This window comes from Schistosoma haematobium, chromosome ZW (genome assembly GCF_000699445.3).
Source record: "Schistosoma haematobium chromosome ZW, whole genome shotgun sequence".
Classification (NCBI taxonomy): Eukaryota; Metazoa; Platyhelminthes; class Trematoda; order Strigeidida; family Schistosomatidae; genus Schistosoma; species Schistosoma haematobium.
This window is the reverse complement of record NC_067195.1, coordinates 53,899,823-54,041,955: the sequence shown is the minus strand read 5'-3', so window position 1 is coordinate 54,041,955 and position 142,133 is coordinate 53,899,823. Positions and strand designations below refer to the sequence as shown.

The 142,133-nt window shown below is 36.4% G+C and overlaps 5 protein-coding genes across 9 annotated transcripts; 2 read left to right on the top strand and 3 right to left on the bottom strand.

Annotated features, from left to right (window-relative positions):
• Window positions 1-17,219: 17,219 nt before the first annotated feature.
• On the bottom strand, window positions 17,220-30,154 carry IMP4_1 (snoRNA-binding rRNA-processing protein imp4; the record flags this gene model as incomplete). Of its 2 annotated transcripts, XM_051211767.1 has the most annotated exons (6): window positions 17,220-17,370; window positions 18,553-18,623; window positions 24,660-24,967; window positions 26,201-26,400; window positions 26,453-26,645; window positions 30,115-30,154. In XM_051211767.1, the coding sequence occupies 6 exons, from the start codon at window positions 30,115-30,117 to the stop codon at window positions 17,249-17,251; spliced, it is 897 nt and encodes a 298-aa protein (XP_051071863.1). In that variant the 3' UTR covers window positions 17,220-17,248. The 2 variants fall into 2 exon arrangements, with proteins under 2 accessions (XP_051071863.1, XP_012800558.1); XM_012945104.2 differs by lacking the exon at window positions 30,115-30,154 and having other exon boundaries at window positions 26,453-26,699.
• Window positions 30,155-48,008: 17,854 nt separating this feature from the next.
• AK2_1 (Adenylate kinase 2, mitochondrial) lies at window positions 48,009-65,096 on the bottom strand (the record flags this gene model as incomplete). Of its 2 annotated transcripts, none has more annotated exons than XM_051211766.1 (5): window positions 48,009-48,160; window positions 54,689-64,477; window positions 64,511-64,701; window positions 64,736-64,781; window positions 64,818-65,096. In XM_051211766.1, the coding sequence occupies 4 exons, from the start codon at window positions 64,920-64,922 to the stop codon at window positions 64,283-64,285; spliced, it is 537 nt and encodes a 178-aa protein (XP_051071862.1). In that variant the 3' UTR covers window positions 48,009-48,160; window positions 54,689-64,282. The 2 variants fall into 2 exon arrangements, with proteins under 2 accessions (XP_051071862.1, XP_012800559.1); XM_012945105.3 differs by lacking the exon at window positions 48,009-48,160 and having other exon boundaries at window positions 54,689-58,414; window positions 64,310-64,477; window positions 64,818-64,922.
• Window positions 65,097-85,626: 20,530 nt separating this feature from the next.
• RAD23B_1 (UV excision repair protein RAD23 B) lies at window positions 85,627-91,741 on the bottom strand. Of its 2 annotated transcripts, XM_051211765.1 has the most exons (7): window positions 91,389-91,741; window positions 90,995-91,359; window positions 90,883-90,961; window positions 90,486-90,847; window positions 90,142-90,450; window positions 89,371-89,538; window positions 85,627-86,623 (listed from the first exon to the last, which is right to left on the bottom strand). In XM_051211765.1, exons 2-7 carry the CDS (start codon window positions 91,058-91,060, stop codon window positions 86,543-86,545), a joined length of 1,065 nt encoding a protein of 354 aa, XP_051071861.1. In that variant the 5' UTR covers window positions 91,061-91,359; window positions 91,389-91,741; the 3' UTR covers window positions 85,627-86,542. The 2 variants fall into 2 exon arrangements, with proteins under 2 accessions (XP_051071861.1, XP_035586568.2); XM_035729467.2 differs by lacking the exon at window positions 91,389-91,741 and having other exon boundaries at window positions 90,883-91,126; window positions 91,236-91,302.
• A 10,273-nt stretch (window positions 91,742-102,014) lies between these two features.
• Window positions 102,015-102,995, top strand: RAD23B_3 (UV excision repair protein RAD23 B; the record flags this gene model as incomplete). The annotated part of the gene is made up of 5 exons (XM_035729466.2): window positions 102,015-102,119; window positions 102,176-102,307; window positions 102,341-102,419; window positions 102,455-102,816; window positions 102,852-102,995. The coding sequence occupies exons 2-5, from the start codon at window positions 102,242-102,244 to the stop codon at window positions 102,993-102,995; spliced, it is 651 nt and encodes a 216-aa protein (XP_035586567.1). The 5' UTR covers window positions 102,015-102,119; window positions 102,176-102,241.
• A 9,489-nt stretch (window positions 102,996-112,484) lies between these two features.
• On the top strand, window positions 112,485-132,169 carry PKA1_3 (camp-dependent protein kinase catalytic subunit; the record flags this gene model as incomplete). 2 transcript variants are annotated; one of them, XM_012946175.3, is made up of 11 exons in its annotated part: window positions 112,485-112,618; window positions 112,659-112,815; window positions 112,854-113,085; window positions 114,303-114,562; window positions 121,285-121,360; window positions 123,462-123,531; window positions 125,474-125,625; window positions 126,120-126,218; window positions 128,927-129,043; window positions 130,122-130,338; window positions 132,056-132,169. In XM_012946175.3, exons 1-11 carry the CDS (start codon window positions 112,538-112,540, stop codon window positions 132,167-132,169), a joined length of 1,575 nt encoding a protein of 524 aa, XP_012801629.2. In that variant the 5' UTR covers window positions 112,485-112,537. The 2 variants fall into 2 exon arrangements, with proteins under 2 accessions (XP_012801629.2, XP_051071860.1); XM_051211762.1 differs by lacking the exons at window positions 114,303-114,562; window positions 121,285-121,360; window positions 123,462-123,531; ... (3 more) ...; window positions 130,122-130,338; window positions 132,056-132,169 and adding an exon at window positions 113,120-114,245.
• Between the last annotated feature and the right edge of the window lie 9,964 nt (window positions 132,170-142,133).

Sequence of the window (142,133 nt, the reverse complement as noted above, 5' to 3'; positions counted from 1 at the left end):
ATAAATCCCCAAAATAAATAGCTCTGTAAGTTTTCGACATTGGATGCTGACCATATGTTTTAGTGGACTCATCTAGCTGAAGGCGCTCGGTCAGGCATCCGCACCAGATCACGTGTGGTAACGCCGTGCTCATCATCAACCGCAATCGCTAGCCAGATTAGACCAGAGAATTCCGATATATTGGTCATCGCCAAATATACTCTTCTGATCTCCTCGACTCTGTCTTTTGATTTCCCTGGGTGGGAACGAAATACATTAGAAGATGTTACTGGTAGAAGCGTTGTCAAACACTGAATACCTGTGACATCATCATTGGTGAGACCGACGTGATCTGGTACACCTTATTGCAACTGTGAGTCTGTTCCTTTTTGAGATTTTTATATATCATTGCCTTATTTTTTTATTTTTTTTTAAACATTGTGATTTTTTTCTTATTTTTTTCTTGGATATATATATTTTTTCCTCGTTCATTATCGTACTTCATACTTCATCATGACTGAATAGACACCTAAAGTACTCAAGCTTAAGACCTTGTCCCCGCCTTCGTTTCAACTGATGCCTTTCTGGCCCGACAACATCGAAGCCTGGTTTTGCTACGCAGAAGCCGACTTCCACGAGCACGGCGTGATCGACACACGTGCACAATTCCTCGCAGTAGTCAAGGCACTACCGCGCGAATTCAACAGGCACGTAACACCTAGTATGTTTACTAGTGATGTTTCTGGACCGTACGAAACTTTAAAACGCTCGATTCTTAAACGAGGAGACCTAACCGATCGACAAAGGTTAGATCAACTCTTCAATAACATGGACCTGCAACACGGTTCTGTGACGGACATGTTGCAACGGATGAGAGAGGTTGTAACAGCTTAGGTTGGTTGGTTAAGAGTTGACCCCAAACAACCAAGTATATGCCAAAACAGTATTGTTCAAGTATTCATTCACGTCCTTGTTTTGTATAAGCGTTATATTCCCTATTATCTTATATTGAATGTTGAGAGCCTTTGTTTGTCTGAACAGATAATCCCACGCTCCACTGTGACTGCGCTAAGATCGAAATAAAGACCTATTCACTACTTGTCTGGTTTCTTCTATCAATAGCACGAGGGTTACCTATAGACACGAAATTGGTGAGCCCTTTTGAACACAAATTTAACCTCATTTTTGTTATTAATATTATATTTTTTGTACTCAATCGTAAAAGTAGACCTGGTTATCCGTAAACTAAGTTGGATATATAAATAGTTTTTTTCTTTTTTTTAATTACCTTAAGTTATTCGTGTTATAGAAACCATTTTTTCGTGCTAACTTTATTGCTATATTTGTCACATACCTCATGTCAGACTCAATAGAAACCCATAATCTGGATGATTTGTCACCAGTGGAGATAGACACTGTTATGACTACGAAATCCCGACTTCCAGAATTTGATCGTAGTGATCCTGAGTTGTGGTTTGCTCAACTAGAGCATTATTTCACGAGACACAATATCAAATCTGAAGGGATTCGCTATAGAGATTTGTGTTCTATCCTTCCTCCTCCAGTCGCCAAAGAAGTCCGTGACTTGATTTTAGATCCACCATCACCACAACCATACACCATCTTAAGACGAGAGATAATGAACCGTTTATCATTATCAGATAGTCAAAGAATTCAAAGACTTTTTCAAGGTGAAACACTAGGTGATCGGTCGCCGTCACAGTTTTTACGTCACCTCCAAGTCTTAGTGGGTGATAACACAGTGGGTGAAGCAGTCCTAAAACAAGGATGGATACAAGCTCTCCCATGCTACGTCCAACACTGTTTGGATGCACAAGATCCTGAAACCTCATTATCTCATTTAGCGCGTATAGCCGACAGAATAATGGAAAGAGGTCCTCCAACTGGATCAGGCACAATAAATCACACACAAAAAGTAGAATCAGCAAAAGACCCCGTAATAGAAGGACTCATTGCGAGTGTTAAGAGTCTCACTGAGGCTGTCACCAGAATACAAATGGGTCATAGAAACAGGAGCAGGTCACCACAACGACCACGATCCAAGTCACAAAACAGGTCACAAATGTCCAGACAATCTGGGCAGTTTTGTTGGTACCACTGGAAGTTTGGTGTCAACTCAACCAAGTGCATGCAACCATGCGCCTGGCCTAAGCATAATCCTAAGGCAGCGGGAAACGAGTAACCCCTCCCCAGGTCGCGACGACTGAGGAGGGGCGCCTAAACAGTCGCTTGTTTTATGTTAGAGACAGAAACTCTGGCTTGAATTTCTTGGTGGATACTGGCGCTGCTCTTAGCATCATCCCTCAAAATAAAACTGAGATTAGTCGAGAAACATCATCAATTACACTTCAAGCTGCAAATAAAACTAAAATCGCGACATTTGGGCAGAAAATTTTAACCCTAGATTTGGGGTTCAGGAGGCAATTCCCTTGGGTTTTCACGGTAGCCGACTTAGATCTGGCAATACTGGGGATGGACTTTCTAGAGAGATACGAATTTCTAGTTGACACCAAGAAACGGCGATTAACACTAAAAGAAACTTCGTATTACACAAAAGGCAAAGAAAGTCACATCAGCTCTCTTAACTTGATTCAAACTCCCCCAGTAACAACAGCGAAATTCCAAGATATACTCGCGGAATTTCCAAACTTAACTAAACCAAACCCACAGCCTTCTAAAGACAAACTAAAAGTAAGTCACACTATCAAAACCGAAGGTGCACCGGTTTTTGCAAAACCCAGGAGACTAGCACCAGATAAGCTCAAAATCGCTAGGGCTGAGTTTGATTATATGCTACAATTGGGTATTATCCGTCCCTCTGATAGTCAATGGGCATCCCCTTTGCATATGGTCCCAAAGAAGAATGAAGGTGACTGGCGACCGTGCGGGGATTACAGAGCCCTAAACCGTCAAACCGTACCAGATAGGTACCCAATACCTCATATCCAAGATTTCACCAACGGTTTACAGGGTATGAACATATTCACTAAGATTGATTTAGTCAGGGCATATCACAATATCCCGGTGGCTGATGAAGATATTCCCAAGACAGCTATTACTACACCCTTTGGCTTATTCGAGTTTGTACGCATGCCATTCGGCCTGAGAAATGCGGCACAGACATTTCAAAGATTCATAGATAACCTACTTCGAGATATGCCATTTGCGCAGGGGTATATAGACGACTTGTTAATTGCCAGCCCCGATTTGCAATCACACGAACAGCATGTACAAGCAGTGTTGAAAAGACTGGATGAACATCGAATAAACATACATCAAAGTAAGTGTGTTTTCGGTGTTCAAACTTTAGAATTTCTCGGTCACACAATAAGCCCAGAAGGGATTAAACCTATCAAAAAAGAAGTGGATACCATCAAACAATACCCCATACCCAGTTCTCTAACACAACTGAGAAGTTTTCTAGGTCTAATTAACTTTTATCGCAGATTCATACCAGGTTGTGCACAATTAATGCAACCTTTGACAGATTCACTTAAAGGAAAACCAAAAGAATTCAAACTGTCTTCTGACGCTATCGAAGCTATTAAACAGCTTAAAGATAAACTGGCTCAAGCAACTACGTTGATATATCCGAATTCTCTTTCCCCACTTGCTTTGATGGTGGATGCTTCAGATAAAGCAGTAGGCGGTACCCTTAACCAACTGGTTAAAAACGCCTGGAAACCAATTGCTTTCTTCTCGAAAAGACTCGCTCCAGCCGAAACAAGGTATTCTACCTTCGGGCGAGAACTCCTTGCAATCTACCTGACCATTAAACACTTCCGACACATGTTAGAAGGTAGGGAATTTATAGTCTTTACGGATCACAAACCATTAACGAATGCATTAAAAGCGAGAGCCGATAAATACTCACCTCGAGAAGTCCGACACCTTGACTATATATCACAGTTCACAAGCGATATCCGACATGTCAAAGGTCAGGACAATCAGGCGGCAGATGCTTTATCTAGGCTAGAAATGAACGTGCTACAGCAGTCCACAGTAAACTTCGAGACGTTGAAACACGAACAAGAGCAGGACCTAGAATTACAAAACCTACTTAAAACAAACAATTCAAGTCTTAATTTAAAACAATTCCCATCACCTATCGATGGTATTCTAATTTATTGTGACACGACCAAGGCAATGCCGCGACCTTTCGTTCCCAAAAATATGCGAAAGTTGATATATGATAACTTTCATTCTTTGTCTCATCCTGGCGCAAAAGCTTCAACAAAACTAATCAATGCCAGATATATATGGCCGAATTTACAGAAGGATGTACACAAATGGGTTAGAGAGTGTTCAGCATGTCAACAATCAAAGATTAATCGTCACACAAATTCACCCATAGGTGTTTTCTCGCAACCAGATGCACGTTTTGCCCATGTGCATATCGACTTGGTAGGTCCTTTACCACGTTCAAACGGTTTTAATTATCTGTTTACATGCATAGATCGATTTACCAGATTCCCTATAGCCATCCCGATAGCGGACATCACAGCGGAAACAGTAGCCAAAGTTTTCATGCAGAACTGGGTAACCATTTTTGGTACACACATAACAATAACGACGGATAGAGGAGCGCAATTCGAATCCGAACTATTTAATAACTTGGCTAAACTTCTAGGCTCCAATAGGATACGCTGCACTGCATATCATCCTCAGGCTAATGGGATGGTAGAACGTTTTCACCGTCAGCTAAAAACCGCCCTTATATCTCACTCAAACCCCAATCAGTGGACAGAATTCCTACCGTTAGTTATGTTGGGAATACGAACATCTGTCAAAACTGACGCACAGTGTTCAGCTGCGGAACTGGTTTTCGGAACAACTCTGAGACTACCAGGTGAATTTATTAACCCCAATACTAACAGTCAAAAACTTAATTTAGAAAATTATGTAGATCAACTACGGGACCACATGTCTAAAATTAAGCCGATTAATACTCGTGAACAATCGCGCGCCGTATATATACCTAAAGACCTAAGCAATTGCACGCACGTCTGGATAAGATGTGACAAAATAAAAGCACCACTCAGTCCTCCATTTGAAGGTCCTTTCAAAGTCGTCTCAAGAAAATCTAAATATTTCGTGATAGAAAAACATGGAAACATCGACACAGTAAGTATTGATAGGCTAAAGCCGGCTTATCTAGATCATGAACCACCATACGTGTTGTTAGATCGTTTAACTGACAAATCCATTACGGAATCGAAATGTAAAGATAATAAATCTTTACAAATGACTAAAACGGTTCGCTGGGCACATCCAATTAGTCAGTCAAGGATGTTGACAGTTTCGGCTGCAGGATAAAATCTAACCACGCAGCTAATCACACCCTGCATCTACTTAAAAATAATTTTTTCACCTCATTCCGTCTCACCGACAACTCCCCAGACCTTTTACCTTTGATATATACGTGTTATGTTAAATATTTTTTTAAAATACTGGACACATAAGCTAGGTATTCCGCAACGATGGCTGAGGATTTTAATCAAACTCATACAACTAACACTGGCAAATACAACGAATTCAAAAAGCAACCCAGAATACCAATCCGTTCTGGAGACCAAGCACTTACATGGAACCGAACAACTATCAATTACATTTATGTATTTCCATTTTGTATCTTATTATTTTATGCAGGCAGTGAAGCAGTTCTTCAGGTTTGCTTGATTTTCACCATTACCTTTGAAGTAGATTCTTCTTTACTTTTTACTTGAGGGCGACTCAAGAGGCAGGTGAGTAAACACCTGATAGCCGGTCTGAGCACGGAAAAATCGTACCTCACCAACATGGTGTTGGGTAGCCCGCTCGCGGCACTTCCTCAGATATTCTTATTCCACATTCTCACACTTTCTCTTGAAAGCACGCAGCAGACCGTCGTCGATAGTTGTAGAAGAAATCACATGCTACAAAATAAGATGACAAGCTAGCGAAGAAGAGACATCCATGGACTATCGTTGACAGCGTCAGTCGTCACTGATTGTAAGTCAAACAGTGAGGGAGTTGATAATTTTCCCTTGGGATGAGAAATAGAACTAAGGTGTTTTCGATAGATAGGTTAATCGAACCGACGTTCCTACGGAAGTCGATTCTAGGGGGAAGCTAATGTAACAGCTTAGGTTGGTTGGTTAAGAGTTGACCCCAAACAACCAAGTATATGCCAAAACAGTATTGTTCAAGTATTCATTCACGTCCTTGTTTTGTATAAGCGTTATATTCCCTATTATCTTATATTGAATGTTGAGAGCCTTTGTTTGTCTGAACAGATAATCCCACGCTCCACTGTGACTGCGCTAAGATCGAAATAAAGACCTATTCACTACTTGTCTGGTTTCTTCTATCAATAGCACGAGGGTTACCTATAGACACGAAAAGGTAATAGGCCCAAGAACTTTCGACGAAGGTCTATTCAAACAACAAATCTTCTACTACCGAGGTATTTTCAGTCAAAGAAAATCCTCACACGACTCAGAATGACATAACAGAGTTATGTCATACACTCACGCGTTATCTTGATCTTCGTAACGACCGTAATCGCTCGCACAGTCCACGTAGAAGCATTTCACGTAAGCGATCTGTCTCTAGACCACGAGAGACAGATAACCCCGACTGGTGTTGGTATCATAACCAGTATGGAAAGTTTTCCAGAAATTGCAGAAAACCCTGCAATTTTCCCAACACGAAACCGACTGACTCGAAAAACAACTCGGGAAACTTCCAATCCGGCACACGTTAACGGCAACCGTAGCCGGCGAACAAAGCCGTCTGTTATTCGTCACAGATGTGACAACGAGAGTTCGTTACCTCGTCGACACTGGCGCAGAAGTTAGCGTTCTCCCAGCAAATCCTAACGACCGACTACGCGAATCGACCCTAAACTTACAGGCGGCAAACGGAAAACTTATCGCCACGTATGGCGAAAGGTACGTTTACCTTAACGTGGGTTTACGCAAACCCATTCACTGGATCTTCGTTGTTGCAGATGTTTCTATGCCAATCATTGGTATGGATCTTCTACAACACCATAATCTGATCATCGACACGCGCAAACGGAGGCTAGTAGACGGGAACACTAATTTGTCCGTTTGCGTAACTTCTTTTCCTGGTTGCAAATTATCCCCAGTCACAGTTAAACATATGATAGACCCACTCTATCAGCCACTACTCGATAAGTATCCTGAGATACAACAAACGCAACCGAGATTACCGTGTGTAACCAGCAACGTTACACATCACATCACGACTACAGGACCACCTGTATTTTCTAAAGCACGACGACTAGCTCCTGAAAAGCTAAGGTTAGCGAAAAACGAATTCGACCATATGATAGACTTAGGAATCATACGACCGTCAAGTAGCCCATATGCATCTCCGTTGCACATGGTCCCTAAAAAGGACAGCAACGATTGGCGTCCAACTGGTGACTATCGGCGATTGAACGCGAAAACCATTCCCGATCGTTACCCGTTGCCTCACATTCACGATTTGACAGCTACCTTGAAAGGTACAACTGTCTTTTCGAAAATCGACTTGGTTAAAGCGTATAACCAAATCCCTATGGCTACTGACGACATACCGAAAACAGCTATCATAACTCCCTTCGGACTCTATGAATTTTTGCGAATGCCTTTTGGTTTAAGAAACGCGGCTCAAACATTCCAAAGATTCATAGACGACGTTTTTCGAGGTCTCAGCTTCTTACATGCGTATGTTGATGACTGTCTTATCGCAAGTCCGGACAGAGAATCACATCTCAACATCTGGATCTTGTTTTTGAACGACTACAAAAACATGGCATTACTGTTAACGTTCAGAAATGCCAATTTGGAACCGACTCATTAGACTTTCTGGGACACACTATCGATGCTCAAGGTATCCGACCCCTTGGAACCAAAGTGGAGGCCATTCTGGATTACCCAGAACCGACCATCGTCAAGCAATTACGCACGTTTAACGGCCTCGTAAGTTTCTATAGACGTTTCATACCCAAATGCGCATTACTTATGAAACCGCTGACCGACCAACTTCGTGGAAATGCGAAATCCATTAATTTGGACGACACCGCACGAAAAGCATTCTCCACATTTAAGGAACTGATCGCTAAAGCAACACTGTTTGCACACCAGGACACCGAAGCACCCATTAGTATCGCAGTAGACGCATCTGACTCGGCAATCGGAGGAGTCTTACACTAATGGGTTAACAACTCCTGGCAACCCTTGGCATCTTTCTCTAGAAGGTTGCTGGACACCGAATCGAGGTACAGCACATTCGGTAGGGAACTCCTAGCTATGTATTGTGCTGTACGGCATTTCCAACACTATATCGAAGGCCGTGAATTCACTCTTTTCACGGATCATAAACCGCTCACTTTCTCGTTAAGCTCCTCTTCAGACAAGAATTCACCACGTGAGTCTCGACAACTGGACTACATTTCGCAGTTTACTTCAGATATTCAACACATCTCTGGAGCAAACAATGTAGTTGCAGACGCCTTATCTCGCATAACTTCCTTGAACAGTTTCCAAGGAATCGACTTTCTTAAACTCGCCGAGCTTCAAAAAGAAGACAGTGATCTTCAGCACGAGTTATCGTCCACAACACTTAAACTACGCATCAAACAGATGAGAACAGGTAAGGAAACCTTACTTTGTGACACATCTACAGGTAGGGATCGCCCAATCGTGCCGAAACATTATCGACGCAATGTCTTCAACACATTGCACAAACTTTCCCATCCAGGTGTTCGTGCAACCATCAAGCTTATAGTAGAAAAGTTTTGCTGGCCTGGAATGAATAAAGACGTGAGGGAGTGGGCACGCTCCTGTGTAAGCTGCCAAAAATCTAAGGTTATCAGACACAATAAATCCCCCTTAGGCTCGTTTAAAACTCCCGATGCTCGTTTCGACCATGTTCATCTGGATTTGGTAGGACCGTTACCAGATTCGAATGGATACGTTTATCTTTTAACTTGCGTAGACCGTTTCACTCGATGGCCAGAAGCAGTACCTATCAAGGACATCACTGCTGAAACAGTGGCTCGCGCTTTCGTCGAACGATGGGTAGCAAACTTCGGCTGCCCTTCAACCATCACCACAGACCGCGGACGTCAGTTTGAATCTGGACTATTCCGTTGTCTGGCCACACATTAAGGAATCACTCGTTTCCGAACGACCGCCTACCATCCACAAGCAAACGGGTAGAACGTTTTCACCGACAACTAAAAGCTTCACTATCAGCTGCAAACGTTTCACAGTGGACCGACGCTCTTCCACTCGTCTTACTAGGTATTCGCAATGCAGTGAAAGCTGACACTGGATACACTGCGGCTCAACTCGTTTATGGAACGACACTTCGACTTCCAGGAGAATTCGTGCATCCTTCGTTCTCTTCAATGAACACGGATCTAACCTCCTACACGAACAGGCTTACAAACGCAATGCGTTCAGTTAAACCTGCTTCCACTCGACCTCAATCAACTGATGTTTTCGTTCAACCTGACTTACGATATAGTACACACGTTTTCGTTCGTCGAGACTCGCATCGACGACCATTCGAATCAGCATACGAAGGACCCTTCAAAGTTCTTCAACGTGAATCTAAGTACTATATACTCGACAAGAACGGAATAAACGATAGCATCAGCATCGATCGCTTAAAAGCAGCGTATTTAGAAAGGAATTCTATCTACGTCGACTTTCCTTCGGTACAATCGCACAACACGACTCCTACACTCATAATTCCTCAACCGACAAACAACACTAGCGATGATACTCCGAAGGTATCTGAAAATACACCTAAAACGACGCGTTCTGGAAGAAGAGTAAGATTTCCAGAACATTTAAACGACTACTGCACGTAAGGCACTACCCGACATTTTATATTATCTCGATCTTTCTTTTTAACGATATATAATTTTTTTTAAAAAAAAGACAATTTTATTATGCCTATATATTTATGATTTTATTTAAAAAAAAACATAAAAAACATTTTTTAAACGCTATTACGTGTGCTTGAGTATATTTTCCATTTTTTTCGCCGACATTGTGTTTTTACGCACATACGAGTGTATTTCGACATGCACTTACACTCCCTTTTTTCTTTTACAGGACAACTGGAAAAGAACGATGCAGTTTACAAGGAGTCGAAATTTTCGTTGTAACTTTCTTTTTTTACTATGTTGTACCTCGGTCCCATATAGTAAGGAAAGACGACCAGACGCTGCTACACTTAGTAAGCTATCAGAAGAGTGTTTATCAACGACAAACTCGTTGGGTTTAAACTTATGGCTGGCCACGTCTTAGGGTCATCACTGTCCCACTAGGGGGGGGGAGTGATCTGTAGCGGTAAATAAATCCCCAAAATAAATAGCTCTGTAAGTTTTCGACATTGGATGCTGACCATATGTTTTAGTGGACTCACCTAGCTGAAGGCGCTCGGTCAGGCATCCGCACCAGATCACGTGTGGTAACGCCGTGCTCATCATCAACCGCAATCGCTAGCCAGATTAGACCAGAGAATTCCGATATATTGGTCATCGCCAAATATACTCTTCTGATCTCCTCGACTCTGTCTTTTGATTTCCCTGGGTGGGAACGAAATACATTAGAAGATGTTACTGGTAGAAGCGTTGTCAAACACTGAATACCTGTGACATCATCACAATCATGATATAAGAGTGTATTTTCGGGCTTGTGACACCATAGGATCAGTATTAATAAAGGTTAAGGATAGATTTCCAAAGGAAGATCAACAAAAAATCTCATGATTGTAATGCTGCGTATGTGGGAGAAATTTCAAAACAATTGTGCGTGACGTTGATGGATCACAATGTTTGAAAATGTTCCCAAATCCTCGGTTGATCCAAAGAAACTTGAGACTAGGTCAGCGATAGTGTTACATGTGTTATTCGAACTTAAGTCTAAGGTCCGTATTAGTGAAGTTCTCTATCCTGCTGAATTGGTTGACTTGTAGAATTACGGTCTACTATGATATTATTACTGCTGTAATATAATAGACCTAATCCTCAAATTGTACATTTGTCATGATATAACTCCCAAATCTGTAAGATTGCACGTAGATGTCACATCATCATCTACACTCACCAATATATGATCACATTTTGGCCGGAGATAGAACAATATATTTAATACAAATAGAATACTGTTACATAAATAGGACCGCACCTGGTAGGCTGAGTCACGCCGTCCGACCAACCCGAACTAATTGAATTAATTCTTCTCACGTTTTTCACCGTCGGGTTTCTCTCCGCGTTAAATGTTGAATATCAATCTTCCCAGTTGTCTCGTGTTCAGCCTTGAGGATTGTGTGTTTAGGGTCCAATGCCACTACACTACTCTCCTACCGGAACCAACGTGGTGTTGGTTTAATATCAAATTGAGAGGGATTTTCGCGCGCCGGAGATTAGCAAGAATAATAAGAATCCTCAGGATGTTGATAAGCTGGGAGATAAATCAAGAAGAAAGCTGCAGCAACTGATCGAGAAATATATCTAGTAATTTCAAGATGTTTGGTTTAACTATTAAAGCGCGCAAAATGAAAATTCAGGTGGAGATTATTTTGGCTAAACAAAGTGATATTATGATAGCTAAGAATGATTCCGTGTAGGAATATTTCAATAATTTGTAGTAAGATGCGTAGTAATAACCGTTGGTTAGTAACTTAACTTGTAGGTAGTACAAGTATTTTGTGTTTAAATATATTAAAAACAATCAGTACTGTAATGTTAATATTGGTATTACTTTTTATTTAAATTAATAAATCAAATGTTTATACCGGTAAGTTGTCCATACGAGTTTATTTCCAACTGAAAGTACAAAGGTATTATCATGGAGAGGAGTTCCAACTAGTGTTCCAGTTAGTTTTGATACGGTTTATTTAGTTACGGGGAAATTTTCTCGACCTCATTTCTACTTGACCGTTGTTGAATTTGGCAATACTACTAATGCATATGAATGGTTGTCAAAAAATTTTAAATACGTGAAAAGTGATAATTATTTGAATTTTGGACAGATAACTATGGGTAATTTGTTAAACATGAGTGTATTCGTAAGATACGTGGTCTGGACTCAATGTTCTGATTGGCCATAAACTATTTATTTATATTTATACCTACCGGCTCACGGTCCATACAAGTTAGTTGCTGTTATGCAATTTATCATAAGGCCGAACACGATGTAATTGAGGTATAGTGATTATAATGTGTTGGAATCATCTAAGCTTATGTGCCACAATTATAGGTGATGTGGTGCTGCAAGATGTCCTCAGCTAAATAAGTCTTTACAAGATGATTAACAGTGAGTGATGTTCATGTGATTATCAGGGAGAACATAAGTTGTAACCAAGGGGAGTACACTCTCAACTCATGTCCATGATAATGACTTGAACCTTAGTCAGTGTTGAGGTAAATTCGACATTGTTTTTAGATTGCAGGAGATTTGCTCGACTGCTTATACTGATTATTTTCATGCATGACTGAGTCGCTAAATCTCCAACTAGACTGAAAAGGTTTTGAGATATATACTGAATGAGCGACTGATAGAAACATGCTGTAATCATCTGTAGTGAATGAAGATAAAAGGAAAACAACACTACTTGATGATAATTATAAGTAAATTTGTTGACCAATTTCGTTAATAGTTTCATAAATTTTACTAATCATATTACGTGATTGTCAAGTTTCGAATGCTTCATGACGATATCCTGAAACCACAATGTTTAACTAGTGTTGATTGAGGATTAGCGGGTGGAAAAATAGATGTTGCTTCAGGTGATTCAAAATCATCAGAAATTTGTAGCGTTAAAGAACCCGAGCCGCCTAATTATACTATAAATTTCGATTCAAAAATATTCGTCTACATAATATTGATTTTGGTAATAGGTTCAGAAGTTATGATTTTAAATGCTTGTTTGTCCAACAACTACCTGATAGTTTAGTTACTATACTAGTGCAGTCGATAGTACTTTAATTTGTAACTTTATTATCTAAGCTGTGTTCGTCTTTGTAGGTTAATAATATGATAGACCAATTCATAAACCCAAATACGTATAGCAATAACAACTATGATGGGTTTATTGAGAAATGCTAAAGACGATTGAGATGATTTTTAAATTTAAAAGATATAGAGATATAATTCAACGCATGCACGGGCCAAGCTAACTTGCAGGTTGGTGATGTATATGACAATTTTCTAGGAAACCGTTTTAGAAGTCAGGATTAGGAAATAGAGTGACGTTTGAACAACTGACCGATATCGGCTATAATTTAATAAACGTTTATCATCATATAGATGGACGAATCGTTTACAGAAACTCTATAGCTGCTAACTTGGATTTAATTGGTGTCGTGTCACCCTTAACGTCGCAAGTGCTATGAGCTAAACCCACTCTAATGAAAGTTCCTAGTTTTTGTGATGGTCTTCAAGATCTAACGACGTCTTATCCGTCCATATAAAGCAGAAAGATGTTGACATTCAACGTTTTGGTGTACACCAAAACTAGATCACTCTAACTTGTTCCCACAGTAATCTACAGCGCTAAGTTGAAAATATCGTTTGATTGGTTGAATTTAAAGAAAACAAAAAAATAGATAATATTTCGTTTTCGTACCTATACTGCTACTTTGATTTCATTTTTTTTACTTCTACTGCTATGACAGTATGATAATTGTCTGAGAAAGTCAAAATTGTCAGCTACTCATTATCACAATACAACGAGTACTATATAGAATAAACTACGTCTGGAGAACGAACTCTTCATTAAAAAGTCTTCTTCATGTTCCCTAATATTATATTAAGCGTTTAACTAAACAAAATCACTAACAGCAATTTTATGATCATAATATTGACAGACCCGACATGTTAATAATTGATAACAAGTGACTAAAAGTTTGAAGATAACCATATACTTTGTTCTTACAGAAAACGCGTAGAAAACTATTGGGGGCGTTGTTTCTCAAGGTTGATTTTCAAGGATTTTTGTGAGTAGGACGTTGAAACACTGTAGTACTGAACTTTCAAAAACTCATTGAAGTAAGTCACCAGTTCTCTGTTATACTTATGAGGGATATTTCTTTCTAATTTGATGACTGATAATGTGAAAGTTTTAAGTCGTCAGTCTTAGGTTTTCAGATATGAGAATAAATAAGCTGGTCTGAACTAATCCTTGCATCACGTTTTTCAGCTTCAAAGTACATAGGGCATTAAAAAACTAAAGTGAGCTCAAATACACGGGTAGCAAACGGACAATATTGATCAGTAAAGTATTTCAACCGAAAGTTGTAACTTTTGATGCTGAATCAAACGACAATAAAGAGAATTTGAAAGTCTACAGCACTATCAACCTAGCAACATATATTTAGGAATAAATCATTAGTTATCAATAGAGAGATTCCACTGCTTCCTATTTTCTCCCGAAGCATGGCAGTATTTTGTGCATCTGCGGTTATCGTATCCTGACTGACGACGCAGTATCTACTTGTAGCTGCCTTACACAATTTTTTGACCCTCATACCTAAGCCGTTTATGACTGAGTATTAATAAGAAGACCCGAATGTGATTTTCTTTCATTTCCCTATAGATGCTTTGAAATTACAGTAATCAACTGGATTGAGTTCGGTATGGGATAAACGGTATTGTTATTTCCTTGACCCGGAAATTTAACTTCCTTCAGTCAACTCATCCACAGTGAGATTGCAAGGCTTTCGATTGCCGTAAAATTTGTCCATCAGATTACGGAACGGCTTGCAGAATAATATTACTGTTTTTTCTAAATCCGATGTATAATACATCGTTATCACAATTTAACCAGAAAGAAGTGAAAATGTTGTTTCATAGTGGTGGTGTGATGACGGACCACCGGTAAACTCGAGGAAGCTGTAAGAGGCTCAGAAGAAGCCGAAGACGTCTCATCCAACCACCTTCCGGAAGAATATTCTAGAGTTCCAACGTGTAGCTTCCCGATTGGATAGTGCTAATAACCCCCTGTATACGGATTGGAAGACTGTAATGATGATTTCGTTCTCACTAAAAACTATAAATACCTGACAATTTTGTACTATGATTGACACTGTTTGGAATAATATTCCTTTCGTTAGTCTTCTGTCTTCTTACCGCGACTTGGAAGGGTTTTGGTGTTCTAGTGCTCTGTTATACGCGGTAGTATCAAGAAAAATAAACTTTTCAAGATATAACAGGTGGCTCATGCTTTTTGTAAAAATAAATCAATTTTCCGATCTCACTGTGCGCACCAAAGTTTAGTCAAAGGTAGGATGTTATTCAGATGTGCGCTTCAATTCGAAGATTTTAATCACTTGGTATGTGGCATTTTCAAATCACCAACTATGATAGGGTAGTTAACATAACCACAAGTGCAAATGTCCTAATACAAAGTTACCAGGAACAGAAATTTGACGACGATAAATCCATCCTGTATTCAACAACACCTCTCTAGACTTGCACTTTTACAATAGCCATCAAAATTTCTCCATTATCTAGTGTTTCTGAAATACTCGACTGCATATGAAAGTGATCTTAAACACATAATATAATGTTCACTATATACATTTTATAACCCTATTACTTCTAGTGATTGTGTGCTCTGTAAGGATGGGGATGAAACCCATATTTATGATAAGACCCATGTGTAAATGAACAGCAGTCGACTGTACCAAGAATTTAAAATCTTTCGGTGGGCAATATGAAAAACGAATTGCAAAAAGCGAAAAACAACAACTGTCACCTTAAAGTAACCGTGGAAAGTGCATCAAAGCAGTGACTTCGCTTAGTTACAGTGAACTAATAAACGATTAGTTAGATTAATAAACCCAACAGTAATTAAAACGGTAACAATTTTTATACAGTATCTGCCAAAAAACTGGATTATACCTTTTGTCGGTTGACGAAACTAACATGTTATTGGTGTTTTGGGCACATAAATACCAGTATAATACTTTATTATGTTTAAATACAAGCTTCTGGCAGAATATACGTATCGGTATGCAAACGTGGAAAAATTCACTCCGTTTGTGGGATTTTTTCATTGCATTTTTGCTCAAACCAATATTATTTCCATAAATGTCTGACATAGTTCCTCTTGAGAAATTGTGCTTGGTTTAAATAAAAGTAAAGGAAGAACCAAGCTGTACAGTTTGTTTTGAGGGAGAATAATCCGCGACATTTGTGTTGTTCTATTAGGACAAAGTGGTCGAACTTTCGGTCTACATGAACACGGGCCAGCTGTTGAGTAAACATCGTAGATCAACTTTTGTCAATGCATGTGTACAAGTATGAACACGATTTCGACCGGGGAAACATCAAAATATTAGCAAAGGAAACGCAACCCGTTTTAAGAACCTAGTACCGCAATGATTATGCACATCGAGATCGGTTCAATCTACCAACTGGCAAGAGAGCGGATAAAATACTAAGCTAAGGATTGAACAGCGGCTACGCATTGAGTCAGTCCTAGGTCGGCCGAAGCTGCTTGTCAGTAGAGGAATGCTAACGGATCGCTTTATATTAGTATGTACTGAAGAGGTCTATAACAATAGCTGGCAGACACTACACCTCAGACATCCGTACCAAGATAATACGGATGCAACACGTCTTCCTTCGGAAATGGGAGAACTTGACTAAGCATGCTTTCACACAAGCGATATTATACGTCATCCATGAATCTCTACGCCAGAATATTTTACCAAAGAGTACCAAACAAACCATCAAACAACACCCCAATGGTACAGGATTTAGTCTAGAAAGGCTAAAGATTAATCGTGCAACCGGTAATCACCAACGAAAAGTATGGCATTTGTAAATACGATTTATGAACCAAATCAAAGTGCTGAAAAAGAGACGTAAACTCGATTTTCCACATTAAATCGTCTGAGGTCTGAATATCAAAGCATAAGCACCTCTCGAAATAGTGATGTCATACAGAGATAAATATTGTTAGCACAAAGTTCACTCTATATCCAAACATTCGTAGCAAAATTTCTTGAACTACGTATCTCTAACTTATGATCTGTGAACATCTATCAGCCATGCTTTATGCTCGAAGAGTAATACAGGGTGGACTGATGAATAGCTTAGTAACTATGTATTGAGGTGAGGAGTATGTTGTTTTACAAGAAAGAACACGCGTGTAACATAGATATGGCTAGTGCCCAAATTACATATAGAATAAGTCCTCGTCAAGTTTGATTTTATTTACATAATAAGGTTCAAGGAGATGGTGGTTCTGATAAAAATCGTCTTTTAAAAGTGGTATTCATATACGGTCGATAAACCCACTCAATATCCGCTGTGGCTTCTTCATGTAACGGTCCACGCCAAATTTTATACACTGTAAGTAAAATAAAAGTATAACGCACATGAAGTTGAATAACTTTAATTATTGAATATAAATGTATTCGATAAAATCTGAGTAAGGAACAAAAGTAACGATAAGATTGTGAATTATTGCACAAGCGCATCTTAATATAAGTGCTTTTTCTTAGAACATAAAACAGTAATCTTGTTGATGAAAACAAATCAGCAACTAGTCAGGATTTCCCAGAAGCCGATTATTTTATCGAAAAAAATGGGGAAAGTCAACACTAAACGAGCAGCAACTGTTGCGAATTAAAATTGCATACAAAGCATTTACTATCGTAACTGAATAATGTGCATTAATTTTACAGTTCATTCACATTAATTATATCAACTGAAGATTAAGTAAAACATAAATTTACTTAAAACAATTGACAATTAAAGTTATTATTGAATTTCAGGGACAGAATGATATTCTGAGAACTATTACATTGTTTAAAATCGAACAAATGAAAACGACTTAAGTGACCCTTAACTTCACTCTATCGCCTCTTATATAGGGTGGTACTTTTTTCAAATGCTTATCATTGTTCACTTCACACAGAATCATCAAAGTTGTGATGTTCACAAATTTAAACGATGATTACAGCAACTCAATTTCTATGAACTAGTAAGTTATTTGACATTTTTGTGGCTTCACACTTGAATACTGAGGACATATATGACTTTTAAGGGTGATGAATAATGTGTTTATGTTTCTATTATTTCCTTGATTAGTTCATCAAATGAGTGCAAACTATGATAAGTACTGAATGGCAGTGATACATTTCTAGGGAAGGATTGAAGCAAAGAAAAAAACTGCATGCCAGAAACTAATCAGGTTCGACAGCAAGATCTAATAGCGAGTGAAGCACAAAGCTCATATCTTCTCAACCGTTTGTTTGTCGAGTCATATTTAATAATACATATTTAAGTGTTGAATATTTTGTATATAATGATAACATTTTACCATTGAAAAAAATCTATTATACTGATATGATTTCAGTGTATAAGGAGGCTTGTATCAATAATTTGGAATCATGAACAGTTAACATATCGTAAAGAATCCATCCAACGACGTTCTTTCTATTATTTCAACAGCCCAATATAGATATTATTTATCACATTCTTTAGTCTTTCTTCTGCATCAAAAAATCATGCAATGTATCATACTTACAACGTAAATCGAATGAAGGCCCATGTTCAGTTAGTTCCAATTTTTTATCCATATATTTATATGTGTGGTGTCTTCAAAAAAAAGGAATAAACCATGAATAATAACAATCTTGTTACAATATAGTTGAAAATGATAATAAATAACACACTGCAATTATGAAATGGGACTTTACGACCTGAGATTTGATAAACGCATTTCGAATATTCTTCGTTCAAATATTAGTCTTTTAATATGATGGAGATCTTTAAACAATTAACAGATTCCTTTACTAAGGGACTCACTAAGGGTTAAAGTATGTCTACTGACTCTTAAGCGTTATTAAAGTCAAAACTCAAAACTTATAAATGGGCTCAAAACCCGATTCTGTGGCAAATTGTCCTCAATAAATGAGGTGATTTTACCGACCACATTTAAAAATAATTTAACGCTACCCTACAAGTTGTTAGGTGTTTTATAGAGCGTACTACAGAAGTCTAGAAATCTGGCCATCTAATCAAAACAGGGTCAAATAGTCAATGGGTTTTGTACCCACCACGTAAGTGTACGTAGGTTAAGTACTTATACGATTTCAAATTACTTGATCGTTAGTAGAGGTTGGTGGATGATATAACAATGGCCTTTGTATTACGAAAAAGCCCTCAAGCATCGGCTACACAAACTGAATTAGGTTAGCAGTGTTAGGACCTGCCTTGATTCTAGAGCTAACAAAATATCTACCGTATGAAAATTGTCTGTTCATGAAGTTAACAGGAATGTACTTTAGAACGTCATTCATAGAAATTTTGAACACAAGCATTCTTCATATCAAAAGCAATATTCACCAAAATAAAACTATATATACGATTCACACAATATGTGAATGGTTTTTAGTTTTATCATTCAATTATCAATTCGCTAAATCACGATAAACTAGAGTAACAATAGAATATTTAATTTAGATCTGTTCCAAGTACTAAAACACAAGTATGATTTAGTCAGTGAGAACAGAAAAAAACCTCTTAAACAGGCTATATTACACATTATGGATAAAATAATATTATCCTTTACTGTGTTTAAAGCCCATGTTTCAATGCAGTTAACATTCATGATAAAATAGATCACTCTTTGCTAATAATAAATCTTTTGAGCGGATACCTAAGTTTATGCGTTAATTATATATTAGAAAAGGCGGCTAACAATACCCAGTCATCACCATTATAAAACTTAATTTCCAAACAGAAATTTATCAGAACAATCTTGAATTTTAACGACGACAAAATTCAAATAGTTCACAATAAATCCTACTTATGCATGTAATTCTTGTTGAATAGAGTGGTAACTATGATCATTGAATAGCGAGGAAAATATATGAAGTGGAAGTTTGTAAGTTCAACTTTCACGAAAAAAACAACACTTGATTGTAGGTACATCCGATTTTTTTTAACATGTTTCTCGAATTCTACTGCCAAACCCAAACTAGAATGTGATCATTAATTTTCAGCTGACAATAACCACCAATATTTAAGAATCAGTTCGGTACTGTAGGTTTACCTAACTTAAACCGTAATCGCTAGTAAATTTATTACTTTCAATGCATACTATGGAATAATTCAATTTTAACCAATAGACATGTATGCCTTATCTTGGCCGTTGCAATGAAACACTTACGCATTCATAACTTACTTACTTACTTACGCCTGTTACTCCTCGTGAAGGAGCATAGGCCGCTCACCAGCATTCTCCATCCAACCCTGTCCTGGGCAATCCTTTCTAGCTCCGTCCAGTTGTAATTCATCCTTTTCATATCTGCTTCTATTATCCGACGCAATGTGTTCTTTGGCCTTCCTCTTTTCCGCTTCCCTTCAGGATTCCAAGTTAGGGCTTGCCTAGTGATGCAGTTTGACGATTTGCGTAATGTATGTCCTATCCATTTCCATCGTCTTTTCCTAATTTCTTCTTCAGCTGGAAGTTGGTTTGTTCTCTCCCACAGAAGGCTGTTGCTGATGGTATCCGGCCAATGGATGTTGAGTATCTTGCGAAGACAGCTATTTATAAATACTTGTACTTTCTTGATTGTGGTTGTTGTAGTTCTCCAAGTTTCAGCTCCATACAGTAGAACTGCCTTGACGTTCGTATTGAAGATTCTCACTTTGATATTGGTTGAAAGTTGTTTTGAGTTCCATATATTCTTCAATTGTAGGAATGCGACCCTTGCTTTGCCGATCCTCGCCTTTACGTCTGCATCGGATCCTCCTTGTTCATCGATGATGCTTCCCAGGTATGTGAAGGACTCTACATCTTCCAGAGTTTCGCCATCAAGTGTGATTGGATTGCTGTTTTCCGCTTTGAATTTGAGGACCTTAGTTTTCCCTTTGTGTATGCTGAGGCCTACTGATGCAGAGACTGCTGCTACACTGGCTGTCTTCATCTGCATCTGTTCGTGTGTACGTGATAGGAGGGCTAGGTCATCTGTGAAGTCCAAATCGTCTAATTGGTTCTGAGCTGTCCATTGTATTCCGTGTTTTCCTTCAGATGTCGAGGTCCTCGTAATCCAGTCGACCACCAGAAGAAAGAGGAAGGGAGAGGGTAAACAGCCTTGTCTGACTCCGGTCCGTACTTGGAATGCATCTGTCAGCTGTCCTCCATGCACGACCTCACACTGTAGACCGTCGTATGAGTTCCGGATAATGTTGACAATCTTCTCAGGAACTCACTCCATAGTGTCGAAGAAGTTTCCATAACGTCCTCCTATCTACACTGTCGAATGCCTTTTCATAATCAATGAAGTTGATGTATAGTGATGAGTTCCACTCAACTGATTGTTCGACGATGATCCGTAGTGTTGCAATTTGGTCTGTGCACGACCGATCCTTACGGAATCCAGCTTGTTGATCTCGAAGTTGGGCGTCTACTGCATCCTTCATCCGGTTCAGCAACACTCTGTTGAAGACTTTCCCTGGTATTGACAGTAGTGTTATGCCTCTGTAGTTTTCACATTTGCTCAGATCTCCTTTCTTTGGAATCTTGACGAGGTGTCCTTCTTTCCAGTCCATCGGCACTTGCTCCTCCTCCCAAATCTTTTTGAATAGAAGATAAAGCATGCTTGTGGTTGTTTCGATGTCTGATTTCAGTGCTTCAGCTGGTATGTTGTCGGGTCCCGCTGCTTTCCCGTTCTTGATGTGTCTGACGGCCATTCTGATTTCTTCCGTAGTTGGTGGATTGACATCTATAGGAAGATCTATGTGTGCTGCTTCGATGTCCGGCGGATTCATTGGAGCCGGCCTATTCAGGAGTTCCTCGAAGTATTCTACCCATCTGTTACGCTGTTGTTGAATTTCGGTGATTGGCTTGCCTTCTTTGTCTTTGACCGGCCTCTCTGGTTTACTGTATTTCCCTGATAGTTTCTTCGTTGTATCGTAAAGCTGTTTCATATTTCCTTCTCTAGCAGCTTTTTCTGCCGTCGTTGCTAGTTCTTCCACGTATTTCTTCTTGTCGGCTCTAATGCTCCTCTTCACTTGTTTGTTTGCTTCTATGTATTCAGCTTGTGCTTGGACTTTCTCTGCTCGTGTTCGGCTGTTGTTTATTGCTGCCTTCTTGTTCTTCCTTTCTTTGATCTTGTCCAGTGTTTCTGTAGAGATCCATTCCTTATGATGGTATTTCTTTAGATCGAGAACCTCTTGACACGTTGAAGTTAGTGCTTCCTTGATGCCTTTCCAGTTGTCCTCCATAGTAGTTTCTTCTTCTTTCAGTAGATTGTGTAAGGCTTGGAACCTGTTGTTGAGAGCTATCTTGAATTCATTGAGTTTGTCAGTATCTCGAAGGAAGGCCGTATTGAACCTTTGTATTGCTGTTTGTCCACTTGTCCAGTTCTTTTTTAGCTTCAGTTTTATATTGGCTACAACTAGGTGGTGATCTGAAGCTACGTCAGCACCTCTCCTGGTTCTCACATCTTCCATTGTCCTTCGGAATTTTTGTTGATGCAAATATGATCTATTTGGTTCTCTGTAGTGTGGTCCGGTGAGATCCATGTAGCCTTGTGTATACGCTTGTGTGGAAATATTGTGCCTCCTATGACCAATTTGTTGAATGCACACAAATTTGCAAATCTTTCTCCATTTTCGTTTCTTTCTCCCAGTCCATGTCGTCCCATAATATCTTCATATCCAGTGTTGTCTATTTCGACTTTGGCATTTAGATCTCCCATTAGAATGGTGAGGTCCTTTCTTGGGCATTTCTCTATCACTGACTGCAGCCGCTCGTAGAATTGATCTTTAATGTCGTCGTTGCTATCATTGGTGTGTGCATAACATTGGATAATATTCATTAAGATCCCCTCCTTCTTTGTTTTGAATGATGCTTTGATGATTCTGGATCCGTGAGATTCCCATCCTACAAGTGCATTTCGTGCTACTTTGGACAGCATAAGAGCGACTCCCTGAGTGTGTGGAGCATTGTCCCCTTCGTGACCGGAGTATAGCAGCATCTCTCCCGTAGCTAGCCTTTTCTGTCCAGCTTGGGTCCAGTGGGTTTCGCTGATTCCCAGTACTGCTAAGTTGTATCTCCTCATTTCCACTGATATTTGACTGGTCTTCCCGGTTTCCCACATTGTTCGAACGTTCCATGTACCTATAAAAATTTTTGCTCTGGTTGTTAGAAGGGGCATCGGCCTCGTGGCTTCCGAAGGAACTCGGCTTTCACCATGAAGCGTCATAATTCTTCTAAATGAAGACCTTCTAACTCCCAGGGCAGAGTTAAAATGGTTTGGATTATTTTTTCTGGTAAGGGTTTTTTTAGCGAGTTAGTTTTCTACGGGATGGGGACGCTAACCCCATGCCCAACCCTCCTCCTTTACCCGGGCTTGGGACCGGCGGCAACCCTATAAGAGCTACAGGCGGAGTTACGCATTCATAACAGTTTAACCTAAATATAAAGTTATTGATAACTGTTTGTTACAAGAAACACTTTTTGTATATCGTGTGAATCATGATTTACAACCCAGTTAATCTTATTCAGTTTACTTACCAAAAATTAATCGAATTATAATTATTAATCATAGATGATTCTTGGTATCTTTTTATTGTGCTTAACTTCTTTTCATCGTAATCAAGTATCAACTAATTAACAATAATTGAAACCAGTGTTGGTAATTTTTAAGGCAACAATTTGAATAACACACCATAACCAATTTATCAAGAACAAATTTAAGTACCTACCATTTATTTCATACTTTACTTTAGGTATAAAAGATTTAGTGACACCTATACACCAACTATACAAATCAAAGCAGGTGAATAATACAGTTAGAACATGCTAATATTCAGTAACTGAGGTTCAAATGTCATAACCACAACAACATCACTTCCAGAATAACACTACCACTAAACTTAAAATCTAGAAAAGTGATTCACTTTGAAATATGAATCGCCGTGAATCAACTATTAGCTGATACGACTAGATTATCTTCTATCTTTATAGGGTGTTGTGAGGATTGTTGAATTTCAGGTTTCACATAACGAAATGATTTTGATTAGATAACCACTAGAAAAACAAGAAACACTGGACAGTTATTATGGGCTATTACGGGATTCCTCAGTAGTGCATATCCACAATCTCCCTCCAGGTTGGGTCATGCAAAACTGATATTTCTTATTTTACATGACATATTAGAAATAGACAATTTCTCTCATTGTAAATAATGATTTTTTTTAAATTTAAAGGTTATTGATGTGATTAATTAATTAATCATTCGTATTATTCTGGTTGGATATATTTTATAATATAAACGAAACAGCATTAATTTTCCAGTGGATACATATTCAGTAATCGTATTTCTATTTGGGAACTGATTCAGTGGACAAATCGGCAGTTAAACCTACATTCACCATTTTAACGCTAAGTCGATGGTGTCGTCATAAGCGTTTGGTTTACTGTTTTAAAACGATTCAATATCAATAATCGCACGAATAAGTACCAAAACGAAGATTTTAAAGAATGACTGATGTCAATTTATGACAATCAGAATTATTCAAGAGAAACACAACAATTTTACTGACAAATGTCTCCTGAATAATTCACCAAATAACAAGTGACATGTTAAGATGAAATTCATATGTAATAAACATTCTAACCTGAAACATATGACATCATCCTCCTCGTACCATGTAACCACACGTTTAGAATCATCTTTCGGTACAGGAAATAAATGTTTCAATATACAACGAACACGTTGACCTAATTTGGAATTTAATCCCTTAAATATATGATTAGGATATGTCTGAGGCATTTTCGCTCCGGTGCCACAACCCATAGTCTCCATATCATGACGTGTGCGTACATTGTATAAAGTGAATACAGCAGTTGGACCAAACGGCAAATGACTAATAATCAAAGTGTCTGGGACGCCGCGTGATTCGTTGACAATAACGATATCAGTAATCTGCAATCCCCAAGAAAAATATACACATAAAGGACAATAAAAACAATATTATTTTTAAAGGCAATAAATGGTGTATTAACAATGCGTTATGATATGACTACATGAGACGGCTTCGGTTACTATTGCAGATTTGTAATCATTTGCATTTTAACACAGGAATTTTCAGGTTTTCTACATTTTTTTATTATCGTTAAAATATAATTGTAAACAATAAAACTGAGACTAAGGACTTCAGCCAACAATACGTTCATTTAGAGGATCATTAGTGAATGACAGAAGTCATAAGCTAGTAGCGAACGCTCAAGTCATTTGCATTGATAAGGAATGGATTAGAAGGATTCATAAAAAAGTAAAGACGTGGTTATAACAACTACTTTTCGATAATATGATACAGCTTTCTTACTTAACGTAAGCAACGTGAAAAACCAGCATGTAAAAAGTAAGAAAATGGAAACTAGTACTATAGTATCAAAACAAAAATTTATGAACTAATATTTTTGATTCGTAAAGTAAAAACATAACAACAAACGAAATATCCGAGCTGCTATCAGTGAGCGAGTAAGCAGAAACGACGAAAAGACAACGAGAGATCACTGTCTTTTCAAATTCTTAGGGTCACATGTAGTGAGACAGAACACAAGTGACTGTCTATCAAAATACAATCAAAAAGGGTGTATCCTGCTTTTAAACATAATACCATACTTGAGTCAGCAAAGCTAAGGGATATGGCAGTCAAGTTCCCTTTATTAATACTCTGGCTTTTATCTCGATTTCCTCTCCCGGTGGTAATATGGTGTGGAGAACGGAACCGGTAAAAATACGCGCCAGGTTCTACGTCGAATACGATTGACTGCGGACAACATAGGAGTACCTTGGGACGATTGTCGTGACAAAAACAACTCACTAACAAAGATATACAAAGCAAATGCATCAGATTTATGTTGCCCACCTTCCGTGAACTTTAATATCTTTCATCAAAATAATAAACTCGTACAAATGTCAGTAGACTACCTAGGCATTTAATTTCATGGTATGATTTCTTATCCAGTATTTAAGATCCTAATCTCATTTCTACAAACTTTTTTCAAACCATCATAACTTTAAGTGTCGATTTCATGTAGATTAAAATCAGTTATTTTAATTAGAATATATTTCAACCAGGTTAGTGATAAAAATACATTATCACTGAGACTTTTCAGTAAATAAAATAAGATGAGTTAAAAACTCACACACCTGTTTTGCTAAACAAGCTTCCAACAAATTCTTGTTCAAGTAGTTACCACGATTAATTTTAGCAGCATTCGGAATGAGAAAACGTAATTCCTTGGCGAATTCTTTTAGTTTTGAACTAGGAGAACGTGATGTAGTGATAACAACGCGCGGATCATCAGTTCCAGCCCAAAGATACTCATCATCTTGATAATTAGCAACTCCTAATACAAACGAATTGTTAAGAACATATATAGAAAACACAGACGTTCGTACCTTCACCGCCACCATCACTCCAGTCTAATTCTTCATTTAACTGTAAAGCACCTTCTTGAATTTCTTTAGGTAGCACTTTCCCTTCAGCTAAAGCAACTTTTAACATCTTTTTCTTCTTTTCGTTTTCAGCATCTCGAACTTCAATCGATCTTCTGTAAATAAATTCTCTGCGTAATCTGGCTTGACGTTTCAACTGAATGTAAACACAGTATAATAAATAACACAAAAATAATAAGATCCTGTACATCTTTCGTAAGGAATAGCAATTATATCAACAGTGAAATTTATCTAGCAAAATACTAATGTTTGAAGAAAACCTGACAATAGTCATACTTATTCAAATTAAGAGGAATCTATAAAGTATTTCTGAATTTCTTTTCTCGACATCAATTCACTTTAAACCCTTAGAAAAAGTCATAACAGAAATTCAAACTGAAATATATATTGGGCCTAACAGCCAGGTTTCGATTTACAGGAGAGTGAGAGACCCACAGGATCGATTTCCTCGATCCCCTATAGCATCTAGTTATTTTTGTTTTTCACTTATCACTTTGTTTATAAGCATATAACTTTTTAAAAAGCAATCCTAGTGAGCACCTATCTTGTCTTCAGATATCCGTTCAAAATCCTTTCTACAGTAACCTACCTTTACCTATTTTTTATGAGTATTCAGGAACTCAACAGCTATAGCTTCAGCTTCTCTAGAGGAACGAAACTTTTATTCCCTTACTTACTTTTTTGTGTCCAAAAAACAATAACAACAATATACAATAGGTGCTCCCAGAACCTTATATCCCACAGAGTCGCCAAATTTTGAAAGACAAAGCCTGGTTTCAGCCTGGCCTATTACTAAAAAAAAATTATCTAGGAAAAATACTTTACATGAAAATTTTTATGTAATACAAAACTACAATGAAAAAGAAACTAGATAGTTTGTACTGACTAGTTAAACAACAGAATAGGCCATCGGATAAGGTTGTTCTGATTTCGCAGCAGCGTAAATCGAAGTTCGGAGTGAAAAAAATTCTACTTCAGTGACTAATGATTTAAAATGTCTATTTCTTCTTTACTCGCTTCTTATCATACACCATCTTATGATGCTGTGCTGAGTTGTTCCACATACAGTGCAAAGCGATAAGTAACAACAAAATGTTTAAAAATGAGTTAACTCTTGGTATTTGAGCAAGGTTAACTGATGTCGCGCTTTTATAATTATCATTCATAGGTCGATGTTTGCGAAGGTTATATCTCCCAAAACATCGGAAGAATTGGCAGGTTAACTACCGATTTTCAAACCGTCTTACCCGGTTTATAAATCAACGACCATCATGTAGTTATTATTCGAAAATATGTTAAAACCAAAATATTCGCCAAGTAACAGTATACAGTAGTTAATAGTGGACTAGAAACAGTACGACGGCTGTGATAGTTTCCCGGACCAAGAACCGACACATGTGGTTGTCCTAAGGTCTCTCCTGTCAAACTTTTGACTAGGAAATATAATTGACAAGATAGTGAAACAACGTATTACGTTATACCCATGCAGTGATCAGTGACCTGGACGGGTTCATAAATCACTTTTCTTTCCAGACGCGGCCGCACAAGCACTAATAGTTTGGGTCCTCCATCTTCTAAAGTAGCTTTAATATCACACATTTTTATTTGTGTATATCTGTACGAAGTATCCCATAAACATAGGTAACACATTATTTAACCATCCAAAGATACTACTAGTTACAATATCACGTTCAAAAGTTCCCTAATAATACATATTCATTTCGAATTAAGCTGTACATCGATCTTCATGAAAACGAACATTTATCTACATTTTGTAAATTCTGAACAGTGTAGCTTTATTATGTGACATAGCTCATTATCTAACGTTTATGAATATTTTCCTTCAGTTTGGATATCTATATTAAACTTTAAAAAATTCTAAACACGATAACAAGCAGGTATTTATCGGAGTATCTAATCGTGTGGACCGTATTTCTAGTACAAGACCATAAAACTTTCATCGTATGACAGCATCGCATAGAAATAACGCCGAAAATATAGATTTCAAAATTACTTGTTCGCTAACTTACAGAGCCCCTAGATGCCCTGGTACAACTGAGGGTGGGGAGAGTCAGCTCTCCTCGCAGTGCTCTCACATGGCCACGTGTATACAGCCATTGTCAGGGAAGTCCTACTCACTTCCTCCTTGTAGCGCGGGTGTTGTCTACGAAATTGAGAGGACGATGTAGGAGTTATCAGATAATTTGTCAACCATTATGAACGTAGGATCTGACATGGACTTAAGTCATCACACTCCATCAGTTTAGAAAGAGGGATTCAACAAGGTGAAAAGGAAAGACTGGAAAATAATATTGAAGTTAATAGAAATCTGAACATTGAAATACAGTTCAAAATGAAAGTGAAGAACGGAAAATCGGAAAACAAGTACAGCCATGTCGTCCAGTTATTGATTACAAGCATTGGATAGACTACACTTAAGTATTCTGTACCTACTCATACTGTTCCAACTGGAATTCAGTGACTTCACAGACCGACATGATGTCTTAATTTGCTTACTTTTAAGTTTTCTTAACACAGTTCTATATTAGGCAACATAGGACATAGAACTAGATGGTGGTTAGGGATAACTAACGTCCCGAAGTTATGATTGGTAACTATTCTGGCAGAATTGTGAGCGTTTATAATATATTTATTTCAAAACCGATGCCATGAAAGTTTGGATATATGTATCTGAGCTGCAAGAACATAATCCGGACCAGAACAATGCCACAGAGAAAAGCTAAATGTTTCTCAATCGTTCAGCATTATGAAAATACCATGCACTGGAGCTAATATGAGAAGTTACGGTAATAATTAAGTCACAGCGATCTATAGTTAACCTTTACCAATTTAGAAACAGAGCCTACAACAAAGATGTAGGAAGTTTATGATTTGCACTATTGGATTTTAATGTATCTGCAGAGGCTGTGGACGGAAAAGCAGTGATTTTTTCGACAATTAGCGATTACCATAAACGGGATGTTCATATAGAGTGTCACGTAGTCAGAGAGTATTCATGTAACATAGCAACATCGCAGCGATCTGATAAATTAGATGAAAGTTTAGTGATCAATACAGTGTCTGGGTCTTAAGAAGTTTTGAAATATATCACTAATTACCTACCAAGCAAACACCAAAACTATGTGATGGCGCTTTACTTCATAGTAACGAGGAAACTCTGCACATCGAGTGAGTACTTTTGAAGTTGTGTTCCCCAGACTAGATTATTTAGTTGTACAGCTACCGTCATTTTGGCGAGTGTTTACTTCATATGTATGTGAAGTATTTCGTTCTACATAAAATACAAAACCAATGGCATTTGGAGACTTTCGAAATGATAGGACGACAACTCCCTTTAGACCCTCATTCTCAATTTTGGGAGATTACTCAGTTAGTTGGAGAACCATGAATCACTGTAAGAAATACACACGATTGTCGAATATATTTTCACTAATTTCCACCCTGTCCGTACTAACACTGGACGTTGTTACGCTAGACATTTGTACATATTTATTCTTTAAACATGTCACATTGGTACATGTATTTTGTTGTTGAATGTAGTGAAGCACCAATAGTAATGTCGCCAAGATTGGGAACAAGCTTACCATCTATGATGTTACACTTTAAAGTGGCGGCTTACCTTAGAAGGTCGTTCAAGGCAAATTCAAAAAATGCTGGATTTTCTTCAGACAGAAAGAGTGAACCAAGTATTTTGATAATTTTGTCTGTATCTCTTTAGGAGGTTTAGGAGCGAAGCAATATTAAAACACCTATCTTAGCTTTTCGAGAAATGAGAAAACAAACCTATAGGTTAGCTTCCTTTTCCGAGATAGGATAGGGTGCTGAATGAATCAGGTTAGTCATCTCTTTGGAGGTCTCCCAGTTGGTGAAGCTTCAAGCAATTGCTAAGGCAAAAGGACTGAGAAGGCCATTTACGCAAACACTGGTCCCAATACTAAACCATGTAGCATTCTCATTAGCATAGATCTCCATGGGACGACACACTTCCAGCTAAATCTAGTCCAATAGAAACTCATTCTCCCGAAGTTATCGTACATGCTGACTTCAATGAACTTGAGTTAATCTTAATTATACAAAGAAACTCTCCAGCTCTGGCAGAGAAGAGTGAATAGTCGAAATCCTCATGAAGTCAGGAAATACGTAGGACTCAACACGCCTCTATGGCTCTTCCAGAAACAGTGAACAGGTTCGCCATTCTGATGTCATCTAACTTACCCTCAAACACTCTAGCTTATCTGATCAATTCATTATTCATTCTAATCATTGGGATCTGGTGCATACCCAATATTTCTGATTTACCACTGTGTGAAGATCTTTGCTAGAGTGAATTGAGGAACTCCTTAGTAGGCCGGCTCCAATGAATCCAGTGCACATCGAAGCAGCACACACAGATCTTCCTATAGATGTCAATCCACCAACGACGGGAGAAAGCAGAATGACCATCAGACAAATCAAGAGCGGGAAAGCAGCGGGACCCGACAACATACCAGCTGAAACACTGAAATCAGACATCGAAACAACCACAAGCATGCTTTATCTTCTATTCAAAAAGATTTGGGAGGAGGAACAAGTGCCGATGGACTGGAAAGAAGGATACCTCGTCAAGATTCCAAAGAAAGGAGATCTGAGCAAATGTGAAAACTACAGAGGCATAACACTACTGTCAATACCAGGGAAAGTCTTCAACAGAGTGTTGCTGAACCGGATGAAATACGCAGCATACTCCCAACTTCGAGATCAACAAGCTGGATTTCTTAAGAATCGGTCGTGCACAGACCAAATTGCAACACTACGGATCATCGTCGAACAATCAGTTGAGTGGAACTCGTCACTATACATCAACTTCATTGATTATGAAAAGGCATTTGACAGTGTAGATGAGAGGACGTTATGGAAAATTCTTCGACACTACGGAGTTCCTGAGAAGATTGTCAATATTATCCGGAACTCATACGACGGACTACAGTGCAAAGTAGTGCATGGAGGACAGCTGACAGATGCATTCCAAGTACGGACCGGAGTCAGACAAGGCTGTTTACCCTCTCCCTTCCTCTTTCTTCTGGTGGTCGACTGGATTACGAGGACCTCGACATCTGAAGGAAAACACGGAATACAATGGACAGCTCAGAACCAATTAGACGATTTGGACTTCACAGATGACCTAGCCCTCCTATCACGTACACACGAACAGATGCAGATGAAGACAGCCAGTGTAGCAGCAGTCTCTGCATCAGTAGGCCTCAGCATACACAAAGGGAAAACTAAGGTCCTCAAATTCAAAGCGGAAAACAGCAATCCAATCACACTTGATGGCGAAACTCTGGAAGATGTAGAGTCCTTCACATACCTGGGAAGCATCATCGATGAACAAGGAGGATCCGATGCAGACGTAAAGGCGAGGATCGGCAAAGCAAGGGTCGCATTCCTACAATTGAAGAATATATGGAACTCAAAACAACTTTCAACCAATATCAAAGTGAGAATCTTCAATACGAACGTCAAGGCAGTTCTACTGTATGGAGCTGAAACTTGGAGAACTACAACAACCACAATCAAGAAAGTACAAGTATTTATAAATAGCTGTCTTCGCAAGATACTCAACATCCATTGGCCGGATACCATCAGCAACAGCCTTCTGTGGGAGAGAACAAACCAACTTCCAGCTGAAGAAGAAATTAGGAAAAGACGATGGAAATGGATAGGACATACATTACGCAAATCGTCAAACTGCATCACTAGGCAAGCCCTAACTTGGAATCCTGAAGGGAAGCGGAAAAGAGGAAGGCCAAAGAACACATTGCGTCGGATAATAGAAGCAGATATGAAAAGGATGAATTACAACTGGACGGAGCTAGAAAGGATTGCCCAGGACAGGGTTGGATGGAGAATGCTGGTGAGCGGCCTATGCTCTATCACGAGGAGTAACAGGAGTAAGTATGTGAGCAAGTAGATCTTCACAAAATGTACCGTAAAGATCAGAATTCAGGTAAAGGCTGAGGTTTTATGATATAAGTTTGACCTGGTGCTCTATCGACTATGATCTTTTCAGATGGTTGCGACAACTTAGAATACTATAATCGTCACTGTGGATAGTTTTTCCCATCAACATTTGATAAACTTTGCGTCTAAAGACCACCAAGTGCCGCGTGTGCAATGGAAACATATGTAAATCAAGTTTTCACATCCTTATCCTCATTACCATTATTATAATATTAATTATTATTATCATTCACAAACATCTTATAGGTTCATAAGTGTTGTGAAGAAACCATTTCGGGTTTCTTCAAAAATGCAATAATACACAAGTTTCAATAATGATAGCATTATATTTGCCATATTTGAAAAAGAGAACAATAACAATAGAATAATAATAAATCGGGTTCTGTGTAATTCAGATGAATATTGGACTGAGTTTAAAGAAGGAAAGGAAGAAAATAAAGAAATAGAAATAAAGGAGACGTGAAATACGCAAATAGTTTAATAAGTGTGTTCATGAACACAGAACAAGAATAAACGACTATGTGTGTATCGTCAAATTAGTAACAAACATAAAATAGAAAATAATTATGAAAAAATAACTTATTATTGTAGTAAGATATGCCGCTAGAATATTTGTTTGTGCAGTTATAGCTTGCAGTGATGCAATGAAAGTCTCAATTAAGTGAAAGGATAACCAAATATCGACATGTATGAGTCATATATGCATAGTGAAGTTGAAACGAGTCTGAGAAGTTAATTTAAGTGCAACACAAGTTGTTGTCCTTATTACAAACTTCGTAATCTTCAGAATAATATCTATTAAGATGGGAAAAGGAGAGCGAAAAGAAATGAACACCTAGTGAAAGGGTTAAACCATAATAATAATAATAACTGTGTAATGAATATCGACCTATAAAGTGAACCAACAATTAAAAATAAAATAAAGCATGATAAAAAATTTCTTTAGTGCACTCGGATAAATACATGTAGATTTATGTAATAATATACAGAATGAGACTGGATATTAGTATAAACATTTGTGTCGGGGGACCGATAATGATATAAACAACAGTGATAATTATAAATACGAACATGAGCAGATTTCATATATTAAGATGAATGGAAATAAAATAAAACAGACGTGAAAAGTTTCAAAAGTTACATTTTGATTTTCAGTCAATTGGATGGATAACGCACCTTGTTTGTATAGATCATTACTAAACACATTGATGTTAAATAGGTGACATGATCCACTTTCGGAAAGAAAATCATCAAGGAGACTTCTGAACCGGGTTGTTGTTTAACTGCAACGGAGGTTCATTGGCATTCTGTTCCACATGGTTGAATAGCAACTAACGAAAAAATTCTAGCGTAAGTTTGTGTGGGTTCTTTGAATCGCTAGAATATTTTCCTTATTGCGTAGATTGTCGGATGGTATCATACAGTATGAAGGGATGGGTACCGAAGAGCAAGAAATACTGTTAATAAGCCGGTAGATAAAGACGAGATTTAATTTGATACCTCTGATCCATAGAGGCTCTAATTTGAGTTGTTGACATCTTTGGTGATAGTCTTTGTTGTCGGGATACCCAAGACGGCTTTTGTGAACCTGCTCTGAACACCTTCAATTTTAATCAGGCCATTATGCCTGCAATTACTGTAAACTAAAGTACCATATTCAAGAATGGGTAAGATACATTTTCTGCATAACAATAATCTCGATTCGATATTATTGAAGTTTATCATTATCAATCCGATGAGCTTTCTGGCTTTGGATACTTGAGATCCAATGTTCTCAGAAAAGTTCAAACTGTTTCTATATCTTAAACCCAAGTCACAGACAGTGTTGAGAGGTTTCAGTGTATGTTTGTGTATGGCCAGATTTAGTTTAAGGCAGCGGCCAGTGTTAATAAATCCACTTTTGTCAACATTAAGTGGCAAATTCCACGAAACTGTCCGTTCGTATAACTTGTTTATTTCTTCTTGGATTACCTCTGAAATCTAGCTTTCTTTGATGGGAGAAGAGAATAAATAAACTAATTTTAGGTCATTGGCAAAAAGGGAAGGTTTACCACACTGGAAGAGGGAACACACGTCATTGATAAAAAGTGGAAAGAGTAATGGATCAACCACACTTCTTTGTATAACCCCACTGGTTACATTCACAGGTTTAGAGTAGCAAGATCCAAAGCGAACGTTTTGGCTACGTTCTTCTAAAAAAGATTTGAGCCAAGATAAAAGGGGATTCTGTATGCCAAATGAAGAGAGTTTTAAAAGAAGAAGTTTGTGTGAGACACTGTCGAGAGCCTTACTAAAATCGAAGTAAAGAACTATCACTGACTGACCAACATCTCTTCTCTGGGTAATTTGATCAAAAAACTCCAGGTGCGATGTGAAACATGAGCGTTTAGTCATAAACTCGTGTTGGGATGGGCTGATCAGACTAGCCGAAAGTAAAAATGATAGTAGCTGTTTGTGAATGATTTTTTCCATGGTTCTTGAGAGCACGGATGTCAAATTAATTGGCCTATAGTTAATAATATCACTACGTGATCCTGTTTTGAATCTAGGGGTGATAAGGGATGTTTTCCATACAGATGGATAGGTCCCATATTCCATAGATAGATTGAAAAGTTTCAGACAAAATAATGGGAGTTAAAAGGCCGAGGTATTGATAACCCTGGGCTTTCACCACCTAGGGGTTTATTTTCTATATTCATAAAATGCTTGCGTTTGATGAGGCATTTCTGTCGATTAATTTAAGTATACTCCGAAGTGCACTCATGTCATTATGCTCTTAGTAGCGGCGTTTTAATTTCCTCAGCTTTCTTCTAAAAGTTTTAAAAGTATTCTGGCCCCTATTAGCATTATAAACCACATGGTCAATAATTAGAGCAGTGCAGTCAATGCAATATATCAAGTCCTGGTATAGATTGGAAAGCGCAGTGTCAATATTATTTGTGGTAAAATAAGTTTCCCCTGGCAAACATTGAGTAAGAGTTTCAGTCTGTTTCCAGGTTTGCTGATCAGCATGTCTGCTCTTGTACATCTGTAGCGTGGCGTCGAGTCGCAGTTGACTATTATCACCACTACAGGAAGACTACGTGCCGGTCAACCGATAAGATCACCCTTAGGCCAAATATCAGAAGGCAGTTGATAGCTGTATTTTGGCGATCTCGTGGTATCGAAAGAATACCGAGATCGTGCCGAAAGAGTACAAGCGGAATCACTGAGCAAACGTAAGTGCGTGCAAGGTCACAATCAACGGAAGGAAGAATGTCTTTAGTACAGTTAAACAAACAAGTACGGTAAAACAATCACTGGTAGAATTGGTTATAATAATAATTGTTTCCACCAAACCAATCGCGTTCTCTTGATAAAAGTAGGTCACTACACATCACTGAAGCTTTATAGTTTAGTTGTATAGTGCTTAAAGAATGAATAATACTCAATACAACTCTATGATCATTCATAAACTCATGACTGATATGCATTGAGATAAATTCCATGTTGGTTGTAAACAATAAATCAAGTAAATTATTCAACTTAGTCGGTTTTCGGACCTGTTGAACCCATCCACAAATTCCTAGTGCTTCAACTATCTTGTTTCATCGAACTGGTACCGGAGTCGAACCCCACGTAATGTTTGGCAGATTTTAAAAGTATGCGGAAGAGATTTTTGTTGGTAATCTGTCAAACTTAGTATCCACATGAGGTGGTCGGTATATGCAACCCATCAGTAGATAATTTTGAGATTCAAAGTTTACAGTAACTCAAGTGGAGTCGTCTATAGCATCAAGAGATTTATCCTCATATTTGCACGCCTGAATGTCTGGACGGACATAGACAATCGTGCCGCCTTCTAATCCATAACCTCTATCGCTAAGATATAGTGATGTGGTGATTTTAATATGCCGTCAGTTAAATGGAATTAATAACGCGGTCACCCTCATTTTGGAAAATTGTTTGAAGTACTAGAAATAAACAATTAGAACTATGGTCACAAAGATGCCACATATATTCGGAATTTAACAACCCCTGTACACGTAACAAATTTACAGTCGAAGGATACCCACCCAGTCAAATCACAAGTCAGAAACGAAGTGGGTTGAAATATGTATTTGGAAAAATATCAATATGTCGAGAAGCGTTTGATCTAAGCTGGCTAGCAGTTGTGGGAGATGTGTAGCACGACATATTCGCTCGTGATCTGGTGCGAATGCGTGATCGAGTGCCTTCAGCTAGGTGCGTCTAGTAAAACTAATGAAATCAGCATCAATATCCAGGATTTATAGAACTATTTATTTTTGGGATTTATTTACCACTACAGTCAATCAGCCCACAAAAATGCTAGCCTATTAAACTTGATTTTCTTAAACAATGCCATGACATATGCTGAATATGCTAGTCTTGAATTTCAAGGCAGTGATCACAAAGCTGTAGCCTGTAAACTTATTGCGCGAAAGTACTCTTGTACTCCTAATGGAACAAGGACAGGCACACGCCATTTTTACAGGAATGATCTACAAATTACAACAGTATTTAGCTATATGAAAAGCTTTTGACAAACAAATGAATTGGAAGCTGAACAACGGAATTCCATTTTGCGAAATGAGAACAGTTTTCAAAGCTATTCTAGAGGAGAAACTTTATGTTGAATCCAATATCCCTACTGCCCTAAACGTCGATGGGGAACTTATAAGAGAACAAACAGAACTATGTAAGCTTCTTAGCAACAGATTGCGCAGACATTCACGAGATATAATCAGAGTGAACATATAGTCGTCAGTTTCAACGCATATACATAGGCGAAACTTGAATTCACGCAGAATATTTTGAGAAATGTAATAAAGTCAATAAAACCTTCTCTTTGAACTGGTTATGATGGAATACCCGTCAAACTAATTAAATATGAATGTTCTGACATTCTTATAGTGCTTACGAGAATATTTAATCCGTCCTTTGATTCAGGCATTTTCTCTTGACGTTGAAAGGCTACATTCATTATCTTTCACTTTAAAAAGGAATAATGACTGTATGTAGAAAACTATCATTCAATTGACCACACTTTTATCTTGTCTAGAACATTGAGGAGGAATATTAAGAAAGTGGTTCGCAGTCATCTAGATAAGCACCAATTGATTATACGTTCACAACATGTGTTAATTTCCAAGACGTCATTATTAACATGTCACCTAGAATAATTTGAGCGTATGATAAACAGGAGAGATCAACGAAAGCTTTAAATTTACACAGATACTTTCTCCCTTCTATGTAAGGACTTTCATCGCGGAAGGTAATATACATGGTTGGATCTCATCCTTCTTAAGAGACTGAACCCAGGAAGTGAAAATAGGGAAACACTTTTCCGACTCTCTGATCATTACTAGTGGTGTCCTCTAAAGCTCAGTAATATGATCAGTATCGTTCATCATGTATGTTAACGATATATATAATTGCTTCACACTTGGCAAAACCTTTTCATTTGCTGACAACCTTAAAGTAGTGTGTACATTCCACTCACTTCCTAGTTTAATTATCAGCTGTGTAATACAAAATGATCTGGATAAATCACAAGACTAGTGTGATACATGGTTTCTCTCTTAATACCGAAAAATCTGGGTAAATGTATCACAGAAATAAGCTTGTACCTTAAAAATTCCGAATTTAGACAACTAAGTAGCATCCGCTATTCAGGAGTGGGATATTTCGAGACTTTCTTTCACCGAACAGACTAAATCTCCTCTGTTTGACCATGGAACTCAGCAATTGAAAATCCGACAGGTAGTGTTCATGTAAGTAAAACACTTGTAGATAGTCTGTAACGGAAGTTGACGGAAGTTGATAGTGATCACGCAGAAAGATGAATCTATAATCGACAGTTAGTCTTGTCTCGCTTATACAAGTGAGTAAATTGCAAACAGATGTATTTTCATGTTGCTTTATGGCTATACTTACGAGTGGTTGATATTGTAACAGACATGTTATACAGGAATATTTACATGCTGCTAATGGTTGTTAATGAACCACGATAGCCGATTATAATCGTAGTTGATTAATTAGTTCTATTGATTGACAAATTATTTAAGTTTAAATACTAATGAACATTGGTATAAAGCAACGAATGTTCACAGTAATTGATCAACATAGGCGATGATAAAAATGAAAAAGAATAAGTATATAATGCAACGAAAAAGATTATAATGATAGGTTGCGTTGTTTGAAGTTTTACTCACTGGCCCTGACTTTCTCTAGAGTGTGTTCACTCCCTACTAGAATACTGCACAATTACATTTGGTTGCATTCACTTTATTTATGGTCTACTTCGTTATTAATACAATTATAATAATAGATCTAATCGTGGAACTAACAGCATTGTATATTCTGACTCGTCGTATCGTAATAATCCGCGACATAACGTTTGGCGTTTGTAAAGAACACATTTAGACTCGAGAGAGACAAGTTATACAGAATGGCCACGTCTGCGAGGCTGGGCCAGGTCATCCGATCTGTTTCAATTAATTCCTCCCATCTTTTCCACTGTTGGCCTTTTCTTGTTGAAAATGCATTTCCCCAATTATCTCATGTTCAGCTTTGATGATAGCGTGTTTACGACTAATGCCACAACACATTTCTCAGACCAACAAAGGAATGAGGAAGTACGACGCCATTTTACAAGACTTCTCACGCCAGATCTATCGTATAAAGACAGACATGAAGAATGAAAACTGAACCCATCATGGTTAAAACGAATTAAACTCTATGTTAAGTTTGTCTTACATTGTTCCACTCGCTCCCTTTCCACTCTTTTGTATATTGTTTTGTACTACTTATTTACATTCAGTAAGCCGTTGTATTCCCAACAATTTTTATACCTATGTTGTAACGCAAGTTGTAGTGTAATATTCTAAAATGTTCACATATACTTATTACATTTATTGTACCTATAATTGTATTTGTCATTTTAATTACTGTACCTTAATCACTGCAGCGGTTATCCACAGTTTCGTACATTTGTTTAAACGCAACAGTTTCCATATTGTTTTGCTCTTGGTTCGGGTTTCCGTTGTTCATAAACTGTTGTCAAATATAGACACAGCTATCAGCTGTCTTTTGTACTATCGTATGTTATAGTTATTCTTTATGTTACTGTTACAGGAAGCCCTTTTTATTTTCATACTTGAAGGACGCGTTTAAACGCCCCAGCCACCTCACAAGTTGACGTTTGTAACTAAATTTTGCGTATTATTCAATAAAGAACCGCTATTGTAGACAAATCGTTGTTTTGGAACTTTGGTTTCACGCGTATCTCAATCGAGTGACATAGACGCTTCGATAGACTTAACACTCAACCTTACTTTACGTTACAGAACTCTATATAATAAAAGTATAGTAATTTGTGCCACTTTAAAATCTTTACACATAATAGATAAAAGAACAAGTTTATAGTAGGAAGACAGGTGAACTGATAATAGTAAGAATAATAAAATACAATAACAAAACTCTTATCAATAGTTAAACGTTGGGAATAGAAGGTCAAGCATGGGTAAATAGACTAGGAATAGTAATCACAAAACATTAAAATCATTATGTAATAAGATGTGTGTAAATAATTAGATAGTGAAGAGTACAAAGAGGCGGAAAATTACAAACAAATAATGGATGTGGAAATTGTTCGCTTATATGTGTTGTTCTAATTTTCACAATGGGAATCTTTAATATTCTAAAATCGCGTGGAGACCCTGTTGCATTTAAGACACTCAATGAGTTTCTGAAGTTTAATGCACATCTCACAGAAGCGAAAACGAGCTTAGAATTTGCTATTAATTGTATACAATCTAATAGATATCCTAAAATATATTGGAAGTCTTTACGTCGTAACCGAATCTATCCTAATGCGAAAACACTTGAAAGACATGCGTCGAATCAAATTGATACTTTAAAAATGAATATCTGCGACTTAGAAAGGAATCTTCTTCCGAGACAATATTCCGTTAAAAACCTGCCTTCAGAGCTTCAGTCAGTGTTTATGGATTATGTGGGAAAAATTTCCAAGAACAGCTCTGAGAAAACGTTGACAAAACTAATGAAAACTTTGGAAAACCAAAAGCCAGAAAAGGAGTTTCCTTTCGACCCGAAATGGTACGTACATAATTTTTCCAATATTGAACTAGATGTAATACAGCTAGAAGCTTTATCTCTGGGACCTAAATTCTGTGATAGTAGGCATAGAATCAACCAATTAGATACTGATGTACAATTTGAGAATTTATTTTCACAAACAACTGACTTGATTCCTACCTCATTGGAGGACCTTGCTCGGTTTAAAACCACACTAGTTGATAGCTGCCAACAATACAAGAATAGTAAGGGTACCACAAATCACCTACTAACCAAGCAGCACCGAAACTCTCTAACGAAACTAAGAAAAGATGAAACCCTGACCATAACCAAACCAGATAAATGAGGAGGTATAGTTCTCATGAACAAAAATGATTACATGGGAAAAATGGAAACAATGCTTAGCGATCCTAGCAAATTTCAGAAAGTTACTAGTAATTGTGACATCAATAATAAAGTAAAAAGACAATTGGCCAATTTCCTTAAAGATCTAAAGAAAAAGGGAATAATTACGACCGAGATTCACGATTCAATTAAGCGGACTGGATCATTTACACCACGACTGTATGGTTTGCCTGAAGTACATAAGTCGGGTCTTCCTCTACGCCCAGTTCTAGATATGTACAATTCTCCTTACCACAAAATCGCAAAGTGGCTAGTACGAATCTTAGAACCTTTACACAAATCAGTTGTTAGAAATAGTGTAAAAGATGTCTTCAACTTCACCTCCAAAGTGGAAAATATTAATGTCAGTATGAAAAATATGATCTCATTGGATGTAGGATCTTTGTTCACCAACGTACCACTTATAGAGACTATTGATTTTATATGCAAGCAAATATCAGAAAAACAAATCAACATTGGCTTCCCTAACGATAGCCTAAGGGAACTGCTCCTAAGATGCACTCTGAATGTACATTTTGTCTTCAACAATACTTACTATAGACAAATAGACGGGATAGCTATGGGCTCGCCTCTAGGCCCGATTTTAGCTGATCTCTTCCTAGCAAAGCTAGAAAATGGACCTCTCAATGAGACTATTAAGAAACTTGATTTGTATTGCCGATACATTGACGACACCTTCATTATCGTAGATCAAAACACTAGTAAAGAGGAACTCCTAGACCAATTCAACAGAGTTCACCCAGCGATCACTTTCACTGGTGAAAGCGAGCATGATAAGAAGCTGAACTTCCTTGACGTCACACTAAGCAGACGAAGTGACGGCACATTAAGTAGAAGCGTGCATAGAAGAAACCCCTCTTCATGCCAATATACTCACTTCTGCAGTTTCACACCCATCCGTTACAAGAGAAATTTGGTCAGATGTCTCACTAACAGAGCAAAAAGGATCTGTACAGTAGATACTCACTAATCGAGATCGGCTACCCCAGCGCTTTCATTAAGAAATACATGTATGATATAATAAAGAAGTCGGAGATTTCGACTGTTCGTAAAAAACCTTTATACATGAAAGTGCAATTCAACGGGGATGTGGCAAGTGACACTCTGAAATATAGGTTAACTAAAGTAATCACCAGGACATTCTACGCAGCCAATCTTGAGTTGACCTCTTGTCGACCAGCGATGTCTACTCAAACGAAGGATAAGTTACCTGAGTTGGCTTCCTCAATGTGCATTTACAAATTCAGCTGCTCCTGTTATATCGGGTGTACTACCAGGCAACCTAACCAACGAATGAGTGAACATCTACCAACTTGGTACATAAAGGGCCAAATAAAATCCATTAGCAGTTCTATCTTGGCACATCTCAGTGATAGCGATCATGATGTAGATAAATCGAAATCATTTCAAGTGATCTATCGTATACCTCCATCATTTCCCGACGGAGTTCGTTCCCGCCTCCTACATATAGCTGAAACCATAGGAATTCGTACATATAACCCCAGTTTATGTGTACAGAAGAAATTCGTAACTCCCCTATCCCTCCCATGTCCAGTTATAACTTAACTAACGATTCTATTTTTTTCCTTTTTTTAATTATTATCATCTATTTATTTTATTCTATTTTTGTTATCATTAACCTTATTTCCACATCCAATATTTGTTTGTAATTTTCCGCCTCTTGCCGTTTGTATTCTTCACTATCTAACTATTTACACACTTCTTATTACATAATGATTTTAATGTTTTGTGATTATTATTCCTAGTCTATTTACCCATGTTTGACCTTCTATTCCCAACGTTTAACTATTGATATGACTTTTGTTATCGTATTTTTTTATTCTAACCTACTATCAGTACACCTGTCTTCCTACTATCGACTCGTAATTTTACTTATTATGTGTGGTGACCTATTCTATTTCATTGTGATTATTGACCCATATTGCCTTGATTGGTTTAACATTTTCGTATAAATATTCATGTATATTAGAGTAAAGCCTGATGACGATCTAATTGAAAACAATTGTTCGCTTATATGTGTTGTTCTAATTTTCACAATGGGAATCTTTAATACTTTAAAATCTGCCAAAATAGTAATTTCAACCTACCGAATCAGGATTTCGTACTAAAAATTTCGAGAGCATCAAGCACATAAAAATTAACTTTCTTTGCCACACGCTACGCAAGCCTCTGGAATAGGTTACCAGTAAACACTTGGTCACGTCAAACGCTTACTCAATTTAAATCTCCTCAAAACGGCTTTGTGGACCAATTTGGAGTTTCCCATATGCTCGATTAATCTTACCTAAAGCAATTAGTCACTTTTATGGGTTTCGACAGAACGATGAGAAGACGGAGTTGATCTGAAAAATGTGATGTACTTGCGCTAAATATTTCGAAAAATCTGGTCACATATATTTGTCAAGGCATTTTATATGAAAATTAATAAACGTCAATTAGATGAAAGTTCAAGTAGAAAGCAATAGAGGGGAGAGAAACAATTTTACATCGTATAGAGAGAATAAGAAATTGTCACATTATCTTAGGCCACAAAATGACTTAAGGATTACCAGGGTAAATTCAAGGTTACGACAAATTATTTTTATACACATAATGGAGGTTTAAATTTACAAATAGCCAAGGCTTCAATAAACTTGAGAATTTGACCTTGACAATTTCTATACAACGTCCTAAAAGCTGTTTTAATGTCAAGTTTTTTTGCCTCATTTCATTTATATGTTTCGCTATCGATAAACATGGTTTTATACCTCCCACGTTGATCGGATCATTTGACATTAATTGATTCTGATACGATGATCTAGGTTTTTCAAATATATGGTGCAAATACAAAACTGTCCATAAAAACCAGTATCAACCATAACAATAGTTCATCCAGAGTAGAACGGATTATTTTCTCCTAGAATTACGGGAGATAAATCCGTTCGGGAACATTTACATTTACACAGTATACATTTTGTCGTACGATGACAAATTAAAAGCGTATATGATCATATACATACAACTGTTTGTCTATTCCGACTATCTGACAGGACCATGATCTAGCGCCCTCGGAACATATTAAATCACATATTATGAATATTTACGCTTCAGATTTTACATATTATTGCTCAAATCGCATTCGGATGCTATAATTAACATATTTTCTAGAATTACATGTTCAGTTCATGGACAGATAACTCACTGACCCTATGAATGCTGCTAAAATGTGGCCGGTCATCAAAAGCTCGGGACAACCTAAATTATTGTGAGTTTCTTCTAGTTCATGTTCCACAAGTCGGAAAATTTACTTAACTACCATTCGAACGTTTAGTTTTCTTACTTACTGGCCGTTGCAGTCATAAAGTTTGCAACGTTAAACTCTTCTTCCACACTCTTTGACCAGCTATCTGTCTTCATCATCGCCAAACTACATACCACCTGGCCAGTATCTTATAACATAAATCACTAGTTAACTTCATAACAGTGTGATAAACTGAATAGATATCTAACCCACATTGCAGAAGCTTTGGCTGTATGGTCTGTTTGTAAAACGGAACCAGTAGAGACAGTGTGTTCCAACAAGGTTTGCGTCATGGAGTGTGGGACCCAAACTAAGGTTTGGACCGAAGAATAACTGTCTAGTGAACAAAAACACCAGTGGGGACAATCGAATGTATTTGAGCACAAAATTACAGAGCATCTCAATAAAATCTGAGAACCATACAGTTAATTGTTAATTTGCAAAATATCAATCCATCATATCAAACTTGACTGTTCCTGTTGCAAACATCAATCCATTGTCTCAGATTTCATTGTTCATGCGTTTTCATAACAATCGCGTTCCATTCCCGTTCTTTCTTCATCGACTTTCTACTGAAATACATTCTATGCCTGACCACCGTTGTATCTACTTGTGTGGGTATAAGTAACCAACACCACACTCGTCCCCCCCTTTGAAGCATTTGTATTTGCGGTGGTTCTGCTCGCCGTGCCACTTTCTCCTTCTCTGCAGTCTGTGCCATGCTCTCCGTCAAATGTCGAGTCTGCGGTGCACTGACCTCCATAGCTCCGTCGACCTGCTGTGGCACCAACATCCGATATCCACTCGGCATCTGGGACGTCCACTGGCCTGCTGAGCTATCTACGTCGGATGTCCGCCTAGCAGCCGGACGTCCCACTGCGTTCTCCGTCGACAGCACCCGCTACAGCCAACGCCGCTCCGCCAGAACACTCTATTCGACGCCACTACCCCGTACCAGACTTCCCCCACGTGCACTTCAGTTCCAGGCCCGCAACAGCGTCCACAGAACAGCACCCTTCCCCAGATGGTTGGCAGCGACACCAAATGTAGTGAACAAGTACACCAGTGGGGACAATCGAATGTATTTGACACGAAATTACAGTTGAAACCAAAACAAGGTGATTGGGTAAATGACGGATCCAGACTTTATTATAAATATAAATATACATTATTACCTGAACAAATATTACCATCCAGTCATTCAACCAATAATTGTTCAATTAGTAATCGAATCCAAAATTCAAAAAATGAATAAGTTGATAAAGCATGTAAGAAAAATACCGAGCGCAACGAATAAATGTTATTCAATCCTTTCTGAATAGAACACGTGCACATTCGTTCGAAAGATAATAGTTGGTTGCTTTATTACACAGAATGTTTCCAATTTAGAATAGTGCTTCAATCCACAATCAAAAATGCACGGTTCTAGTCAATGCAAACAACACAATCAAAAAGGGGAACAAACCAATATGGCTGCTGCCAAGACTAAGTATCAACTAGAACAACATAAATGCAGTTCAGGAAGAAACATGGGAACTCCGTGAAAGCACAAGAAAAATAAAAACTATAATAAAATACAAATATTACCACCTCAAGTGGAATCAGAAAGGATTAACAAAATGTACAACTGAAGGAGTCAATAGGAACAAACTACAAGTGTATATGTGGAGGGATTTTTACACACAAAACCTTCAAAATGGATCTTACATAGAGTTTAGATTAAAGCAATATTCATACATACAATAGATGTAAGTGAGCCTAACATCGCAAAAGGAGGAGCTGGCGTTACTGACAAACAAGCATAATAGAGGAGAGATAATTTCAATCCACCCAGATCTATAGGGAAGAACATTTTGTTGCAGTAAATAAAACTTCAAAGCAAATAGTCCTTTAAGTCTTCAACACTGACGCTAACCTGATTAGTTTTACAGGACATACCCTAGCTGAAGGCGCATGGTCACGCATCCGTATTAGATAAGCATTGGGTACTCAATGTTATGCAGCCCTCTGAACAGCTTGACAGCTTTCAACAAATGCTTCTCAGAATATCAACTACTTTCCAAATGTATCTTCAAAGATAAAATATATAAATGGACGGGAGAAAAAATATCCGAAAATATATCAATATCACTATGTGAAAATAGAAATTAAAAAACGATACTTAATGTTCCAACAAGGAACAGACTCACAATTTATTGTTTGGTATACCAGATCACGTTGCGCTTACCACTAAAGATGCCACATATATTCGGAATTTAACAACCCCTGTACACGTAACAAATTTACAGTCGAAGGATACCCACCCAGTCAAATCACAAGTCAGAAACGAAGTGGGTTGAAATATGTATTTGGAAAAATATCAATATGTCGAGAAGCGTTTGATCTAAGCTGGCTAGCAGTTGTGGGAGATGTGTAGCACGACATATTCGCTCGTGATCTGGTGCGAATGCGTGATCGAGTGCCTTCAGCTAGGTGCGTCTAGTAAAACTAATGAAATCAGCATCAATATCCAGGATTTATAGAACTATTTATTTTTGGGATTTATTTACCACTACAGTCAATCAGCCCACAAAAATGCTAGCCTATTAAACTTGATTTTCTTAAACAATGCCATGACATATGCTGAATATGCTAGTCTTGAATTTCAAGGCAGTGATCACAAAGCTGTAGCCTGTAAACTTATTGCGCGAAAGTACTCTTGTACTCCTAATGGAACAAGGACAGGCACACGCCATTTTTACAGGAATGATCTACAAATTACAACAGTATTTAGCTATATGAAAAGCTTTTGACAAACAAATGAATTGGAAGCTGAACAACGGAATTCCATTTTGCGAAATGAGAACAGTTTTCAAAGCTATTCTAGAGGAGAAACTTTATGTTGAATCCAATATCCCTACTGCCCTAAACGTCGATGGGGAACTTATAAGAGAACAAACAGAACTATGTAAGCTTCTTAGCAACAGATTGCGCAGACATTCACGAGATATAATCAGAGTGAACATATAGTCGTCAGTTTCAACGCATATACATAGGCGAAACTTGAATTCACGCAGAATATTTTGAGAAATGTAATAAAGTCAATAAAACCTTCTCTTTGAACTGGTTATGATGGAATACCCGTCAAACTAATTAAATATGAATGTTCTGACATTCTTATAGTGCTTACGAGAATATTTATAGAACTATTTATTTTGGGGATTTATTTACCGCTACAGTCATAAGCTACAACTTATGTTGACAATAAAAACGTTTTTATCTGAGGCAAAGATTTCAAATTTATTTTTAGCTGCTTATATTAATGTCTGTCTCCTTAAGACTTGTAAAATCTGAATAACCACATGAACATGTTCTAGATTTATATCGTCGAGAATCCAATAACAGTTTACGATGCAAAATCAAAAGTTCAAATACATAAGATATTGGACAATTGTATTTCAAGCGAACACCTACAGCAAACCAAACTTAAATGAGTGTAAAGTATTCAATAAAGTAGATAGGAATTCTTCAAGTAATCCTGGAGCATTCAAACCGAAAGTGTACAGCTATTGCGAGTTTAAAGATGCTTTCAACAGAACTACTGCAAAGTAATGAGACTAAAACGGAATTGCTCTGCTAATAATGTCATTTACCTACTAATTAATAAATTCACAGAGATAAAACAAGGTTATTCAGTGCATATAGTATATTCTAAAGACAAATATCGATGGTATTATACAGATGGAAGGCGCACATGTTTTTTTTATAAAAATTAATTGAGAAACTTCCAATATATTCTGAAACAATTCAAAATGAACTTGAAGATCACTTCTTTTTGAGTATATCTAAAAATCAGATAACATATAATCTCAGTCTTTTTAGTAGTTATAAATGAGTATCTTCTATTTTTAATCATTTAGTCGATAATGATCACAAACATACACATGATAAAGTATATCAAATGAACACGGAGTTATAAAGTTAATATCAGTTTATGGCCTAAATGTGGTGATTTGAAGTATTTGAATTATAGTTCAAACCAAAAATCCCAGAAAAAACGCAATTTAACAAAGAAGTACTAGATGAGCATGAACGAACGTATTGTATTTGTAATTTGAAATCATACAGTCATCAAGTATCAAGGAATCATTAATTCATACAAACACTACAGTAAACCAACACTAATTTGTACAAATTCCAACAAACCAACTAAACTATATTTTCTCACACATCTGGTAAATATTATTCAAATAGATACTTGTCATTGAAGTATTATATATGTATATATTTCATGAATCACCCAAATAACTTATTTTTCTCATCAAGGATATCCGTTACAATACATTTAGTACATTCATTTATGCACATACATAAAGATGTAAACTGTCGTGAATTTACTATTTATTAAATACAAGTAATAACTTATGTTCAATGACACTATGGGTTATTTTAATTATATAAATAACACAAATCGATTAATTGTGTACTTTTAAGGTCACATCGTTTGAAGCGTTGAACAACAAGCTTGTAGTTTGTTTTAGCAAAAGTACATAGAAACAATATTAGGTAGTGATTCTGGTATTTAAACTTCTAATAGGATTGCACAAAATTTACACTGGTTAAACAGGCACTGTTATTACGAAAGAATTGCCATAAACTTTAAAATATGTTTGTAGAAAATTACCTTACAAATGTTACTGTTTAATATTACACGGAAAAATACTTGGGACTAGAGCATATATCCTTCAAACCAAAGTGGCAGTATCATGAAGAAGTAAAAGTTAGAAAGTCACACTATCAAAAGATGAGTTTTAGAAAAAAGACAAGAAAATTTTACAATAAAAAAACAGTTTTAACAAACAACACAAACAAGACAGCTTTACAATACTAGGCATAGTATTGTTTAGGAAATAATACTGGACAAAGCTACAGTAGGATCGAAAAGATTGCATCATAAATTGATTCGAGACTAAATATCAAATGAGGTTGCTGAATAATCAAGGGGTAAGGGAGAAAATAATTTATTGGTCAGATTTGACGAATGACAAACATACAAGACAGGATAACAACCAAGCAAACTTGTATAAGGTAATAATATAACAACTGATTAGAGTTTAAAATTGCAAAACTATAAATCTAAAGAATTCAATAATATCAGAAGGGGTTTTGTGGAGATTGTAGTAATTTAAACAGTTGAGATCATGAGTCAATCGAAGCTAGACCACCATGGAAAACCTGTTTAAATTACTACAATCTCCACAAAACCCCTTCTGATACTAATCAACATATGCTCACTAGTGACTGGCTTCAAGATATATATCCTGGAGTCCTAGTGAGAAGCAGTGACCAGTAGAGTTCGACCAGGTCCGTTGTGAGATAGTAACTCACTGAAGACAATGGTGGATGTGTCGCTCAATTTCGTGGATTGGTTGAAGCTAGACATTCGCACCGTTGAATGTCGGCCGGTTCAGTGGTCTAGGTGGTTAGGTGCCTGGCGCGAGGCTGATAGGTCCCGGGTTCGAATCTCGCGGGGCGCGGGGTCGTGGGTGTGCACGGCTGAGGAGTCCCGTACTAGGACGAAACGGCCGTCCATTGTTTCCAGGTTCTCCATGGTGGTCTAGCTTCAATTGACTCATGATCCCAACTGTTTAAATTCAATAATAATTAAATAAAAGTGCAGAAATAAAACCCAGAACATACCAATAAAGGGAATTAAGGTCAAGGAAGGATGAGAGGTTGGACGAATCGTTTCTGCGCGCAAAGTTCGGGCTTGAGTTCGTGGATTGCCAATGCCCCAGCAGTGCATAAAATTTTCTTCGCTGAATTCTATTTCTTATTCAGTGACACTATGGGTTATTTTAATTCGTTACAGTAGTATCATTAGTGACTTAAATTTTAAGCACTTCCCTATAACGTTTCAGATTAATAAGTACCACTACCTTGCATTTGCCTTTTAAAGAGTTATGAAGAACAATTAAAAGCTAACCCAACAGGAATATCTTTTATTTTATGGGGACAAATCATAAACTACAACGATACACCCTTCAAACAGTACACGTTTCCAAGTATATATTGTTTCAATTAGTTTATTCAGACCTAGTAAGATTTGATACATGACTTTTTTGAGTAATCAGAAATGATTTATACTATTTGATATTTCATGGGCTGATAGTAATTTCATTAAACCGAGAATTAAAGACACTGAATTGTAATCCAGTAGCTATAGAGCTGTAATTATAACAATCTTTTAGAAAAACTTTATTCCATTGGTTGGCTTTTAAAATTAGCGATTGCATATAAAGAAGGAACGAATCGAGCAGTGCGCGTCCACGATCCCGCCCGCGGGATTCGAATCCAGGGCCTTCAGTCTCACACGAGAACGCTTAACCTACTGGACAAGTGAGCCGGCATCCAATGGTTTTAATGTCCATTGCTTCCAGGTTTTCAATGGTGGCCTAACATCAATCAGTTCATGATCTCAATCAAAAACTTGACAATCTCCACAACCCCTAAACTGATGAAAAGAAATTCCCTCGCTCGATTCGTCCTTTCTATATTTACCAAAGGTCAAAATGGGAATTTTCACTAGATTTCATATAAGTTGTTATTTGGTCAAAGATAGAAGTTGCCATCATCAAGTTTTTATTGATTAGTAACATAACACCAAAGTTAGTATTAGTAGTAGTAGATGTTGTCGTTGTAGCATTGATGTATTCATGTCTCAAATCTTCCACAAGATTTTATTAGTTCTATAATAAATGAGTTACTTTATAATTATATAAGATTAGCTTTTTATGACTTTCATCGATACTATCTGTTAATACTATTTACAATTTATCTTGTTCATTTCTCTTAAGATGTTGATTTGTAGTGCATTAACTTAGTCTAATATGCATATGTGCTAGTTCATACATATTTTGATTTACTAATTACAATCTTTATTTAGCATAAAAGTTGATAAATAAATAATAAGTGTTTGAATTTTCATTTGTTTAAATTCAGGATGTTTGTGATACTTGAAAGAATTAGTTTCTGTGATAAATCGTAAGATATCTGAGTTATTTATATGGTTGATGCAAGGTCAAATACCACCTTCACAATTCCTTACATACATCTCGTTTTCTGACTAGCATAAGTTTTATTAAGAAATTGTCAGTTAGTCGCTAATTAATACAGAATCTCTGTTGAAAATTCCAAAGAATTTCATCGAATTTATTTTAATTGAATGAATGTTAAAAAGTGTATTTCAAAACACAGTACAGTAGACTGTTGAGCTTTTTCTAAATGGATTCACTATGCACTAAACAAAAATGAATAGATTTCATACTTTTTGTCTACATCATGAAATAACTAACTAGACAATCATTAAAAACCAGGAAGCATCTTACAATTATTTCATCCCAGTATGATGCCTCTCAACAGTGTCAATTCACTGCCCTACTAGGGATCGAATCCAGCACATGCAAGCCTTGTAGCGAAGATGTAACCTTTGGACTTCTGAGTTAGCATCCCATGGCTTGAATTTCTTACTACATACAATTTGTGACATAGTATTTTCCAAAATTCCAATCGGAATCACACACGAATAATTAGTAACTATCTTACTAAGTTCTCATCAGAAGTATGTAGTAATCAATAGTGTTAGTCTTTACTTCACGTAATTAGTATTCTAATAGTCCAGTCAGTGAAATATCCAAGCCATAAATTGTGGGAATGTAAAAGTTTCTATATTATTCAGTACATGAATTCGAAAGAAATCTCTAGCATTGTTGAATTATTACTAATATATGTAATCTATCACCAGTTAACTGATGAACTTTATATCTCCACGAAAATCTACAACAATAAAGAGTTGAGTTAAAAACTGAACATTGATCACTCTATCTTGATAGCATAGTCTTGTCGGAAGCAAATGATAATCATTGCTACTTTGTAAAGTGTTGATACTATAATTACTATGATATAAAAGCTATGTACATTTTTTAATTTAAAAATAGCTCAGTTAAAAGACGGTAATGATTCGAGAAAAAAACATGATGTTTGCTTTATGAATTTCGAATAACTTGATTATATTTATACCTTTTAAACCATTTATAAATCAAAACCAATTAACTTAGATTAATTGATCGGGACAAGTACAGCCATTTTATTCATGCCTCGATGAACACATGTTATGGAAAATCATGCTCCTCAATAGCGAGACGCAATGAAAATAGCCGAAGGATTGACCTTACGATAGCTTTCAAGGTTTTGTATAAAAAATGTCAAGGACACAGTTGTAAGATTTTGAAGCTAAGACTATTAGAAAGTTCAAACCTTCTTTGTTTTTGTAAAAATAATTTGTTCTCACCTTATATGTGATCTGGTAATCTTTAATTTATTTTATCGTCCTAGAGAGTGTGATAACCTCATTCTTACCAAATTATGTGATGACTATCTTATATTTCCAATAATCGCTTAAAAATTTTATGGTTCAATTCATGAGTCGATTGAAGTTAGACCACCATGGGAAACCTGGAAGCACTGGATGGCCGTTTCGTCCTAGTGCAGGACTCCTCAGGAGTGCGCATCTATGATCCCTCCCCGAGAGACTCGAACCCACAACCTATCGGTCTTGCGTGCAAACACTTAACCTCTAGACCACTGAGCCGGTATCCAACGGTGTTAATGTCTAACTTCAACCAATCCACGAGATTGAGACACCATCCACCATTGTCTTCAGTGAAATAGTAGATATTAATTGAACTTTTATTTAATTGACCTTTATTAGTTTTCATACATAAACGCCTCGATAATTATGTGTGATCGGAATGTTAGAAATGTATCTAGCGGATGCATCAAATTTTTTCGAATCACCTACGCCTTCTTATTACACCATCGAAATTTATAACGTTTATGAATTGTTTTGAACATGAACTATTGTAAACGACCAAAATATCAGAAAACATATGTAAATACCTACTTGTGAAAGTTCAGCTAACACACACTAAATTACTTACTAACAACCTATTCAGTAAATTAAATACCTAAACCAATTTCTTTAATGATATACGTTAATTAAAACAAGATCTGGGTTATTTACAGTTGGTGATATCTAAGAAAAATTAATTGACGCGCTGATGTTTAGAACATGAATACACCAATTCGACATTTATTCTAATGAATCCAAATATTTCAATTACGATACTAAAAAATAAGTGTATAATGGGTGATCATTTAGATGCCTTCAATATCGGCGCTTCCTACTAGAAAATTCTCCGAATCTAAAGTTATCCAGACATTACAACGATGACAATAATAGGCGAAGTCAGAAAGTAGAGCAAGAGTTTCGTACAGTCAGAAAATAATGGACATTCTAGCCTGAAATAAATTTCATGAAGTCCAGGTCATTTTTAAGAAGTGGAAGGTAACCAATCGCACGGTGGATTAAATACGATAGAAATTAAGAATAAAAGCATACTATACTGACGACCTTAGGCTACTCATCAGCCACTCACAAAAAATACCTTAGTTACAAATCGATTCATAGTGAAAAAAAACGCAATAAGAATACATGTTCAGCTATTTATCATCATAAATGAGAAAAATTTAGGGTTAAGAACCAGTAACTGTGGTACGGTTAGGATTTAGAGTTGAGGTTATGGTGAAGAATACTTTTCGGCCACTCAAACAACTCTGGCTACTCTTTGAATCACATCAGATAAACTAAACGAGTAAATAAATTTTGAGTTACGATTACTACATGAGTATGTTTTTATTCTAACATGCTATGTTACATTCCATGTGTGATTGAACTTTAGAAGCGTCTACCAGTTTTAATCGTATTAGGAACAATATCTAGGTAATTTCTACTTAGCTCCTAATACGATACAAGCTACCTCCCACTGAGTTTAAATCTTGTGCACAAATCCAAGAGTCACTAAATCAAATCTTATTAGTTCACTAGAATAGCATTTGTTATATTTGAGACGTTAATAAATATCACTTGCTAGATTCGCTAATCGAAATTCCGATTATAATTTCATCACTCCGCTTGTATTTTTCCGTATATGTCTAGCGTCCCAAGCCTTGACTAGTGATATGTGCCGGCCAACACAGTTATCTATGGGCTGAGGGTAATGTTCGCTTGACCCATATTGGTCCGTTGATTCCCAACCTGGGCCCTGAATAAAAGAAGACATCAGCCAAGCTTCCGTTACATATTTTAGGCATCCATTACATCTATCTCAAACACACATTAGTCTATATACTTGAGTTATCGGACCGCAACGCACCTCAGATGTGCTATAAGTGGCAGAGAATGTAGCAAACAGTACATAATTGAGGAACAATAAATCATACAACAATAGTTAATAGATTTACTGGAAGCTTACAACAAGGAAAACATAGAAGTACAATTATACAAAAGATAATCTATAAACTAGACACAAGCGTTGCACTTCCCCCAATATTACCTCCATCACGACAATATACGTCAACCAAGCTAAAAATTACAATAAAATAAACATTTAGTACAGGAAGAGGGAAAGAACGGTGGCATTAGAGACCTGACTTGTAAAACGCGTCATATTAACACAGTTTACAGCCAATAGATGATTAGATACAACACATTCAACAATCTGCAGATTATTATTATCCAACAGCTTCATAAAATATCATTTGACATATTCCATATATCAAAGTAACTTTATACACAAAACTAACGACTTCTATCGTATATGATGGCCATAAAAAATTCCAACTATATACATTTGTGGTCTATGCTACTTATGTCTACAGACATAAGTATCAACAATGGGAAGTACAAGCCCAAAAGACGATTTTTGAAAGGTGGAAGTAACTGTAGTCTAATCACTTATTGATGATTACACTTATATACCGATTCCCAGAAGATATGATCTTGAGTGTTTAGGATATCGACCTACTGTAATTTAGCTATTAAAATAATTTACATTTTTTAAAAGGTAGAGCTGTAATTTGTTCAGATCTCTAAAGTAACGTTTAATAGGTTGCGAACATAATGTACGACATGTCGTGAGATAGCTTGTACTATTACATTTTAGATTAAATATACAACTAAGTAGACAAAAAGTACGAGTCAACGTGACTAAAATAATAAATTGGCCTGGTGAAATGTTGGAATTAAAAAGCGAAATTACGTTCTTTTACTCATTGTAATTTTTGTTCGAGATACGATATTCTTGTATTAAATCAACATGAATTGTGCTCAGCATGACACTCAGGATAACTGTATTTTTTATGTATGTAATTTCATCCTAATTAACAATCAAAATAGGTTTACAATCAATCTATGAGTGTATTTTCGACTAGGGTCATCGTTGTCGTGTTTTGGGGTTAATAAATCTTTATTTGTACTAGTCTTTGTGTTCTTTCTTCCGAGTCGTGGGAATCGCAATGGCTCCTTGTTTTACAAGTATAAGTGATAGGCGATTCCGACATAACAATTGGTGACGCAGTTATAACAGTTGACCACCAGTCATAACAATCGGCAACGACTCGATATAACACCTTGACTATAAACATATCTTATGGTATATTTTCCGATGCATAATTTTGTTGTATGTATCGAACATTTTTTAAGAATAAAATCGTTCTCTTGAGCTTGAGTTCAGAAAACATCAAAATTAGTCGAGATTAGAACTTTTGCTCGGAACTAACATTGGAGAAGGTAATGCAGAGTATTGATTACTCGAGTTCGGTCAAAGGTTTGTAATGTTTAGTACTATTTTAAGCTTACATGGATTATTTTAGCTTCCGGAGAGATCAATTTATTTATTCTTCTTGAGTTGCATTTTGACCTTGTCGATTATTCGCTTATTAAACTTTACTGTTTTTTGTATGAGGGTATGTGTGTATTGCTTACCCTGTTCATCACATCTCTAGCTTTTTTTCTGGCTATAAATATTGAGTCACATTTGGTCAAAGAGAATCGTCAGACTTACCTTCTCTGCATTTCTCATTTTTAATATCTGTTTGAAATAAATTCATCCAACTTAACACCGCCGTTTCACAAACATGGTTAGCCCAGGAGTAATATATTGAATTAGGATGGAACGTTAATATACATGGCATATTCATTTTGTTCGATCGAATTGGAGTTAGATCAGAGGGCCACAAAGGGTTTCTCACACTGTGGAAGGATATTTCTTTGTGAGTTATCAGAAAATTGAACTGGGTTATTCGTAGTCTTGATGGTCATTGAGTGTTAACACTAGGCCAAAGGGACTGCTTGAGACCGGTCACACAAGACCATCTTGCTAGTAGTTCTGACTGAGTTAGATTTGTACGTTTGTTAAGCCTTATCGCTAGCGATGGGAGTCCGTGAGACGAGGTGCGCTATTTTTCGAATAAAACCCTTCGTTTTGTTGTGACAAGGCAGGATTCCATGGGACACTTTACTCCCATTACATCGCAGAACAGATGGTATTACTTTCACCCTCAGATTTTTTTAAAGCCTTATTGCTATCTACAGCCTAGTATGGTAGAACACTAAGGAACTAAGATTCCAACCACTGTACCTCGACTGGGTGGTCACAATAAACGAGCCACCAATCAAAATAGTAGCCTTGCTTAGGGTAACTCACTTATAAGTTCGTGCACCGTACTAGTAATTTAGTTCTAATTTGACTTTAATACAATGAACGAAACTATTTTATCTTTCTTCCTTTCCCCGGCAATTAGAATGAGAACGCTAGTTTTTGCAGATGAAGCTATTTGATGTCGACCCCGTGTAATCAATAGGAATAAATTTCGTTGATTATATTCCAATAAAAAAATTAGAATACTTAAACTGAATGATTGTCACTGACACAAAATATCGTAAGAAACGTATTTAAATCCCATGACTAGGTGTTTACACTGTATAATTTACTGTCACAAAATTTTTACTACATAAGTTGTCATTTCAAATCGTATATCGCCAGCTCTCACATTTCTTAATACCGACATTTTATACGTAGATAACTGTTAGGCCTCCTCTTTCGGCCTAATATTCTCGGAAACTCCACTTGACTGGTCCCCAAATCAAAACAAAACGTGGACAGAGCATAAATTTGTTCTAAAGCAAAACAGCAAGTTCAGTTAAGTAACCAGACGTCAGTGTGTAAATAAACTTAACACAAGAATATTCGAGTCTTTTCAGCCCATCCACTAGAGTTGATTGGTTAAAAATGGGAAAATCAGCGCTTGTGACTTGATAGGAATATCGAGGCAATCCGCACAGGATGCACATATACCAAAAAAAGACTGATCAATTTCAGTCCTGAAAATGTACGGGAAGACTCAAATAACCAATACAAATAAATTATAACACAGTCGGATATAATCAGTACAGGGCCTTGTCACAAATGTTTCAATCTAAGTTTCCATACTATATCAGTACACGATAAATAGCAACTCTCGAGAAACAAAGGGTACGAAGTGGTATTAAATCTCACCAAGGCTGATGATACTTTCAAGATCAGTAACTACAAACATAATAGCAATAAAGAATTATTTTATGCAATATGGAGAACTTTACTTAGAATTACTAGGAACTACCATAAACCTCAAGAAATGAGTAAAGTAATTACAAACGTAACGTCCTGAGAAAGCAGAACGTTTAATTCTTTTTGAACTAATAATGTGAAGGGTTGAAGCAGACGAAAACCTAAAAATTTGATTGAAAATACGGTATATGATAATTGGAGGTCTTTATTATGCAATACACAAAATTAATCTCGAGAAAGCAAAACTACACATAATTTGGTTATTGTTTTTAGGGAAACTATCCATCAATAAAAACCCAGGAAAGTATAGTGGTAGATATTGTTCAAAGTAGTCTTTTAATTTAAACACTAAAATAAGATCACTAAGAACATTTTATACACCTATCGTCCCTCTGCTAATTTCACACGAATAAGTTCCTGAATATCACTGAACACCTGATTAACATCTTTGTTTGCGTTTATTCGAAGTAGTTTATTTTGAGATTCATAGAAATGTAAAATAGGTGTTGCATTTTTCTCATACTCATACAAGCGCTTTTTCAAAGCTTCAGGTTTGTCATCGGAGCGATGGACGAGACGATCACCAGTAATCTACAAATGATATCAAGCAGCAAAAATTATTTCGATCGTTAAGAAAAAAAAGAAAGAACTAAGGCGCACAATTAGGTAATTAATTGAGTAGATATTTTGTTAAGTATTTCATTTCCATCTTAAAGCGTGTACTGCTCCAGTAAAACAATGAAAATATCCTGATTACTATTATCAAAATAGGTCTCGAAAATTTTAAGAAAAAATCAAAATTATAGATTAGAATAAAATGAATTATTTTTATGGAGCATTAACTTCTTGGTCTTATCTGAATGTGCTAACAAGTTTTCAATGTTCAGCCCAATAACAAAACTCAATGATGAATAAATCCATATTCGAAAAAACCAATATACTTTTATTAACAATTTAATGTTAGTGTAAGTTGTTTATAACACTGACAAAAAAACAGTCCAGCATACCTTTGTGTAATCTTATCCGGATTCATGAAGATCTTTACATACGATGAAGAGTAAGAAATTGCCTTGGGGGAAAAATTGCACTTTCCTGTAGTAAAGGTCGACCCTAAAAATGCACACTTCGTCTTATCCCATGGATATCCGTCTCCGGTGGTAAGGCCTCAACAAGTACAGAGCTAACACGAAAATTACTCACAAAAAGGTCATGTGTGACTGACCTCAAGCAGTTGTCCCTTGGGTACTACGGTCGCGCTCTCAGGTCACTAAGACCACTACTAACCCTATTTCCTTATCAGGCACCTCCAGGAAAACCCTTCCACGATGTGAGCGACCGGGAAGTAATAACCGCCCTCATACCTCTGACGGCATTCAAGATTGCTGTAATCTCCCTTTTCAATTCCTATTATTCCTCCTATGTCGACTCAACTCAACACTTCCTCCTCAAGTTTCACTATGGCCAACGATTATAGTGCACGAAACACTGTCCCGGGTTTACTCAAACCTCGCTCCAAACTAAACATTGGAGTCTTCAACGTACGCAACCTATGTCAAATCAGCCAGCAAGCCTCCTTGGCTAAAACCCTAGAGTCTTGCACCATTGATGCATGCTGTGTCTCCGAAACACTTGACCTCACTTCGCAAAAACCGGGAGCCGGTGAGATACACCCTCCGTGTACCTGGCGACCCGATGGCTAGTCCTCGTGGACGGGCGAGTGTAGGTATAGCACTAAGTACGAGGGCAGAACAAGCATTATTGGAATGGATCCCCGTTAAGAGTTGTCTATGTGCTGTTTGGATAAACGTCTCTGTAGGAACTCGGAAAAATATTGACACACATCGTTGCCTTCTCGTCATTTCTACCTATGCTCCTACTGACTGGAGCCCGGATGCAGTGAAAGATGACTTTTACAGAAATCTTTCTGAACTTCTTCATAAAGCTAAACGCTCAAACATAATACTCACAGCAGGTGACTTTAATACCCAGGTAGCTTAAAACAAACAGAAAGACATTTAAGTGGATGCCTTGCTGTTTTGGCTCAAAGAACGGTTAATGGTGACTGTCCGTTGCAACTATGTTCAGGCAACCATTTATTTCTAACAAATACTAATTTTAACCATAAGAAGAGACATTGTCTAACATAGCGAGCACGCATTTGCTTGCGCCTCTCTGGACGCAGGAATGCCACATTAAGAAGACTCATTAGACTTTAACTCAGTGACAAGGAAGCCGACAGCAGATTCCGGGAACAACTGAGGTAACACTTAGGCAGTTCTGAAAACGAGGCTGACCCAGATGTTGCTTGGAAAGATATACAAACACCTGTGGAAACAGCAGTGACATTTAGTAGTGATTTGAACCAAAGGATTACGAAAAACCAATGGATTTCTACTCAGTTTATTGCACTGATAGATTCTCATAAACTCACTCTATCAGGCTCTGAACATGATGAAGAGCGTAAAGAAGTCAAATCTAAGTTAACCAAAAGTCTAAGGAACGGCTGTGAGTAGCAGTGGGCAACGAAAGAAAAGGACGAAAAAGGCAGCAGTTTTAGGTAACGCCAGACAGCTTTTCAGACTAGGACAAGATACTGGAATTAAAAAGTGAAGTTTAAATGAGACGATCTCAGAAAGAGACGACACCCTTATCTGCTCCCAGACGTTTAGAACGATGAGCAAAACACTTTAAAGAGCAGTTCAGCTGGTCTTAAGCTAGCCACTATTTCCAAGCAGCCTGAATGGAACATTGAGATAGATCCCCCGACTCTAATTGAAGTTCAGAAAGCTATAACTAAGTTGAAACTAGGGGATCACCTGGTCCAGAAGGATCGACTCCAGAAGTCTTCAAGTATCGTGGTCCAATTTTAGCTAAAATCTGGGAGTTAGATGTAATCCCACCTAACCGGTCACAATCACTAGTTGTCCCAATATATAAAGGGTCAAAATCATCCTGTGACAACTACATAGGGATTAGTTTGAGTAATATGGCATCTAAAATACTAGCCTCAATAATTATCGGACGCCTTACAAAGACTCGTGAACTGGCTGGCTTCAGACCTGGTTGTGGCTGCATCGACCACATAATCGCCATTTGTCAGATCTTAGAACACAGGCGTCCGATAACCAGTTTTTTTATTTGAAAGCAGCATTTGACCCTGTAAACCGAGAGGTTCTGTAGCAGTTTGTCATTGAAAGGTGTACCTTAGAAGTACATAAACATTGTGGAGTCTCTTTACTCGAACACTAAGAGTTGAGTCAGAGCTTATGGCGAACTGTCACCTGATTTTGCAATCTCAAGTGGTGTCCGGCAAGGCTGTCCACTATGGTGGTGGTGTATGCTACTTATATTTGTCGATATAAGTCGTATTGACGCCAACCGGACGTGGAAAACCTGGCAGCAGAAGACTAAGACAATCAAGTTGAAGAGAATGGAAGGGAAAATGAGAATGAATTGTGAACTTGTAGAATTATGCGGAATTTGAAGGACAAATGATGGAAATTTGCAAATGAAGTATTCAGTGCATGGTTCATATGTTTTGCCAAGATACTCTGTAATTTTGTATTAAAATACCTTGGTTGTCCCCATCTATGTTTTCGTTCACTGCAACATCAATGGCTAAGATGCTGAATCATAATAACTCTAAGCATCATATATACCACAAAAAACGAAATACAGCATCAGAAACAATGTAAACAACACTAGACGCATAAATTAAAGTACTTGAGACAGCTCTAGAAGAACACTCTGACCTAGCCCATACAGAAACCAATATCCTTAATGTTGCAAAAGGTATCTTCAAATAAACCCCCGGTTAAGCAATTAACAAAAAATGGCGGAAGTATATAGACTTCTTAAACAGGAGATAAAAAACCAAGAGAGCTAAAGAAAGGGCTAATTAATCAAACTGACCAAAGTAACTTTAAAAATTCCAATATTATGAATTAGAACAACGCATATAAACAAACAATACTGTTTTCAACTAGATCCTCACCAGGCTTTAATATAATATACAGTACTATTTATATGATTATATGAAATTATTAAACTTCTTACTTATTATGTCCAGTTATGTAATCTATTCCACTTTTATCATTGGCTCATAAACTGCCTTGGTTGGTTTAATAATTCACATATGTATATAAATATTACTGTATAATGGAATAAAGCCTGATGAGGATCTCATTGAAAACAATATTGTTCGCTTACATATGTTGTTCTGATCAAAATAAACGTAACTGAGTCCAGAAAAAAGGTGAAGTTACCATACAAGACCTAATACCTAAACGTGAAGAACGCTTACGTCAAGACGAATAGCATTCTCCGAGATAGACTGGTCATATTTATAAACCGAACCCTCGACACTCAGTAAAACAAAGCCAAAAGATCGATATCACCCCAAACGATCACTACCAAGGACTTTAATGGAACTGAAGTAAGCCTAACTGAAAGCAGAACTTATAATGAAGCTGGGTCAGAACCTCCAAACACCTATGAAAAGAGCACGGCAAATAAAATATAAGAATTCTTCAGGTAATAACGGGATAACAATAGAAATGAATAAGTATGGTGTGAAGAAAACCGAAGTATAAACAATGAAGAATAATGAACGTGCTTTGGTCAAACCCAGATAAAAAACCAAGATACTTGATAGATGACAATATAACCATTGTCTATATGAACAACTGGATCAAAACAGACCTCAATAACGACTGCAGTATATTCCTAATAGATACCATAGGAAAAACATTCGTTGGAATCATATATGAACAACTAATCAAATTCACCAATCATAATAGACCGTCTAGGCGATTCAATTTACGAAGCAACTTTTCCACGGTGGTGGCAACTGAGTCAATGATATATATCGTACAAAATGACCTGGATACCAACCAAGAACTAGTACCAAAGCTTTAGATCTAGTTAAAGCATTCGACACCATCTAAACAACTAATTCAAAACACTTTAAATAAAACATGTTCCCAGCTAAACATAAACCAATGCATAATAGGATTTTTCGATGAACTGAAACGTCGTTTAGGAGGAACTAACTCATATTTCGTCACTCATAGAGGTGTAAAGCAAGGTAGTAAGGATGATCAACCACTCTTTAATCTTGTCTTACAATAAATGTCCTAAGCTCCCCCAAAGGACAAAACACTAGAGGCCTAAAAATGACTGATAAATTCAAAATATGAGCTAAGAAATATCATATATTGCATATTCAGATGATTTATGACTAATTCCGACATTAACTAACGAAACAAGAACATTGAGTTTGCTACAAAACTTCCTTAGTTAACTTTGTATGAAAATTTCTCACGAAAATACGGCAACTATGATTATAAACACACAAAACAATAACTCACCAGTCACCATAGGTGATAGCACGATAAAGGAGGCAAACTCTCTTAAGTACCTGGGATCGATAGTTCGAAGCGAAGGTCACCCTAGTGACACGAATAATGTCAACCTGATAAAAGCTAAACATACCACAATAAAAATAAGTCCAGTATGGCGAGCTAATGGTATGAGTCGGAATACTGAAACAAAACTTGTAGAATCCATAATTTTACCAATCTTAACACATGGACTGGAGACAATAGTCCTTAGTAAAAGGATTGGATGAGATAAGGAGCGGTCCTAAATACCATCTAACATATGATGTTAGGTACAAACGATCTCGAGCACACCCGAATAACATTACAAAAGGAAATCTGACTATCAAACATGACCACTAGAATACAATAGAATAGAATGAATGGGTAGTTCGTCACGCACAAAAGGCAAAAGATATAATATTTCGGTAATTCAAAAAGATGAAGTTTTATAGACTGTTATATATTACCACAATGCATTTTGAACGGTCAGATTATCTCACCTATCCGTTCACTTTGCCACCATATGAAGACCAATGCAGACATGACGGCGGAAATCCTAAGTAAGAGAAAAGATCTCTAAAGAGCCTTAAACTAAGTCAGTGTTGCAATTAGCCCAAAGATTAGGAGTCGAAAGACATTATAACACCAGCTAACGAACCTTCACGAGGACAACTTGAAAAAAAGTTCAGACCAGTCAATTTCAACGCACAACCTGGTGCGTATGTGCATTGACTAAGGTTGCCATACACTACTAGCACAGCCGGATGAAATTGCTAGGGTGAACCATAGTAGTAGAAACGGTATCAGTACCACTGGCAATAGAAAATATTGACGATTGAAGTAACGAATCAAAAGAACGTAAATCAGAGAAATAGAAAACTTGAGGAATTCAGAAGCACAGAACCCAGGGTAGACAAAAAAGTAGTTTGAATAATTTAGTTCGTTATCTATTTGATTACATTGAAATATACGTATAGTGCGTGCAATCAAGACTAAAATAATAACTCGATTGTCTACATCAAAAGGCTTACACAACAATCTACATAAGAACCATCTATTAGGCACGATAAGTAGACATTTATATTAGTAAGAAAATGTAACTTACGTCATCTACCATGGGGACTTTCGGGGGATTGAACAATTCATGATATGACCTACCACTAGCTAAGTGGAATAACCTGCCACAAATCCTTTTTTCCAAGATGTTAGGATCGAGCTTGAATTCCAAGGCAGCCGACAGATGAATCTGACGATCTCTAAGAAGGTTATCAAGCTGCAGTTTGCATATGCAACCTCATGAACATACTTTTTTGGCTTGTTCTAGTGTGCGTGGAAACCCGTCGAATAGAAGTCCATTTTTACATTCCGGAGAATTGATTTTTTGTGCGATTAGGTCACAAACTATGTCATCTGAAACAAGTCCTCCTGATTCCGTAATTTTCTGTACTTTTTGACCAAGTTCTGATCCTGATGCTATAATGGCTCTAAGAATATCTCCTAAAGAAATTTTCAAAGAAACACAGAAGCATACCAGTAGATAAATGGCAGATTTTATAACGTTCAGCTATTTTGACTGCCTACAAACTCGTACATATAGATTAATATAGATTTACCTGAGTCCCTTTTCCACTACCTGGTGGGCCAATTAAAACTAAATCAATACGTGTCCCTTCACCGAAGCGCCACCTTCTATACCAACCAGCGAATTCATGAAGCATTGGGACGAACGAGATGCAAAACGACTATGAGTAGAAAACGAACGATTTAACCACCTTTCCGTCTTTAGTGACCTTCAGGGGTTAGTGACAATGGCTGTTTTGAATATCTGAAGTTTCAGCTTTCAGTTTCGGTTTCTGTTTGGGAAGGACAGGAGATTTGATGACTTGTATTGGTTCTCATAATTATGGTCTCTCGGTTGATTCAACCTTTGTTTCAAAGAGTCAACAGATGGAGCTGCAATCATGTGTTGAGAAGATGAATTCACTCGTTGATGATTCAAATGGTTCAAATGGTTGTGGACGGAATAGAAGAAGCTTTCGCTTAACAGGATTCCGTGTCTAGTAGCAGGGGATCACCAAATCCTCTAGGCAGGAACCTAGGTATGTTAACAATAAAAGATGGAAAAGAAATTGGTAAATCATAGTATGATGCTGTCCTTGGTCCTTAAGAATAGGTCAAGTTGCCACTAGAAGGACTCCTGGGAAGTCGCTTGGACTAGCTCGGCCGGCAGCGAATTCCAGATTTTAACAACTCTTAAGGAGTAGAAGTTGTGTCTACATTCCGTTTTACTATGTTGTGTTTCCAGATTCTGGGTGTTACCCCTTAGGTTATTATTCGAACTAAGCTTAAGTAGGTGTTTAAGAGGATGTCCAGAAGTGTTAAGAATACTATAAGCCATTAATAGATCACCTCTAAGACGCCTATACTCTAATGGGTAAAGGTCTAGTGAATGGAGGCGTTCTTCCGCGCGCTTTTCAAACGGGAAGTTCGGTCCTAACGTGATTTGCATTTACCAAACTTTTGCTGTGTTCTTACGCAACAAAAGTGCCATTTCAGTTCTAAAGAATCTATCCTGAGCTGTACGTTCGGTAGATTACTTTTTTGAGTCTCACCATATTTAATAGTTAACTATGGTGTTGCCTCAGCTTACTATTAGGTTTTTTTGTTTTTCACGTAAAGACTGATTCAGTTTATCTCATTCGTTTTTATCCATTTTTGTCCGTTTTCAGTGTGCTTTTTAGTGTTTTTTAAAGGTCTTAGGTTTTTGCAAGCATCTATAACATAGTTTGCCTCAACAAAGTCATGAAAAACTCATGCAAACGTCCGGGATGCCGTTTTGCTGTTACAACTGGCATGGAGTGCGACAACTGCAAAGGTTGGTTCCATGAAGCGTGCATCGATCTGACGGCAACTGCTTACAACAGACTCAGCAAGTCGGATCATAAGTGGGAACGTGTTACGTGCAGCACGGATTCTGTAATTTTGCTGAGTAATATCATTGTCCTACTGACAAGTCTGAAGCGTAAGTTGTCGGCAAACTTGTGAATAGACAGTCAAAAAATGGGTAGACAAACAAGAGAGCGCATTGAAAACGAGAACAGGAATGTCGACAGGTCTACCAACGACGGAGCATGCAACAGCATTAATAATGACACGCTCAAAGTCAGCACCATGATTACGATGATGGTACTCGACTCCCTCAGCAAACTCGGGTCTCACAGCTCAAGGTCCTTGAACGCGACAGTGGTTCCCAAGAACTCTGTAGGTGATTGGACCCATGTCAAAAGAGCTAAAAAGGACCAGGCGTCACAGTCTAAGTTGAACGTCCCAGATGTTGAACGGAAGTCAACTGGTGATCTGGTCGCACAGTCTGCCCCCAAGAATGTTCGTCCGGTCATCAAAGAGCCCAAGATTCAAAAACGTGCCTTGACCTCTAAACAACAAGTTAGAAAACCTGAACCCATCGGGAACCTGGTAAATCAACAACAGTTCGTGACGATTCTCTCATAATCATGAATCTCATTGACAATCCTGACCTTCCTCTCAGTCTGCAGGACAAAAATGATAGGATGCTCTGGGGTGAAGTGAACAAGAAGCTCGAACTTCCTAGAATAGAGCCTTTGACAGTCACATGGCTCACTCGGGGAAAGGATTCTAAGCATCTAACTCACCCGAGGCTTCTTCGAGTAACACTTAAGAATGCTACCGACGTAGAGGACGTCTTGCTAGCCAGTCACTTGCTGAAATCCGATGGGAACGTAAGAATATTGCCCGACATACCGCACTCAGAGCGCAATATCATACGGAACACCCCTAAAGAATCTCGCGATCAGTTTTTCCGAGGAACAAACATAATTGTGCAAGGTATACCGGAAAATACGGACCCTACTCAACCAAATTCTGACATCGAGGAATGGAAATTCACTAGACAGTCCTTGGGGCTCAACAACATACTGACTCAGCACGTGACGAGACTAGCCAAGAAGGATGGTGATCCTAGACCGCGTCTAATGAAGATAACCTCCCACGTGACGGCTGCAACTCTGGAAGCACTTCGTGCCAACAGACGTCGATTTCCACCTGGAATTCAAGTGCATCCGGATAGGCCATACGAAGATAGGACCAAACACAAAGGCAAGATGGAGCTGACCATTCCACTTGTGGACTGTCTAGATGATTAAAAAACGTGTAAAGGACAGGGCCTACCACCTCAGCAAACCTCATATCGGTTGGCTACCTGTCCATCCATTTAAGACTCATACAGACAAACAGGAAGAAGCTCACGCGTTCCAAATTGAAAGCATAAACTGCTTATATATGAACGCCGCGAATCTACCAAACAAACTGGATGAATTACGTGAATTTAGCAACGCTAATAAGGCCCGTCTGATAGGAATATCTGAAACCTGGATATCTTCTCAGTTCTCGGACCAAGAGTTAGCATTACTTGGGATGTCTTTGTTTCGCAACGACAGAAAATCAGGAATTGGGGGCGGAGTAGCCGTACACATACGTTCTTACTTGGAGGTGCACCGAGTTCATAACCTCGAGTTCAACAATCTTGTGGAATCCATATGGTGCTCTGTTAGATTGTCTAGTACTTCGAGGTGTCTAGTCGGAGTCATTTACAGGAAGCCAACTGCCGACATTGAGTACTATAGTCGTATGCTGGAAGGACTATCCCGCTCTATTCGTCTCGGTTTCACACACATCCTGATTCTAGGGGACTTTAATCTCCCTAGAGTCAACTTCGCGGATCACACGTATACTGGAGGCGATAAACCAACTAAAGCTCGGTTCTTCAACCTCATCGATGACTTGAGATTATACGAAAATGTGAGGTCGGCAACTCGTTGGAGAAACAGTCAGACACCATCGCGCTTAGACTGTGTATTCACAAACGAAGAATTCCTAATTGACAACCTCTCAATCCTGGCTCCCCTGGGGAAAAGCGATCATGCCGTCATAGCCTCCAGTTTTGTAAGCAAAACTAAGCTAAGGTACCCCACCAATAACTTGCGCTGGAATTTTAAACGGTTGAATGTGCCAGCTCTACACGACTGTCAACAACAGGTTGATTAGGATGTTCACCCTCAACTCGATGTGGACGGTCATTGGGACTTCTTACTGCATACGCTCTTATGTGCTACAAACCATCCAGTTTCTCAAACGGTTCCCAAAAGCTGCAAGCCACCTACAATAATCAAGAACTGTACCCTTCTCCTGCCAAGCCGCAAAAGGCACTGTTGGGCGGAATACAAACGAACTGACAACGACGGAGAGTACAGGCAATATAAACATATAAGGAACATATTCACGAAGGCTATAAGAGAAGACAGGCTTCAGTACCAGACAAAGCTTATGGACAAAATTGCCTCTAATCCTAAAAGCTTATTCCGTTATGCAGCTTTTCTTCGTCAAGCGAAAACTGGAGCTTCTCAACTGCTAGGTCTTAACGGCCCGACCAACAACGATGGCGACGCCGCTAACCTTCTGGCTGAACATTACTCTCAGACATTTCAACCGACCGACATCGGCCTTACTGAAGACAGTTTCATCTGCAATTCCATAGGACTTCCCGAAGTGAACCTAAGCGTTGACTTGGTGTTCCGGAAACTGCAGCACTTAAGACTAGATACTTCTCCTGGCCCGGATATGGTTCATCCTGCCATACTGAGGGAAGCAGCCTCAATCCTGGCAACGCCGCTTAGCGTGATGTTTTCACACTCGCTAAGCCGAGGCAAATTACCGGAAAATTGGAAGTTGGCTCACATCACACCAATTTTCAAAGGAGGTCGACGCAATGAACCTTCAAGTTATCGGCCGGTGGCTCTTCTGTCATTACCTTCAAAACTCATGGAGTCCCTGATGTGCGACGGTTTAAACGACTATCTACTGTCCTTGAATTTCTTCACACCCCAAAAGCATGGTTTCGGGAAGGCCTATTCTTGTATAACCAACCTGCTGACTGCGGTGGGCAAATGGACAAGCATCCTCGATTGCAAGGGAAAGGTTGATGTCATTTACCTTGATTTCTCAAAAGCTTTTGATAAGGTCAACCATTTATGTCTTATCAATAAGCTCAAACGACTGGGTATCAGACCACCTCTAATCGATAGGCTTACTTCATACCTGAAAAGTCGACATTTTAAGGTCAGGGTTAATTTCACTTTATCTCAGGCTATGGAATGTCCTAGTGAGGTCCCCCAGGGCTCAGTACTAGGGCCTCTTCTCTTCTTGATCTACACAAATGATCTTCCTCAACAGGTAACGTCAGACTTACTACTTTTTGCCGACGACGTGAAACTTTGGAGAGAGATACGCAACCAAGACGATATACAGGCACTTCAGGAGGATCTGACTCAACTTCAAAGTTGGGCAGACGATAACGGACTTACCTCTAACACTTCAAAGTGTAAAGTAGTCCATCTGCGACATGTTGCAAACTACAGTTACAACTTAGGAAACTCCTCTCTAGTAGTATCCCAAATAGAAAAAGATTTAGGAGTCCTTGTGCCCCATGATTTAAAGTCTTACGCTAACTGTGACAAAAATGCCTTCCGAGCAAACCTTGCACTGGTAACGTTGAAGCGCATTTTCGGACAGTTTAACGGACGAACTTTCCATACAATCTTCAATAGTTTCATCTGTCCCCATTTAGAGTACGGAAACATAGTACTCCCTCCCTCACTCCAAAAGGATAAGGACACTTTAGGGCGTATCCAACGGCGAGCCACGAAATCAGTTCGAGGACTCAAATTTAAACTTTACGAAGAGCGCCTCCATTCACTAGATCTTTACCCATTAGAGTATAGGCGTCTTAGAGGTGATCTATTAATGGCTTATAGTATTCTTAACACTTCTGGACATCCTCTTAAACACCTACTTAAGCTTAGTTCGAATAATAACCTAAGGGGTAACACCCAGAATCTGGAAACACAACATAGTAAAACGGAATGTAGACACAACTTCTACTCCTTAAGAGTTGTTAAAATCTGGAATTCGCTGCCGGCCGAGCTAGTCCAAGCGACTTCCCAGGAGTCCTTCTAGTGGCAACTTGACCTATTCTTAAGGACCAAGGACAGCATCATACTATGATTTACCAATTTCTTTTCCATCTTTTATTGTTAACATACCTAGGTTCCTGCCTAGAGGATTTGGTGATCCCCTGCTACTAGACACGGAATCCTGTTAAGCGAAAGCTTCTTCTATTCCGTCCACAACCATTTGAACCATTTGATGAGAAAGTCAATATTCAGCTGACAAGTAATTTGTTCTGGTCTTGTTACCATTTTTGGTATTCTTCTAGTCTTTTGCCAATCGACCATGGGTTACGGATAGATTAAACGACATATTTAGGAGGTTCGCAACAAAGTTAGCTAGTTCCATTAGTAACCTAGGATGCATTTAATTGAACCCCATTGATTTGCCCATATTAAGCTTATTTAGCGAACCAAAGACATCGAGTTCTTTAATGGTCACAGTGTCCAGTGTGTGTGTTTGTGTGGATGCCTTGTACGAACTGATGGGAAGTGTTTCTCTACGGCATATACATTGCTAAAGTAGTTTGAGAATACCTGGGCTTTACCATAGTCGTTCTCCACTAATGACGAGGCATTACTGTCTCCCTTAATGCGGGAATATTTCCTCTTCATTCAGCCCCTTGGCTTGTATACGAACACAAGCGTTTAGGCCATTCTATAGATTCCTTAACAGTTTCTCCTTCGTACAACCTAAACTTACGGAGGGTCGAGGTATAAGTATTCCGAGCCTCTCGATATTGAAAATTTGTCTCATTCCACAGTGACCTAAGTCTCTCTCACCTCCTTCTCCTCTCACGAAGGGCGTGAACCTTCATACTGAACCATTGAGGGGAGTTTCTCGAATCTCTTGGTGTAGTCCAAGGGATGTGGGGTGCAGTGACTTTTAGGTACAAATTCCGAAATACAACTCAGACTGTTTCAATTGGGAACTCTAGATCTATTGTTCAATCTACTGACAATGCTGAGTGTATAATGTTGAAGATGCCACTGGTATTTGGATTTTGACAATGCTTTAACCAGTAACACTTTTTGATATGAATCGTACCCACCAAGTGAAATCAAAAGACAGAAACGAGGAGGTTCAATGATATTGATGATGTCACAGGTATTCAGTATTTGACGACGCTTCTACCAGTAACACCTAATATATTTCGTTCCCACCCAGAGAAATCAAAAGACAGAGTCGAGGAGATCGGAAGAGTATATTTGGCGATGACCAATATATCGGAATTCTCTGGTCTAATCTGGCTAGCGATCGCGGTAGATGTTGAGCACGGCGTTACCACACGTGATCTGGTGCGGATGCCTGACCGAGCGCCTTCAGCTAGATGAGTCCACTAAAACATATGGTCAGCATCCAATGTCGAAAACTTACAGAGCTATTTATTTTGGGGATTTATTTACCGCTACAATATATTTGATAGGCTATCAATATATAGTGGATCGACTGATCTAATCTGGTTAGCGATTGCAGGGGTTGGTGAGCACGTCGTCCTCACTCGTGATCTGGTGCGGATGCGTGACCGAGCGCCTTCAGCTAGGTGAGTCCATTAAAACTAGTGTGGTCAGCATCCAATGTCGAAGACTTACAGAACTATTTATTTTGGGGATTTACTTACAGCTACAGGTTACTACCCTCGTAGTGGGATAATGAAGACCCTAAGACGTGGTCAGCTAGAAATTCAAACCCAACGAGTTTGTCGTTGGTAAACACTCTTCTGATAGCTTGCTAGGTTTAGAAGCTTCTGGTCGTCTTTCCCTACTATAAGGGACCATGAAAGAAAAAGTACAATGAAAATTTCTGTTCCTCACAAACTTCGTCGTCCTTTTCATTGTTTTTTCCAGCCGTCCTGGAAAAGAAAAAATAGTGTGTAAGTGCATGCCGAAATACGCTCGTACGCGCGTAAAAACATAAACCGGGCGAAAAAAGGAAAGAAAACTCATGCATATGTGTAGCGTAAGAAAAGGATTTTCATATGTTTTTTTTTTAAAAATATAAATATATAAGCGTATTAAATTTATTTTTTTTATATTACATGTAGTACAAAGAGAAATCGAAAGGATATAAAATGTCAACTAGTATCCTACGTGGAATAGGCGTTCAAATGTTCTGGAAATCTCATTCCTCTTCTGTAACGCGTCGTCTTCAGTTTATTTTCTGATACTGCAGAAGTAACATCGTGTGTGTTGGTTGTCGAATGTGGTAATATAAGTGTAGGAGCCGTGTTGTTCGATTGTACCGAAGGAAAATCGACGTAGATAGAATTCCTTTCTAAATACGCTGCTTTTAAGCGATCGATGCTGATGCTATCGTTTATTCCGTTCTTGTCGAGTATATAGTACTTAGATTCACGTTGAAGAACTTTGAAGGGTCCTTCGTATGCTGATTCGAATGGTCGTCGATGCGAGTCTCGACGAACGAAAACGTGTGTACTATATCGTAAGTCAGGTTGAACGAAAACATCAGTTGATTGAGGTCGAGTGGAAGCAGGTTTAACTGAACGCATTGCGTTTGTAAGCCTGTTCGTGTAGGAGGTTAGATCCGTGTTCATTGAAGAGAACGAAGGATGCACGAATTCTCCTGGAAGTCGAAGTGTCGTTCCATAAACGAGTTGAGCCGCAGTGTATCCAGTGTCAGCTTTCACTGCATTGCGAATACCTAGTAAGACGAGTGGAAGAGCGTCGGTCCACTGTGAAACGTTTGCAGCTGATAGTGAAGCTTTTAGTTGTCGGTGAAAACGTTCTACCCGTTTGCTTGTGGATGGTAGGCGGTCGTTCGGAAACGAGTGATTCCTAAAAGTGTGGTCAGACGACGGAAAAGTTCAGATTCAAACTGACGTCCGCGGTCTGTGGTGATGGTTGAAGGGCAACCGAAGTTTGCTACCCATCGTTCGACGAAAGCGCGAGCCACTGTTTCAGCAGTGATGTCCTTGATAGGTACTGCTTCTGGCCATCGAGTGAAACGGTCTACGCAAGTTAAAAGATAAACGTATCCATTCGAATCTGGTAACGGTCCTACCAAATCCAGATGAACATGGTCGAAACGAGCATCGGAAGTTTTTAAATGAGCCTAGAGGACATTTGTTGTGTCTGATAACCTTAGATTTTTGGCGGCTTACACAGGAGCTTGCTCAATCCCTCACGTCTTTATTCATACCAGGCCAGCAAAACCGTTCTGCTATAAGCTTGATGGTCGCACGAACACCTGGATGGGAAAGTTTGTGCAATGTATTGAAGATGTTACGTCGATAATTTTTCGACACGATTGGACGATCTCTACCTGTAGATGTGTCAAAAAGTAAGGTTTCCTTACCTGTTTCCATCTGTTTGATGCTCAGCTTGAGGGTTGTAGACGATAACTCGTACTGAGGATCATTGCCTTCCGTTTCAAGTTGGGCCAGTTTAAGGAGGTCGATTCCTTAGAGACTGCTCAAGGACGTTATACGAGACAATGTGTCTGTGACTACATCGTTTACTCCAGAAATGTGTTGATCGTCTGAAGTAAACTGCGAAATGTAGTCCAGTTGTCGAGACTCATGTGGTGAGTACTTGTCTGAAAAGGAGCTTAAAGAGAAAGAGGTTTATGGTCAGTAAAAATGGTAGATTCATGCCCTTCGATATAGTGTTGGAAACGCCGTGAGGCACAATACATAAGCTAGGAGTTCCATACCGAATGTGCTGTACCTCGATTCAGCGTCTAGCAACCGTCTAGAGAAGAGTGCCAAAGGTTGCCAGGAGTGGTTAACCCATTGTTGTAAGACTCCTCCGATTACTGAGCCAGATGCGTCTACTGAGGTACTAATGGGTGCTTCAGTGTCCTGATGTGCAAGTATCGTTGCTTAAGCGATAATTTCCTTAATTGTGGAGCATGCTTTTCGTGCGGTGTCGTCTGGATTGATGGATTTCGCATTTCACGAAGTTGGTCGGTTAGCGGTTTCATAAGTAATGCGCATTTCGGTATGAACCGTCTATAGAAACTTACAAGGCCGTTAAACGTGCGTAATTGCTTGGTGATAGTCGGTTCTGCGTATTCCAGAATGGCCATCACTTTGGTTCTGAGAGTTCCGATGCCTTGCGCATCTATAGTGTAACCTAGGAAGTCTAACGAGTCAGTTCCGATTCGGCATTTCTGAACGTTTACAGTAATGCCATGTTTTTGTAGTCGGTCGAGAACAAGATCCAGATGCTGGAAATGCGATTCTCTGTCCGGACTTGCGATTAGACAGTCATCAACATACATATGTACGGAGTTGAAACCTCGAAAAACGTCATCTATAAACCTTTGGAAGCTTTGGGCAGCGTTTCTTAGACCGAAAGTCATTCGCAAAAATTCTTAGAGTCCGAAGGGAGTTATGATAGCTGTTTTCGGAATATCGTCAGTAGCCATAGGGATTTGGTTATACGATTTAACCAAGTCGATTTTCGAAAAGACAGTTGTACCTTTCAAAGTAGCTGTCAAATCGTGAATGTGAGGCAACGGGTAGCGATCGGGAATGGTTTTCGCGTTCAATCGTTGATTGTCACCAGTTGGATGCCAATCGTTGCTGTCCTTTTTAAGGACCATGTGCAACGGAGATGCTCATGGGCTGTTTGACGGTCTTATGACACCTAAGTCTATCGTGTGGTCGAATTCATTTTTCGCCAACCTTAGTTTTTCGGGAGCCAGTCGTCGTGCTTTAGAGAATACAGATGGTCCTGTAGTCGTGATGTGATGTGTAACGTTATTGGTTGCACACGGCAATTTCGGTTGTGTTTGGTATATCCCAGAATACTTATCGAGTAGTGGTTGATAGAATGGGTCTATCGTGTGCTTAATTGTGACTGGAGATAATCTACAACCAGAAAAAGGAGTTACACAAACAGATAAATTAGTGTTTCGTCTACTAGCCTTCGTTTGCGCGTATCGATGATTAGATTGTAGTACTGTAGAAGGACTATACCAATTATTGGCATAAAAACATCTGCAACAACAAAAATCCAGTGTATGGGTTTGCGTAAACCCTGTTAAGGTAAACGTACCTATTGCCATACGTAACGATAGGCTTTCCATTTCCCGCCTGTAAATTTAAAACCGATTCCTGAAGCTGGTAGTTGGAATTCACTGGAAGAACGCTAACTTTTGCGCCAGTATCGACGAAGTGGCGAACTTTCGTTATCACATCTGTGACTTATGACAGACGGCTATGTTCGCCAGCTACGGTTGCCGTTAACGCATGCCGGCTGTGAAGTTTCCCGACTTGTTTTTCGTGTCGGTCGATCTTGGGTTGGGAAAATTGCAGGATTTTCTGAAATTTCTGGAGGACTTTCCATACTGGTTATGATACAAGCACCAGTCGGGGTTGTCAGTCTCCTGTAGTCTAGAGACAGACCGCCTACGTGAAGTGCTTCTTCGTGGGGTGTATGACCATTTACGGTCGGTACGAAATTTATGGTAACGTGTAAGTGTTTGAGGCTTTTCTTTGACTGAAAAAACCCCGGTATCGAAAGATTTAGTGATTTGTAAGATGCAGTCGGCAGATGCAGCTAGCTCGGCTAAGGCGTTGTTTTGAAACGAGACCAGCATAGTTTGCACCTGTTGAGATAAGAAAAGTTGTTTGAATAGGCCATAATCGAAGGTTCTTTGGCCGATAACCTCTCTCATTCTTTGCAACATATGTCACAGAACCGTGTTGCAGGTCGATGTAATTGAGGAGTTGGTCTAATCTTTGTCGATCGGTTAGGTCTCCGCGTTTAAGGATAGACCGTCTAAGTGTTTCGTAGGGTTCAGAAACATCACTAGTAAATATACTAGGTGTTACGAACCTGTTGCATTCGCGCGGTAGTGCCTTGACTACTGCGAGGATTTCTGCACGTGTGTCGTTCACACCGTGCTCGTAGAAGTCGGCTTCTGCGTAGCAGAACTAGGCTTCGATGTTGACAACGTAGCCTAATAATTTACATTATCCACTAGTTTTTCTAGTCATACGTCAGGTTGAGTTTTAGCGATATATTTCACTTAATAAATTAGATTTTTCCTGCATATTAAAACAAATCATCCATCAACGTAGATGATATTTAACCAAATATATTTGTAGCGACCGAACAGCCAATATTCGGTTGGAACAACGGACTGACGAACCCAAAATTTATTCGATTAGACCAGACCAAGTTCCTCTGTATAGCTCACAACGCGTCCTTGAGATACTCGTATTATATTATATCAAAACACAAACTCTGTGCTCAATATAAACGGTTCTAATTAAGAAAACAGAACAAATTACATCAAAAATACAAAATACCTCAAACGGTATAGCCTGTGCTATACAGTCAGGAGTTTCTCTAACGCAAAGTAGCGCGCTGAGAATCAATACAAATATTTCCAATAAGATGGGATCAAATATCTATCTGAAGAGATTGCAGCAATTCTCCCAAGCAGACAGTCAGAAGGTTAACAGTCACAAACTGAACCACGCTGTGACCTTGAGCTTAGTCAAACACAACATGCAATAGAAAATTAGGTAACAAAATAAGTCTTCAATCAAAATCACATAATAAAGGCTCAAACGGGGAAGACTGAAGAACAAAAGACATGGTTAAACGAGATCGAAACAAAGGTTGGAATACACAAAAGGGAGAAGGAACAAATAAATGAAAATACTGTTCAACAAAGAAGCTGCAGAGGGATTTTCACTGTTCTCTTTCCGTTACAATATTAAATATAAATATAGCATATACTAATGAGTAGTTGGTACGGTTCAAACAACGGTATTAAGAATATAAGTTTGCTAAGCTGTCAAGTTTGAGTTTGTTTTTTGTCGTCCCTACAACGACAGATATTACTCGCGTTTTCATTCTGTATGAAGTCTACTGATATATTTCCAAATTATAGATCTTCCAGCTATCTCACTAGGCAACTATGAACTCGAATAAGCGATAATTTATATGCAACTTATGAAAGCCCGGAAAATTCAACAGAAATATTTACAACAGATTGTAGATTTTTGGTGTATAGTTTTAGACCTTTTCCTTGCTTTCTAAGTCTATCAATTTGCCGTACACGGAAACTACAGGCTTGATTGTTACAGTGCACAATAATACCAGCACACAAGTTGGAAAGTATTAAATGCAATCATAGTAATTTTATGTTTCAGTACACCGGGTAATCTGTTTACGTGGATTGACAACGAAGACTGATCTCATTTTAGTAGTCGTATGCATTATAGCACATGAACATATTGCCAAAGATGTAAGTTAAATCTTAACTGCTGGAATCTGCATAATTTATGTACTTGATAGTTAACTGAATACACGTTAAGTGAAAACCAAAGTACTCAGGAACAATAACTTCTGTAGCAGTTTGTTTCATGTTTGTGGTTGGCGAAAGGATTAGAAATTGTACCTATACTCCTTTGCTTAAAAAGCATATACATCTAATCTTCTGGCATGGGAAGATAATAATCATGTTTCAGATATTTAGTCTTCACATCACTTATGTGTCCTATAACTTTAAGACTCAAAATGTAATATTCATCAGGCCTAATGTTACAACTGCCAGGAAAAAGCATGAGGCTGCCATAACAATGTGATAGTGTAACAACTGAGGTTTAATGGTTAGGAGTTGACCAAAAACATCTAAATAAATTTCAGAACACTAAAGCTCAAGTATTCACTAACTTCCTTATTTTGTGTAAAGATAATATTTCTTATTATTGTATATTAAAAATTTATAAACACTAGGTGTTTTTAGAGGTTTCCTCGCGCTCCACTTTGTGCTGTCCAACGATCTAAATAAAGACCTGTTCACTGCTAGTCTGGTTTCTTGCATCAAGGGTGCCCACCGTCACGGAAATAGTTCTGATGACTTTCGCGCTATATATAGCTGGGTTATATTCTACTTTCTTCACCTTTTTACCATAATAACAGTATGCTAAACACCCGTGTGATTATTTTGACTTTTCTTAGAAATATTATGCTTGATTACCCAATTAATTTTTTTAAAATGAACTAACGCATTTTGGGAAGTGATCCTGAAGGAACATCTAAGATATTAATTAATTTGCTACTATTTGAAGGTCTCGTAATTTTGGTTTTACTTTTACAGATTTGTTTCAGCATAGTAGGATAACTTTCGTTAAACGACCCAACTTTACTCGTTCGTTACTGATGAACACTTACATGTTGTGGAAAAGCTACTTTTTTAAAAGTAAGCGTTCGTTTGTCACATTTTTTCTAAGTGCATCTAAGCTAACTGCATGTTGGAAGTACTGGTTTGTATTACTCAAGTTAACTATCTTGACAAAAACCAGTGAACTATTGTGTGGAGTCGAGTCGCGGTTGACTATGATCACCACTACAGGAAGACTGCGTGCCGGTTAACCGATAAGATCCCCCGTAGGCCAAATATCAGAAGGCAGTTGATGGCTGTAGTCGATATTTATTTGTTGGCGATCTCGTGGTATCGAAAGAATACCGAGGTCGTGCCAGGTTACAAGTGTGGTTACTGAGAGTAACCGAATTCGTGCAATGTCACAACCCACGAAAGAATGTATGTATTCTGGTACACTTAAACAAACAAGTACGGTAAAACAATCCCTGGTACAGTTGGTTATATTATTAATTGTTTCCAATACACCAATCGCGTTCTCTTGATAAAAGGTCACTACACTATACACGTTGCGGACTCAAAAACAATCCATATTCAGTTGACATTTATTATTCGCATTATAAAAATATATATAAAGATGAAAGTTATTAGTAGCTTTCAGTAAATGTTTCGTATCAGTAGACACTAAAAGTATGGTTGCATCTACGTCGATAGATATCGAATTAATACGCACGTCTCAAATTTTCGTAAAAAACTGATGTTTCTGTTGACGCTTTCACATAACCATAGTTATTTGAAACGCAGCAGTAACCATAAGAATCCTTGTTGATTATATGGAAATACGTAATATTTATATGATTTTCATAATACATCAGCTTACCTCACGATGAAATAGGATCATGTATGGGGTAGCGATAAAACAGGGGACGTACACGTAAACCTGTGAAACGGCAAGAGACGGCAGTAAGCTATCTATTAGAGAGGGATTTCTACCTTTGAAAAAGTTACACACCGCATATGCACACTAAGTCAGCAGATGCGTCATAAGTTTTCGCAAAGTATTTGACCAAAGTAGTGAGAGAAACAGTACTTACTACTCTCAACCTAAGTAAATAAGTTTGGTGAATTTTATTGTTCATTCTAGCAACAAAATCTCCTAGTAAACTCATCGTAACGTTAACGCTACATTAGTTTCCCATTTTGTTTTATCGACACAGTTAAATAAAGCAAGCGTTGTAGCATATATATATATATATATATATATATATATATATATATATATATATATACTACGGCAAATCCTCAGGTCTGATGAAAATTAAAACTATGTTTTTCATACCTACTTGTTGATATGATCGGCACATCATTTGATTAATGCATCTTCATTGCAGTTGCCTGCAATGAAGGTTTACAGGCTCACGTGAAAGTAACAAATTAGTTTCTTAAGTGGTATCCATTACGCACTGATATCACTAACGATACCATTGTAAACCATTTGTTTCATCTTCGTATAGGTCTACTTAGTAGTGCGCACCCACAATCCCCCCAAGGATCAACTACCGACAGTTTTATGGTACTACTCCGAAGTCAGTCAGTGACAAACACCATATGAAAATCAAACGAATCTAACTACCAAATTTGTCAAGAATGATGGTCCTATCTGCTCACTTATATACATAGATCACACTAATTTCTAAAGTTTTTATCAAGGAGACTATAATAGTAATAACTATAATTATAATGAAACAATATATCATACATCACTAACCATACTCAGTAAGTAGAAGAAAAAGATGGTCTCTTAGTTAAGCATCTAAATCGGAAAAGCCACAGATTTAAAAACCGGGTAATATAAAATATTTCTGAACGACGGTAAAATGTTAACTATTTGCAAATAATATTTTCACGGTGTACTTCAAACAAATGTTCAGGACTATGAGTACCATGTTGTTTCACTAACCGTACAGTTATTTTACTTCTTCCGTGTTAATATGATTGACATGATAAAGTTTCTTTCCATGCCTACATGTAAGTATACAAGTGAAATGTAATACTACAATTCAAAATAACATGAATTGCAATAAGTATACAACTACGTCGTTGTTTATATTGAATTAGGTAAAATATTTCTATTATTATATTTACTGTGGTATGCAAGAAACTTACACTGTTTTCGGGTTTTTAATACCTATACTTTATCACACTGTTCAGATTTCTCCTCGACAAGATTTTTAAAGTAAAAAACTATTAAAATGAGATTTTTGGAGAGTTTGTCTCAAGGATATATAATTACTGTTAGTTATGATCAGAAAACGAATAACAGATTAATATAAAACTTACAGGTAAACTATGTCGACGTACCACGAAACAACCATTTGATGAAACCGTTTAATAAACAATATTTACGATTTGTAAAGATAAGTTTTGACCAGTTAGTTTTTTTTTCTTATTCTCATCTCAACAGTTGACTGAATAAAACACCAAAGACTGCTTTTACAACAGTACTTAAAATCAACAATGAATTAAAATTTTATTCGAATCCAAACTTTGAGTCACCTGATAACTAACAAAAGTAATATTTCTCTTATTTAGATTGTAGGATTATGAAGAAAGAATATTTTCTGCGCTTAGTGTTAACGACTGGATAAGGGAAGATATCATTTAAGGGTTTTGGTATATGAAAAGTCAAGCTAAAACCAGTATAAATCTAGCGCTTAAATAGTCAGTCAGGATTTTTACGAACATTTAAGGAAATAACAGTTGATTTTCGTCCTAATGAATTGAGGTTTTCTGAATGATAACTTAGGTGGAATTAGACTGACTCACTGTTAAATCAGCGTATAATTCACAACCTACCTAATTCATGTAGCTCGTCCATCGTAACTGCCTTTGTGTTCACTGAATCATCGGCTTATGTTTCCTCGAGTTGTCTTGAATTTTATATTTCTGTTTAAACGGTTATTTTTTTCATTTCCTTACAATCTATTATCAGGAAGCATACAAGTCTACCGAAATTTGGATTTGAGGTCTCCATAGTAAAACACTTAAAACTATGTTAGATTATTTTAAAGAATTCACAACCAACCCTGGATCTAGGTTTATTGTAAAAATGAACTTTATAAATAACCACTAGATCTTTTGTTCTCCTAATACAAATTATTTTCATAATCATCAACAGTAAATGTTTCATGAAAATAGTAGGTTATTTCTCCGCTAGATCTGAGATCCGTTCCAAAAGCAGAACTACTCAAAATTACTTTGCACTTTATAATGACCCGAACTTTGTTGGTCCAACTATCGTCAAAGAATTTAAAACCAAGAGTAATACAATAGTGCTGATGTATTTCACACGAACCAATGAAGTCAACCCAATGGGAGTAATAGCTTAGTGTTCAAAAACAAGGAAGTGCCCCAATATTCAATCCCCAAATGAGCAAATAAAAAGTAAACTCTCCAAAGGTTCATTTAAATGTGAAGCAATCCTAACACAAAATAGAAACGGAGCTCTGAAACAGGATCTACTACTAAATGTCGAGTTTTTACTGTTCAGTTCTTTTAATTTTGGACAGAAACGACCTTTTTCTTTTGGCTTACAGACTTTTTTAACAAACCCCACGATAATGCTTGTAATTACACACTGATTATATTTTGGACTTACCAACTAAATATTACTTGCTTCTCACTGTTTATGTTATGAATTGTGTACACTACTTACCACTTCAAATACAAATCCAAGTCATTAAGAAAATGATTCTAGATAGCTACTAACGTATTCAGCCTGGTTGATATTTTATTTGTAGGTGCTTGAGCTTCCCTTTGCTGATATTTAGGACTGAAAATGATCAATCTCTTTTGGGATATATTCACTCTGTGTGGATGCCAATATAGTTGCGAGTCTTAGTAATATTTGGGTTATGGCTAGTAATAGAGTACAGAACGTCTGTATTTTTCTTACACAGGACTCTTCAAAAAAACATCACCTGCATCTCACTGTTGATGTTCACATCGAGATTTAAACTCAATACCCATAAGTCCGAATGCTAGAAAATCACACATTAGGTTAGTGATTCATGACAAACGCCAGCATGTTCAATGAAAAGGACTCTACTACTATCCAATATTAAACATACAAAATGAGCTGAAATTTATTTTTCTTTCTTAATCTTTTATTTAAATGTACTTATTGGTGTAGAAAAGTTTGTTATACTGAATCAAAGTTATAATTTCATTGCTTCCCGTTATAACAGTGGAAGAAAATTGTTGTACAGCTTTTTTCATCTTATATTAAAACTAGTATCAATCTACTCTACTCCACAGTATTTTCTGATATTAAAAGGATGAAAAGTGAAGGAAAAATTAGAAATATTGATCAGCCCAAATTATTCTCCTCTTTAGACTAAAAATTTGATTTCAGAAATGATCCAGGTATTACGAGTTCATAGAAAAATAACTAGTATGATGAGTATGAATAAAGCTATAAAAAAGAACTTAATATCGTAATTTCATGATCATTATAGACAAAACGAGTGACAAATATTTAGTTGTTTAGGTAACAATAAGCAGTATATTCACATTGACTTTTAGAATTATATATATATATATATATATATATATATATATATATATATATATATATATATAACATTCTTCTGTGAAATCTTTTCTAACTGCCATTGAATTAGCTCTTACTATGAATTCGGTGTTCATCTTGTTATGCGAATGAGGTATGGCAACTACGAACGATGAATCTGTGTTCCTAGTCCTACGTTGTAGCTGACCGATCGACTGATTAAAATAATATCAGAACAGCATGAAATCTATTCGAATAGACAGATTTAAATCTTGAACTGTTGGTCAAATTAATTGACTGAATACTATTACATAACCTTGGGTAATTCGGCGGACATGTACGAAATGAATAAAATAACTACCAGTATGATGACGTAACTATAAGGGGACAAGTCATTCAGAATGAAGAAAACGACTAACAACATTTGCTCAAAATCCGAGATTGAGTGAATCTTACATTACGTCACATAAAAAGCGGAGCACAAATAGCTTTGTAAAATAAGTGTTAAACGTGCCAACTAATCGTTTATTCTAATGTAGACTGCATATAACATGTAAATTAACGAAATTTTATTTTCCTTTGCTCATAATAAGATCTAACAACCAACGTCCTCACTTAATGATAGGTGAGCTGGGAAAGTAGGAATGACAAAATAGGTAACGGTTTCTACTTATGAGTTCTTCATATGATCGTTGTCATGCAATTCCAACCTCGTAATCCTACGCAGAATTTACAAATAAAGACTTTGTCTGATGAATTTTCCATAAAACTATTTATAGCTATGGATAAGATTCAGAAAGAAACTCTCAGTTCGGATATTTTCACGATGGAGAATATCTTCATCAGTAATAATCAGGTATGCAGCCATATTACTACAATATCAAAATCGAAAAGTTGATGAAAAGTCTAGAAAAATTAAGCTTCCTGAAAACACTAAACTCTACCGCGTTTCATCAATTCTGATAGGAAATACTTTTGATTGGTAGACTCTCTGCACATTGGGTGAAAAGTGGCTTCAAAATCACAAGTATCCTATTGACTTGTCCTCATAGTACAATTATTTCATTATTTAAATGAACCACTTTATCTTCCACATTAGTCATTCTGTGATTGTGTCGAAGAACTTTGGGTCAATTAACCAATGTATTCTTCATAATCCAACTCGTCAAAAATCCAAACCGTAATCAACTGATGAAACCAGATTATGACAGGTTTTATACTGCTGGTGAAGCGCCAGTTAAGAAGAAACAGTAATTTAGTACGATTCAATTCATTAGATAACTGTCAGTAAATCCATAACAAAATAAAATAATAGACTATATTTAAGAATTCATATGATTTATTACATTTAAAAAGTTGTCGACCATCATAAGTATTGAGAAATAAAAATACGTACTAAAATCATCTGAAATAAATACAATCCTTTCATGTGACTTTAATTACTTATTGCAAAACAAGATTTATCTTATCATTTAAATAATAATTAAATTAATCTTCTTAAAAGTAAGCAAATAATAATATTTTCAGAATTACTTTACAGTAAGATACAATTATTTATGACCACTTTGGAAGAGGCACAAAATCCATCCTACATGTACCAGTCACCAAGTTGTTACGAGTTTATGCATACCATGTTAAGGTAAACATGTACTTATCATGAAGTACTAAACAATAGGGAATGGGATCACCTCTGAAAAGAGGTAATCTGGACTCATCAAGTTAATTTTTTGTTTTCCTTCTATTTTAAACGGAAGCATAAAGATCTTAACTAGAAAAAATTAAACGACACTACACCACTGGCTTTGCACTTGGGGTAACAATAGTACTCAAACCTTCCCGTCAGACAATACTGTGTGAAAAAAGCTTCTGTTGGTTTCGGCTTTATATTATAAGATAGGAGAAAAACCTATTAGATGTCTGAATATATGGTAGTACCCTGATCAGTGATACTGTTGGTATTAAACTTGGTTTCCACCAAAATACTAACACCATAGTATTTCTTAATTCAATATTGTCACAAATGTCCCCTATGAATGAACTTAATAAAAATCTAGGGGCTTAGGCTGTTTTATAAACCTTCTAATAGCAAATACAGGATGTTTCGTATACCGAAACCCATTTAATAATTCATAAACGTTGATTAATTGGCACTCTTGTTTAGACAACCAGTTAGTATGTTAATGGCAACTGTATGCTTAATGAATCTATTTTTTATCGTAAAGTATACAGTCGTTAAACTTGTAATGTGAATTAATTTTATTTAGACTTACACATCCTCTATACATCGCATGATTTGGGACGAGTATAAATCTCGAATCATCAGTCCGAAGTAACCTAGGAACCCTTTTTTTAGTTGTAAACTTTGATTTATTATCACCTAACAATTTACGTTAACTCGTAAACTAGTGTGTTATTACTTATCAGCGTGGACAGGTTGTCATTGAAAAAAAGACGTAAATCATTTAAAGAATATTCCTATCATTTGCAAAATGTGCACCACTGTTGAACCTTAAACCAGGGCAGTTATTCAATTGTTTTTGATACATCAAGGTCTTAATGACTACTCAGAAAATCATTGGAATCTTCGAAGTAAACCATCGTATTGAGCAATAACAAACTGATGTTCATTAGTAGCTTCTAACAAGATGAATGTCTTGATAACCCGGTTACAAAAGCTAAGATCTCTTACATTATTGAAACCATAAAGAAAAGAAAATTGTCATTTGCTTATACTGAAAATGAACAGCGAAATTTATTGTTCTCTGATTAGAATATTAATGGGAATTAGTTGAAGTTGTTTTAGGTCACTGATTGCTATAAATTATTCAACAAAAATAGACAATCTCAGCATTCTGGTTTATTTTCTTTCTACAATGATTAAACTTTTATATACGGCTGTGAAGAATCAGTTAACTTGGTTTCACAAATCAAAGAAAACGATGCAAACACACAGGTAATTGATGCATACTAACTGACTAGTCATAATGTACGGTCGGTACAATATAGAAAACTGAATTGATTATAATTAAAAATCTCCTTTGGGACATCAATGATACAACAGTAAAATGCAAACATGTAGGCTAAGTATACGAAAAACATTTATTCATTATTCATAATACATGTATTTTTAACTGTTCTTGATATCCTTAATTTTTTCAACTAATTTTTACTCAAAAACTAACAAATTTGCTTGAATCAAGAACGCCAGGTATTTCGATTCAGTGCGAATTTTTATAGCCCACATAACTAGTTAATCACCATTTGGATGCAGTCGGATCAGAAAAGTAAAGAACAGTTTACATTATATAAACACATACTTCGTTGACAAATATAATAATGATCTTCACCAGAAAAAAAAGAACACGTTCATTAAATTCAGCCTTTGATGAATATGGTTAAACAGAGTAGTACTATCGGTACAATTTTTTAATAAGCATATTCTTTTCAACCACTTCTTTCAATAATGTGGATTGGTGAAAATAAACACGGGAAATGGATGGGTGGATAATAAGTGATTAGTTTAAGGCTGTAAAGCAGAGGATAAAAAGGACGTGGATTTGTTAAAAATGTGTTAGTGACGCTCCAACCAGAACTAACATCACAAAGGTATTAGCAATTATAAACGATGATTTACATCAAACTTCATACCATTTCATCGTCTAAACTTTCACTAAGCAGGAAATTCGCAGCTGCATCCTCATTTTTCTCGCATGCGTAATATGCCTACGAAAAAATAGGTTAAAACATCGTTACCGTACTTTGTGGAACAAATCTTTATAAAAATTGATTACAAAATCATCAGTATGATTTATTTTTGGAATTTACGTACGTGGCGTGTACCCACGTGAAATCTTTTATTTAGCAAAAAATGTATCATTTCTTATTCAGACTTTAACACTAAACTGATAAAGGACAATCTGCTGTTCCCAAATGACGCTTTTGTCATTGTGCTGCTGTAAATTGTAATAAATCACGCTGGGACAAGTTTGTGTTAAATTTTATGTTGTTTGCGATTGACTTATGGCTTTGAGAACTTTAAAATATACAGCACAATTGAAAGCTGATTGTCAAAAATTAACTAGACATAAGTGGTCACTCATTACATGAAACCAAATACAATTATGATGTACGAGTTCGTCTTGATAGACCTGCCATACACAACAGATATCACAAAGCAATCAAGCAAGTTTGCGAATGTTATCTCCCTAAGTTATGTGACCTATTAGGAAGCGATTTTACAGATTCATGAAAACAAACGACCAGCAGCAAACACTATGGTTTATGATCATACGAAATTATGATTTGGATTTTTAAGAAGTGGAACAAGGTATGGAGTAGTACAGTTAGAGTTCAGTTTACCAACACTAAATCAAATATTACGGTTCCAATACAAAATGTCACATGTACAAAACTAAGGTTAAGAGAAGTTTCGCTATATGCTCTTCAACACTGACCCCATCGAGTTAAAGACTTTCGATGATTCTATGTTAAATTATTCTTATCACTGAATTCTCATTATTCTATACCAACACTTAAATTGAGGTCAATGTGCGAAAAATGCCTGAGCTTAACGGTGAACATGATACAAGAATTGTTCTATTGGGACATCAACATTGATCAATCTTGTTTTAAGAGCTTTTAAAGCTTGCGTCGTAAGCTGACGCTAAAAGTCGGTAGAAAGATGCTAAGGAACGATATGATAGAATGGTTATTTCATAGTAATTGGGTGTATTTCGATTACCCCCTGCATAGTTTTGTAAACTACGCAATCTGGCGAATAGAATCAGTTAAACAAACAAAATACACAATTAATAAGCTAACAAAAAGTGACTGATGTGAAAATTTCAAAATGTATATGCGTATAACCAAAAGCTTCAGCTTGAATCTCATTGTCTTTCGTTTTCGGTCGAACCTGACATCCTTTGATCTACTCCCATAGCAAAATAGTACTAGGTACAGCTTCCGAAACTGGATGTGACGTATAGCATTAAAGCAAATTTAGTTCCGTGATTATGTTCTTCACACACCAAATAGCCTTATCACTACTAGAAGTTTTCACTAGGGGATAGAAATCACGGAAATTATAGGAATCAAGTACGGATAACCGTCGAAAAATTCAAACCTACAATCAAAAAAGATTAAGGGTAAATGGCATAACCCCACATAATAAAGTGCCACGAAACGAATCATTGGTACAGAGATAAAGTAAATAAAATTTGCTTAGGCTTGCTTAACTTGGACTATATGGAATGTAAACTTATCTGCAGTAAGCACGTAACAGCTCAAAAACAACTTAAATATATTAACTATTGTAAGTCATACCTCGGTTAAGGCGAAAAGAGTGCTCGAAATAGATTATGGTTAATGAAAATACTGTGAGTTAAGTTTGGAAATGACGTACGCTCTATTATTTACTTAGTTTATGTAACCTAACACACTTGGTCAAGTGAACATGCTTACATTTTCGTAATATCGTCAGTCTAGTGTCTAACAAAAGACTGCTTGTTCTATATTTGTGAGGAAAGACAATGCTTCTAATGGTATCGCAAAGAGTAAACGAAGTATTTTAGAAGTTTAATTCACCGGTGTTTATGTTTGGTTCTTAACAATTTTTTTATTGGGTTTGTATCATATCAAAACTAGCTGTATGAGTCATTTATACTCAAAAAGATATCTAAATACTGGTTCCTGGCCTTTTATGTAAATATTTTAGTTACTGATCAATGGGAATGACGGCAAGAGTAAATATAGTGTCTATGAGATAAGTGATAAAATATTAAAGAACAAACAAGAGATGACAGTGATATTGAAAATATGGATGATCATTGCTTCTTGATTGTCAACAGCATATAAGGAAGTGTCAATTGAAGTACAAATTAAAAAATAGAATAGGGTATCCGGTTTTCAAGTGAGCATTCAGCATTTTGATGCTAAGATTACCATATATTATTTCTACTAAGTGAATTACAGTTAAAAGATGGTCTAACTGAAACAAAATGTGTAGTCGCAGTTCCCTGATCACCGGCTTTAAATTCTAGATAAACCAGTAAATGAGTTTCTGTTCATATAGTTATTCCTTTATTTAACCGCACTGAAATTCAGTTCCCTTTCCAGGATTTCACTTATTAGTATAGACAATATTAGGACAATGAGAATACTTTGGATGGTTAAGACTTAGTTGTGGTCCAATATAAGCTAGCCTAAAAACTATCTGAAACCATCCTACCAGTAGCACTGCTTCCAGTGAAGCTTCGTCACATTTTTGCCATGTCACGAACGACGGTTTAGTTGGTGGAGCAGTCGATTAGATTCGTCAATCCTTAAAGACTCGAAATTAAGTAGACAAACTCTTACCTGATAATTTATACAAAAATGAGCGAAATATGTAATTAAATACTTGGAATAGAAACAGCCTATTATAAAGTTTCGAAAGAAACTACTGACACTGGATACATTTCTTGAAAACTTACTTGAATAACTAACTCCTCCGGGAACCCTAATGCCTTTAGACGGTCCACAGCAGCGCGTTCCTCAGCAGTCATAGTAAGAACAGTTTGACGCTGACCACCGGGTCGAGTAGTACCAGTGACTGGGGTATTAATAAATTCCAGAAATGCTTGTTCGTTTTCTTGAATGAGCTAAATAAGTTACATATTTTAAAATTACAATTATATAAGTATCAACTGTATGCTCATTACTACTAAAAATATTGAATCATTCGAATAGTTAGTTATTTTATCAACAGTGGATATTTGACATTATTGAGAGCATCCACTTTGATGGAACATGCATATTACACAAGCTGAAAGACTATAAAAAACGATTGGGACGAAGAAACACTTCAGGAGGATAAATGGGTTAGCCAGGATGAGGTGCTAACCAAGTCAGGCCAAAGCATTTCATATCTCGATTTCACTAACACTGATATGAAGATTTAGTACATTTAGCCATACAAGTCTTAGCTGCCAACACGACCAAGAAGTAAAACGTTTAAAGCATATGTAACACTGCATAATTCATGAGTAACCTCAAAAGTGAACCTGATTAACGGTGATTGTGGCACATACCCATGAGACTTGGAAAAACAATTAATGAATCCAAGATCTAGATATAACGCCAAACCCTGGAAAGTTGTCGGAAAATCCCAGTTGCGAGATTAGTCTGCAACTATTAAATGCTTGCATAATTATTATGAAAACAGATTATAAAAATTCGTGAGAAAATGCTAAAGAAAAACATACTCTAAATAAATCTGCATTATCATTCCCTATTTGCTGGATTAGCTGAGGCAGTAGCTCTGGATTTGCCTGTACTAGAGCTCTCATTTGTTGAAACTGGGGTAAACTTGCGAGTGCAGCGATCGGGTCTTCTGAGCCAAGAGACTCAGAGCCTGGGGTATCAGTATCCCCAGGCCCTTCTGGAGATACACTTTCAATTTCTTCCCTTTGCGGTGGCTGATCAACAATGTCAACATTAGGAATGTTTCCCGACGAAAGGTATTCAAATGCTCTATCTGGGTTGTTGAAGCCTGCTCGCATTGCTTGGATAACCTAAATTTGCCATTATTATTTTACAAGAGACTGACCAGTGATCTCTCGAAACCCATGGACACTAGTTCTTTTACAACCCGCTCAAAGTTCTCTCCGGTAACTAAGGAACTCTCTCCAAAACCCAAAGTATTTGTTGCGCTAGATGGGGCTGTTGTAATTGTAGGTAAGTTAGATTGGGGATTTGGGTCTGGTTTACTGCTCGGCGCTTCATTTGCTTCTGTTACGGGGCTGTTTTTGTCTGTTGTTGGCTTTGTTTCACCAGTAGGATTAATTTGGACTGAAGCGCTAGCTTCTTTCGTTGTATCTTTGGATGGCTTTGAGACAGACATTACTACAACGAAACCAGATTCTGTCACTTTGTAATCTTTTAGCGATTTACTATCTTCCATCACCTTGCCTAAGTAATGTAACAAGCTATAACCGATAATTTACCTGAGTGTATTAGTTTCTGAGTCTTTGCATCGAATTCGCTGCCCCATTTAGCTTCGATCTTCTTTTTAACGTCGCCAACCTACGTACAATATCACACCAACCTGTGAATTACCAGATCATCTTCTTGAAAGTCAAGAACAAATGTCTGCTGCATTAATGTTTTGAAAGTAACTTTCATTGCGTTGAGAAAGAAACGACTCGAGAGTGGAAATCAAAGAGATAGCCACGGCACACTGACTTAAAGCTATAACATTCAACGCAGTGAAAGAAAAATTCAAACAGACAATCTTAAATAATAACTTATCGAAAATTGAGTGATTAATTCCCTCGGCTTAAATCAATTAGTTATATACTTTAAAATGAAGCACTCCACGTAGGATACTGGCTGAAGCGCGGTTTTCAAATGGGTCTTGACATTTTCTTTTGAATCTAGTAAATACAAATTCTGGGGTTTCATTCAACATCTCTGATGCAATCCTGATTTTCTTCAGATTACTTTGACTTACCTTAAACCAAACTTAACAAATCATATTCAAGCCAATAGTCCATAACTGGAGTATCACAAGAAGCCATATGGGACCCCTTTTGTCCCTCATATTTATCATGACTTCCCAGGAAGCCTCATCTCATCAGTCGCCATCCATGTGGATGAAATCAAGTTATGGTTTGCTATCAAAAATGATGGGGATTCACTAGAACTTAGAAGAGATTTTGTGTCGTTTGAGGAGTGAACGCGAAACAACGTTTTGAGGTTTAGCTTCAAAAAGTTCAAAACGATGTTATTTTGAACTACCGAAGAAAATCGGGACAACTGTTCCCTCTATTGCTTAAACCCCACTAGAATCGATTTGGAGTGCCACTTATGTGTCGTACTAATGAAATTCGATGACATCAGCAATAATCCGTGAGATGTAACTGAGGCCAAAACTATTCCTCACCTCGTTCTCAGACAGCTAGACATGCTAGCTCCTGAGTTCCTTTCAACACTTGTCAAGACTTGCACCACCCATAACTCGAATTCCATAACACCGCTGCATCTCCTCTCCGAAAAGAAGGTAGGGAACAAAGTGGATCCTAGGACTGACAAGCCGAACTTCTAAAAATCAACTTTTTCATCACAGGGCCCCTTTGCTAAGTTGTAGACGAATAAGAGATGACCCAGTAACGTCATACAACACAATGAACACTCCAGTCTACCCCGAACCCTATCAGCGTACTTTTTGAGTTAACCGTCGGTAATTAGCACAGTGGATGTTTGGGCGACATAATCGCTTTTCCCATTATGGGTCAATCCTGACTGGGATGCTCTCCAAGTCGATGTGACAATTCTCACAGTTGGTGGCTTCAATAGTTTAGAATGATACATTATGGGCTGAAAGGAGAATAACGCCTTTAAACTGAAAAAGAACCAAAACTTAGGCTTGATGGTGGCTAAAAGGACCTAAAAATTGTAAATTTTCGGGTGGCGAGGCCTCGACAGAGAATGATGCCGAAGCCACTCTGAGTGCAGCACGAAGCTATTTAAATGGACTTCAGATCTGTTATACAGATGCCCGAAGCTTGCACAACAAGTGATCGGAGCTGGGTGTATAGCTAGACTCTGCCAAACCGGATGTAATCGCAGTCACAGAAACTCGGTTGATTCAGTCTATATGCGGTATGGAATTTGATTTTGAAGGTTTCACGTCAGTGAGAGCCGACAGAATCCAGAAGCGTAAAGGAGGTGTAGCGGTAAATAAATCCCCAAAATAAATAGTTCTGTAGGTCTTCGACATTGGATGCTGACCACACTAGTTTTAATGGACTCACCTAGCTGAAGGCGCTCGGTCACGCATCCGCACCAGATCACGAGTGAGAACGACGTGCTCAACAACCCTTGCAATCGCTAACCAGATTAGATCAGTCGATCCACTATATATTGATAGCCTATCAAATATATCATTGAACCTCCTCGTTTCTGTCTTTTGATTTCACTTGGTGGGTACGATTCATATCAAAAGGTGTTACTGGTTAAAGCGTTGTCAAAATCCAAATACCTGTGGCATCTTCAGACGAATGGCTCTATACATTAAGAATACTACCCCATTTACCATTGTCAACAGTGTATTCCATGAGTGAGACGTGCGAATTAGTTGGTTGCCACTTGAAATGCAAGGGACAAGAGGTGCAAATCGGTTTGTTTTAATGTAGTCCGAGCTGAAACGTAAGTGAAGTATTACTAGACGGTATCAATATATGGTCACAAAGTGGTCGATGTCTAATCCCAGGAGACTTTAATGCACCCACCGGAAAATCTGAGGATTGAATTCCTTCGAAAAGGAACTAGTTAATGCGGTTATCACATATGCCCTAGAGCAACACGTGTAAGAAGCGACTAGGTATGACCCGGATGCCGAATCATCTTCACTAGATTTTACATTAACCTATTATGGGGATGACATTACAAACCTCGATTACATGCTACCCTTAGGTAAAAGTGATCATGTAGTTCTAAGCTTCGACCTCCATATAGTTTTCAATAACCACAATGTGTCAACCCGGATTATATCAATCGTCTGGATAACAAACATACAAGATGTTATATGGCATCGTCAGTAAATTGAACAATAGATCTAGAGTTCCCAATTGAAACAGTCTGAGTTGTATTTCGAAATTTGTACTTAAAAGTCACTGCACCCCACATCCCTTGGACTACACCAAGAGATTCGAGAAACTCCCTCAATGGTTCAGTATGAAGGTTCACGCCCTTCGTGAGAGGAGAAGGAGGTGAGAGGGACTTAGGTCACTGTGGAATGATGAGACAAATTTTCAATATCGAGAGGCTCGGAATACTTATACCTCGACCCTCCGTAAGTTTAGGTTGTACGAAGGAGAAACTGTTAAGGAATCTATAGAATGGCCTAAACGCTTGTGTTCGTATACAAGCCAAGGGGCTGAATGAAGAGGAAATATTCCCGCATTAAGGGAGACAGTAATGCCTCGTCATTAGTGGAGAACGACTATGGTAAAGCCCAGGTATTCTCAAACTACTTTAGTAATGTATATGCCGTAGAGAAACACTTCCCATCAGTTCGTACAAGGCATCCACACAAACACACACACTGGACACTGTGACCATTAAAGAACTCGATGTCTTTGGTTCGCTAAATAAGCTTAATATAGGCAAATCTATGGGACTCGATGAAATTCACCATTTGTTATTAAGGATACTGGGAAATCTCGACGTGAATCTCTTAAGTATATGTTTTAATCCATCGGTGACCCATGGTCGTTTGCCAAAAGACCAGAAGAACGTCATAGTAGGTCCTGTCATTAAAACACATATGAAACATAAGCCTGAGAACTACCGATCTGTTATTATTATTATTAATGGCTTTATTCAATATTATCTTTTTGGTACAATATAGAATCATCAGCTTAGCCTTTGTGGTTATTGAAGTTTTGGAAAAGATTATTCATAAGGAGCTGTTTGATTATTTTGATGAAAACCAGATTCTCTCTGAAAAACAGTATGGATTGAGAACAAGTTATTCCCGTCTCACTATCTTAATGTTGGCTCTTGAAAGCTAGTGCGCTATTAAAGACCAAAATTTTCCTGTAGACGTAGCCTACCTTGACTTCAGCAAAGCTTTTGACAAAGTTCCTGACAACGGGCTGTTATATAATTTAAATTTCCATTTATTTAGCCGAGTGCAGTAAAGGAATTTCGTATCTTGTTTTGTTTTACTTCTAATTGTTGGTTTACTTTGTAGTTCGATATTCATAACATAATTATTATTATCGTGGTTTAACCCTTTCACTGGGTGTTCATTTCTTTCCTCTATCCTTTTCCCATCTAAATAAATATTATTCTGAAGATTACGAAGTTTGTAATAAGGACAACAACTTGTGTTGCACTTAAATTAACTTCTCAGACTCGTTTCAACTTCACTATGCATATATGACTCATACATGTCGATATTTGGTTATCCTTTCACTTAATTGAGACTTTCATTGCATCACTGCAAGCTATAACTGCACAAACAAATATTCTAGCGGCATATCTTACTACAATAATAAGTTATTTTTTCATAATTATTTTCTATTTTATGTTTGTTACTAATTTGACGATACACACATAGTCGTTTATTCTTGTTCTGTGTTCATGAACACGCCTATTAAAGTATTTGCGTATTTCACGTCTCCTTTATTTCTATTCCTTTATTTTCTTCCTTTCCTTCTTTAAACTCAGTCCAATATTCATCTGAATTACACAGAACCCGATTTATTATTATTCTATTGTTATTGTTCTCTTTTTCAAATATGGCAAATATAATGCTATCATTATTGAAACTTGTGTATTATTGCATTTTTGAAGAAACCCGAAATGGTTTCTTCACAACACTTATGTACCTATAAGATTTTTGTGAATAATAATAACAATAATTTACGAAAGTGACTAATACATTTTAAAGCATCTTGAATACAGGTTAACTTATTATGCAGAGAAGAGATTTTGAAGTGGAAAAACCATGATCGATTTCTCATTCAGAATAATCTCTATAAACGACATCTGAAACTATTGTGTTATCGCGTTAAAAAGTATTCAGTATGGGGATTAAGATTAAGGCCAAATCGGTTAGGATGAATTGGATCTTCAGCCACAAAGCCAAGCACCCATGGCTATCCCAACATAATGATCATTTACCGTCTTCAGTAAATTGTGCAATAAAATATGTTAGCACAGACATTACGTTACTGTTTAAAACACTACCCGAGGTAATGGCTTCTAGTGACTTACTTTTATCACGAAAACACGATTGGTTTAATGAAAACAGTTATTATTATTATAACCAATTGTACCAGTGACTTTTAATGTGCTCTTTGTTTAACTGTGCTAAAAACATCCATCATACTTACTTTGATTGTGACCTCGCGCGAATTCGGTTACGCTCAGTAACCAAGCTTGTATCCTGGCACGATCTCGGTATTCTTTCGATACCACGAGATCGCCAGCAAATATATCTCGACTTGGTCCATTAACTGCCTTCTGATATTTGCCTTTCGGGTGATTTTATGGATATCCTGGTACGCGTTCCTTTGTAGTGGTGTTCATAGTCTACCGCGACTCGACACCATGCTACAGGCTTATGGTCTTTTGATGAGTTTCGTTGGTAATGTCATTACCATGTAGTGACAGACAGAAGTTCAGCAGCTTGCCTTTAAACTAAGTTTGTAGATATTTTCATACCATGATTCTTAATAAGAACAGGCGACTTTGATTTGTCAATGTTAAATGAACCATTTAAATTCTTGACTTTCCGAAATCTGTGGACGTAGACGTACTATGAGCGATCAAAAGTATCAAACACTAAAAACAACAATATGTGTTCCCTTCTAACCAATGTCCAATAATCACTTTAACTAGTTATTCATAGTGGTTTCTGGATACCGTCTTGAATCATTGCCATGACTTGACAATCACGTAATAGGATTTATGAAATTAATTAATCTATTAACAAACTCGGTGGATAAATCGACTGAGAGTTGCCACTAAACAAAATTATCTTTATCTAACATAGATGATTTCGGTATATATTTTATCAGTTGTTCATTCTGTAAACAGCTTATAACCTTATTAGTTCAGTCTACGGTCTAAAGACCCAATCAATAATGCCAACTACCAGTGTAAGGAGTTACACAAGTCTTCTGCGGATTGAAAGTACCATTGTGGAATTTACTTCAACGCTGACAAAGGTTCATACCATCATTATCACAAAATATTCACTCCCTAATAACCACTTGGGCAGCATACACCGTTTATTATATTGTAGAGATTTGTCTAACCAAGAAAGTACGATATCGTGTCATTTATGTGTGTGGAATATGTTTTACCAAATTCAACAACTTATAATCACTTCACTTAAAATAATCCGATTTCTGCCTTGTGCCAAACTTGGTACTTGCAACTAACTTGTATTCACCACCAACCAGTAAATAAGAATATAAGTAATTGGTTTATCGCATATAAGAACATTCAGTCTACAGCATTTCCTTCACGGATGCACTCATGTTCAACGAATTTCCTCCATCTACCTGTCCAAAGTTCCAATAGTTATAAGTACTTTCATGTGTTGTAAGGATTTTTGATAGCAGTTCATGTATTAGTAGCGTTACTAAACCTCGTCATCATTAGGCAAATTGAGGTTGAGAAAGTCCCTCTGCTACTAAAGTTAGTAAAATAACTGGAACAATAGTTAGAATTCTTTTTATCTACAGTTATGCTTCTGCTCCGTCAGTTAACCTACTAGTGTAGATGAAATTGGAAATTACCACATGCGAACGGTATGTCGACATAAACAACAACTGACTTTCTAATCCAAACCAAAGATGGTATCTACATCGACAGTGTTTAAACACTGATTGTTTTTCGTTTGGATTTTCATTAGTCAGTGTACAGAATATTTTCACTGTTCATATGCTAAGTTGTAAACCATAGGAAATTGTTTTATATTTTGACGTGATTTGATGAAATATCTTGATACAAAACTGTTCTGCATTATTGTATTGCAAATTTGTTCAACTCTCAAATAATGTGTACATTATTTTCATTTTGTGAGCAATGAGAACGAAGTCAAACATTCTGAAATCATGACGTGTATGTTCCCGTTAATTGCTGCGGCTTACTTTTTTATATATCTTCCAATTTATCAATACATGGAGGATTCTTATTATTTTATTGACAACCTTGGTTGGCCGAAATCTTCACTTGATTTTATATTAAATCAACGTCACATCGATTCTGATGAGAGAATGGCGCAACTGTTTTGGTCCTCGACTTTATAATCCTTAAAGCCGAACATACGATAACTGCGAGAAATGACGTTCGACGTCTAGCACCCAGAGAAGATCAGAAATGGCGGATGCGGGGATAAATGGTCACTGTATATAACCTCTTGGTTTTCAATTTCATGTTCGTTTTGGAAACAAAAGGAGGCTGGGTGACCCGTGTTAATTCTGGGAATCGTGGTCTCTCAGTTGATCCGACTTTCTTTTGAAGGAATCGATAGATGAAGCTTCAATCGCGTGTTGAGTTAGTGAGTTCCGGTCGTTGGTGATCCGATGGGAAAGTTGATAGTCAACTAACAAGTGATTTGTTCTGGGCTTGTTAACATTTTTGAGTGTCTTCGTAAATTCTCTGTTTTAGAAGACAAAAACAATGAGGGCATACCAGATGGAAACACATTTAGTTTAGCCAGTTGAGCATCATTCAGGAGCTTTGCTATTTTAGTAAACAGCTTGGTTGCTGTTCTCTGAAACTTTTCCTAAAGTTCACTGTCCTTCTTAAGCAGCGGCTAGCCGCTTGAATGCAATACTCGGGTTTGGGACGCATGAATACTGTGTGCAATGTCAAAAATGTTTTAGCGTCGACATGGCTGAAAGCCATGACGCCTATCGCACAGCGTTGTGCAGCAGTATTTAGGTCTTAGATAACGATAGCGCCTAGGTCATTATGTGTTTGGACATTAAACAGCCCACTGTTATTCACTTTTTATGTATCTGTACCTTGATTAATAATATTCATCTCAATGCACCTGGAAGTATTTATCGGCAAAGGCCAGGTTTGAGACAATCCAGATAGTTTCTCCAGGTCATTTGGGATTTCTAAGCTATCACCCTTACGTCTTATCAGTCTCCATACCTTGACATCTTCAGAATATAACAAGACCGGCGATGATAGGAGGAGAGGAAGGTCACACATAACACTGGCACCAAAACTGTACGTGAGGCGATCCGCATGGCAGAGGTTCACAGATAAACAACATGGACTTCATCAATATTATTTGTTGGCGCCCAACATTAGTAAATCACTTACAACCTCGAAATCTTTTAACTTATATAACATCCCGTTGTCAGGAACTTTGTCAAAAGCTTTGCTGAAGTCAAGGTAGGCTACGTCTACAGGAAAATTTTGGTCTTTAATAGCGCACTAGCTTTCAAGAGCCAACATTAAGATAGTGAGACGGGAATAACTTGTTCTCAATCCATACTGTTTTTCAGAGAGAATCTGGTTTTCATCAAAATAATCAAACAGCTCCTTATGAATAATCTTTTCCAAAACTTCAATAACCACAAAGGCTAAGCTGATGATTCTATATTGTACCAAAAGATAATATTGAATAAAGCCATTAATAATAATAATAACAGATCGGTAGTTCTCAGGCTTATGTTTCATATGTGTTTTAATGACAGGACCTACTATGACGTTCTTCTGGTCTTTTGGCAAACGACCATGGGTCACCGATGGATTAAAACATATACTTAAGAGATTCACGTCGAGATTTCCCAGTATCCTTAATAACAAATGGTGAATTTCATCGAGTCCCATAGATTTGCCTATATTAAGCTTATTTAGCGAACCAAAGACATCGAGTTCTTTAATGGTCACAGTGTCCAGTGTGTGTGTTTGTGTGGATGCCTTGTACGAACTGATGGGAAGTGTTTCTCTACGGCATATACATTACTAAAGTAGTTTGAGAATACCTGGGCTTTACCATAGTCGTTCTCCACTAATGACGAGGCATTACTGTCTCCCTTAATGCGGGAATATTTCCTCTTCATTCAGCCCCTTGGCTTGTATACGAACACAAGCGTTTAGGCCATTCTATAGATTCCTTAACAGTTTCTCCTTCGTACAACCTAAACTTACGGAGGGTCGAGGTATAAGTATTCCGAGCCTCTCGATATTGAAAATTTGTCTCATCATTCCACAGTGACCTAAGTCCCTCTCACCTCCTTCTCCTCTCACGAAGGGCGTGAACCTTCATACTGAACCATTGAGGGAGTTTCTCGAATCTCTTGGTGTAGTCCAAGGGATGTGGGGTGCAGTGACTTTTAAGTACAAATTTCGAAATACAACTCAGACTGTTTCAATTGGGAACTCTAGATCTATTGTTCAATTTACTGACGATGCCATATAACATCTTGTATGTTTGTTATCCAGACGATTGATATAATCCGGGTTGACACATTGTGGTTATTGAAAACTATATGGAGGTCGAAGCTTAGAACTACATGATCACTTTTACCTAAGGGTAGCATGTAATCGAGGTTTGTAATGTCATCCCCATAATAGGTTAATGTAAAATCTAGTGAAGATGATTCGGCATCCGGGTCATACCTAGTCGCTTCTTACACGTGTTGCTCTAGGGCATATGTGATAACCGCATTAACTAGTTCCTTTTCGAAGGAATTCAATCCTCAGATTTTCCGGTGGGTGCATTAAAGTCTCCTGGGATTAGACATCGACCACTTTGTGACCATATATTGATACCGTCTAGTAATACTTCACTTACGTTTCAGCTCGGACTACATTAAAACAAACCGATTTGCACCTCTTGTCCCTTGCATTTCAAGTGGCAACCAACTAATTCGCACGTCTCACTCATGGAATACACTGTTGACAATGGTAAATGGGGTAGTATTCTTAATGTATAGAGCCATTCGTCTGAAGATGCCACAGGTATTTGGATTTTGACAACGCTTTAACCAGTAACACCTTTTGATATGAATCGTACCCACCAAGTGAAATCAAAAGACAGAAACGAGGAGGTTCAATGATATATTTGATAGGCTATCAATATATAGTGGATCGACTGATCTAATCTGGTTAGCGATTGCAAGGGTTGTTGAGCACGTCGTTCTCACTCGTGATCTGGTGCGGATGCGTGACCGAGCGCCTTCAGCTAGGTGAGTCCATTAAAACTAGTGTGGTCAGCATCCAATGTCGAAGACCTACAGAACTATTTATTTTGGGGATTTATTTACCGCTACACCTCCTTTACGCTTCTGGATTCTGTCGGCTCTCACTGACGTGAAACCTTCAAAATCAAATTCCATACCGCATATAGACTGAATCAACCGAGTTTCTGTGACTGCGATTACATCCGGTTTGGCAGAGTCTAGCTATACACCCAGCTCCGATCACTTGTTGTGCAAGCTTCGGGCATCTGTATAACAGATCTGAAGTCCATTTAAATAGCTTCGTGCTGCACTCAGAGTGGCTTCGGCATCATTCTCTGTCGAGGCCTCGCCACCCGAAAATTTACAATTTTTAGGTCCTTTTAGCCACCATCAAGCCTAAGTTTTGGTTCTTTTTCAGTTTAAAGGCGTTATTCTCCTTTCAGCCCATAATGTATCATTCTAAACTATTGAAGCCACCAACTGTGAGAATTGTCACATCGACTTGGAGAGCATCCCAGTCAGGATTGACCCATAATGGGAAAAGCGATTATGTCGCCCAAACATCCACTGTGCTAATTACCGACGGTTAACTCAAAAGTACGCTGATAGGGTTCGGGGTAGACTGGAGTGTTCATTGTGTTGTATGACGTTACTGGGTCATCTCTTATTCGTCTACAACTTAGCAAAGGGGCCCTGTGATGAAAAAGTTGATTTTTAGAAGTTCGGCTTGTCAGTCCTAGGATCCACTTTGTTCCCTACCTTCTTTTCGGAGAGGAGATGCAGCGGTGTTATGGAATTCGAGTTATGGGTGGTGCAAGTCTTGACAAGTGTTGAAAGGAACTCAGGAGCTAGCATGTCTAGCTGTCTGAGAACGAGGTGAGGAATAGTTTTGGCCTCAGTTACATCTCACGGATTATTGCTGATGTCATCGAATTTCATTAGTACGACACATAAGTGGCACTCCAAATCGATTCTAGTGGGGTTTAAGCAATAGAGGGAACAGTTGTCCCGATTTTCTTCGGTAGTTCAAAATAACATCGTTTTGAACTTTTTGAAGCTAAACCTCAAAACGTTGTTTCGCGTTCACTCCTCAAACGACACAAAATCTCTTCTAAGTTCTAGTGAATCCTCATCATTTTTGATAGCAAACCATAACTTGATTTCATCCACATGGATGGCGACTGATGAGATGAGGCTTCCTGGGAAGTCATGATAAATATGAGGGACAAAAGGGGTCCCATATGGCTTCTTGTGATACTCCAGTTATGGACTATTGGCTTGAATATGATTTGTTAAGTTTGGTTTAAGGTAAGTCAAAGTAATCTGAAGAAAATCAGGATTGCATCAGAGATGTTGAATGAAACCCCAGAATTTGTATTTACTAGATTCAAAAGAAAATGTCAAGACCCATTTGAAAACCGCGCTTCAGCCAGTATCCTACGTGGAGTGCTTCATTTTAAAGTATATAACTAATTGATTTAAGCCGAGGGAATTAATCACTCAATTTTCGATAAGTTATTATTTAAGATTGTCTGTTTGAATTTTTCTTTCACTGCGTTGAATGTTATAGCTTTAAGTCAGTGTGCCGTGGCTATCTCTTTGATTTCCACTCTCGAGTCGTTTCTTTCTCAACGCAATGAAAGTTACTTTCAAAACATTAATGCAGCAGACATTTGTTCTTGACTTTCAAGAAGATGATCTGGTAATTCACAGGTTGGTGTGATATTGTACGTAGGTTGGCGACGTTAAAAAGAAGATCGAAGCTAAATGGGGCAGCGAATTCGATGCAAAGACTCAGAAACTAATACACTCAGGTAAATTATCGGTTATAGCTTGTTACATTACTTAGGCAAGGTGATGAAAGATAGTAAATCGCTAAAAGATTACAAAGTGACAGAATCTGGTTTCGTTGTAGTAATGTCTGTCTCAAAGCCATCCAAAGATACAACGAAAGAAGCTAGCGCTTCAGTCCAAATTAATCCTACTGGTGAAACAAAGCCAACAACAGACAAAAACAGCCCCGTAACAGAAGCAAATGAAGCGCCGAGCAGTAAACCAGACCCAAATCCCCAATCTAACTTACCTACAATTACAACAGCCCCATCTAGCGCAACAAATACTTTGGGTTTTGGAGAGAGTTCCTTAGTTACCGGAGAGAACTTTGAGCGGGTTGTAAAAGAACTAGTGTCCATGGGTTTCGAGAGATCACTGGTCAGTCTCTTGTAAAATAATAATGGCAAATTTAGGTTATCCAAGCAATGCGAGCAGGCTTCAACAACCCAGATAGAGCATTTGAATACCTTTCGTCAGGAAGCATTTCGAATGTTGAAGTTGTTCCCATAAAACCTTCTCTAGCGTCCACGGGAGCACGACATTATAATACAGGATAAGGCGAGATTCTTCAATAATTTTTATAGATAACTATTGAAATATGTTTTTGTGATTGTTGATTGAGCTCAGCATCAATTTTTACCTCGTACCCTTCACAAATGTCTCAGGCTTGAATTCGAATAAATAGTGCTCTTTCAAGATTCTTTTGTAAAAATTTCTTAACAGTAAAGGGGAAGTTCATAAGTTGAGAGAATCTTCCGAAAAGCACGCAAAGACTAGATTTCAGCACAACCATAGTCACATTAATTCCTTGATAAGCAAGCTATTCCCAGAGACAGTTTCAAAAGTTCCCATCTGTAAGCTTTATAGAATTAGAGAGGACTTAGATTCTGAAAGCACTCAGAAAAGTCTCCTCTTAAAGGTTACCTTTGCTTTGACTAAAGAAAGAAACCTGATACTGAATCCTGAATATACGTTCGTACGGATTTCAGCCTGCTGATCGTATTAAGAGACGGTCGGCAGAAGTAGAAATAAATGAGCACCTTCAAAACGGTGAAGAAACCTCGTACTTAATGGTCTTCAAGTAGTAAACGTTCGGAGCAAAGCGGTCCTCAAACCGCTTTTGGTAGTAAAGGAAAAATCCCCACACAATTAAAACGTGCGCTGCACAAATGCTCGCAGCTTATAAAATAAAATGACTTGGCTCAAAACAATGGTGGATATAGAAAACCTGGATGTGATTGCTGTCTCAGAAACATGCTTAACGTCAGAAGTGTTTGATAGTGTAACTCGATTGACTGGTTTTTTATCAAGTAGGGCTGATAGACTAAACTGTAGGGGAGGCAAGGTTATCACGTACACAAAAATTACCTCACCCATACGAGCTGTTGAAACAGTCACACATGAATCAGGGACATGTGAACTGGTGCATAGCAGGCTGAAATGTAGACGGCAAGATATTGAGTTGGTTGTAGTGTACCTTAGTCCAGAATGTGTAGTAGATGACTTCCTCACAAGAAAACCTAAGTCCTGGTGTAATATGCGTAAAAGCTCTATGGTAGGCGATTTAAATGCACTGAATATAAACCGGGTATACTTAGAAGTAGGGTCATCGACAGCGTCATTTGATTGCAAACCGTTAGAAAGCACATTTACATTAGATTTCTTACAACACATTAAAGATCCCACCAGATATCAATTACGAATCTCCTTATCTCTATTGGACCTCGTCTTCACACACGGTGATGATGCCGGTCAAATGAATTTCCTCCCACCTCTAGGGAAGAGTGATCATGCAGTCATCTTATTCGGACTCATGGTTGAGATGGCATGTCAAACAGATGCACCTGTTCATCCTGACATATGGAAGGCAGACATGGAGGTGATCAACTCTGTAGCATCGGTAGCATCGTGCCTAATTTTTATCACCATTATCACAATTGCAACTACTCTACATCTTGCTTATATGTTATGGCCATTTCGGTCATCACACATTTGTGCCAGGATCCACATAGATTATTATTATCTCACTGACTGTATGGTCGACGTCTCATTATACTAAGTTTTGTGCGCCTATGCTATAACGTTTGGATTATCGGTTTTCCTTAATCCCAAATGTGCTGATTTCATAGGTGCCTACACACATAAAACTGTTTTATCAGCAAAGCGTCTGTACATGTACAATTCCACCTACTTGCATGAAGTTATTGAGAAATTTTTCGCTAATTCTTCTTGTATTTGCTGATGCACATTTAGTCGTTGTTGCACGTGCGTCGTTTCACTACATTCTACCATCTACAATGCGACACACTTTGTTTTAGGTCTCGACTGATATGCATGAAGCTTATAACAACTGTTCTTCATATTCCTGTTATATTTTATTGCAAGCTTTACATCTCTTTCGCAAGTGTTGCATCAGTGACGTTTGTTACTTACATTGTTTCAAAAACTATTTACATTCACATTGCATTTTCCATAACATGCTACCATAACTTCCATATATTATGCCGAGTAAAACCGTCTGGAAAACATAAAACAGATTTAACAGGCAGCAGACACTACGTATCAAGTATTATTAACTGTTATAGAATTCAGAAGTTATCAACCGTCTCGTATACACCCATCATTGAATATACAAGTTCAGACAATAGAGCTGGTGAAACTTCTACCACGATTTGTCTCATCACACGCAACATTGAAAGACCATAAAATGCTACGTGACCCCTTTTCAATAATGTATTGGTCGTATCCAACTTCCTGTCGCTCTAAAATGTCAACCTTTTAAGTCAATTCTTTCGAATGGCCTTGTGATATGTGACTTCCTGTAGTTTGACCCTTAGTTTAGACTTTTGATGTGCTGCGTAGGTAACAGTACGTACGATAAATAGGCAAATCATGTTGACTGAGGAAGTAGAACCTTGTCCTACTGCTTCTTAAATGTTTCATACAGTATATTGTAAATTATAGAATCAAAACCTATCGAGATATGTAACACTCTACAGCTGCAACGAGTTTTGTGTGTGCATAGCTGTTGTTTATTTCTGCCTCGTAGATACCTTCCATTTTACGTGCATATATCTGGGTATTGTAAATATCCCACCCTCAATTTACATGAGTGACGTGTTAGACAAACCCAAAAGGAGATAAAGCTCTCAAAGTTTTGTGAGATAAAAAGTACATGGAATATAGCAGTGCTGTTGCGCTCTTTAGGTATGCCTATCCTGTGGCATCTTGATTATATGTCCAATAACATTATGACGTGAAACAACAACCTATTCCCTAGACTGAAGTTGAAATCCCTCGTGGTTAATGCGAAGACGAGATAGACGCTGTTGTTGGGATGACTAAAGCAGAAAGTCGAAGTAATATCCTCTCTGGAAGATTTGTGTGAATGCATATGAAAATCTCTACACGTACACATCATGTGATAAAACTTGTTGCCTTAATTTTAAATGTGACGTCATTACTCTTGATATCTTCTTCTGTATATTCGGTTGGTCATTTGATTCTAGATGAGACAGTTATTATTTCTTTCAATTACAGTTTTTGTTTTTGCTACGTTCCTTTTGAATTTTGAAGATTCTAACGGCTACGTCTACGTTGTATTACTATAAATTCTCGTTTCGGCGGCTGCTATGTTGATTCGTTCCCCTTGAACTGACTGAAATTGTGCATTCTATGATTATAAACAGAAGCACAATCACGAAACTGGAAACAGTCATTGAAATTATTCGTACTTTTGCTATGGTAGTTTTGTTGTGACTTCAAGTCCGACTAGTTATCACGTAATTTATTCGCCAATCGAAATACGACGGGTTTGATCAGCCTAGCTTCCTTATTGATCCTTTGTTCGCCTAGCCCGTCTGAGTCGGGAACACCAATACCAGCTTCCACTATGTGAATCGTTTGTTTCAGACATACTTAGTTCATATACCAGCCAAACAGACCACATGAAATCATAAAATAGGAAATAACATTCATACAAAATAAAGCCAAAAGTGGCTGTGAAGGTGTAGGACGGTAATCAAATAACTGATTATAATTTAAGAACAGTAAACTGTACAGTAATAATCTATATGTCAAAATGAAGCTTATAATAAGGAAAATGTAGATTTATGTAATCTAGTTATCAACTAGTTATACAATAGGAAAAAAAATATATGTATATATGTATATATATTATCAGTCCATTATTAATTCTTGGAAGTTACTCGTAATTTAGTCTTCGCTAGGATATTACAATTTTTATGAAGTTGAATACTATATTTTGAACAGTCTGTACGTGATCAGCCTCGGACTGAGAAAATATGAATAATCTTTTAATAGAAATGTTTTTTGATACTGGTAATTACCTCATGTCCTCAAACTTCTTATCTATCAAGTACGATTTAGATTTAATTATTTGAGTTTGCTGAATGACTTATAGTTGTATAACCCGATGGTCATATTTGTTTAGGTAATAATGTACAGTAGGATTTATATCTTTATATAGAACCGTTCTTCACTCAACCAGTTTGTTTGAAATTTTGACTCAGCACTGGTGTCTGAAATTGCCCTCCCTGTTGTTATTAGTTCATAACCAAAGCCGCCTGAAATCACCAATCAGAATATTTCTTAAGGAATCATAGTTTTCAGGTTCCTGATATTTTATGCAATTTTTGGTATTATTTTTCCAACAAAATGTGATTTTTGTTACAAATATCTGAACTTTTGTGATTTTTGTGTCAAAACCCAAACATTTATCGGTTTTTAAAAATGTTGTTGGTTAATCTAGCCTACACAGCCATTCGGCTACATCATGGACTTTACACATCACTCCGTCTTGAAATGATTTTATCTGTGACTTTTGATGCAAAATAATTTAGTTTGAATGCTTCCTACTCTGTGACTTGAAAATACAAGAATTAATTTAGAAATACCCTGTCCGCATCTTACGGCCTGAAATCCATCGCCGTACACGTTATATATTACTTTTCGGCTTTAGAATGGGAAATATAGATATTGTTTACGCTGAGCTGTAAAATATGAAAACATCGGGCGTTTTTATTTGTTATTTAATCTACCCATCATACTAATGGAGAACGAAAGTCACTTTATCCTCCAAAAACATTATACGAGTTCTACAGTTATCCAAATTGCTAGTCATGAACTTCCGTTTTATTTAACTATTACGCGAAACGACAGCATTATGAATCATATGTTGTCTGAGGATTCCAAACTTTTCCCATAGTGAGGGAGCAATAGACCGTCATATTATTCTTCGAAAAGTTTTATTCACCGCTTTTATTAATGAGATCAGTCGACAGTACATGCACTAAGTAAATAGGATCTATATTTAATTAATCACTACCACTGAAGTTACTAAAGGACAATAACCTTGCATCCGATAATAGTAAGAAACGTCGACAGTAACGAAAACTTAAAGACAAAATTCTAAGCAATGATATAGAAGTTTCGCGTTGTCATACACGTCGAAATGTGTCAAATCATTCTAGACTACGTTCTACCTATGAACCTGCAAATGGAGTTTAGCCCAAGGGAGTAGCATGCAATACAGGAAACAATTACATGTCATAACAGGAGAATAAGAGTTACCAAAACCTAAATGGGGAACCACTGGAACATGTGTCTCCCGCCAGAACTGAAGATCATGTTCCTAAATAAAACCTGGTTCTCCCTTGCTATCACAGATAGGGCAGTTAGCATGCAAAAGATAAAGTTTTCCATATGTGACAGGTAGCGCAGAAGAAGGGGGGCGGCAGTATACAAGAGCAGTCACCTCTAGGCTTTCCACTGAATAATCGTACGATGACTGACATAAAGTAGTTCGACGTCACTTGCATTGACGACACTGTCTAATCACAGGAATATGTCACCCTCCCACAGAAGACAACAAACACAAAAACCCAGATACTCTAGGTACCATCGTTATTAAAAAGATTGTATTTATTCAGTGGTTCATAGCAGTGGACTCCAAAACTCACTCTCTTAACCACACACAAAATAAGTCACACACTGGCCGCTGTCATGGGCACGCCACTAATGGAACATAGAAGACACGCAAATATAAAAAATGAATGAGAAACTGTTCATAATAAACAACCTTATATCGGCTGAGAGGATTTTAGTCGGAAAAGTCCATTTTCACGCCCTTAAAGGCAGCAGCAACTATGGTGCAATGAAATCCGACATGATATCTAGCATAACCCCGCCGGAGAGTGGGGTCAACTGAGCTTGGTTTCTAACCACGAGATTTTTGAAGCTGAGCATATAATTACTGAGAAGATTTACACTCAGCATTTAGCATTTAGAGACCATAGATGGTGAACGGGTGAGGAATTAATCGTAATGACGTCGCTCAGCCATGTAGGCACGGTCACCGCATGTAATTTCTTATTTTAATATTGAACATATTACTCTCAGACAACCTAAGTGTGTCTTTCAGAAGCGTCAGACGTTATATTGCTGACTGTCATAATAGGACAAGTCTTTGTAGACTATAATGTGACTTCCAATTAAGATCTTATAAATCCGGTGGTCATACCATGACATATCTACAATTTTGAGATTAAGTCTATAGTAACAAAGACGAATGTGCCAATACCCGATTGGACCATAAGTCTACACTCCTTATCTAATTGAGCAGACTTTCCGGCCATTAGAGAACCTTTTTTCAACATGATCTCCGAAACGAGAAACGGACGAGACATTGTAAAAGCCATCATTTACGAATCTATAATGGAAAAATGTCCTACAGTTCTTGCGAACTTCATGTGGGAAAGCATTATGAATAGAAGGATTCGTTGGTAGATGGTCAGAAGTTCAGAGGCGTACTTGGAACAGATGGTGAACCGACCGCAAGACTCTATCTACAACCGGTACATACCATGTGCAAACAGAAGAAAAGTAAAGGTACGGAAGAGTAGTACTGGCTCTCAAACGGTAGTCCGATTGGTAGCATTTATGTCAATTTACGTCCCAAAGAGAAACCATTATCAACCAAAGGATTTAAACAGAAACCTCCGTTAGCCTTGAAATTATCGAAGCTATTAACACGCATTTTGACATGCTGCCAAATTATATACAAGGTCAGCGGTCAAACTGATATCTCAACGGCGACAACAGCGGAGAGAATTTTACAGGTCCCACCAGAGCTTTTATTGGAGGTAATGAGAGTTAAGTCTAGCAAGTCACATGATTGTGATGATTTACTCATTAGTATCATCGAAATGTTCCAGAGTATTTTGAGTTCAATAAAATGACCTACTTTTACATTGTTTAGACTCTAAGCATTTACTCGTGAATCTCAATATTTTAGTTCATCTGTACACGTGTAATATTCAAGTGTGTAGAAGATAATTAATACAAGCTCCTAAGAGAACATAAACTATTGGAAGAATAGACGGACAAGAGTAGTTAATCTTTCACCTTGCAAAAGTTTCATCTGATGTGGTTCTGAGTTACAGAGAAGATTTGGACTCGCTATCCCCTCAGAGATCCTGCCCTACTCGAAAACTCAATGGAGCGCGATTTGGGGAAGTTATTAAAAGACAGTCCAAACACTAGTAACAACTAACAGGGAGATGAAGCCAAATTCTACTCAACTCTTAACTAGTCCGAGGGCACTCAGGTGTGTTGACTTAACATCTCTGCCTAACACCATTTGAGCCTCACATCTCCCGACATCAGAAAACATCAGCATTATTTTACCGTCCTCCCCGAAAGTGACAAGTTGTCGTCTCAAGTGCAGAGGAGTGTCGCGAAGCGTGTCACAGAACTAAGGTGAAAAGCACATGAAAACTGATTTTAATAATCCAAGAATGTTCTTGCTAAATTGCAGAGATATATGTAGAGCAACGTTATTGGAACTGGAAGAGTGCGCCGAAATTTTCTCTGAAGTGTTTTATTGTCAATTCATCATTCCTTTTCCTTATCTAGGATTTCAAATGTTACTCATGTCTCTTGTAGCCTCACTTTATGTAGCTCAACTCTCTTCGTCTCGACGTTGTTTACAGATTTACCTTTATTGCTTGAATTTCCTGTCGCGTGTTGCCGGGTCACTGGCCACAGGGTCGTTCCCGACTATGCTCAAAGTTATGGAGTAGCTCACTTGATGGTTCTTGATTATTGACAATCTCCTGGGAACGTTTACTCGAATACTTGCATATAGTTGTTTGATCCTATCCTGTTGGTAATACTCTTGTTAATTCTCAGGTACCGGATAATTGCATATTAACCATCCCTTTTGCTGTTTAGCGCGTTGTTTTTTTGCTGAAGAAAGTTTTGATTGCATAGCACAGGCTGTGCCGTTTAAGGTATTTTAACTTTTGACACATTTTGTTTGATTTTTTAAACTAGAACCGTTTTAACCAAGCGCTGAGTTTGTGTTTAAATATAATTTAATACCGGCCACTCAAGAACACTTCCTACGCTGTACAGGAGAATGTGGTTTGGTCTAATCAAATAAACTTTGATTCGTCGGCCACACATTCACACCAAATACTAGAGTTTTGGTCGTTACACCTATAAAGGTTTGCAACGTAATAAACTCTCCTTGAATAAAAACATGCTGCCCGAATCTCAATGTCGCACCACATATGACAACCATCAACGGCTTGAACATCACGTTGCTGATGCATAAGTACAATCGCACTTTCGTTATTAAAACGTACCCCAATGAAGAATTTCTACTAGCAGACGTGACTATATCTCCACTATAGGGTAGCTTTAAGAGGGGACTTGATAACCATGTAGTCATCCATGGTCTTCCGTAGTCCATCCTAAACTGTTGACCTACTGTTAAAGACATCACGAATAAATAGCGCTCACCAACACTATCGTGCAAAACCCATTCTACTAAGGTAATCTCGAAAACATGCAAACCAAAAGTCAAGGATAATTGGACATTTGATGATGTTCGATTTGTATTCAATCAGAATTGATTGGTTGTCGTAAGAAATGAACAGCATGATGTAAGTGAACGTGGTTTGGTCAAGATAATTAACCGAGCTTCTTCAACCAGGGGGGTGTCCAATAAATTGATGAAGTGAGCATCAACGTCAGAGACCTACATGACTACTGATAACTGTTTATTGCGTTCTCGCTATTATTCTTGTCGTCTTTAATATCAAAATTGCGACTAACCAATATCTGATCACTCACCCACTTATCACCTCTGTCTATTTGTTATTCATTAATTTTGGTTTTCACATTATTTAAATAGACTACTTATTTACTTATTCTGACAGTTATCTTCGCTTTGCTGTTCCATATACTACTTCTTAATCTTTCACGTTCCATGACTCAAGTTCAAGCCTTATGAAGAGCGCCTTCAATCGCCAGACCTTTACTCATTAGAGTACAGATGTCTTAGAAGTGACCTAATGGCTTACAGAATCCTTTACACCTACCTAAGTTTAGTTCCAACACAAATCAAAGGGGTATCACCCAGAAACTTCAGACACAACACAGCAGAACAAATTGTAGACACAACGTCTACTCCTTAAGAGTAGTCGAATTCTGGAATTCACTGCCGGTTGAGCTAGTCCAAGAGACTTCTCAGGAGTCCTTTAAGAGTAAAATTGACATATTCTTACGGACTAAGGATAGTATTTTTCCAGTATTTTTACCAATTTCGCTTTCCTCTTTTATCGATATTATACATAGGTTCCTGCCTGGAGGTTTTGGTGATCCACTGCTACTAGACACGGAAGCCCGTTAAGCGAAAGCTTTACTGCTATATTCTATCCCTTCCACAACCATTTGAACTACCCGGTCACCCATCTAATACAATACCCAGTGGTCTTAGCAACCCCCTTGCCTAGAACGAAAAGAATTTATTGATATTCGGAAAACCTTTTATCCTTAGTTAACTGACGAATTCATCAGAAATGGAGAAGCTGACTGGCTGTACCACTCTCTCTGAACGGTACTGACGATCAAAAACCATACTGAAACATAAATAAACAAGAGTGAAGAAGTAGATTAGTCCGTTGGAATCAATGATAAAAATACCGTTCGATTACTGCGGTGGGTTTGTTTTAACTTTTAAAGGAGTGTTGGCCGTCATGGCAACTGAGTTAAATGTTTTTAAGACAACAAGATGACTTCAAATCCCTTTCTTTTACCGAAATTTGAAAATATATTTGAGTTGAGAGATACAAAAAAGGAAGAAAGACTTAAGGTTGTCATTTATAAACAAATATCTTTTATGATTTAAATAGAGGACAAAAGAACTTGCAAAGTTGAAAGTTTATCAAAAGATTCAACTTCATAAGAAAAACAAATCAAGAAGGTCAATTCTGAATGAATTAAAACCCGTAAACGAAACGAATACCTCGGATGCCAATAATGTGGCGTTTATATTGCAGAAGACAAAAAGTATGTTCCGTTAAAACGTCTTTGTCGAATATTTAAAGGGCAGTTTACTGACAGAGAAACTAGAGACCAGTTTATTGCTAATAGAAGAGAAATGTTTTTTCTAGAGTACCTTATTGCAGTACAACGCTCAGAGCTAAAAAGGCTGGAAGAATTGGCATCACATGAAGATCTCAAGCTTGAGCTTGCAGAGCAATGTTTGGAACAAGACGCGGCCCTTTTTGACGAGTTCCTCAAGGAAAACGACAAAAGTTCCGTGGAAGCAGTGGCTAAGTAAGTTCAAATATTTTATGGTGGTGATATTTAGGGGCCTTTGTTTCAGTGTACCCTTAAGGGACATAATTGCAATTATGTCGCATGCGTCCACATTATGTAGTGGTAAACAGAATTAATTTCCCTCCACAACTCTAAATTAACTTTATTGTGTAATGAATAGTCATTGTGGAGTGATTAAAGTCACCGCATTTTAATTAGTGTGGCAGTACTATCAGAGCAAAGTACTATGTAAATTAATTGTGCGGATTTATATTATCGATAGATATCAATTTCATTGCTCTCTGACTTTCTATTATTAACTTTGGATGTGTACCTAAAAGTGGTCTTTTTCTAGCTACCTTTTGAGTTTACGCTTTTTGTCAAAGGTGTAGTTCCTGACGTTCTGGACATTTCAGATCTGGACCCAACGCAACTTTGATTATTTTAAATGGTGTTTTTACTACACACTAATATCTACTAGAACACTTATGACAGTCAAAAAACACTAGATATCTGTGTTTTACCAGCTTTGAGACTTCTTAACAGTGGCATACACATCTTCAAGTGGGATCAAGCTGGAAAATTTCAAGCTTTACTAAAACCAATAACTTTAATTCATCTCTTTGCAAATTTTGTCCAAAAATTGTTCAATACCGCCCAAAACTACTCATAAAATATGGTTTACTCATATTATCCCTAATTCTCTTTCTCTTTTAGCATTTCATAGTACGGAGAGTGTGAAAGTTGGGGAAGATGTGGCTATGATATAAATTTTCCGATCTAATTTTCACAAACATTTTATTTTTAAATTCCAAAGACATTGATCAGAAAGTCAAAATGTTACTCCTATTCATGTATATAAACAGAAGACTAATGGTATCCGACGGATACTTTTAAGGGGCAAATAAAGCACTTAGCGATGGTAGTACTTAACTCAAGGAATACATTTTTAGTGAATTATTTTCTAATACAGTCACTTTGTGCCTTTATTTCTGCCTTTACCTGTTAGGTAATCAAAGTAACTAGTGTTTGTAACTAATATGTCCATACGTGGCTAATATAAAGGATTTCGACATTAAATCTTGTCTAGTGGAACTAGAGGCTTGTTCAAAACTCCATAGTTTTTCTGCAAATATACTTAATTTCCTGAAGAGATATAAAAGAATTTACCTGTGTACCATAATTTCTTAAATAAATCAGGTTGTAGTGCGTGTATTTATACATTTTTCTTTTAGCTCTGAACAGGAGTCTCGCAAACGTGCTATGTTGGTTGATAGAATTAAGCAGTTGACAATACACAAATCACAAATCAATGCAGAAATCACTAAATTGAAAGAAACTGTAAAGGATTATAAATATTTTAAGGCATTTCTTGAACGTCTGATTCCAGAACCATACAATTCACAAAGGCAAACAATTAGAGATGATAAAAAGCAACTCAAATATAAGCAGAAATTCCAACTTCAAAACATAACTTCAAAACCATCATCAATAGGTAGCTGTTGATAAGATTTTCAGGTGTACTATTTTTATCATGAAACTTATGGTCGTAAAAAAGGGAGTGTGATGTTATTCTCAAGAAAAACTCAACATGAATATGATCAGTTACCGACCAATAAATAATATCCATAAGCCTAATCTGTAGTGTTGACATCGATCTATATCTTTAAGGAACAAGCTTTTGAGAAAGTTCAGACGAACGTCACAAATTATAACTCTGAAATGTAATATTAAACCCAAGTAGTTATTTTGAAACTTTCAGTAAAATATTAGCTATTGGTTTCAGGACGACAATGCCCTTATGATATTGTGTACACATCTATGCTTTATAGTTTGGTTTGATTGGTTACAAAGTTTTGTTGATATTGTTAAGATACTGGAAAACTTTGTTCTAATCTATTGATTTTGTATTGTCCAGTGTTGTAAGTTGTTTCGATCTATCAGTTCTACTTGATGAGAACAGTATCAATATGGTTAGATCAGCATTTTTAAATAGTGTTTGCTAGGCCTGAACCAATGATATTCTGTGCAAATTTTAATTGATGGAATATCATATACGTGTAGTATATAGTCAAATAAACGTCAACAATTTCTGTTTTTAACAATTATCAAAATTGTTTTAAAATTTATTCTTATTTATTAAGATAATTCTATTTCAATATCTCATACTTACCGCCATCACCACTGGTTTAGGGTCTTTGTTGACTACAACAAAATCAACAACTATAGTAAAGTGAAGAAAGTGGATTGTGTGTGATGGAAATTAAAATAGCACTCTATATACTAATGGTTGAATATTATACCAGTTATAAATTTATTAAGTTAGCTTAATTGCAATTTAATCTTATATATCAGCCTTGTGTCATCCAAGTAACATTATTTCTACGTAGGTTTAATAGAAAAAATATTCTAGCTAGTCTTCCAACAACTCATACATCAGTTTAACACAAAACTGCATGGGTGAAGAAACATTTGGGTCTTCTTATACCTAAGCTTCAATTACTATCAAAAAATTAATTCTTAGAGAGTAACCATTATTATTAATATAGACAGACATCTGCTGATTAGATATTTAGTTGCTTCCGTTATATGAGGTAATAAGAAATCTCAGTACGTTTAATTTTCGATATCCACAATTAATACACAGAAAACCTTAGGTCAAGATTTTGAATTTGATAGATAATAGCGATCGACTGTATTTATATCTTTAAAATATTATCCATCTAACATTTGAATAGGCATCACCCAGCGTTTTAGCAAACGATGTCAAAGTTAGACAGAAAAATTTCAATACAGTATGTTATATCACTGAAAGGACTGATAAATTACCTCAGTAAGAAAGTTTATGAAACTTTTGAATTAAAGGCTAATATTTATTTGATGATCACAGTTGAACTACATTTCCAGAAATTTAAATAGATTCTATAATTATTTTTACCAGGTTAAATAATATTATGATCGAATTATAGTCGTCTAATACAGAATAATCAGAAATACGTGAATTATATTGCCTCCCTTTTGATTTTATATGTTAGATATTTGTAGACTATCATTAGAAATCTAGACTAAAGAATTTATAAGGATGAGCATATTAAGTCTTCATAAGGACTTCATTTCTAGGGAACTGGGTTCATTATTCTATTTAATATTGATGAGTAAACTAAATTTGATTTGTTTAAATTTAATTCCGGTGGTTGGGTAGTTTCTTGAACAATCATGAATGACGCCGAATCTAGTAAAAGCTAAATGATAATTTTTTACACTAATACTTGCTTACTTACGCCTGTTGCCCTTCATTGAGGAGCATAAGCCGACCACTAGCATTCTCCATTAAACTCTGTTCTGGGTAATCCTTTCCAGTTACTACTCATCCCTTTGATGTCCGCTTTAAATTCTCGGCTCGGTGTGCTCTTTAGTCTTCCTCTTTTCCGTTTCCTTTCAAGATTCTACGTTTGGGCTTGTAGTTTGATGATTTCTACAATGTATGTCCTATCCACTTGCAGTGGTTTTTCCTAATTTTCTCTTCAACTAAAAGCTGATTTATTCTCCCCCACAATAGGCTGTTGCAGATGGTATCCGATCAACGGACAGTGAGTATCTTGCTTAGATAATTGTTTATAAACACTTCTTTGACGATCGTTGTGGTAGTTTTCCAAGTTTCAGTTCCGTACACTAGAACTGTCTTGACGTTCTTATTGAAGATCCGGTCTCTAATGTCGGCTTTCAGACAGTTGTTATGGGTTCCGTATGTTCTCCAACTGTAGAAACGCTTCCCTTGCTTTGCTGATTCTGACCTTTACGTCTTCATCCGATCCTCCTTGTTTATCGATGATGTTGCGACCCAGGTACGTGAAAGTTTCCACATCTTTTAGAGTTTCTCCATCAATAGTTATTGTGTTGGAGTTCGCCGTGTTGTATTTGAGAATCTTGCTTTTTCCCTCGTGTATAATGAAGCCTACTGATGCAGAGACTGTTACTTCACCAGTTGTCTTCATATGCATTTGTTCGTGTGTATGGGATAGAAGGGACAGGTTATCTACGAAGTCCAAATCATCTAATTGGTTCCAAGCTGACCACCAACTACCAGTTGGTGGTGATCTGAAGATATGTCAGCTTCTCTCCTGGTTCTCACGTCTTCTATGTATCTTACGAATTTTTTACTGATGTAAATATGAACGATCTGGTTCTCTGCAGTGTGACCCAGTGAGACCCATGTAGCTTTGTGTATGCATTTGTGTGAGGACATTGTGCAGCCTATAACCAGTTTGTTGAATACACACAGACTTGCAAATCTCTCACCGTTCTCATTCCTTTCTCCTAGTCCATGTCGTCCCATGATATCTACATATCCGGTGTTGTTCATTCCGACTTTGGCGTTTAGGTCTCACATTGGGGTGGTCAGGTGGTTTCCTGGGCGCTTCGCTATGATCGATTGCAGCCTCTCGTAGAACTGATCTTTATTGTCGTCATTGCTATCATTGTTGTGTGCATAACATTGGATAACATGCATTGTGATTCCGTCCTTCTTTGTTTTGAAGGATGCTTTGATGATCATGGATCCGTGAGATGCCCATCCTATAAATGCATTTCGTGCTTGTTTGGACAGCATCAGAGCCACTCCCTCAGTGTTTGGAGCATTTCCCTTTTCGTGACTGGAGTACAGCAACATCTCTCCCGAATCTAACCTTTTCTGTCCAGTTTGGGTCCAATATGTTTTGCTGATTCTGAGCACCTCCATGTCGTATCTCCTCATTCCGTAGTTATTTGACTGGTCCTTCTGGTCTCCCACATTGTCCGAACATTCCATGTAGCTATATTAATTGTTGGTCTGATTTTTAGATGGTTCATCGACCTCGTGACTTCCGAAGAATCTCAGCCTTCGTTATGAGGCGTCATAATTCTTCCTGTAACTCGGAGAGCAGAGTTTAGATGGTTTAAATTGTTTGTTCTGTTGAGCGTTTTTTTACCAAGGTTGTTTTCTACGTGATTTGGTCAGCGAATCTGTGTTTAATCCTCCTCTCTCATCCAGACCTAGGACAGGCAGTAACCCTAGAAGAGTTAGAAGAGGAGTTATTTTACATTATACTGAAAGGATATTGGCAAGGGAAATGAAGATAAACAAGTTTAAACAATATTTTGGTAAAAAATGAAAGATAGGGAGTTATTTATTTGTAATAAACTACTCACTGATCTTGAGCTATGTTAACCAAGCCAAGTAACAATAACTTACGATTATGGCGTGGATGAATACTATGGCCTTCATACCCCACGACAGAACTCAGGTCGATATTCAACAAATTTATGGTTGCATTTCGAATGTATTTTGTGTACTCCCACTTCTTCCAACCAACCGTAACATTGGCCAACATGGAATTTCACACTATTAGAAGGTTGAACTTAAGTGACATTATTACATATTTTATTGCCTAGTTATTTTTTATTACTGTCATTTACTTAGTTTGACGCATATATATTTGGCGCACTCTTTTACCAATATATATGTGTTCAAATAAATAAATAAATAGTTTGACACAAATCAGAGCAAGGATGAGTCAGAACAACAATCAACAATAAATAAAATATAAGTGTTTATTTCGAATTTGCTTAAGGAATCTCCAGTGCGATCTTCATTTTGTCTGTTAGTGCTGATTGTATATAAACGGACTAACCAACCTATTCAAATCTCAGCATTGACTAAGCAAATAACATTAGGGTTCTATTTGACTAACGTATAGATCAGTATAGGGTTGTGGAGATTATTAAGTTATTGGTTGAGATCTTGAACCGATTGGTGTTAGACCAACATTGAAAACCTGGAAGCACTGGACGGCCATTTTGTCCTATTGTGGGACTACTCGGCAATGCGCATCCACAACCCTGCAACTGGGGTCCGAACCCAGGACCTTCAGTCTCGCGCGCGAACGCCTAACCTACTTGACCACTGAGCCGGTGTCCAACGGTGTTAATGTCTAACCCAAACCAATCCACGAAATTGTGCGATCATCTTCCATTGTACTGAGGTAGATACCTGTATCAATGGTGGTCTAACATCAGTCGGTTTAAGGTCTCAATCAATAACTTAATAATTTTCACAACCCTATACTGATAATTACCATGTACTCACTAGTGACTAACTTCATAAGGGAATTCTCGGAGTTCTAGTGAGAAGCCGTGACCAGTGGAGTTATTCTGTGTCGAGTAGAGTCAGGTATCTACCTCAGTATAATGGAAGATGGTTGCACAATTTCGTGGATTGGTTGAGGCTAGACATTAACACTATTGGACACCGGCTCAGTGGTCAACTAGGTTAAGCGCTCGCACATGTAACTGAGGGCTCTGGGTTCGAATCCCACGTGCAATATCATGGGTGGGCACTACTGAGGAGTCCCACAATAGGACGAAACGGCCATCCAGTGCTTCCAGGTTCTCAATGGTGGTCTAACTTCAATAGGTTCAATATCCCAATCTCTAACGTATAGATGTTTAAGTCGCCTAATCAGAATAAAGTTCACAACTTTACCAACTAATTTACGATCTCTAAATAGCATTGTACCACTTAACAAGTAACTGGAAGGTTTTGTTATAAAGTAGTCTTAGATAATTTACTATTTACGATTCTCTTTAGTCGCCATATTTTCAGAGCAATAAACAATATTAAATTATAACAAATTAGTACTTATTTTGCTAAAAATATTTCATTAAAAAAATGCTTTTCTGTGATAGTTCCAATAGGCTTATAGTTCTATTTTATCCCGGAGAATCGATTTAATGCAGAGCGTTGTTTTCTTAGTTTCAAGATATACAAATAAAGTCCATTAGAATGTCGAGTAATAATTATCAGACTTGTTTTACAACAGATAAAAATTGTAAACCGATATTATTCGCACTGATGGCCAAACACTACCAAATCATTGTTCAATTATAATATTCATCATAAAAAAGCTGATCATTTGATTCATTTTGGTTTAATTGGGGCGTATGCTACTTGTGTCGACATACATAAGTAGTATGTAACACCAATCAGAAGTGAAATGCCTGGCAGCAGGAGGTTGAGAACATCAAAAAGAAGAGAATAAGCATGTGAGCAGATAATGATTGTAATAGCAGCAGTAATGAAGGAACGATGAAGTTTTTACGAGACAGCTGATGGAAGATTTGCAAATGAAGTATTTAATATATGGTTTCCATATTTTATAAAGACATTTTGTATTAAACGGTTAATTGGTCTTAAAAAGAAGAATATATTTGTAAAGTCTCAGCGAATGAATTTCAAGTAAATCCAACGTTATCGAATATATTCGATAATTTCAAAAGCTTGCACCAGATTGCCAGGCGAAACGTTGGATTTACTTAAAATTCATTTGCTGAGATTTTACAAATATATTCTTCTTTTTAATGTCTCAAATTAACTCGGCGCCCAAATATTGTGAAACTATTCGTTCAAATTTAGACGAAAGTTCTTATTGGTAAATTGGTCTTTCCTATATGATTGTCCGTTCACTATCTAATTACTACCATAAGATATTAAAGATTATCTTCCAACCTTCGTTGTTACTAGTTCTAAATCATTTGTTGTCTGAGGCGTCACAAAACCATAGCTGAACATTTTGCTGACAAGATAAAATTTTGATCATAAAATATATTTTAATTAGTACACCAATTGTCCTGTTTCCTACAGTCCCTTACGTTAAGGTATAAGGACTGTTTACATCATGGAATTTCTAGCTAAGCATACCAGGCCATTTGAGAAATTTTGTAAGTAAATAGTTTATTATCGGATTGAGGTTTTCGTGGAAATAGTAGTAATTTGATAGTTGAATTCATGAGTCGATTAGAGCTAGACTGCTGTGGGAAACCCGGAAGCACTAAACGGCCATTTCGTCCTAGAATGGTAATTCTCAGCAATGCACTCCGACGATCCCTCACATGGGATTCGAACCCAGGACCTTCGGTCTCGCGCGCGAACGCTTAACCTGTAGACTACTGAGCCGGCATCCAATGATGGTAATGTCTAAACTATTTGCCATATTACGAGTATTATCAGTGAAATTAAGTCTTTTTTACGTATCTGTACATTTCCATTAAATTTTAGAATGATATTTCTTAATAATTAGTCGATTTTTAGGAATCTCTCATTGACGATTATTGAGTACGATACAACTAAAAAGCCTTTTTGTAAATAAAATTCAGAAATTTGTAATTTTCTTTAAAAACTAGCTTCAAATGAGAATTCAGTACGAAGACCATCATTTGTCATTACCAAACGATCATCATTGAGACCAACAACAAATAAGTACGTCAATATTTATACATGCATACAAAGTACAGATTACAAATATACAAACTTTAATTAATTAATAGTATTTTAATATGACTGATTTTATAAAAACAGAAGGATATATCTACATTTGTAGTGAGGCTTATAATGACTGAAAGTCTAAGTGAAAACATTTCGACAAGTGATATTCGACAAATATTTCATATTTGTAACATCAAGGAAACAGTTTAACCAAATATAATTTCCTTATACGTTCTCAGTACAGGTCCTCAATCTGATTCCATTATGAACGAACAAACGAATGATTAGCCCTGAACATAAAATATCCGTTTGGTTTTGTATTCTATTTAGGCTAACCCTGTTTGTGACACAGTAGTAAAGAAGACCAAATACGAATTAAGTTGGACGAATTTATTTCATCCACTCAGATATTAAGATAAGGGACGGATAAGAGAAGCAGAGATGGCAAGCGTGCCCACTCCATTTTATAAACTTTGACTCAGTGCTTCCAGTCTGACCGGACACTAAACTATACATGCAATGGATTGAGTGATGAACGTACATATAAGCGCATATGATAACAGTCAGGATTTTAATCGATTAACTGACAAGGTCAAAATAGTATTGATCATAAAAAGAATAAATTAATTAGTCTGTTCAAAAGCCAGAATAATTTGTATACACGTAACAGCACTAGATGCTATACAATGTACCAAATAACTTACAGATGCATTCATTCATTATTATACATGTCAAAACCAAAGAATAGGAACTGAGCCATAATGTTTTAGAAAGTGGCTTGGAGATAAAGGTTATAGTTCTGAAAACAATACGGTTCTGGTTAGCGTTCTTTTTTCCACTAAGTTGTCTTCTATGGGATAGGATTGGTGACCCCATACCCAATCCCCCCTTATCCGGACCTGTGAGTGGCAGTAACCCTAGAAGGGAAACAAAATAGTCATAATGTATTTAGACGAGAAGGGACGGCTTCGGAAAACTAGTTTATGTGAATGTGATGGAAAAATAAGACCAGTGGGATCTTAAGATACATGTATTTTATTTTTATGCCACCTAAATTCAGATAAAAAGTATAAAAACTGATTCCCTTCCTTACTCTTTGTAAAGTGACATTTAGATTGTGCAAACCCACTAACTAGTGAAACTATTTTTAATGTAAAGGCAGTCACAACGATTCAGTGATATCCTCATTGTGGTAAAGTGTGCTCAGAAATCACAATTTGGAAAATGTTATCTCTGAATGGACGAGGTAGGACTTTAGATGTTAACAAAACAGTTATGAGAATTAGTCATATGAATGGATTCATCTACGATAAATTTTTCGATTTCAAAACTCTAAAACTTTAAACATCCATAAGAGATAAGTAATTTCAAAAAACGTGTTACATGGATTATAACTTTACTTGGTTTTTTATTTCTTTTACAAAAAAGTAATTATATTCGTCATATGCCTTTTGATTGACTCAAAATGGAAACAAGTTCAGTGAAGACTAGTCTTCGAGTTTTTCAAGTTCGCCCCCATACTTAAGTCTTGATCTCTACTCCCACCTTTGCTTTTTATCTTCATAGAAGACTTATTTGTGATGATTTTGGGCATTCAATGAACAACTAAAATAAATAACTTTCTAGTCGATATTACAAAATCTACAAGACAACAAGCAAAATAAGATGACTGTCACCCAAAACCAAATACGATCATCCAAAATTACTTACCTTCAAATCTTAAATAGTACCTAACCAAGTTGAATGAAGTTTACATATTGGAATGTGTTTTAACTTCTGTTTGTTGTATGAAGTACTGTTAGATTTGTCTATCTACTCTCAATTGTAACTTTATAACTAAATAGTTTATTGTCAATTCTACATCTTTGTAATGAAAACATTATTTTATATTTTCTTTTTGTACATTGTCAAAGACAAAAATAGATCTTACTTCAGCATAAGTGATAAATCTTTTAGTTCAGTATCATTTCAAATTCCAGTAAGTTTTCATTCCGTGTTCATTCAAGTTTGAATGGTTATCTATTAATTCCTAGTTTAATAGTGATTGTTGGATGGATAAAATCTGTTAATTTTTAAATCTCTCTCACTTGACTAGAACATTATCAGTGGAGTCGAAACTTTCAAGACAAATTACACCGTATGAAAGTTCTAGTAGTGAAGACAGTGTAGGTTTGTTTTGATATTTTTTGTATTCTCTATTTAACTAAGACGTTTTTTATAAATTATTGTTATCATGGAGTGTGTGATTTCAAGGTGAAATAACTAATGAAGATTAGTGAACAATCATATATTCATACAATATGTACCTTAACATCCCAAGTGATTTACCCTAAACATTTTAACATTCAATTGCCAATCAAAACTAAAGAGTTATCATATTTTTCAAATTGTGTTAACATATAGTGCAGTGCAGTTATTCAACGGAAAGATTAACTTATCAAAATTTCTCTTACAAATGTGATAAGTAGAGTTGAATGATTAATGGGACCATTATAGTTACTCAATTTAATCGACTTCAAATAGTGATGAACTTTGCCATTGATTGCTAGTCATTGATTAACAGGTTAAAAGTTGAATTCTCAGTACAGATTTATTGCTGTTTGCTTGAATAGATGTGTGATAATTTATTTAAATGAAGACTTAAATGAAGTTAATCCAAATATTTCATCAAGTAAGAAATTCTTTAGTACTCATGAAAATTTATAATTTTAGATATAGACAACTTATTTGCTGAATTAGGAGATAATTTACAATGCGAAATGTGTGCAATCATTAAGAACACCACAGTGGCCTGTTAGAACTTTTGGACCACCATTTTGCTAAAGTTTATTTACTGTAATGGATTTCCTTGTATTTGAGATTTGTTCCACTGAATCAAATATATCTGCCAATGCAGTGTACTTATGCGCTTTTATGAAATGTTTGAAACCTATGGTAAATCTGATTACCGAGGGACTCAATAAATACTAACACCGTTTTTTTTATATAATTTCATCCTCTTTTCTTCTGAAGTAACGAGAGGCAATTACTATAAAATTTATACCTGACAGTGAAAACTGATGTCATAGTGTGGTATGTGCTACTAATGCGAACAGATATAAGTAGTATGTATCAAGTTTTGGGAAGTGGGATTCCCATTGACAGAAAAGGAACATGAGGAGAAGAGAAAGAAAAACAGAAGCAGCTCAGTTAGCAACAGGAATAAAAGAACGATGGAGTTTGGAAGAAACAATTCAAGGAACATCTGCAAGCAGTGTATTCAATATACTGTGTTTATGTTTTACAAATTCAGTGTGTAGATTTGCTCAATAGAATGAATTAATTTACACTAACCAAATCTTCGTTTATTACAATAAGAGCGAAAATGATGTAAAGCTTTTTAGATGAATATAAATAGGAGCGAACCTATATATATATATAATCCATTCTTTTCTAGAATCTTTACAAGTTAATCATTTATAAAAAAGCAATTTCGTTGCAATTTTATATATTTTGTTTTGTACATTTTCCACTGTAAGCAAACATGTGATATTGAAGAAAATAATTGATGCGATTATTACTACGTCGATCAAAATCTCCAACGGTTTCTACATTAAATTGAGTCCCTCAAATTATAATTATTAAATCTGATAGATCACGATAACAGTTAATTAATGCAATCACTTCAGTCGATTCGATTTAAAACAGTGAATATATATATTTTCTTTTAAAGTTGACAATTTTTTGTCATTTATCTTTGGATTTTAATAATTCTTTGTCAATTTTTTTCCAAAACTTTTGTCTGGTATTAAAATGTCGTTTCATCTTAATTTGAGATTCATCAATAGCATCCACCTCCTACCTCATTTGGGATCAAACTTAAGATTTCCGCATCTTCCAATGAGGACCACTATTTAGAACTTTAATAGTTCGAATTCGCTCAAGTGACTTATCAGAGTCAACATCTATTTCTAGAATTCAGTAGTTGTTTAAACTCTAATCTGTAAATGAACACTGCTAAGAAGTTTCAAATGAGAACGAAAAAGTTATAGATTACGAAGTCTCATCGAAATTAATGATTAGTATTGCTTAATTTTAGAATGTATGCAATTTCTTCGTTTTTCATAGGATGAAGAAATTTACTTTAAGGATCCAATTCAAATATTAACTATCTTACGTGACTTAGAAGAGACAAATCTACGTTTAATTCAACATTGTCAAGAGTCAGATGATTCAGTTGAAATATTACGTAATCAGGTGAATGAAACTGTGGATAATTAGTAAGTTGTTTTGCAAATAATAGTGTATAGAAAAGAACATTACCGAATAAAATGAAATTTCCCGCAATATTTACATCATAAAAGTAATCATATTGAGACAGAAGAATCGATAATTCCATAGATAATCAATATTATGTTTTTAAGCCATCAATATAAGTCAAGTTCTTTTCAACAGGCTGTCACAAGACCATTGGTGGTTAAATGACTTGATATAGTGGAGCATTTCATCTGATGTTACGTGGTTTGGAAGTAATCAGAATAACTTTGAATCCAGATTTCTTCCTAACTAACCTTCAATTGTCAGGGTTCTTTCCAATCTGAAGAGAACCGACATCCCTCGTGGGATTATAGTTCAAGTTACAGTCGGAGATTAATCAGCTGAGAATCACTTGAGGGAAGATTCTTAATGTCAAAACGTGCTCCAGTGACTGACTAGTTAATAATCTTGTTTACTATTTCATATGCGTGAATGTTTATATTGTTTTTTATTTTAGTGAGAAAGATATACACATTTTATCACAACACCAGACATTTCTTAAAGGTGCTATTGATGCAGAAAAAAGCAAGACTCAGTATTTCAGTTTAAGTATGAGGTTAGTTTCAGATTGAAATAATATATTATTTGGTTATTGACTAATTTTTGCCGACAAGGGAATATTCAATATTTAAATTGGCAAAATGACATTATTATTTTTCTGACTGTTATCATTTATTAATGGCGTTTTGTGGGGATTAATTTAAATTGTAGGTGGTATTCGTCACCGACTGATTTTAGCTAAATAATTCTTATGCTATATAGCGAACCGATTGAATTTAGAAGTATGCACAAGTAAATGCTAACTCAGTTGTCTAATGGTCAAGCACCCAGAAGTTCCTGTATTAGATTCTTGAATGCACACTGTTGAGAAGTCCCATACTAAGATGAATCAGTGCACTGTGGTTTTCAGTGATAACCTAATTGTTAGCACAAGTATAAAAATTTTTAATGACAATATAACTGATGTATCTATCAGTATGACAGAATGACTGAGATCAATACGCTTTATCTAACTCGACCAATGAATTTCATTCTTACTGACAAACCCATTTTTGGTTCCACTCTAAATTCTCTCTTCAGATGTGGCAATTTTTGGACAAATTATCATATGAGGCTGCAAACTGTCATGCTTGTTTGACTGTGAAAAGAGAATGAGAAAATTTTATATCCATTATAATTACAAAAAGATTGATATTTTTAATTCGCAACGGAGAATTATTTAGTTATTCATCTGAAGAGGAAGGAAAGATCCTCATTGATCTCGCCAAAAAAAACTATTGTCCAAAGAGAATTATTTTGAATACGGTAATTAACGATAGATAAATAATTCTGAAAGTCAATAAATAGCTACAAGTTTAGATATTCGATTTTCTCTGAATCATGTATATTGCTTGATTGATTTACCTTTAAATACAGTAAGTATAGACGAGTTCCACAATGAAAACTGAAAAGGTTGAGAGTAAAATACTTAAACCATACAGACAATACTTCACTAAGAGGAATATATATATATAATACAGTAATCTGGAACCCTGAGAAATTGAATATTTCTAAAAGTTGAAAGAAATCGTGAGAGAATTTTATTTATGAAAGTCTTAGTGTTTAGTAAACCGTCTGATATGACCACGGTAGAATGGAAGCCTGATAGATTATTTTATGAACTGCATTTTTATCATTGGATAATAATCCGTCATCTGATAAATACTTCTTATTCATACCAATTGGTGTATACATTGTATACAGTTATCATTTTTAACTTCGTAAAGCGTATCAAGTCCTCTAGTCAATGGGTCCATTTCCTATAGATCTATTGATTTGGAATTTAGATCGTAATTCCATGAGTGAATCATCCATGCAGTTACTTCAACTACCTGATAATTTCGCCGTCAGACAGTTCAATGCCATCATGACATAGAACATAATGAGGACAACATGTTTTTGCCTCTATTTATTTCTATACCTAGCTAAAATGAAATCAAAGAATGATACATTTTAACATGCATATCAATTCTGGTATTAAAAAGCAATTAGTCATTTTGTCACGAGCACCATCAGCTACTGAAGTAGCTCAATTCATCTAATAATTAGCCAATACGCTAATTAGGCAGAAAAACAAAAAATTCTATTTTTTTAGGCTAAAAGTGGGATAAAGGTGGTATAAATTCCAGCAATTTACAACAGAAGATATAATTTATCATATAATGAAAAGTTATCTATCCAGTTATTAAATAGTTGGATATAAATAAAAGCTAGAATCTCATGATAAGTAACCACAATAATGGAATGCGAAGGATGGGGCAGTTTTCGATTTAGAGATTGTTTGCATCATCGAATGAATTCAGTTTATGAAGACATTGTAAACCAGTGAGCGATAAATAATAATTTTATCCTAGCATCGCATCACTGAGTGTTGACTGAGTGGTCTATGGGTAAATTCCTCGCCTTGAAACCTGTATATTTTTTTATTCAATCGCACAAATAGTTCGAGATAAATATTACTGAAGAGTCTCACACTAGGACGAAACAACTATTCATGGCTCTGCAGTTTTTGACCCTTGGTGTGAATTATCCTTATATTATAAAATGCATGTGTAAATTATAGACTTTCGTGAGTAATATTTGAAAAGATATAACCCATTCATAATTTCTTTTATCAGTCATTCGTCCTTAATATTGAGGATTATCTTATAGTTTTATCGTACTACGATTATTTTTTTCTTATCAGATGATAGATTGAGAAATACAAGCTATTTTATTCCTTTGTTTGTTTTGAAAAAAGCTCTGTTGAAAGGATTTATTCAGACTTAAATAAAATTAAAAATTGTATTTCATCAAATCCAGTCGAAATTACACTTACACTAAAGGTGATTATCCGTTCATGCTCATATGAATGAAATGAATTCATGAGGAGTGATGATGAAAACGACGATGACAAAAATATGTAAACAGTTAGAAGACTTGAACCAATTATTTTTTAAGCTTCCAGTCAAATTCATTATATATATATATATATATATATATATATATATATATATATATATATATATAAAAAAATGTTAGCCTGCTAAATAGGAATATTTATCTCAGAAAATACTCTTGTACATATCATAAAGTTTCACAGAAGTTTATCGGAATTTAAATGATAACAGTCACTATATTCCAAGATTGTGCATTATTCCATTTACACTAAACATTTTAAATTAATAGTTCATTGTGATGATTTACAATAATCCACCTTTTTCTTTCATTTTCGACTTGTTTTAGTGATTTTTTATTTGCCGGTTATAATTCAGAACAACAGAAGTTAGTTCTAAATGATTTACATGAGATTATTACAGAAGTGTATCGTGATACAATAAGAAAATCAGATACACCTTTAAGGTAGTAATCATTATTATTAATGTTGTGTAACTTTTAGATATAATTCACCATAAATACAAGGATCGGTGTTATCTATGTATCTTCTAATCACTGTAAGACCTCAAACCTATTTTATTTAAATAACTTAATAAAATCCTGAGTTTCTAGGATAATGCAAAACTACATATGAACGAAAATTAGGATTATAATATTCACAAGATTTTCATAACAGTTTGAAATTCTTTATTACTTATTGTCGTTAACTTATAGTTAATAACTGTAGTCAGAACACCTCTAGTTATACTTTGATTATTCATATCATGTATTGGGGACTTCATGAAGTACCTTGCTTTGTTGTTGTCAATCTACAAATTTAATCGGTGATTTAAATACTGACAGATGCATGTCAAAAGTGTGTAAACCTCGTCTAATCTATACTGGTCTGTGAAATGATAAAAAACCCAGAAGTCTGGGATTATTTTTATATTTTTCAAATGGTATTAAGTTGAGGTAAAGATTGGAATAGTTAGTCAACAAAGTAATAATAAATACTACATATTTCTTCTAATTTAGATGAGAGAAAAATATTGAATTTAATTTAAAAAGATTAAGTTTAGATTGATGTATGGTAGATTTTATGAAATGTCAAACTAAACGGCTTCAACACACTAATGACAAGTGGACTTAACCAGATTCTATTTTTATTTAACAACGATCTACACTGAAAGTATCAATTGTTTTTGGTCTTTCAAAGATAAATTTTCCTAGTTCAGTACAGGGGAAGATATTCAAGTAGAACAAATGTATAGTGGATTACTAAGATAGCATTAATACTACAACATGTACTATCAAGTAATATTATATAGTTATAATTAACCAAAATAAATGTAAAATATTTATAAAACTATTTATTTTTTTAAAGTGTAATTCATCACTAAAAAACTATTTATCTTTGAGTTCAACTTCTGTTGATCATTGAACTAAAAAAATAATTGGTCAGAGTATTAAATAGAGGATTTATTTAGACTATTTCGTTTAATTTTCATCTTTTCTATTTCTTATTGTCTAGTTTATTATTTTTTTATTTATATTTTTTTAGTTCAATACAAATGTTATATGAAATTGAAGTGAAACTGACTGATTTACTTGAAATATTACAAACTTTACCTGAAGATGAAGTTAATGAAGTAAAACAAGCTAAAGAAATTGAACATAGGCAACAAATTAAAGAGGATAAAAAGTATCAACAGCGTTTATATCAAGAGGAACGTATACAAAAAGCATTAGAACGTGCTAAAGCTGCACCGAAAAAACAAGTAATGAATAAATAACTTGGATTATTATTGTTATTATTATTATTATTATTATTATTATTATTATTATTGTAAGTGTCTTGAGACGACTTTAACCATGGGGTTATATTATACATGAAATAATTTAAAACATGAGTTTTTCTCAGTTTGAGCCATATAATAACTGCTCATCTGACTTCAAACATGATTAAACTAAGTGCCTTGTGGTTACCTGACTAACGTGATATAATCCAGAAGCGAAGTCAGATTCTATTTGTCTAAATCGTGCAATATTCTCATAGTCCCTTGTCTTTTTCGTGGCTCAAATAGTTCAGTTGTAACATTTTAGACTATATTGATGGGCGATGTATGCTTAAGAATCACAGAAAGTGTCAGCTCCCTAATCCTAAAGCCAAAGGTTTTCTGGATGACTGGCCCCGATCACCTAACAGTAAAATATAGTGCACGGAACATCATGCTACTTAGACTAATAGTCGTATTTCAGTTTGATTCGTAGAATCCCACCAATACTAAAAACAAGGGAAAAAATAACGTTGGTTACTAATTTGCAATCAATCAATATAAAATCCTGTATTTAATTACTGAATTTTTTGTACTTCTTGTAAGCAACCATTGAGAATCGTCAGAATACTATAATTCATAATGGCGAATCAGCTGCCATTATGCATTTCACTAATGAAACACACAAAACTGATCTATATTTCATACTATTATCGATGAAGTGATTAAATTACACGTGTTGTTTTCATATAATTAAATAAATAATCGACAGAATGAGAACTAGGTATTTTGTTTATAATCATTTAGTTATAAAGATAGATCGTTTCAAAGATTATCATATAGATTTTCTAGATTTACCGTTTTTAATTATTGAAAGAAACGTCACTTTGTTGTATCATATTATCCGTCACTTTAATCTGAGAATTGCATTCTACTTTTGTAAATACTTTCATGGTCAATTTTTTGTGAGAAAAACCATTCCAACATTTGAATGTTTACTGTTCTAATACCCCATACAACAAATGTTTTTCATAAGCTATTCAAAGCATAATACACTTTTTTTCTCTTGAATTTAAGTGGTATTATATCACTTAAATGTGAATGTTTATCACAAACTAATAATGAAAAAGTTTTGGAAATAAAGGTAGGGATAATGGATAACGATTTTTTACATTTAGAACTGAAAAACAGTTAATTATAGACAAAATAAAACCTCGCATAAATGATTATCAGTACACGTTGACACATGTTACACCGGCCTAGCCAGATGAAAAAATTGATAAGATTAAAGTCAGAGAAATACTAAGTAATAAGTAGTCTGGTTGATAAAAAGTATTAATAAAATTGTACTTAAAAAAATGTATACCTTGGAATTAAGTTTAAGATTATTGTAAAATAGGAACAATTAAACGAAACTATATCACAATGATTAACTTTTGGATAGATTAACCAACTTTTAAAATCATCTCACAGATCTAAACAAGAATGCATGAATCAGATGACACAGTTTAGTCATATAGTTAATAACTTTGTCGATTAATATACTACTTTTTATTTCATTACTCAGTACACACTAGAATCTCTATACGATATCAATTTTGATGTTGGTAACTAACAAAAAAAAATAATAAACGATTTTTGCATAAAAGAAAAACCTATGTAAACTGATTTATAGAATTTTATTATTTTGTTTACCATTTTGTTTGTTCTCTATTTAAAGACTGGGCGTAGATTAATGACTCGATCACAACCTCCTGTTATACATAAATCAGATGGTGGAAAACTTGATGCAAAAGCTAAAGAAATGAAAGAATTGGCGTTCCTTTTCGAATAAGATTATGTTTATGAAATGGGGGTCTTGTTTATTCTTGGCATAAAAATATATATGCTATTTCAATTTAAATATTTCAAAATATATTTTAGACCTAATTGAGATACATAAATATGCATTAAATCATTAAAGAATCGACTGACCTATCTAATTTCTTTTTCTTTTTGTTAACATAAGCTTAACAGTACATTACAGAATTCGATCTAGTGTTCTTTTATTCTTGAATAGTCTTATTTTTATGAATTATACTACCAATCATTTTAATGTATGAATATTTTAAATTGCCATGAATTATATACACACCATTTTATAAACTTCACTCCATTGCACAAGCATTTAGTTATCAGAACTCAGTAGCTAGGTGAATAACGCGATGGCGTTTGAAGCGAACAATAGTGGGTTTGAGTCCCGGAGTGAACATCAACTCTGGAGTGTATGTACATCCAGTTGACGAGTCCCAAGGAGGACGAAACGCGCGTCCTGGATTCCACTGCTCACCAACATCCATTTTTGCTTATGAAGCTTGTGAATTAAGGCAATATTGAGGCAATCCTCGCGCGATGTAAATATGCCAGCAAGAGACTTATTAATTGTAGTTCTAAATAACAACATTGGGAAAATACAATTAAATAATACCAAGTGAAATTACACTTTTTATAAATAGTTTGATTAGATATAAATATACGGTCTTTTCCAACAGTTACAATTCATCCATGTCTGCTAATGATTAAACGTATAACACTAGTGGAATAATTTGTAATTACATGTGTAAAAGAATAGAAATTAGTAAACTATGCTTTCTGATTGAAATTAAAGTTTCTCAGTGTATAAAATGTGTTCATATGATACAAGTAAATTAACAAGAGGTTAATTGATTATTCGAATAATATAGTTTTAATTCATATTCATCATGTTGAATTCGAATCAGTCATTGTGTTATATTCTATTTTAAAAAATGTCTTTATGATGTAATAGACAATAATATTCATTATAAAGGGAATATTTACAAAATTATTCAAATAAATTATTTCAATAGTTGAAATCATGAGTCAATTGAAGCTAGACCACCATGGAAAACCTGGAAGCACTGGACGGCCGTTCTAATAATAATGATCTGCTCACTAGTGACTGACTGGAGTTCTAGTGAGCAGCTGTGACCAGTGGAGTTTAACCGGTTCTGTTATGAGATAGTAGCTGACTGAAGACAATGATGTACAGTGGCGCCATTTCGTGGATTGGTTGAAGTTAGAAATTAACACCGCTAGATGTCGGCCCAGTGGTCTAGTGGTTAAGCGCTCGCGCGCGAGACTGATAAGTCCTGGGTTCGAATCTCGCGAGGTGCGGGATCGTGGTTGCGCACTGCTGAGGAGTCCCATGCTAGGACGAGACGGCTGTCTCATGATTTCAACTATTGAAATTACCAAAATCTCCACAAAACCTCTTCTAAAAATAAATTATTAACAAATTGTTGGAATAGAATCTTTAAACAATAATAAGGTATTTAAAATAACCTATAGTATCATTGAATAAGAAAAAGAGAATTCAGTGAAGAAAATTTCCTTCTCGACAAAATTATTTACTTAATCTGTACATTTGTATATATAGTTATCTGGAAAATGTATGTCTATAGGAGGATAGGAAAGATTGCATCACAAAAATGAACTTGAGACTAAATAACAAATGAGGTTACGTACTAATCAAGGGGTAAGGAAGAAAGTAGTTCAATTGACAGATTGAAGAAAAACGACAAACACAAATGTCGGAATAATCTAAACTGAATAATAATCAATAAAACTTGTATAAGGTAATAATAACAAATGAGTTTAAAATTGCAAAATAATAAATTTTAAAAAAGAATCCAACAACAATCAAGTAAAAGTGCAGAAAAGCATGCGAAAAAAACAACCCAGAAACATTCCTATTTTCTTCCTTACCCCTTGATTAGTACGTAACCTCATTTGTTATTTAGTCTCAAGTTCATTTTTGTGATGCAATCTTTCCTATCCTCCTATAGACATACATTTTCCAGATAACTATATATACAAATGTACAGATTAAGTAAATAATTTTGTCGAGAAGGAAATTTTCTTCACTGAATTCTCTTTTTCTTATTCAGTAAGGTATTTCATTTATTCTTACATTTATCTAAATTATTCTTTTCGATACAAACTACTGATTCACTTGTTAACAGAACTCGGAATGTAATATTATGAGCTCAACTGTAGACATATACACGCAAACTGTCACACTAGCTTAAATAATGCTATTTGATTCCCTCATTATTCCGCTAATTCATATATAACGTGTGATGAAGAACAAATACCAGAAACAGTTTGATACGAAAAATACCTCAAGTCCCAAATGTTCTTGCTCAAATAATATGCAACTGATTGGATGATGCTCAACTAATTACAAATAATTTGATAAAACTTGATTATTTAAAGCATTCCGAGTTGTTACAAAGATGTATATTTTGACATTAGTTGAATTTCAAAGTGTTTGTAGAATAAATAGGGTCCACATACTGTCTGAAAATGATCAATGATATCCATAAAACCGATATCATAAATAAAGTCACGGAAAAAAAACCAAGATTCTCACATTGTTCATAATTAACCGTAAATAACTGAAGAGGTTTATTAGCATAAAATATTATTTTACTTCTTAATATTACTTCACATTCAAGTGGTGTTAGAAAATATCAATAATTGTTTCGGAAAATTTCGTAAAATCTAGAAATATCCGAAACACGTCGAGCCAATTAAAAATTATCGGATTGTAAATTATCCTCAACAAGTAGAACCTAAGGTATATTTCAAACGCAATATTATTTCAGTATTTGACGAGTTCAGTATACAGTGAGGGTTAAAAATATTGATCCTGATCAGTCAACACGGTAATAACTAATCTATGATGCTTTAATTCTACGTCACTCAAAGAGTATTGTGCTTAAATGTCATTTGAATGAAAGATGGTCAAATTATTCTAGATTCACTAAGATTTCACAGAACTGCTACCTATCAACATGGTTGGACGATGACTATATTACTTCATAAATTGACTAGACCATTTGATTCTGACTGACCAACTGGTTAATATTGCGTCGATCGGTTAGATTTTAGTTAAGTGGCTGGACTGATCTAAGGAAAAATGATAGCATGATATTTAAATCTCTTCTAAGAACTTGACTAAAAATTATCAATGGAAAATTTAATTGATCTGATATACATTAGACGAAACCAATGTCAAACAATGTTCACTAACTGACTACTAAACAAAATGCAAACAATTACAGAAATGTGCACAAATTTAAGACGATTAGATTCAATGTGAAATCAGCGAAAGGATAAAATAAAAGACCTTTCTTCAGTATCTGTTATAACATTCCTCTATTAAGTCAAATGAAAATATCAGTGTAATAGGAAATAGAACAATTAAAGCAATGAATAAACGCAACGCAAAATAATTTTTAACTGAAATTTTACCGATCAGTGTGTCATCTGTTTATCAACAGTGATAATCTAGCTTACTTAGGATGTCGTACAACAGTACACTTCTCATTTTGGCAAGGAAAATACTAGCGAGGATTGAGCCTAGGAGTGATCCCATTGCTACTACATTTATTTATCCATAAAATTTGTTGCTAATCTCAAAGTAGATATTCATTGTGCATCACAACAGAAGCTCCTTCATTTTATTTATTGTGATAAGTTTCTTTCTTTACTTTTATAGCAGTTATTCACATATGTGGTCGGTAGTTTTTGTCAGTGGAATGTTAGTGAACAAAAATGTTATGTCTACTGATAAAATAATTTTGTCTTCTATATTCATATCTTTTATTGTATCCCCAAGTTTAAATACGTCTTTAAGGCTGTACTTTAACCAAGTCTTGGTTATATGGTCCTAATAATCTCACAAATTCATTTATTTTTTAATGGTATGGTGGGTTTGAAATGCCTAGAAGTGGAAGCAAAGAAACCTCTGGTTTATGAACCTTATATAGGCCATAAAGTCGAGGGATATGTGTTCTAGAAGGCTTGAGCTCATTATAGGTATACCCAGCTATGCATTGTTGTATTAAAAGTTTTAATGCCGTGGTTAATTGACGTTCGGTCTTTTCATCAAGGATTTTATATGAATCAAGATTAGTAGGGTATTTATCTTATCTATGCAATCCGTCGTGTTTGGAATTACAGTCCCCAATCCTTCATCTGGTTTAGTGATAAAAATGTGCTTATTTGATATTGGTTTCTGGATAGTTTCTCAATGTTTATCAGTCAATAAATTTTTCGTGTGATGTCTGTTGCTTTCAAATTGATTACAACAACCAAACAAAATAATCTTGAATCTTTCATGTTCGATCTTTGTCAAGGGTATCAAACCTTATGTCTGGGTAGATAGATTTTCAAATTGAATATCAGTCTTCAAGTGATCTATATGTCTACATCTATCACAATTAGATTTTCATCCCGATTTACTCTAGTATGCAATAATAATTATATGCATATACAAAATTATTTAACCAACCAAGGTAATTTATTAGTCAGTGATGACAGTGGAATAGATTACATAAATAAACATGATAAATAATCTATTCTGTTGTTATCATTAACTCATAAACTGCGTTGATTGATTTAATAATTTTATATAAGCATATAAATATTATTGCATATTCGAGTAAAGCTTAATAAAGATCTAATTAAAAACAAGATTGTTCGTTTATATATGTTGTTTGACTTAATGTTAAAATATATATCATAAAGTCATGGATGCGCACTGCTGAGGAGTCCCACAATAGAACGAAACAGCCATCCAGTGCTTCCAGGTTTTCCATGGAGGTCTAGCTTCAACTGACTCATGATCTCAACTATTGACATATCATAACATTTTTTATTTCTTGTTTTCATCTAGTTGTCTTCATTAAAATCTTAGAATAGATGACATTTGTATGCATGATAAATATTCTCAAACTTTACTGTTATACGTACACAATGTCTGAGTCTATGAATAAATAAACCTAATAAAAAAATATATTCATTTACATAGTACTATGCATTAATTTATGTTACTTGTCAATGTACTGTTTTATTTTATGGTAATAAATGTTGTACATTATTTGTGACCGTTGTATAATTAATTCCTTATATATGCATATTTAAATATTAAAAATTAAAAAACACGAAGTTCAGAGAATGGATCGCTTTTCAACGAATTTCTTATCAAGCTATACAATCATATATATATATGAAAATTCTTTTTGTTAAAGTACTAGTTTCGTGAGGAAATGTAAACACGAATAACCAAGATGACGTAATAGAAAGATTAGAATACTGGATTACGTAATACGAGTAATAACAATAGGTTAAGTGAATGTAATAAGATGATTAAAGCGTTTTTGTTTGGTTCTACAAAGGTGAGAGGAAAGCAGTTAATCATTCTACGCATCCACAGTTTGATTTTAAGGTTGTACATGTGATTCGTTCAAATCTACCTAGATTTCTTCGTATCCAACTCTTAAAAATAGCCAAAGCTCTTAGCATCCATGACCTCAAAACAGAATTATGCGTACAAAAGAAGTACGGCCTATGGTTATCGTTACCTTGGCCCTAATTATTATTATTATTATTATTATTATTATTATTATTACATTCCCTTTTACTTATCTCTTATATTCTCATTTTTTATTCATAAATGCTCATCACCTTATTTATTTTTACACCCCTATGACCTTTAATTATTGTAACAAAAACATTTTTCGGTCATCTTATTACATTCACTTAACCTGTTGTTATTACTCGTATTACGTAATCCAGTATTCTAATCTTTCTATTACGTCATCTTGGTTATTCGTGTTTACATTTCCTCACGAAACTAGTACTTTAACAAAAAGAATTTTCATATATATATATGATTGTATAGCTTGATAAGAAATTCGTTGAAAAGAGATCCATTCGCTGAACTTCGTGTTTTTAATATGCATATTTAAAAAACGAACAAACAAAAGATTCATTAAAAAGAATGAAGTTTCAGGGAAGAAAATTCTCTTTTCGACGTTATCATTTTCTGAAGCTGGACAATCTTATTTATAGGTAATTTTGTACGTGTAGTAATCTGTAGTAAAATAGAGGGATTTTACAAAATTATCAAAGATAGGCAAACGTATTCAAGTAGAGGTCAATCAAAATGAAGTAATGTTGCGCGACATAATTGACATTATCAAAAGTCTTCAAATATTTCAAGTAATAATCTATAAATGGAAGGGTGTTATTTCAATATAATTGAAGTTTTCAAATACCGAATATAAAAGGTTGGAGCAGTTAACAAAATAATTAACAATTATCAGTATGGGGTTGTGGCGATTCTTAAGTTATTAATTGAGACCGTGAATCGATCAATGCTAAACCACTATTGAAAACCTGGAAGCACTGGACGGCGGTTTCGTTATAGTATGGGACTACTCAGCAGTGTGCATTCACGATCCCGCACGCGGTATTCGATCCAAAAGCCTCCGCTCTCGCATGCGAACGCTTAACTTTCAGATCACTGAGCCGGCATCCAACAGTGTCTAACTTCAACGAAGTTGCGCGACCGTCTTCCATTGTCTGAGGTAGATACAGATAGGTGCTCACTAGTAACTAGCTTCGTAAAGGAATTCTCGAAATTCTAGTATGAAACTATGACCAGAGGTAGTCATCTGTGTCAGATAGAGACAGGTATCTACCTCAGAAAATGGAAGGTAGTCGCGTAATCAACAATCATTAAAACCTTATGTTAAGCAATAACTCTGAAAGTAATAAAATGTACTAATCTATGGAGTATAAGATAACTGTCAAATCAGTAAAGAAGGAGAAACTATAATTTGTAAAATTAGAAAGGATGCTAAAACCATGGAAAAATAAGGGATTGAACGTGACTCTTCCGTACGCAGAGTTCGGGTTTGAAATAATGAATTGCTATAGCCTCGGCTGTGTATAAATTCCTCATTCATACCTTTTTTGAACCAGTTCTTCTTACTTTATAAAAGATTTTGAACTTAGATTCGCAAATTTTGTTGATAAATAATTACTGATAACAAATCAGTCACAGATGAGTAACTAACTTCTTATAGTTTAGTTATTGATCCTGGTCAAATTCTATCGACTTTGTGTGCACAAATAATTTGGATAATCAAACATTACAATACTGTAATTAGAAAGCTCAGCATATTGGTTTTATTCTTCTTGACAAATTTGAAAAAAATTAATGTATTACTGAGGGCTCATATTCATAAGAATCAATAAATTAATTCTGTAGTCAGAATCTGTCTAATAAAATGATCAAAAAATTAAATAAATACCTTCTTCAAATTCACTAAGCAGCTCTTGACAATTAATTAGCAATATATTATCTAAAAATTGTTGTTCTCTTAAAGACCATGCATCTGTCGGATATTATAAAATTAAAAGAAATTGATCTGAAACGTGTTCAGTAGATTATTTATTGGTTTGATTTTCGTTATATAAGGTATCAGTATTAATTTATACCAAGGCACCATTCATGTTCATAAGATCTGTCAGCTGTAATTAAGGTCTCAATACGAATAAAAATACCGGAATACAAATACATTAAGATAATAAATCCTAAGTAATGATAAACGAGAGTCCTGAATTTCGCCGCTATCACATACCAAATATGCTCAATTGTATGTTATAAAATTATCTGACGATGGTTAGTGGTGTAATTTCAAATGGACAACTCTTTCTATTAAGAAATTCAGTTTTAGTTAGTTTCGAATTTTTATTCACCAGTTTTAGGATCCATTATATTAAAGTTTAAACCGTTACAAAGTACTAATACTAACAGCTAATCTTTCAACACCAATGATCAGATAATTCAGTTTTGTTGATAAATATAAAGCCGAAATTATGAAATATAATAATGGTGACTTATTTTTAAGATGATGAGAGGCAATCGCTAGAAGAGCCTTAGATCTAAAGATTGTGGTGAATGAGATTATTCAGAAAAGTCAAATTTGTAATCTTATAGAAACTGATATCCCTCAAGATACTCGAACATGTATCACTAAATATCGCAGTCAAATTTATCAATAGTGAACTTAGACTGATATAGAGATCGATACGTGAGATATAAATTTCTATATCTGCCTAGCAAATATTAAATAATTGATATCATATATTTTAGATCTTATTATTGATCATATTCTACTGATAATGTTGCAATATGATTACTAGCCCAATGATCTCTATGTTTCGTCAGCTATAGTTAACTTGTGATAAAAATAATGATCCAAATGGATAACATCTTCGCAAAAAATTAACTAATTAATTCATATTTATGCAACTATATTTTGACTGAGCAATAAAAGAAAACCAAATTGATTTGTATGTAAATATATACAAAATAACTTTGTCTAATTTAAACAGTTGCATAAAGAATTAAATGTAGTTATAACTCATATATGATTAGATTGGTTATGCTAATATTATCATAATATTGATCTGTACACAGAAGAACAGTTTTGACTATTTATTGATTTTTTTTCACAATATTAATTGAATGAATTACTTAGTGTAAACCACTAATTATTCTATTACAATTAAGTTAAATTAATTATTTGCTTATCGAATTCATTCAATTAACTAACTGATTTCAATCATATAAAGAAAAGAAATTTTTTTCTCAAGTTTAAATAAATATATGGGTCAAATGCAAAGAAATACATATTTGAAGGAAGAAATAGCGACAAGGTTATTTAAGGAACGGCGTATGAAAAAATCAATTAACTAAGCTAGTATTATTATAGTAGAATAAACCAGAATAGTCCTGAATTACTTATAAGAGAAGAGTAAAGTTCACTAAATTTAAATGATGAACAGAACAGGATACCGATTGATAAAGTAGATTTAAAAGAAAAGACTACAATGTCTGTCTATGAGATAAACAAAAAATTATTTACTGGTATAGGGGTTGTGGAGACTATTAAGTTTTTGATTGAGATCATGAACCGATTGATGTTAGACCACCACCTTCGGAAACCTGGAAGCACTGGACGGCCGTTTCGTCCTATACTAGTAATCAACATGTGCTCACTAGTGACCAGCTTCGTGAGGGAATTCTCGGAGTTCTAGTGAGAAGCCGTGATCAGTGGAGCTAATCCATGTCGGGTAGAGACAGGTATCTACCTCAGTACAATGGAAGTTGGTCGCGCAATTTCGTGGATTGGTTGATGTTAGACACTATCACCATTGGATGCCGGCTCAGTGGTCCAGTTGGTTAAGCGTTCGCGCGCGAGACCGAAGGCCCTGGGTTCGAATCCCGCGAGTGGGATCGTGGATGCGCACTGCTGAGGAGTCCCACAATAGGACGAGACGGCCATCCAGTGCTTCCAGGTTTCCAAAGGTGGTGGTCGAACATCAATCGGTTCATGATCTCAATCAAAAAATTATTTACCGACATTTTACATACTTTGATATTTAAGACTTAGGAAGCACACCAATTTCCAATCAATCATCATAATGAATATGCAAATATTACAAATAAATGTTAAAACTATCAACGAGAGTAAATACTATACACAAGTCCCGTTAGATAAGACAATGTTTTGATCGGCCTAATTACCATAAACTTAGTAGGTGTGGAACATGGAACGATGGAAAAAGGACTGTTTACCGCTTTAGAGAGAGAAGTGCCTGAAAAGAAAAATAGGTTAAAGTTGGTCTTAGTGACCTGAGAACGTGACCGCAATGCCCAAGGGACAACTGCTTGAGGGCGGTTACACACATTTTTGTGGGTAATTTTCGTGTTACCTCCGTACTTGGTGAGACCTTACCGCTGGAGACGGATATCCATATGACAAGGTGAATAGTGCATTTTTAGGGTTCACCTTTTCTAAACTAACCCTTCCTTTGTGGGAAGGCAGTATCGCTATTATGTTGGTTATCTGAGCGAAAGACCTTACTGCCGTCAC

What these genes read in the sequence shown, in the direction of transcription:
- RAD23B_1 (XM_051211765.1), bottom strand. Translation starts at nt 91,060, where the DNA reads ATGAAAGTTACTTTCAAAACATTAATGCAGCAGACATTTGTTCTTGAC. An exon ending in ACTTTCAAGAAGATGATCTG is followed by an intron (nt 90,962 to 90,994) that starts GTAATTCACAGG and finishes TATTGTACGTAG; the next exon opens with GTTGGCGACGTTAAAAAGAA. An exon ending in TCAGAAACTAATACACTCAG is followed by an intron (nt 90,848 to 90,882) that starts GTAAATTATCGG and finishes TACATTACTTAG; the next exon opens with GCAAGGTGATGGAAGATAGT.